The sequence below is a fragment of the Tyto alba genome, unplaced genomic scaffold, assembly GCF_018691265.1.
Source record: "Tyto alba isolate M040663 unplaced genomic scaffold, T.alba_DEE_v4.0 Super-Scaffold_12, whole genome shotgun sequence".
Lineage (NCBI taxonomy): Eukaryota > Metazoa > Chordata > Aves > Strigiformes > Tytonidae > Tyto > Tyto alba.
Window position 1 is genome coordinate 697,864 of NW_024881274.1, and position 115,612 is coordinate 813,475.

Sequence of the window (115,612 nt, forward strand, 5' to 3'; positions counted from 1 at the left end):
TCTCTCAAGAACAGACTGAATTTCCAAAAAAGACCATGCAGCTTGGCCCCGGCACACCTTCTCACTCTCCTGTCATCAGAACACAAACCGTTGAACTACTTCTGTCCAAGCCACAAAGGCCCGAAAGCCCTCTGCTGCCGTCCAGTCTAACAGGGATGGCCGGCGCCTCATTTCCCTTCTCAGCACCGGGCTGCCAAGGGCTTGCCTGAAGCTGTCGGGGGCACCGAGGCAGAGAGCTGGCTGCTGGAGTCCTGGTTCTCAGAGCACGGGGAGAGGCTCTGCTTCCTCCTGTGCATCTGCTCTGTCTGCGCCCGTGGGAGGATTTGTTTCCCGGGTGTTTGCATTTGTGTGTGCTTTTGCAAATGCACTTGTGAGCGTCAGTGTCTGCTGGTGTGTGTGTGAGCAAGTACATTTCTGTGTGTCCCACAGAACTTCAGAACCTGCCTCAAACATCCCAAATCCTCCTCTCACACTTGTCATATCTTTTCCTTTCTAAAACTCAGGCTGACCCGCTTCAAAGCTTCACCTGCAGTTCCCTGATGGCCCATCGAGCAGAGGCTGAAGAGCTCTGCCCTCCCTCCTCCTCTCCCTCATCACTTACGCAGAGACTGGGCTCACCGGGTGCCTCCTTTATCACTTTCCCTTTTGCCCGTCCTCCCCTGTGCAAGCAGAGGGCACTTGGTCAGACAGCCTCAGTGAACCATCCGCTCTGACCTTCCACCCGCCCTGACAGTGACCTCTGGTGAAGTTCCTCAGGTGAGCCAGTTCCTCACCATGCTGAAAGGCTCCTGTCCCCAGAGAACACTGGGTCCCTCGAGTCCAGGCTCTGGGGGGAAACCCCATGGTGAGCTCAGTCTTTGAAGTGTCTCCCTGCGACACCTGCAGCAACACTAAGCCATGGCTTTCACTTTCCAGGACGCCTGAGAAGTTACAAAATGAAGGAAACGGGAAAGACAGGTTGAATGCGTGCTCAGTTTCCGATGGAAGGTGAGTGTAAAAATACACTCAGGTCACTTGAAATGTCATTCTGGAAGGAGCTCGTCCACGCTCCCTATTCCAACATATTTATTCTTTGCTCTCCCTGATGTCCTGCATTTCCTACCAGGTCCTGCATACACCCTCACAGGCCTTTGTGTACAGCTGAGCATGAGGACAGACCTGAAGGCCACCTCCAGGTGGGATCCAAATCTTATCATTCTTTCCCCATCCAGCACGAAATGGACTTCTCATCCACCTTTCAGTACCTCGCAGAGGTATTTTTCCCCAGGGCCAGAGGCTGAGCTTTCTTTCTCACCTCAGAAGACCTCACTGCCAACAGCCACTGTCACGGCTTACTGAGCTGACACCACTCCAGGAATTGGAACATGTTGGCCTGCCACCATGGCTGCTCTTGTCAGCCTCCCCCACAGCTTCCCCACTCCAGGGACAGCTCTTTGCTTTCCAAGACAGACCGAGCATAGCAAGAGACGTGTGCACAGAGGGACAAACTAGATCCCAGAAATGCCCAGCCCAGAACTGCAGCCACTAGCAGGTTTCTGTTGGGCACAGAACCCCCAGGGACTCAGGGACACAGGGGCACCCCCACGGCCAAGCACTGGTGAGTGCCCAGAGCTGGAGGAGAGACCTGAGAAGCAGAGGGACAGCTCGAGAGATTCAACAGGGAATCTGGTCCGGGGTCTGGTTGATGGGTCCCGCTCACAAGTTGAGGCTGTCACTGATCCCCAGAGGCAGGGCTAGGAGGACATTTGCCTCCCTTGGGTGTCTCTTGGCCAGCAGGGAAAGCCACGGGAACAGCCATGTCTCCTGCCAAGAGCCCCCTCCTCCAACAGGGATTGTTGGTGGCCACCGAGGGAAGAGGAAGAGCACGACAAGCACCTGGGATCCTTCTCCTGAACACTCCCGGCTGGGTCCCGCTCAGTTGCAGCAGCTCAGGATTGTTCCCGAGTCGGCTGTGGCAATGAAGCCTCGTGGCAAGGAAGGCCAACAGCATCCTGGGCCGCAGCAGGAGGAACATCACCGGCACGACAAGGGACCTGACTCTTCCTCTCTACTCAGCGCTGCTGAGGCCACCTCTGGAGTGCTGGCTCCAGTTCTGGGCTCCTCAGTCCAAGAAAGAGATCTGAATGAGCCCAGCAAAATGCTGCAGGGACCGCAGCATCGTTCCTATGAGGACAGGCTGAGAGGGCTGGCAGTGGTCAGCCTGGGGAAGAGAAGGCTCGAGGGGGAACTTGCCAGCGTGTGTAAATACCTGACAGTACGGAATGAAGAAGAGACTCTGCTCAGTCAGGCACCCTTGGGACTGCACCCCTCTGCCATGAGGAGGCTCTGGAGGAAGAGAAGTTGAGGTTGTTGAAATGCCCAGCCCAAGGAAAGACCTAAAATTCTGACACGTACTGTGTTCCAGACTTGCGAGTGCCACAGGAAGGTTTTTTAGAATTGGGATTTTCATCTTGGGTGGCCAGGCCACAGTTGGGTTTCTGACAGCCCTCCAAGTCAGAAGGTGCTGGAGCACCCCCTCAGACACACATATCCTGGTATAGAAGTGCTGCCTCTCAGCTCCAGGTCTCATTGCCAAAGGGGCCATGGGGAACCTGAAAGTTCAGGCAGGAGCCTGAAGGAGGAGATCAAAGGGACTTTGGTCAGGGAATAGGAGGCTGCAGGCTGTTTTCCTGATTTTTCTTCCTCCTGGGGATCACAACCAGCCCAAGAAGAAAGGCAGGAGTGTCCATGGTGAACTTCTGCCATCCAGTGCCCAGCCAGAGACAGGGACCTGCACCCGCCTCTCTCGGGGTTGGAGACAGACCCTCTGCAGCCCCCAATGTACTCCTTGTTCCCTGGTAGAGTCTGAAGGGATGCAGAACCAGGAACATGCAAAGGCACCAGGAAGCAGGAGTCTGACTCCCTATCCCCAGAGGCATTTCTCTCTCCCTTCTCTGGGGCCATGGCTGATGCTCTTCAAGGGAACCAGCAGTGGGAAGAGCTCCTGCAGTGAACATCCACCCAGAGTCACCCCTGTTGGGCACGAAGACATCCAGCACAACCCTCTGCTTCACAGACATCTCCTCCCCATCCCTTCAGGCATCACAGTCATCCTCTTTGTGTAGCAATGACTGAACCCTGTAGGGTGAGAGCAGAATATCACATTATGAACTTGTTTCTGAGTGCATGAGGTTTAGACTTCTTACATGCTCCACTGGAAAAGTATCTGGGGGTTGTGCGAGACATGGGATGCTGAGGGGAAGGAGCACAGACAAGCAGAGGGAAGGATCAAGGCAGCTTGTTTGGGAGCGAGTATGGGAAGACAGATGGAGGCAGGGATGAGAGCAGCTGATTGCGTGTGAACACGTGTCTGATCCGTGTGCTGGCCTGGCCACGCCTGTGGCTCTGCCTTGTTTGTGCACCTGCCAGCAGTTCCCTGCAAACCCAGTGATGAAGTCCAGCTGGGGCAGGGAGCGCGGCTGAGCCTTCCCTCTGTGCCTCGGAAGCCCCTGACCATGGGCTTGGAACTGCTCTGGCAGCTCCTCGAGCCACACAGGGCTCCATGGGGAGCGGCCGGAGCCCACAGTCCCTTCCCAGAGGCCTCCTTCCAGCTCCTTGGGCAACGCAGCAAATCTGTTGCCGACTCACTAATGAGGGAGGAACCTGGCATCCCTTGAGGCTGTGGTCAGGGTGCTCTATCGGGCTTATAGGGAAAGGTTTTGGTAGAAGAGGGGCTGCAGGTGTGGCTGCTGTGAGAAAATGCCAGAAGCTGTGCCAATGTCGGGTAGAGGTGGGACCTGCCGGCTCCCAAATGTTCCACGAGGACTGTCTCCCATGGGAGGGACCCCAGGGCGCAGCAGGGGAAGGGCGTGAGGAGGAAGGAGCCGCAGAGACAACGGGGGAGGAACGGGAGCCAACCCCGCTTTGCCATCCCCCTGGGCCACTCGTTGGGAGGAGGCAGAGAATTGGGGAGCGGAGCTGGGCCTGAGAAGAAGGGCAGGGCGGGGGGAAGGGCTCGCAAGGTTTGGGGTTCAGCTCCCCTTCTCCCGCTCGGATTTGATGGGCCCGAAATTGCCGGGGCCCGGGGCCGGGCGGGGCCGGGCGGGGCCGGGCGGGGCCGGGCGGGGCGAGGCGGCCCCGGCGGGTGGAGCGGCAGCGCCCCCTGGCGGCCCCGCCCGGGGCTGTCCCCGCCCCCGGCCCCGCCCCCGCCCCCCCCGCCCGGCCCCGCCCGCGGCGGTTCGTGCCCGGCCGCAGCCCCGGCTCCTCTCCCCGTGTCTCCTCGGGCGCAGTAATACACCGCCGCGTCCCTGCGCCGGGGCCGGGCGAGCCACAGGGCGCTGGACCGGCGGTCTGCCGCCACCGACAGCCGCCCCGGCGGCTCCCGCACATCCTTGCTGCCTTTAAGTGCCAACACGAGGAGTGCTGGGCCCCGGCCCGGGAGCTGACGGTACCAGTAGAATTCTGTGAGCTGCATGTTGGGGTGCGAGCAGTTGATGCTGATGCCGGTGCCCTCGGTGGTCTCTGCCGACGGCTCCTGCTGCACCTGGGCTCTGCCCACAGCCACTGCCGAGAAAACAGAAGGAAAGTGTAAAGGTCTCCAAAGATCACCCAGCTCTGATGGCTCCTTCACCCTCTCCTTAGAGGGAGAACTCGTTGGTAAGAGTGGCAGTGAGACAGAGCTGGACCAGAACATACGGGGACAATGTGCTCATCGGCAGGGATGGAGGGCAACCCCGGTATGGGCGTGTGGAGGGTGGGCAGGGAAACTGAGGCAGATGCATGGAGAGATGGAATGAAGGCAAGGTGCATGGATGGATGGATGGTGAGAGGCAGAGGAGACAAGAAAGTTCAGTGTGTTACAGTGAAAGGTGAAGGGTTGAATTCAGAAGAATGAATGCTGAAGAGCAGGGTGATGAGCCCATGTATACTCTGATGCAGGAAAGGAAACTTGTGCCTACAGCAATGAAGGAAGCAGAGGGAGAGATGAGAGAGGGAGTCTCGGAGTAGAGGAAGGGGTGAGGGATGCTAGAGGCACGGAGAGATGCGTCAAAAAATGAGTGTGTAGATGGCTGAAGATGACCCAGGGGGAGAGAGAGGCTAATACAGCGAAGGAGAATCGGTTGTATTCAGAAGACGAATGCAGAATGCACGAGAGAAGGAGCGGGTGCCTGGAAAAGCGTGCTTGTAACAGCAGAGATGGGGTAAAAGAGGGAGGCTGAGAAGAGGGGATTGGGGGGGTTGGAGAGGGGGCCGAGGATGGCAGGGGGAAATAGGCGATGAATAAGGAGAGGGAAGAGTTACCGCTGGGCTCTCTGGGAGCAGCCCGGCCCCAGCCCCAGCCCCCCCGGCGCCCCCATCCCCGCGCACCCAGGAGCACCGCGGCCAGCCCCGCCAGCCCTGCGCCCCGGCCCCGCCGCATCCCGCCGCTCCGCCGCCCGCGCCTCGCTGCCCCCCGCCAGCCCCGGCTCTCTGCTCCGCCCGCCGCGCCTCCTCTCCGCCGCCTCCGCTCCTCTCCGCCGCCGCCAGCTCCGCCCCGGGGCTGAGCCCTGCGCCGGCGCCGCTCGGGGGCTCGCCCGGGCTCCGAGTGCTCAGCGGCTCTGCACGGCCACCACTTGGTCTCCTGGCAATGCCACTCTCCCTCCTCCAGCAAGGGCTCCCCAGCAAGAACCAGCTGCACAGCGCCAGCTGCAGCCTGGGCCAGCAGCAGGGCCTGGGCCCAGGAGATGGAGCAGCTTCCCAGAGCTCTCCCGAGCTCAGGGGCTGCAAAGAGCAGCACTGCTTTCCTGCCGCTGGCAGGGAGGAGGCGGAGAGCCTCCCTTCAGCTGCCTCTCTGCACTCCCAGCACAATGCCTACGAGGGCTCTGCAGGCAAAGCGGGCTCCGGACAAGTGTGCCCGTGGGCGTGCGGGGGGCAGGGGCCCAAGAGGAACGGCAGCGTCCCAGTGTCGGCGAGAAGGGACCTCCAGAGCTCCTCGACAGCAGCCCCCGCTCTCAGCAGTTCCCACTCCATCGGGCCGCTCCCGGGGGGCGATTGCCGAAACTCCACGGAAATCCATCCCAGGGTCTGCTGGCTGGGCTTTGCCCCACCCCTCACAACTCCTGGAGCCCGGTAGCCCAGCCCATTTTCCACCCACCTTATCCTCCTCTTTCTGAAGCCCTTCGCCTCCGGTTCGGTCACAAGTTTTGCCAATTGACGGCGTTAACACAATGGACACAGACACCAAGCTAAAGAAATAGGCTTATTTTACTTTAGTTTAAAGCAGCAGAAAGAATAAGCAAGGTAATGCACCTAGTCATTACTACATAAAGCTATCTATAGTGATTAAGAAAGATCCATCACCAATTGCCCTCCTACTTACCATCACCCAGACCCGTGCATCAGCTGGGGAGCCCGTCCCAGCGAAGGGTCGGAGAGCCTTCCCGGCAATTGGGAAGTCCCACGCAGGGCGTCCGCCCGGAGGTGAGGTCTGCGTCTGTGCTGTGAGAGGGTCCAGATTTTATACAGTTTAACAAACAAGTCTATACAAAATGCACAGGAGATCTCTGGTAGATTGATATGCCTCACTCAGGCTTGTCCAGATCTGGCCAGGATCCGAGCAGGTCTGAGGAGTTTCTGTTTTTCCTTCCTTTTGGGATTTATAGTTACTTCTGTTGTTTACTTATATTTTCCAGGGATTGTTCCCAGGGTTGCATTTCACACTAATAAGATGCTGGTTGCTTCGTGTTGTGGTAAGATGCTGGTGCTGGTCGGGGAATTCACTCAGAAGTTAACCTTGGTTTGAGGCCTATTGTTTGCGCCTTTTTTTTTTTTTGACCAACGCAGTAAAAGAGAGGCTGGAAAGATCTGGCTAAACTCCAGCTACGCGCCTGCCCTGCCCTTTCTTTGGCCGCAGTGCCCGCTCCCTCCTGAGAAATCAGCAAGGTTTCCCTCGGAGACACCTCCGAGAGCGTCATCTGAGAAGCAGCTCCACGGAGAGGGGAGTCAGCCCTGGCTGAGCTCTCCCAGCAGAGCTCCCTGGCACTGAGCTCCCCAAACGTCGCTCAAGCGAAGGAGGGAAGCCTTGGCTGCCCTGTGTCCAAGTGGGACCTGAGCCCAGGCGGAGAAGCGGTCAGGAGGGGAGATGGGCTCAGGAGCTTTACACACCCTGGACAGCCCCGGGTGGAGGCAGAGTCTCTTCTGGACACCCCTGTGGGACAGCAGCAGGCTTTGGGGGATGCGGGCTTGAACGCAGCATCCCTTCCCTCCCGGGGCCAGCTGCTGGGCACTCAGACTGACATTCCCGGCTGGGGCATGAAGGGCCTCGTGCGCTGAAGCCCAAGGCAGTCATCAGCTCTTTGGCTTTCCTTGTGAAAGCCCCAGGGTCTGTCATGCTACTCAAAGCAAAGCAGTCTCAAGCTTCACGTTCCTGCCATTCAGTCCCAGCTTAACCCGAGGTCTCAGCCCCTGCCTCACACGGCACCAGGCCAATGATCTGCAGAAATACATCTGGCGTAGGACTGGAGACGAGAGGGGGCTTTGTCCCAGCCCAGACACAACTGACAGAAGAGTGGAAGCAGAACCCCTCAGGGATGGCCAGCACATGCTCAGCAGGATTCCTCAGCCCTTCTCCTTGCCCATAAAGCAATCCCCATCCTTCTGAAATCTCTCAAGCTGGGCAGAGCAGCCGAGTCCTGGCCTGGAGAGGCAGGGAGGGGGCACTGCCAGCCATGCTGAGGCACTCCCAGCATTGTGACACTGACTTAAATACGGTTCCAAATTGGTGTGAATGCATCCTTGTTGTGGCCTGAAGCTGGCAGCAGCAGAGCGTGAGCTTTGGAGGGGCAGGAAAAGGAGGGCTGAGGAGACAGGGGCTGCGTGTCAGTGCCTCTTCCCTGGACACATCTCTAGCAGGCTGGTGCCATCACCGTTGAGCTGCACTCAGGCTCCTTCTGAGCCTGGGAACCTGCTGCTCTGCGGTGCTCGTGGGCAGAGCAGAGGACAGTGGCCCTGCCACGAGCAGCACATTCCCTCGTGATGAAGGACACACAAGCAGGGTCATGCTCACTGGCGTGGAATTATTCACAAGCTTGTAGTCCCACAAGCATCCGCAGAAACAAAACTGCTCAAAAGTACCCAGAAGAAAAGAACACACATAGGAACACAACGGACCATGGACTCTGCTGAGGACCCCTGGGGACTGGGCAGCGTTAGGCAGGCTGGGGCCAAAACCCTGCAGCAACACACAGACACCTGTGAGGCAACAACAAGTGACCGTTGGGGTGAGCTGAGGAAGGACTCTGGGACAGACCAGGACGTGGCACGACCTCATGCACGGGAGCCCACGGCATCCAGCCGAGGGTGGCTGGGCCTTCTTCCGAAGAGCAGCACTTCAAACAGACCCGCTGGAGTCATCGCGACTGACATCACCTGCCTGCTCTGGAAATAGCCAGCACTTGAGCTGAGTGTTCACCCGCACTGCTGCATTCCTACCCAGGAAATCCTGGGGCCTTTCATCCCAGTGCTCAGAACAAGCCTTCGCTGGGAAATGGGCTTGGCACAAACCTGGAAATGAAAAGGCAGCAGTGCAGGAAATGAAAGCACAGCCCATATTATTAGCTGTGATGGTTTGCGTTCAAGACGAGCTTGTCAGAAAATTGTTCCCTCTGCAAAGGGTGCCTCTGGGCCTGCGGCAAGGAAGGGCAGGTATAAAAGGCAGCCCCAGTCCCTGCTCTCTCATCCACTTCTCTTGCCTCCTTCTCCTTTGCAACCAGGTGAGTTCCTTCTCCTCCTCTTCCAAAGCAAGACCTCCGCTTGATAGTCACCCCAGCTGATATTGCTCTGTGCTTTCGTGGGGTTTGGATCTTCTTGTTGTGACAGAGGCAAGTGGGGAGACAGTGTGCTTAGAGAGTGGGCTGAGGGGTCTCTTGGTTTACGAGTGAGGAGAGAACGTCCCTGTGCCAGGCTGCTCTTCATAGAGCGATAAAGACGCCCTGTGCTTCCCTCCTGCTTCTCCCCCAGGTGCACCTCCACCCTCGAGACATGTCCTGCTCCGACCAGTGCCTGCCATGCCGGCCCTGCGGCCCGACCCCGCTGGCCAACAGCTGCAATGAGCCCTGTGTCAGGCAGTGCCAGAGCTCCACCGTCGCCATCCAGCCCTCCCCCGTGGTGGTGACCCTGCCCGGCCCCATCCTCAGCTCCTTCCCACAGAACACCGTTGTGGGCTCCTCCACCTCCGCCGCCGTTGGCAGCATCCTCAGCTGTGACGGAGTCCCCATCAACTCGGGGGGCTTTGACCTCTCCTGCATCACCAGCCGCTACTGCGGCAGAAGGTGCCCCCCCTGCTAAAGCTGCTGGCAGTGACCCACGGAGACACCTCGTGGAACTGAGAACATGCTGCTGGGCACAGGATCACGAATTTGGATGTTGTTTTCAGGATAGCTGAATGGCTTTGCCTTTCTTTCCATTTCTCTTTTTGCTGCCTGTCCCCTTGCCTACAGAGTGTCCCCAGTGCCAGCCTGGTGGGGACCATCTGTCTCCTCTCCGGCCTCTGTGGCGCAGGCAGACAGACAGACATCAGGCAGGAACTTCTCTGTGGGCAAGCACTGAAGACCCTCAGCTGCCCCCACGGCTCCCTGCACTGCTGTGCTCCACTTGGAGTGACTTTGTTTCCCTCTTTTGACTCATTAAAGTTCTGCTGCATCCAAGCCTGGCCTCCATGTGGTCCTTCCCTCCGTGGACACTGCCCCGGCTGCCAGAGGGGAAGGCTGTTGCTCTGGGGTGGAAGGGGGAGAGGACCCTGGGAGCCCTTGCCTTGTTGTGCCATTGTTCACAAATGCCCAGGAAGGCCGGAGGCCCTGAGGGGTCAGCAGCCCCATGAGCTCCTGAGGAAGGGCGTTCCTCTTGCGGTGGTTGGAGGTGCACTGGCTTGGCAGGGGTTGGACTTTGGCTCCAAAAATTCTGTGGTTTGCACAATAGCAAGGATGGTAAAGAAGGGAACAGCCCTTGGGATGGCCCATAGCTGATTCTCCACCTTCCTCTCCCCTCCACCAGCCAATGTAGGGGCTGTGGCCTGTGTGCATGGACGGGGCTGTCAGGGACAAGTCACCCATGCTGCTGAATGCATAGGGACTGGAAATTGGAGCTACGCCTGTGGGAGCTGAGGGCAGTCAGCACAGGAATGGGAGGAAAGGCCTGCATCCCGGGGAAGGGACTGTAGTTACAGAAAGTTGGAGTCCCATGCTGGAGCATCTAAGGAAACACTCTGGCCTCTGTGAGGGACTGTACATCGAAGAAAGTTTGTGGAGGACTGTCTCCTGTGAGGGGCAGCCACGCTGGAGCAGGGGGAAGAAATTGCAGAAGTTCCCTCCACTTCAGATGGAAGAAGCAGGATCACTAACTGTAACCCCATTCCCTGTCCCTGTGCCACTGGGGCAGGAGGTAGAGATATCAGGAGCTGATCTAAGCCCGTGAAGAAGAGAGCGGTGGGAAGGTGTTTTGAAAATGTGGTAATGCTTCTCACTGTCCTACTCTGTCTTTTAATTGCTTTGTTTTTTTTGTAGCTGTGAAAAAATTATGTTCTTTTTTTCTTCCCCTAAAGAGTCTGTCTTGACTGTGACCGTAATGGGTGATTTGTCCCTCCCTGTCCTATCTCAAATCCCAATCCGTAGCTTATTTTCTCCTTCTCAATTCTTGGGGGAAGGGAGGGAGTTCACTTTCCCTCTGAGCTCAAACCACGACACGTGCTTTGCCTACCCAATTAAAGAGGTCTTGGAAAAGTTTGAAAAGGGCACAGGATTCATGCAGGACTTATGCTTCAAAGCAGGAGAATTGTTGCCAGAGGTTGATGGGATTTAGTGGTGATTTCAATCATGCTGTGGCTCTGCTGTGCGGAAGGCAGGCACTGAGCTGTCTCAGCCTGTGCTTCTCATTTCCCTGCTGTTGGCTGTTTCTATGGCCCACGTGCCTTCACCTCCACGGGAGCCCCCTCAGAAGGTTCAGTGGCTGTTCTTTCATCGTTCTTTTGCCCCTGCTCAACCCCTTGATTTACACAGTAAGAAAGAAGGAGGCAAAAGCTGCTCTGAGCAGGTTCGGGAGCTGGGATTTGTTCCCATGAAGGAAACAACGGACAGGGTGGCGTGACCCTCACCTAAAGACCACTGTTCACTGGGGAGTTGGGGATCCATGTAAGAGATAAGCTGAGGAGGCCCTGGGCTCTGCCGTGCTGTGCTCCATGCAGAGCTTGGCCTTCAGGCCGGTGTTGTGCTGCACAGCCCCCTTGGCCACAGGACAAGCTCGGGAAGATGAAGAACTCCTGTAACCGAGGAGCCTGTCGGCAGCTCCTGCTCAGTGCCACTGACTCCACTGCCTGTTCCGTCCGTAGCTGCCCGGCTGTTGCAAAAGGTTCATCCTGATCCCGACCAGTGCACCCACCAGCCCCTGCTTGGGGCCAGGTACCTCCTTTTATCCTTCTGCCTCTCTATTGCCTCCCCTTGCAGAGGGGAGCAGAGGCTGTGGCAGGTGCCCCCGCCCGATGACAATGTGGCTCCCTGGCTGTTGAACTTCCCCTGTGCCCTTGTTCTCAGGGCTTTACGGCAGTTGGGCTCCTCGGCCAAGAGGGGCTGGGATTGACCACAGGTCAGATCGGGCTCGGCTAGAAATGGAGTCCCCTGGGGGAGCCTTTTTGAGCTGGTGCGGACCAGAGCAGCGTCCTGCAGGTAAGGCCTCTCGCCTTGGGCTGGGACTGGGCCCAAGGAAACTCCTTGGCATTCCTGTGGGTTGGGACGCTGCCCTAAGGTGTTCCTTGATGTGGAGAGTCCTTTTCTTTTATTAGGTGAGTGACTGAGAGTTTTGGGTTGCCCTTAAACCCTGGGAGATTGTGTGGCGATGGTTTGTTTGACTCTCACGGCCATTTGAACCTGCTGTTTGTATGTTTGGGGAGTGCTGATTAATTGTGCATAAAAACAAACTTTATTTTTTATTCTTTACTTGAGAGTTTCTGCAACAATTGGCATAGTCGGCAGGAGGTCGATAGAGGAGTTATTGTATTGTTGTGTCTTCTGTCTCCCAAATGTATAACAGGGGAAGGAGAAGAGGTTTAGTTTCTGGGTGTTTGTGAGAAAGTGAGAACAGAGCCGTGGTAGTTTTTGAGATGACGGAAGTAAAGGGCATATGTGCGCCACCTTAGGTAACTGTTGGATTCAGGCAGGAGATTATTTTGTAGTGGTGAAGAAAGAGAACTTTGGGAAAGAACTGGCAATTGATTGCTTGAGGGTAGAATTGTTCCAAGAAAGAGAGAGGCGGCGGTACGGAATATCGCTTGCCGCGCCGGTGGACCCCAGCCACCACAGACCTCTTATTAGAGGGTCCCGCATGTTTTAAAGGCACCTGTGCAGTCCCTGAGGGAAAGGGTGCAAAGAGCTGTTGGTCTGACCAGCCAAGCCCTCCGACCCCCGTGTATGTGTACTAATGTGGGCAGAAATGCTCTGTGATGGGGTTTTGGGGTCTGTGAGACGGGATGGACTGAGCCGGGTGCTGGCGTGGTCAGAAATGGGAAGTTTCAGAAATGTAGTGGGAAAGTCCACCCCGAGCAGCCTCCTGGTAGGGGACCTGACCTGCCCGGGATAGGTTCCAGACCATCTTATGATTTGGGAAGGAATGGTCCTTGGCAGGAGGGTTTGGCATTGGGGGCACCCCAGCAATGTTACCTGGGCAATCCAGAGATAACATTCAGAAACTGGTGGAATTGCTGGAGGGGAAATTGGAGGACAAAGGGAAATGGCAGGAATCCTGCTCCCTCCCTGGGGAAGGGAACTGTAACCCTTTTGTGACATGAGGAGGGGAACTGAGAGAGTTAAAAACTAGAAGCTGCTGTTTGGGGTTTGGGCCGCCCAGTCTGCATGGTGAATTTTTATTGATGGTTTGTTGGTAAGGAGCTTTATAGACATATTCTTGTGGGTCCCAGACAGATAAGTTTCTAATTTTGAATTGTTTCAGGGGCCGAAATTAGTGTTTTAAATAGTCAATAAACTACTGAGTTAAGACAGAAATTATCAAGAAAGTTTATAAATATAAAAGGTGCGATGGCGGTTATGGAAAAATATCCCATAGTGCAAGCGTAGGTTTGGTTATCAGGGTGTAAGAAACTATGAACTAAGGGTATTGTTTATTGAAATTTATGTTAAGCTCAATGTAAAGATTAGGCGGCAAAAGACAAAAAAACTGCTTATGCAAATAGCTGCCAGACACCGCTTGTGTGAGACAAGATAACCTGTGAGACAAGATAACCTGTGAGACAAGATGACTGCGTGAGATAAGATAACCGCAATTGCTTACACAAACCAGATACTTGTGCAAGCAGAAGGGGTACTGATCAAAGACAACCACGGATGTAAAAAATGTATAAAAAGGAACTGTTTGAACTGATCAGGACGGCAGTTGGCGGAGCGCAGACTCCCCTGCCGTCCAGCGCTGTCTTTGCTCATATTCTACTTGCTATAATTAATAAAATTATAATTGGATTATGATCCATTGTGGTCTCAATTTATAACAAGGGGAAAAGGAGGATGAGAGCTGTGGAGGTGGCATTAAGACCTTATAAGGGAAATATATTGGGGTTTGTGTTATTAGGTAAACAGCAGTGTTTACTGGATGGCGGTGGGTGGAGATTTGAAGGTGCTGGGACAAGGGTGTCTTATGCAAGTTTTTTTCAGGTTGTTCTTTTATTATTATAATTTTAAGATAAGCCGTGTTTCTCGATATTCATAGCTAACAATTGTTAAATGGGGTATTTAGTGGTAATTAGTGATCTTGAGAAAAGAGATCCTAAATTGCATCTATTACATTTATAATTTTCTAGTTTGGCCGGACCCTAAGATGGATGGTTGGTGGTAGCTAACTGTTGATTACTGGAGATTGAATAGCAATATCCCCCCTTTAACAGCTACTGTCCTGAATAGAGCATCAATAATACCAGCAATACAGGCAGCTGATAAAGTGTGGGTGCCTGCTTTTGAAGTTAAAAATATATGGGGGGGGGGCGGTTTATGATTCCCTTAAAAGATGAGGATGAGCCTCAGTTTGCCTTTACTTGTTAAAGGAAGTAAAATAATCTAACTCAGCCTTGCAGACACATTCCCTCCCTCCCCTGGGTTCTTGCACAGCCAAGGAAGCTCCCTGCACCGGGGTGTCTTGCACAGCACAGAGGTACAAGGCACTGTCAGAGACCTCAACTTCCTCCAGCTTCAGGACACTGGATTTCCCTGCGGTGTTCAGCAACGTGGTGAAACGGCCGCTCTGCTTGGAGCCAGCTGCTGCCTGGTAGGAGACCAGCTGGGGGCCTTGGCCTTTCCTCTGCTGGTACCAGAGCAGGGCATAAAAGTAAGACACCTCGTATGTGCAGGTGGTTTGGAAGGTGTCTCTCTGCTTCAGCGTGACTTGCCCTTCTTGCTGGGTGACGGTGGTCTGCCCCACAGTGCCTGGAAGAAATCAAAGGTCAGTGACTGTGCAGGGAAAGTCTCCCAAATGCAAAACGAGAGGGGATTCAAAGTGTCAGATGAGAAGGCTCCTCGTGGACTTCTCTCCAGCCAGAGCCCCGTGGGTGGGAACAGCAAACTGTTGAGGGTCTTTGGGCAGGAGGTCTGAGACCTCAGCTCAGCGTGGATTCCACAGCACAATAATGCCCATTACTTCCCACAGGGATACCCCCAGAGAGAGCTGTGCTTTCACCCCGGTCTTCCATCCTGACTCTCCTGCTGCCCGCAGTCTCCAGGGAAGAGCCTGTAGTGCCTGGCCCTCCTGTGCTGGGTCCACAACACCCCCAGCAGGGTGAGGCACCAGGGAACTCCTGCAAGATGTTGCATCCTCTTCCCCATTGCCTGTCCTCTCAAAAGGCTCCGTGGTCCAGGAAGGGAAAAGGAAGCCCTGGCAGCGCAGACACGCAGGAGGAATGGATAGCCAGGGCATGCTGCCTGGCATGTGCCAGCCAGGAGAGAGACTGGGACATCCTGAGAACAGGAGTGGGATGAGGGAGCTTTCATGTCCCTGCATCAGCTTTCAAAAGTCCTGCGCCCTTGGGCTGCAAAGGCAGACAATGTGTAGTGCAGAGAGAGGAGAGCTTCTGCAGTGATCCATCTGTGAAACACTGAGCCCAGCCAGGTCAGCAGAGAGAGGCAGAGAGCTGGGCAGCTGGCAAGAGACAAGGAAGGGCAGGGGTCCGAGATGATCGGGAGAGCAGCTGTTTCTTCTCGGTCTCAGCCTGTGCTTGCCAGCAGTAAGAGCACCTTGAGAAAGCCGGTGCAAAGCCACCCTTGTGATCTGATGCTTCCCAACGTTTGCCCAGAGTTGAAGAGCAGCTCCCTGCAGAGAGCTGTGCAGGGGGGGAGGGTGTCCGGGGGAGAAGAGGAGTCCTGGGGACAGTCAAAGCCAATGCTTACCCAGTGGTTTCCCCAGGCATGCAGCCAGGATGAGATACTCGAGGTGCGTGCTGAGACCCATCCTCCTGCAAGTGGGAGAGAAACAAACCCCCTCCACGTCCCCACCAAGAGCCGCGAGAGAGCCGAGCTGCCGGAAATGACTCTGCAAGGGGAACAAAGAATGAACCGGGGAGGAGAAAACGCTTGTTCTTAGCACGCCCGAAATGCCTGTGCTCTGCTCTTCTCTCCTCCAGCAGTGACACGGGTTGCTCCTGCAAAAAACACCTTCTGCCATTCCAGGGTGAGGGCTGTAAGGGGGACAGGCCTGCACTCAAGCAGCTGGAAATCTCCTCCTGATGCCACCTGCTAATTAATATTCGTTGTCTGTTGAAGAGCGGGTGTTGATTTCTTCAGGCAACTTTCTAGGGCCAGCTTCCTCTCCGGTGTCCCAGCCTCAGCATTTGCAGCTGCAGGGCATCTGGCGCAGCCCAGACACACAACCCTTTGCTGCCATGTGAGCGTGGCAGGGCGGCACCTCTCCCTCTGCTGAACTGGAACTGGTCCCAGACCTCCACAACCGCCCTACGCTCATCCCCAGGGACGGGCTGGCTCTTGTCAGACTCACTCGGGGATTATTTTGACTTGAAGGTGGAGAAGCCCTGGGGCGGCAGCGCTAGCGATGGGCTCTAGCTTTGACTTTGTCTCTCAAGAACAGACTGAATTTCCAAAAAAGACCATGCAGCTTGGCCCCGGCACACCTTCTCACTCTCCTGTCATCAGAACACAAACCGTTGAACTACTTCTGTCCAAGCCACAAAGGCCCGAAAGCCCTCTGCTGCCGTCCAGTCTAACAGGGATGGCCGGCGCCTCATTTCCCTTCTCAGCACCGGGCTGCCAAGGGCTTGCCTGAAGCTGTCGGGGGCACCGAGGCAGAGAGCTGGCTGCTGGAGTCCTGGTTCTCAGAGCACGGGGAGAGGCTCTGCTTCCTCCTGTGCATCTGCCTCTGTCTGCGCCCGTGGGAGGATTTGTTTCCCGGGTGTTTGCATTTGTGTGTGCTTTTGTAAATGCACTTGTGAGCCTCAGTGTCTGCCGGTGTGTGTGTGAGCAAGTGTGTTTCTTTGTGTCTCTGGGCATGCATTAGCATACACGTGTGTTTTTGCAGGTGAGCATGTATGTGTGTGTGGTGTCAGTTTGCAAGTGTGGTTATGTATGTGGGCATATATGTATGCAGATATGCCTGAATATATCTGTGTGCTTCTATACAACCCGCATGCATCTATCTATCTAACAATCTATCTATCTATCTATCTATCTATCTATCTATCTATCTATCTATCTATCTATCTATCTATCTATGCAAGTGTGTGTTTGCAAGTACAGATCAGCACGTGTGAAAGTTAATGTGACAATATATGAGGGGTGTGAATGTCTGTGCATTCTCAAGGATTCCTGTGTAACTGTGTGTGCATGTACATGTTTTTCATGTGTGCTCAGATGTGATCAAATATTTGTTTACACAGGCTCTTGTGTGTGCTTCAACTTCCAAGGGTGCTAGTGGCTGCACACACCTGTGTGACCCAAGGGAGGGACACGTGTGCACCCTGTGGGTGGGATGTGAGCATTTTTTCACGTGCATCTGCACGTATGGCGGTGTGCCATTCCTTCCACTCGCCTGTGATGTCAATGGGTGAGAGCAAAATGAGAGGTGGAATCCAGTGGAAACCTCCAGTGAATCTCTGGTGTGACTCAGACATCCTACACGGACAAGTTGCAGTGACTGTCCAGCAAAATGCTGCAGGGACCGCAGCATCGTTCCTATGAGGACAGGCTGAGAGGGCTGGCAGTGGTCAACCTGGGGAAGAGAAGGCTCGAGGGGGAACTTGCCAGCGTGTGTAAATACCTGATGGGACGGAATGAAGAAGAGACTCTGCTCAGTCAGGCACCCTTGGGACTGCACCCCTCTGCCATGAGGAGGCTCTGGAGGAAGAGAAGTTGAGGTTGTTGAAATGCCCAGCCCAAGGAAAGACCTAAAATTCTGACAATACTGTGTTCCAGATTTCCGAGTGCCACAGGAAGGTTTTTTAGAATTGGGATTTTCATCTTGGGGTGGCCAGGCCACAGTTGGGTTTCTGACAGCCCTCCAAGTCAGAAGGTGCTGGAGCACCCCCTCAGACACACATATCCTGGTGTAGAAGTGCTGCCTCTCAGCTCCAGGTCTCATTGCCAAAGGGGCCATGGGGAACCTGAAAGTTCAGGCAGGAGCCTGAAGGAGGAGATCAAAGGGACTTTGGTCAGGAATAGGAGCCTGCAGGCTGTTTTCCTGATTTTTCTTCCTCCTGGGGATCACAACCAGCCCAAGCAGCAAGGCAGGAGTGTCCATGGTGAACTTCTGCCATCCAGTGCCCAGCCAGAGACAGGGACCTGCACCCGCCTCTCTCGGGGTTGGAGACAGACCCTCTGCAGCCCCCAATGTACTCCTTGTTCCCTGGCAGAGTCTGAAGGGATGCAGAACCAGGAACATGCAAAGGCACCAGGAAGCAGGAGTCTGACTCCCTATCCCCAGAGGCATTTTTCTCTCCCTTCTCTGGGGCCATGGATGATGCTCTTCAAGGGAACCAGCAGTGGGAAGAGCTCCTGCAGTGAACATCCACCCAGAGTCACCCCTCTTGGGCAGGAAGACATCCAGCACAACCCTCTGCTTCACAGACATCTCCTCCCCATCCCTTCAGGCATCACAGTCATCCACTTTGTGTAGGAATGACTGTACCCCGTAGGGTGAGAGCAGAATATCACATTATGAACTTGTTTCTGAGTGCATGAGGTTTAGACTTCTTACATGCTCCACTGGAAAAGTGTTTGGGGGTTGTGCAAGACATGGGATGCTGAGGGGAAGGAGCACAGACAAGCAGAGGGAAGGATCAAGGCAGCTTGTTTGGGAGCGAGTATGGGAAGACAGATGGAGGCAGGGATGAGAGCAGCTGATTGCGTGTGAACACGTGTCTGATCCGTGTGCTGGCCTGGCCACGCCTGTTGCTCTGCCTTGTTTGTCCACCTGCCAGCAGTTCCCTGCAAACCCAGTGATGAAGTCCAGCTGGGGCAGGGAGTGCGGCTGAGCCTTCCCTCTGTGCCTCGGAAGCCCCTGACCATGGGCTTGGAACTGCTCTGGCAGCTCCTCGAGCCACACAGGGCTCCCGGGTGATACCCGCAAACTAGGAGTAATAGAAAATATAGATTTGTGGAATACAATTATTAAGATCAATTTAAGATGTTTTAATCATTTATCCATTGCGCTGCAGAGCAAATACTGACCTTTTGAGGAATAGTTGGAATAACTGTAGGATAAGGAACTCGGAAATAATCTTATTGGAGACGGTTTGGCCTTGAGGTTGCAGGTGCAAAGGAACGTGAAGATCAAGAAGCTGCAAATTAGCAACAAACCAGACCAGGCCAGACCTGAAGGACAAGATATACGGGACTCCAGGAGTGAGTTTGCACAGAAATGAGGGTCAGCTGCACAAGAGACATTAGCCTCTGTTAAATGAGTTCCCTGAAAAGTTATGAATATGATAAAAATGCAATGAATATGTATGATTAAGGTAGTATAAATGCTTGTTGATTTCATTCTCACTCACACACATGAGGAGGAGCTGTCCCCTGTGTGTCCAGAGCTGTAATAAAGAATGCCTGCTTTGTAAAACTCCAAAATTGAGTCTCAGAGAGTGTTATAACTTGAGACTACAATGGGTCGTAATCCAATTGAAATTTTATTAATTATAGCAAGTAGAATATGAGCAAAAACAGCGCTGGACGACAGGGGAGTCTGTGCTCCACCAACTGCCGTACTGAGGAGAACAGACTGTCCCTTTTTATCCATCCTGACTCCCGCGTTCATGCAGTGGTGAAGATACTATGTTTCAGCTGTTGCTGGGGTCTAGAGTGGTGGAGATACTCTGCGCATGTGCCAAGTGTTGTCAGGGGGTCGTTTTCTGCCTTCTGGTGGTCGATGATATCCTTATATGGAGTTGTTTTTCTTCTGTTTGTTTTTCTTGGAATATCTTGTGATCTGCAGCGTCGGCCATGTGTGCACAAGCAACACATGATTCCATGAACGATCTCCCCTTCTCTTGTTATCTTTAAGTCTTAATAAACAATATACTTAGCTCATAGTTTCTCACAATCCCCCCTTTTTCTTTTTATCCTACTATTGTTTATTAGACGCTACTTTCATTCTTAGCACTGCAAGCAAGCCTTCTTCCACAATTCCAGCATTTATCACAACATTCACAGGGTAATATCTCACAATTACAATCATAATTCTTACGTGGTATAACGCATTCACAACAATCTTCATCATCTATTTCTTCATTAATAGATACACTTTTATATTTTACCTCAGACCTTAAAATTAGTAATTTAGCTATGTCGAACCGTTCTCTAATAAAGCGTAAAATATAGCGTATTATACAGGGTCCAAATATAAGTCCCAGAATCAATATAATAAGCGGTCCTGCTAAAGCAGATAACAAAGTAGTTAGCCAAGGTGAAACATTAAACCAGTTTTCATACCACGATCTGCCCGTCTCACGATCTTTTTTACGTTGATCTAACCTTTTCCGGAGTTCAGACATGGTGTCCTGGACTATTCCCGTATGGTCAGCAAAAGAACAACATTCTTCATTTAGAGCTACACATAACCCTCCTTCCTTTAAGAACAATAGGTCTAAACCTCTTCTATTTTGCAGCACTACCTCTGATAAAGACTTTACTGAAGTGGCTAAATTTTGGATAGATCGTTCTATTTTTGCTAAATCCTCATCTACAGCCATCTGCAAACTTTGTAATTCCTGACCTTTTACTAGGGAGGCTATGCCTGTACCTGCTCCAACTCCGCCCGCTATCAGCAGAGTAGCTAGGGTTACCACTGTAATTGGCTCTCGTTTTTCTCTATTCAGGTCTCCTTCAAAGTGGCGTAACACCTCCTCAGAGGTGTGATAGATCAGACGAGGAACAATAATCACCTGTATGCAAAACTGAGATTGACTAAACACGTTTAAGGATAGACAAGGCGTTACTCCGATGTCTGAACAAACCCACTTAGCTCCTGGTGTCGGGATAGCCCATTTGTCATTTTTATCCTTGTGTCTTTTTATATTGGTGTTAGTGATTGTTTGGTTGCACAAGGGCTGATACCTTTTGGGAACTGTTCCTTCTTTACTACTACATTCCCCTGTTTCGTTTCGGCAGATCTGTGTTCATTTGTCCGCCCTTTACGATCTTCTCTGACCGCTGCTACCATCATTTTTATTTGTCGCTTGCTGCTCTCTTCTTCTCTCCTTACATATACTTTCTGAGCTTCCCTCAGTGATTCATCTAACCCTCTATTCTGCCAGTCTTCTAACTTTTCAATCTTCTTTCTGATATCCTCCCACGATTTTGCCACAAACTGAGTTTTGAGGAGCGCTTGCCCTAAAGGGTCGTCTGGATTTACCCCGGAGTACAGCTGAAGGGCTTTCCTCAGTCGTTCCAGCCACTCAGTAGGGCTTTCATCTTTCTTTTGCATTTCATTAAATGCTTTATTGATATTCTGGCCACGGGGTCCTGCTTCTCTAATCCCTTGAATTACTATAGTTCTTAGGTCCTGCATATGAGTTCTATGCACCGGATCCTGATTATCCCAATTAGGTCTTTGGAGTGGCCATTTAATATCTGCTTGAGGTCCCTGAGCATGTTGAGCATCCCACAATCTCATTCCTGCTCGTCTAATCATGTCTCTTTCCTCGGTAGTAAATAATTGACCAAGGATAGATTGCATTTCATCCCAAGTATAAAGGTTTGGTCCCAAAAATTGATCTAATCTTTCCGCCACTCCGAGTGGGTCCTCAATTAGGTTTCCCATCTCGGTTCTTTTAAAATCTCGTAGGTCTACCGAGCTTAGGGGTACAGAAATATATCCAATCACAGGTTGAGGTCCCCCCATGGGCATTTCTCTTAAAGGATACATCTGAGCTGCCCCTTTTTGACTTCTGGTCACGCGTCTAGGAGGAGGGGGAGACCCTTGTTCTGATTCTGGTGGGGGAGTGGGAGCTCTGGGGACCTCTGGAGGGGCTGCAGGAGCAGGCGGGGGAGCGTAAGGAGGGGGAATTAGAAGAGTTTCATCTAACTCTTCCTTCTTTTTCTTTTGATTAGTTTTTATTTCATTCAGCGGGTAAAGTCTAGCTCTCGGTTTCTCGAGCCACACTTCCGCATATTGACTCTCTTCCGGGTTAAGGGATTTCTTACTATTAACCCAGAGGTTTAACTGCTGTCTTACCCAATCTTCTTCTGACCCACAGACTGGCCAAAAAACATGTTTAGAAATCTTCTTCCCTCCCCATATCTTAGTACAATATTCTATCATCTTCTGCTTATCTTTCCCTAGGGTTCCAGGGAAGTATTCCCAATTGTCTAAGATGTAGGCCAGAGGGGTATTCTTAGGTACAGTGGGTACCCTTCCCATGGGAGTCGAACGCTTGCTGCCCTTCGCCCACATCTTCTGAATTATCTCCAAACAGACACTCACTCACTCCCCTTGTTCCTGGCCCAGTCCCTCGCGGGAAATGGGAAACGCAGTACTTAAGGGTCCGCACTCGCTTGGTTCAGTATATCGAACCTCTCATTCGTTATAATTCAGGAAACCCAATCCCGCCCGAACGGTAAACCCGCGAATAAATCCACAATATACTTACGCGTCCTGTGTCTTCGTCCGGACTCCTGTGCACAGAATTTTTATGGGATTTTACCGGTTTTTCCTTTGCTCATTATTCTAGAATTTAGGTTCATCGGTAAGGATGGGGTGGGCTATCAGTCGCGGGGCCGCGGATTGCCGCGGGGCGCCTCCCCGGAGGACAGATATCCACCGTTCCTTATCCGAGTCACGGCACCAAAATTGTTATAAATTGAGACTACAATGGGTCGTAATCCAATTGAAATTTTATTAATTATAGCAAGTAGAATATGAGCAAAAACAGCGCTGGACGACAGGGGAGTCTGTGCTCCACCAACTGCCCTACTGAGGAGAACAGACTGTCCCTTTTTATGCATTTTGTCTCCCGCGTTCATGCAGTGGTGGAGATACTATGTTTCAGCTGTTGCTGGGGTCTAGAGTGGTGGAGATACTCTGCGCATGTGCCAAGTGTTGTCAGGGGGTCGTTTTCTGCCTTCTGGTGGTCGATGATATCCTTATATGGAGTTGTTTTTCTTCTGTTTGTTTTTCTTGGAATATCTTGTGATCTGCAGCGTCGGCCATGTGTGCACAAGCAACACATGATTCCATGAACGATCTCCCCTTCTCTTGTTATCTTTAAGTCTTAATAAACAATATACTTAGCTCATAGTTTCTCACAGAGAGTGAATGAGATACAACTTACTGGTAAGACGGGGACCGGTCCGAGCCCACAGTCCCTTCCCAGAGGCCTCCTTCCAGCTCCTTGGGCAACTCAGCAAATCTGTTGCCGACTCACTAATGAGGGAGGAACCTGGCATCCCTTGAGGCTGTGGTCAGGGTGCTCTATCGGGCTTATAGGGAAAGGTTTTGGTAGAAGAGGGGCTGCAGGTGTGGCTGCTGTGAGAAAATGCCAGAAGCTGTGCCAATGTCGGGTAGAGGTGGGACCTGCCGGCTCCCAAATGTTCCACGAGGACTGTCTCCCATGGGAGGGACCCCAGGGCGCAGCAGGGTAGGGCGTGAGGAGGAAGGAGCCGCAGAGACAACGGGGGAGGAACGGGAGCCAACCCCGCTTTGCCATCCCCCTGGGCCACTCGTTGGGAGGAGGCAGAGAATTGGGGAGCGGAGCTGGGCCTGAGAAGAAGGGCAGGGCGGGGGGAAGGGCTCGCAAGGTTTGGGGTTCAGCTCCCCTTCTCCCGCTCGGATTTGATGGGCCCGAAATTGCCGGGGCCCGGGGCCGGGCGGGGCCGGGCGGGGCCGGGCGGGGCCGGGCGGGGCCGGGCGGGGCCGGGCGGGGCGAGGCGGCCCCGGCGGGTGGAGCGGCAGCGCCCCCTGGCGGCCCCGCCCGGGGCTGTCCCCGCCCCCGGCCCCGCCCCCGCCCCCCCCGCCCGGCCCCGCCCGCGGCGGTTCGTGCCCGGCCGCAGCCCCGGCTCCTCTCCCCGTGTCTCCTCGGGCGCAGTAATACACCGCCGCGTCCCTGCGCCGGGGCCGGGCGAGCCACAGGGCGCTGGACCGGCGGTCTGCCGCCACCGACAGCCGCCCCGGCGGCTCCCGCACATCCTTGCTGCCTTTATTGCCGATCACGAGGAGTGCTGGGCCCCGGCCCGGGAGCTGACGGTACCAGTAAATGAATTCTGTGAGCTGCATGTTGGGGTGCGAGCAGTTGATGCTGATGCCGGTGCCCTCGGTGGTCTCTGCCGACGGCTCCTGCTGCACCTGGGCTCTGCCCACAGCCACTGCCAAGGAGAGAGAGAAGATTCACTTTGCTTCGGCACAACCTTTCATACAGCAGGAGAGGGGAGAAGAAAGTTCACAGATGATGAGCGTTTGTTCTGAGAACAAAGCGTGGAGAGACCATATTTCTGAGAGTGGTTGCTCGGGAATAAGAATATGTGTAGGCATGTTTGGAAGGAGAGTCAGAGTGAAGAAGAAAAGGGAATGAGGAAGAAACGTCTGGGAGTTATGGCTGGCTGGCTGGGTGATGGATAAAGAGCATGGAGTAAACGGAGCAGACAGGCGAGCCGGGAAGGAATGACCTCCTGGAGAGCAGAAGGGGTGATGGCAGAAGCGAGCAGACATCGGGAAGAAGGTGCAAGAAGGAGCAGGAGGGACAGGGGCGAGCCCTGTCACAACTCCGGTTACCGACACCCCAATGCCAGCCCTCCACCGCCACCCCCCATCCCCGCGCACCCAGGAGCACCGCGGCCAGCCCCGCCAGCCCTGCGCCCCGGCCCCGCCGCATCCCGCCGCTCCGCCGCCCGCGCCTCGCTGCCCCCCGCCAGCCCCGGCTCTCTGCTCCGCCCGCCGCGCCTCCTCTCCGCCGCCTCCGCTCCTCTCCGCCGCCGCCAGCTCCGCCCCGGGGCTGAGCCCTGCGCCGGCGCCGCTCGGGGGCTCGCCCGGGCTCCGAGTGCTCAGCGGCTCTGCACGGCCACCACTTGGTCTCCTGGCAATGCCACTCTCTCCCTCCTCCAGCAAGGGCTCCCCAGCAAGAACCAGCCTGCACAGCGCCAGCTGCAGCCTGGGCCAGCAGCAGGGCCTGGGCCCAGGAGATGGAGCAGCTTCCCAGAGCTCTCCCCGAGCTCAGGGGCTGCAAAGAGCAGCCACTGCTTTCCTGCCGCTGGCAGGGAGGAGGCGGAGAGCCTCCCTTCAGCTGCCTCTCTGCACTCCCAGCACAATGCCTACGAGGGCTCTGCAGGCAAAGCGGGGCTCCGGACAAGTGTGCCCGTGGGCGTGCGCGGGGGGCAGGGGCCCAAGAGGAACGGCAGCGTCCCAGTGTCGGCGAGAAGGGACCTCCAGAGCTCCTCGACAGCAGCCCCCGCTCTCAGCAGTTCCCACTCCATCGGGCCGCTCCCGGGGGGCGATTGCCGAAACTCCCACGGAAATCCATCCCAGGGTCTGCTGGCTGGGCTTTGCCCCACCCCTCACAACTCCTGGAGCCCGGTAGCCCAGCCCCTTTTCCACCCACCTTATCCTCCTCTTTCTGAAGCCCTTCGCCTCCAGTTCGGTCACCAAGGCAGTACAAGAGAGGCTGGAAAGATCTGGCTAAACTCCAGCTACGCGCCTGCCCTGCCCTTTCTTTGGCCGCAGTGCCCGCTCCCTCCTGAGAAATCAGCAAGGTTTCCCTCGGAGACACCTCCGAGAGCGTCATCTGAGAAGCAGCTCCACGGAGAGGGGAGTCAGCCCTGGCTGAGCTCTCCCAGCAGAGCTCCCTGGCACTGAGCTCCCCAAAGGTCGCTCAAGCGAAGGAGGGAAGCCTTGGCTGCCCTGTGTCCAAGTGGGACCTGAGCCCAGGCGGAGAAGCGGTCAGGAGGGGAGATGGGCTCAGGAGCTTTACACACCCTGGACAGCCCCGGGTGGAGGCAGAGTCTCTTCTGGACACCCCTGTGGGACAGCAGCAGGCTTTGGGGGATGCGGGCTTGAACGCAGCATCCCTTCCCTCCCGGGGCCAGCTGCTGGGCACTCAGACTGACATTCCCGGCTGGGGCATGAAGGGCCTCGTGCGCTGAAGCCCAAGGCAGTCATCAGCTCTTTGGCTTTCCTTGTGAAAGCCCCAGGGTCTGTCATGCTACTCAAAGCAAAGCAGTCTCAAGCTTCACGTTCCTGCCATTCAGTCCCAGCTTAACCCGAGGTCTCAGCCCCTGCCTCACACGGCACCAGGCCAATGATCTGCAGAAATACATCTGGCGTAGGACTGGAGACGAGAGGGGGCTTTGTCCCAGCCCAGACACAACTGACAGAAGAGTGGAAGCAGAACCCCTCAGGGATGGCCAGCACATGCTCAGCAGGATTCCTCAGCCCTTCTCCTTGCCCATAAAGCAATCCCCATCCTTCTGAAATCTCTCGAGCTGGGCAGAGCAGCCGAGTCCTGGCCTGGAGAGGCAGGGAGGGGGCACTGCCAGCCATGCTGAGGCACTCCCAGCATTGTGACACTGACTTAAATACGGTTCCAAATTGGTGTGAATGCATCCTTGTTGTGGCCTGAAGCTGGCAGCAGCAGAGCGTGAGCTTTGGAGGGGCAGGAAAACGAGGGCTGAGGAGACAGGGGCTGCGTGTCAGTGCCTCTTCCCTGGACACATCTCTAGCAGGCTGGTGCCATCACCGTTGAGCTGCACTCAGGCTCCTTCTGAGCCTGGGAACCTGCTGCTCTGCAATGCTCGTGGGCAGAGCAGAGGAGAGTGGCCCTGCCACGAGCAGCACATTCCCTCATGATGAAGGACACACAGGGAAACATAGACAGTTCCATTCACACTGGCATTGAACCATGTACACATTTGTGCTCCCCTGTGCAACCACACACACCCAGCTGCTCACCAAAGCACACACGACCAACCCTGGTCTCTGCTGAGGACCCCTGGAGATAAAGGTAGCAGGGCTCGAGCACTCCGGGGAAGGAGAAGGCCCCAGGCACGCCCATGCCATTGTTTGTGTGCTCAGATGCTGCACAGAGAGGGGACAAATCAAAACAGGGCAGAATTCTTATCTAGGAACAGTGTTAGGCAGGCTGGGGCCAAAACCCTGCAGCACCACACAGACACCTGTGAGGCACCAACAAGTGACCATTGGGGTGAGCTGAGGAAGGACTCTGGGACAGACCAGGACGTGGCACGACCTCATGCACGGGAGCCCACGGCATCCAGCCGAGGGTGGCTGGGCCTTCTTCCGAAGAGCAGCACTTCAAACAGACCCGCTGGAGTCATCGCGACTGACATCTCCTGCCTGCTCTGGAAATAGCCAGCACTTGAGCTGAGTGTTCACCCGCACTGCTGCATTCCTACCCAGGAAATCCTGGGGCCTTTCATCCCAGTGCTCAGAACAAGCCTTCGCTGGGAAATGGGCTTGGCACAAACCTGGAAATGAAAAGGCAGCAGTGCAGGAAATGAAAGCACAGCCCATATTATTAGCTGTGATGGTTTGCATTCAAGACGAGCTTGTCAGAAAATTGTTCCCTCTGCAAAGGGTGCCTCTGGGCCTGCGGCAAGGAAGGGCAGGTATAAAAGGCAGCCCCAGTCCCTGCTCTCTCATCCACTTCTCTTGCCTCCTCCTCCTTGGCAACCAGGTGAGTTCCTTCTCCTCCTCTTCCAAAGCAAGACCTCCACTTGATAGTCACCCCAGCTGATATTGCTCTGTGCTTTCCTGGGGTTTGGATCTTCTTGTTGTGACAGAGGCAAGTGGGGAGACATTGTGCTTAGAGAGTGGGCTGAGGGGTCTCTTGGTTTACGAGTGAGGAGAGAGCGTCCCTGTGCCAGGCTGCTCTTCATAGAGCGATAAAGACGCCCTGTGCTTCCTTCCTGCTTCTCCCCCAGGTGCACCTCCACCCTCGAGACATGTCCTGCTCCGACCAGTGCCTGCCATGCCGGCCCTGCGGCCCGACCCCGCTGGCCAACAGCTGCAATGAGCCCTGTGTCAGGCAGTGCCAGAGCTCCACCGTCGCCATCCAGCCCTCCCCCGTGGTGGTGACCCTGCCCGGCCCCATCCTCAGCTCCTTCCCACAGAACACCGTTGTGGGCTCCTCCACCTCTGCCGCCGTTGGCAGCATCCTCAGCTGTGACGGAGTCCCCATCAACTCGGGGGGCTTTGACCTCTCCTGCATCACCAGCCGCTACTGCGGCAGAAGGTGCCCCCCCTGCTAAAGCTGCTGGCAGTGACCCACGGAGACACCTCGTGGAACTGAGAACATTTGCTGGGCACAGGATCAAGAATTTGGATGTTGTTTTCAGGATAGCTGAATGGCTTTGCCTTTCTTTCCATTTCTCTTTTTGCTGCCTGTCCCCTTGCCTACAGAGTGTCCCCAGTGCCAGCCTGGTGGGGACCATCTGTCTCCTCTCCGGCCTCTGTGGCGCAGGCAGACAGACAGACATCAGGCAGGAACTTCTCTGTGGGCAAGCACTGAAGACCCTCAGCTGCCCCCACGGCTCCCTGCACTGCTGTGCTCCACTTGGAGTGACTTTGTTTCCCTCTTTTGACTCATTAAAGTTCTGCTGCATCCAAGCCTGGCCTCCATGTGGTCCTTCCCTCCGTGGACACTGCCCCGGCTGCCAGAGGGGAAGGCTGTTGCTCTGGGGTGGAAGGGGGAGAGGACCCTGGGAGCCCTTGCCTTGTTGTGCCATTGTTCACAAATGCCCAGGAAGGCCGGAGGCCCTGAGGGGTCAGCAGCCCCATGAGCTCCTGAGGAAGGGCGTTCCTCTTGCGGTGGTTGGAGGTGCACCGGCTTGGCAGGGGTTGGACTTTGGCTCCAAAAATTCTGTGGTTTGCAGAACGGCAAGGATGATAAAGAAGGGAACAGCCCTTGGGATGGCCCATAGCTGATTCTCCACCTTCCTCTCCCCTCCGCCAGCCAATGTAGGGGCTGTGGCCTGTGTGCATGGACGGGGCTGTCAGGGACAAGTCACCCATGCTGCTGAATGCATAGGGACTGGAAATTGGAGCTACGCCTGTGGGAGCTGAGGGCAGTCAGCACAGGAATGGGTGGAAAAGCCTGCATCCCGGGGAAGGGACTGCATGTGGAGAAAGTTGATGTCCTATGCCAGAGCAGCTAGGGAAACACTCTGGCCTATAGGAGGGACTCAGGTACCGAGGAAACCTATGGACGACTGTCCGCTGTGGGAGGGTGATCACGCTGGAACAGAGGAAAGAAGTTCTAGAAGTTCTCCTCACTTCTATAAGTTGGAAGATGTAGCAGTGCTGACTGCACCCCCCATTCCCTGCCCTGCTTGGGGGAGGAGGTAGGGATATTGTGAGCCAAACTGAGCCCAGGAAGAAGGGACGGACAGAGAGAAGGTGTTTTCAAGATGTGACAATGCTTCTCACTGTCCTACTCTGTCTGTTATGTGTTGCTGTTGTAACTGTCTGTAAAAAATCTTTGTTTCTTTTTTCTTCCCTGACGGAGTCTGTCTTTTGCCCGTGACTGTAATGGGTGATTGGCCCCTCCCTGTGTTATCTCAGATCCCCAATGAGGCTTATTTTCTCCTTCTCAGCGCTGAGGGAAAGGGGGAAGTTAGCTGCTGCATGGTGCTCACTTGCCCTTTGAGCTCCAAGCACGACAGTCCCTTGGCAGCCACTACAGTCTCAGATACTTTTTCCTATACAGAAATCCAAATGTCTTGACGAAAGTGTATAGGTGGAGGAACGGAAATCCCCACACCCATGTCCTTCATCAAGAGGGAATTATGGCTCATGAAACATATCGCAAAAGAACTGAACACCAATATTTTTGTAAGTGAGTTCCATTTGCATGTCTGAAATCTTTTTTCCCTAGTCATGCTGCTGATGACCAGCATCATCATCATCATCCCATGTAGAATTCCTGTGCTTCCAAAGTAAACCTTGTAAGAAGCAGAAGGTACCTCGGGTCCTTCCCAATGATGATACCATCTGCAAATGTCCTTGTAGAAGAAGAAGGGATGGCATTTTTTCTGAAGGATGAGTAAGTCCTTTGACCAAAGTACTGCCAAAATTGCTGCTACTGACTCTGGGCATGACCCCTCGTTGGCCTGCCTAAATAAAGAGCTCTAGGAAGAGTTTGAAAAGGGCACAGCATCCACACAGGTCTTATGCTTCAAAGCAGGGGAATTGTTGCCAGAGGTTGATGGGATTTAGTGGTGATTTCAATCATGCTGTGGCTCTGCTGTGCGGAAGGCAGGCACTGAGCTGCCTCAGCCTGTGCTTCTCATTTCCCTGCTGTTGGCTGTTTCTATGGCCCACGTGCCTTCACCTCCACGGGAGCCCCCTCAGAAGGCTCAGTGGCTGTTCTTTCATCGTTCTTTTGCCCCTGCTCAACCCCTTGATTTACACCGTAAGAAAGAAGGAGGCAAAAGCTGCTCTGAGCAGGTTCGGGAGCTGGGATTTGTTCCCATGAAGGAAACAACGGACAGGGTGCCGTGACCCTCACCTAAAGACCACTGTTCACTGGGGAGTTGGGGATCCATGTAAGAGATAAGCTGAGGAGGCCCTGGGCTCTGCCGTGCTGTGCTCCATGCAGAGCTTGGCCTTCAGGCCGGTGTTGTGCTGCACAGCCCCCTTGGCCACAGGACAAGCTCGGGAAGATGAAGAACTCCTGTAACCGAGGAGCCTGTCGGCAGCTCCTGCTCAGTGCCACTGACTCCACTGCCTGTTCCGTCCGTAGCTGCCCGGCTGTTGCAAAAGGTTCATCCTGCTTCCCCATCCCTGTCAGCTCTGAGCGCTCCTTGCTCCCTGAGTACATGCAGCGCTGAGCTTGGAATGAGGAGCCCTGGCTGTGTTGCCAACCAGGAGAAAGCTGGAGGCCGTGGCAGGTATGTGCCAGTGGGGAGATAGAATGGGACACCCTCTTAATGTCAGTGGGATGAGAGCTCTAGAGGCCCAGGGGCAGCTGAGAGAAAATCTGCCACTTTGCATTGGAATGGGAGGAATGTGGGATTGCAGAGCCAGCTGAGAGCTCCTGTGGTGCCAGCAGGTGGCTCAGGAGAGGCAGGGAGAGATGGACTAAAGGGGAGAGAAAAGCAGGAGAAAGGCTCTGAGGTATCTCTCCTCTCTCCTTTCCAAGGGTAAGAACGTCTTGAGAGCTGTGTTGTCCCCTTTTTCCTTCCCCTGTTAACTCCAATTAATGGTACTTCAATCAACACCTTATGGAGCTGGAATGCCATTATTACTGGGATCCATCTACATCCATGCAACACTTTCCTCAGTAAAGAAAAGAATTCCAGTATTCAAGTAGGAATTTCCCTTGATCCAATCTATGTTCATTACTCATTGTGTTATCACTGTGGTCAAGAAGAGTTTGGCTCCATCTGGCCCTTCAACCGCCAGTCAAGTGTTAGAAGCATCAGAAAGGAGTCTCAGACTTCTCTTTTGAAGGATGGAGAAGGCCAGTTCTCTTAGCAGCCTGTCATGTCTTCTCTTACCGAAAGACAGAACTGTTGAATTTGGAAGGCACCAGTGGAAGTCAGCGCGTCCAAAACCTGCCTCTGGAAGAGTGAGCCTGACCTGGTTGCAAAAGGGCCACATCCAGGTCGATTTTGAGCACCTCCGGGGATGGAGACTCCACAAGCTCACCGGGCATCCCGTGCTGTGGTAGGATTTGGGGGGGATTAGGGTCATGCACTGATCCTACAGGGTTTGGACAATCCAGACTGGGTCTCTGAGCAGAAAACTGCCCCGTGGTAATCCTACCCTTGAGGTCACCTGGAAGGGCAAGAATGAGGAAGTCAAACTAGTGCTTCCTTCCTGTTTGAATGCCTGGATACACTAACCGCAAAGTAGATTTAGTTTATACCCCTGTACTAACGATGCAGACCTATCACAACACTTCCTGGGGCGTGATAAGGGCCTTTAGCCAATAGATTGTAAAGCATAGAGCTGTGACCATCTGGCTCTGTATATCTTGGGGCTATGCGGGTAAATAAATTGAGTACATCTTTCGTCCCATTGGTGTGAGGTCTAACTCTGGTCTCGCCCTCTGGACGAGGTCCCTCCTACAAATGCCAGTGCTCCCTCACCCGCACAGTGAAAAAGGTTTCACTGGTGTTCAGAGGGACCCTCCTGTGTTTCACTTTGTGCCCATTGCCTCTTGTCCTGTCCTAGAACACCACAGGGAAGAGCCTGGCTCCACCTTCTTCACATCCTCCCTTCGGATGTTTGTGGGCGGTGATGAGAGCTCCCCTGAGACTTCTCTGTGCTGAACAGTCCCAGCTCTCTCAGCTGGGATCAGCACCCGAGAGTCACTGCAGCCTCTTCATCATGCAGAGTGGCCCCTTGCCTGGCTGTCTCCAGTCCGCCTGTGCCACAGAGTTCCCAGGGAAAACACACCCCCCCTTACACCCTCTGGAGTCACAAGCACACCGCTCAGCCATCAGTCCCTCCAGCTGCTGGCCCAAAGAGACAAAGGCCCTGTGACCCGTCTCCAGTGGGCGGCAGCCAGGTCTGAAATCCCAGTAAGCACTGGTTGGTCCCCCAGTTCCTGGCACCCAGCTCACTCTGTCACCCCGCTCCCTCCAGTTCCTGGCACTCAGACCTTGCAGCACCCACACACGGGAGAGGGAGGGAAGCTGCACAGCAGGACGGTTAGGAAAGGATTTGCTAAGAAGGCAGGGGGGCTGTGGGCCCAGGCACAGGGCTGATCCCGACCAGTGCACCCACCAGCCCCGGCTTGGGGCCAGGTACCTCCTTTTATCCTTCTGCCTCTCTATTGCCTCCCCTTGCAGAGGGGAGCAGAGGCTGTGGCAGGTGCCCCCGCCCGATGACAATGTGGCTCCCTGGCTGTTGAACTTCCCCTGTGCCCTTGTTCTCAGGGCTTTACGGCAGTTGGGCTCCTCGGCCAAGAGGGGCTGGGATTGACCACAGGTCAGATCGGGCTCGGCTAGAAATGGAGTCCCCTGGGGGAGCCTTTTTGAGCTGGTGCGGACCAGAGCAGCGTCCTGCAGGTAAGGCCTCTCGCCTTGGGCTGGGACTGGGCCCAAGGAAACTCCTTGGCATTCCTGTGGGTTGGGACGCTGCCCTAAGGTTCCTTGATGTGGAGAGTCCTTTTCTTTTATTAGGTGAGTGACTGAGCGTTTTGGGTTGCCCTTAAACCCTGGGAGATTGTGTGGCGGTAGTTTGTTTGACTCTCACGGCCATTTGAACCTGCTGTTTGTATGTTTGGGGAGTGCTGATTAATTGTGCATAAAAACAAACTTTATTTTTTATTCTTTACTTGAGAGTTTCTGCAACAATTGGCATAGTCGGCAGGAGGTCGATAGAGGAGTTATTGTATTGTTGTGTCTTCTGTCTCCCAAATGTATAACAGGGGAAGGAGAAGAGGTTTAGTTACTGGGTGTTTGTGAGAAAGTGAGAACAGAGCCGTGGTAGTTTTTGGGATGGTGGAAGTAAAGGGCATATGTGCGCCACCTTAGGTAACTGTTGGATTCAGGCAGGAGATTATTTTGTAGTGGTGAAGAAAGAGAACTTTGGGAAAGAACTGGCAATTGATTGCTTGAGGGTAGAATTGTTTCAAGAAAGAGAGAGGCGGCGGTACGGAATATCGCTTGCCGCGCCGGTGGACCCCAGCCACCACAGACCTCTTATTAGAGGGTCCCGCATGTTTTAAAGGCACCTGTGCAGTCCCTGAGGGAAAGGGTGCAAAGAGCTGTTGGTCTGACCAGCCAAGCCCTCCGACCCCCGTGTATGTGTACTAATGTGGGCAGAAATGCTCTGTGATGGGGTTTTGGGGTCTGTGAGACGGGATGGACTGAGCCGGGTGCTGGCGTGGTCAGAAATGGGAAGTTTCAGAAATGTAGTGGGAAAGTCCACCCCGAGCAACCTCCTGGTAGGGGGCCTGACCTGCCCGGGATAGGTTCCAGCTGATTTTATGATTTGGGAAGGAATGGTCCTTGGCAGGAGGGGTTGGCATTGGGGGCACCCCGAGCAATGCAGGAATCCTGCTCCCTCCCTGGGGAAGGGAACTGTAACCCTTTTGTGACATCAGGAGGGGAACTGAGAGAGTTAAAAACTAGAAGCTGCTGTTTGGGGTTTGGGCCGCCCAGTCTGCATGGTGAATTTTTATTGATGGATTGTTGGTAAGGAGCTTTATAGACATATTCTTGTGGGTCCCAGACAGATAAGTTCCTAAGTATTACAGGGGCCCAAATTAATGTTTTATATAGTCAATAAACTACTGAGTTGAGATTTAGATTACCAAGGAAGTTTATAAATATACTAGGTGCGATGGGGGTTATGGAAAAATGTACCATAGTGCAAGCGTAGGTTTGGTTATCAGGGGAAAAGGAGGATGAGAGCTGTGGAGGTGGCATTAAGACCTTATAAGGGAAATATATTGGGGTTTGTGTTATTAGGTAAACAGCGGTGTTTACTGGATGGCGGTGGGTGGAGTTTTGAAGGTGCTGGGACAAGGGTGTCTTATGCAAGTTTTTTTCAGGCTGTTCTTTTATTATTATAATTTTAAGATAAGCCGTGTTTCTCAATATTCATAGCTAACAATTGTTAAATGGGGTATTTAGTGGTAATTAGTGATCTTGAGAAAAGAGATCCTAAATTGCATCTATTACATTTATAATTTTCTAGTTTGGCCGGACCGTAAGATGGATGGTTGGTGGTAGCTAACTGTTGATTACTGGAGATTGAATAGCAATATCCCCCCTTTAACAGCTACTGTCCTGAATAGAGCATCAATAATAAAAGCAATACAGGCAGCTGCTAATGTGTGGGTGCCTGCTTTTGAAGTCAAAAATATATGGGGGGGGGGGGTTTATGATTCCCTTAAAAGATGAGGATGAGCCTCAGTTTGCCTTCACTTGTTAAAGGACGTAAAGTAATCTAACTCAGCCTTGCAGACACATCCCCTCCCTCCCCTGGGTTCTTGCACAGCCAAGGAAGCTCCCTGCACCGGAGTGTCTTGCACAGCACAGAGGTACAAGGCACTGTCAGAGACCTCAACTTCCTCCAGCTTCAGGACACTGGATTTCCCTGCGGTGTTCAGCAACGTGGTGAAACGGCCGCTCCGCTTGGAGCCAGCTGCTGCGTGGTAGGAGACCAGCTGGGGGCCTTGGCCTTTCCTCTGCTGGTACCAGAACAAGCCTCTAAAGCCAGAGATCTGGTATGTGCAGGTGGTTTGGAAGGTGTCTCTCTGCTTCAGCGTGACTTGCCCTTCTTGCTGGGTGACGGTGGTCTGCCCCACGGTGCCTGGAAGAAATCAAAGGTCAGTGACTGTGCAGGGAAAGTCTCCCAAATGCAAAACGAGAGGGGATGCAAAGTGTCAGATGAGAAGGCTCCTCGTGGCCTTCTCTACAGCCAGAGCCCCGTGGGTGGGAACAGCAAACTGTTGAGGGTCTTTGGGCAGGAGGTCTGAGACCTCAGCTCAGCGTGGATTCCACAGCACAATAATGCCCATTACTTCCCACAGGGATACCCCCAGAGAGAGCTGTGCTTTCACCCCGGTCTTCCATCCTGACTCTCCTGCTGCCCGCAGTCTCCAGGGAAGAGCCTGTAGTGCCTGGCCCTCCTGTGCTGGGTCCACAACACCCCCAGCAGGGTGAGGCACCAGGGAACTCCTGCAAGATGTTGCAACCTCTTCCCCATTGCCTGTCCTCTCAAAAGGCTCCGTGGTCCAGGAAGGGAAAAGGAAGCCCTGGCAGCGCAGACACGCAGGAGGAATGGATAGCCAGGGCATGCTGCCTGGCATGTGCCAGCCAGGAGAGAGACTGGGACATCCTGAGAACAGGAGTGGGATGAGGGAGCTTTCATGTCCCTGCATCAGCTTTCAAAAGTCCTGCGCCCTTGGGCTGCAAAGGCAGACAATGTGTAGTGCAGAGAGAGGAGAGCTTCTGCAGTGATCCATCTGTGAAACACTGAGCCCAGCCAGGTCAGCAGAGAGAGGCAGAGAGCTGGGCAGCTGGCAAGAGAAAAGGAAGGGCAGGGGTCCGAGATGATCGGGAGAGCAGCTGTTTCTTCTCGGTCTCAGCCTGTGCTTGCCAGCAGTAAGAGCACCTTGAGAAAGCCGGTGCAAAGCCACCCTTGTGATCTGATGCTTCCCAACGTTTGCCCAGAGTTGAAGAGCAGCTCCCTGCAGAGAGCTGTGCAGGGGGGGAGGGTGTCCGGGGGAGAAGAGGAGGCCTGGGGACAGTCAAAGCCAATGCTTACCCAGTGGTTTCCCCAGGCATGCAGCCAGGATGAGATACTCGAGGTGCGTGCTGAGACCCATCCTCCTGCAAGTGGGAGAGAAACAAACCCCCTCCACGTCCCCACCAAGAGCCGCGAGAGAGCCGAGCTGCCGGAAATGACTCTGCAAGGGGAACAAAGAATGAACCGGGGAGGAGAAAACGCTTGTTCTTAGCACGCCCGAAATGCCTGTGCTCTGCTCTTCTCTCCTCCAGCAGTGACACGGGTTGCTCCTGCAAAAAACACCTTCTGCCATTCCAGGGTGAGGGCTGTAAGGGGGATAGGCCTGCACCTGGTCACCAACCTCTCTGACACATCCTCCTGTGCAACATGTTGGCAGTCTCTCCTTCCCTGATCCCCGTGTCTTCTCTCCTTCCATCCTCAAGCCCTTGCCTGGGTTGCCCTCTCCTGGCTCCTGCACACGGTCTAGCCCCAACCTCCTCTCAGCACACCCCAAGGCTGCAGCTCTCACGAACATAACAGTCAGCAAGCCCAGACCCTGCAGACACCAACTGTCCCTCTAATTCCACCCCTCCCGCTCCTGGCACGGTGGACTTTCTCTTTCATTTAAAAAAAGCTACCTCCAGAACCAATAAATGAAATTTCTTGCCATACTGTTAATCCCAGCTCATAAACCAGCTTCTGAAAAGCTCACCCTAAAGCAACCAACCAGCCTTTCCAGTTGACCATAACCCTTCCATTCTCCGTTTCCTCAAAACCAGTAGAATCTCCACGTGTCCTCTCCTCACTTTTAGAAGAAGATATTTAGATTTAAAAAACAAATCAGCCAGACAGTTTTTTCTCTTTCCGTGGCAGAATTTAGTCTTGACAGGAGCTCTGCAGCTCATCCGTTCCAAGTTCCTATTCAGAACGGGTCTCCTTAGATCAAGCTGGTGAGGGCTGTGACCAGTCAAGTCTTGAAAGCTGCCAAAGCCAGAACGCGCCCAACATCTGTGGACAGTACGTTCCAGTACCTGTGGATTTTCAAGGTCAAGAGAAAGTTTCAAATAAAATGTTTCCAATGTCTAACGAGAATGTTGCGGGTTCCAAACTGTGTTACCTCTTGTCCTGCCGCTGCGCACTTCTGAGAAGAGCCTGGCTCCATGTTTTCCACATCCCCAGAGCGCGTAGTTGCAGATACCCATAAGGCCTCCCTTGAGCCTTCTTTGCCTACGGCTCCATTCCCTCGGGGTCTCTCAGTGCATCTGAGAGCATTGGGGGATTCCCCTGGACCCACTGCCACATGGCCATACCTTTCCTACATAGCCAGGAGACCCACACTGAGCACAGCACCCCAGGCATGGTCTCACCAGTGCCAACTGGAGGAGAAGGAGCCCTTCTCTGGGTGTGCTGCCTACCCTTTTGCCAAGAGATGTGAGAGAGCAGTTGGCCTGCCTTGCCACGAGCGCCCACTGCTGACTCACCTTCAGCCAAAGGCCACCAGCCATCCCCTGCCTTCCCAGCTCTCTGACCTAGAACTTCTGTCTACAGCACGGTCCAAGCTACAGCAAGAAGCTGAAAGGTGCCTCTCCCCAGGGGGACTGTTTGCTCTTGACACAGGCCTTTGGAGGAAAATTCCTGGGTGTTTTTGTGCCCTACCTCGATGGTCGTTTCTGGTGACAACTGCACCACAAACGCCCCCTGCACGTGATCCGTAAAGCCAGAAAGGTATTTCAGCTTTGCCTGAGTCCATGTCCATCTGCCTCACTTCATCAGCTCTCTCCCTGGGCTCATTCTCCACCTCACTCTCTGTAAGCTACCAGATGCTGCTTCATGTGTCTGAAGAGTCTGACATTGCAGGCTCAAGTTTCAGCCAATTCCTAGATGCAAAGACAACAGGGATTTTCCCTCCTTGGTCTACTTGGACCAGAAAAGAAATGTCAGAAATGTCAGGAGGAATCCTATTGCTTGTCGAGAGCTGTTCTCTCTAACAGCACCCATTGGTGGGTGCCCGGGGAAGCCTCGGTGCAAGAGAAGCAGGTAGGCTACTTCTGCCGAGCAGCCACTCCTGTGTCCCAAGCCGTGTTACTTGGCTACATCAGGCTGTGGGGGAAGGGAATTGAGCATCAAGTGTAGAACAGATTCGAGAGGTGGCTGGAGGCCATGTGCGTATCCGTGGGGAGACTTTGGGCATCATTGGACTAGGCCGAGTTGGACAGGCAGTGGCTGTGCGAGCCAAGTCCTTTGGCTTCAACGTGATTTTCTATGATCCCTATCTGCCGGATGGAGTGGAGCGATCCTTGGGTTTACAACGAGTAGGAACCCTGCAGGATCTACTAATGCACAGCGATTGCATCACATTGCACCGCAGCCTGAACGAACATAACCATCACCTCATCAATGACTTCACTATTAAACAGATGCGCCAGGGCTGCTTCTTAGTGAACACAGCCCGCGGAGGGCTGGTAGATGAGAAAGCCTCAGCACAAGCCTTGAAAGAGGGGAGAATCAGAGGAACAGCATTGGCCGTACATGAGTCTGAGCCTTTCAGCTTTGCTCAGGGACCCTTAAAAGATGCACCCAATGGGATCTGTACCCCTCACACCGCCTGCTACAGTGAGCAGGCTTCCATTGAATCCAGAGCAGGTGCAGCTAAAGAGATCCGCAGAGCTATTACAGGTCACATACCTGATGCTTTGAGGAACTGTGTTAATAAGGAGTACCTGCTGTTAGCAGCTCAGTGGTCCAGTATTGATCCTGCAACTGTCCACCCAGAACTCAGTGGAGCTGCAGCTTACAGGTTTCCTCCAGGAGTAGTGGGAGTAGCCACGCCTGGGCTACCAGAACCGCCAGTAGTGGAAGGGATCGTAGCTCATGGGATCCCTCCTGTTTCTCACCATGCACCGCGTACCCCTTCCCCAGGAGACACGAGCAAACTGGATGCAGACAGAGAGATTCCTGCTGACCAATAGCAGCATCTTTCTCTCCTCTGGCAGCAGAAAAAAGCAACGGGGTATCTCCTCCTAGGACCTTCTTTAACACCCGACAGAGACTGTTTCCTGTTCATACAGGACGGGAGAATGCATTTCATTACCGGCAAACTTCAGCTCTTGCCTTTATTTTGTAACCCTTTTGTTTTAATCTCTCAGTGAATCTTTCTCCTTCTCTGAGGCAGGGCAGCAGTGACCTTGCCTCCCCTCAGAAATACTTGGTTTAACAAATGACTTTTTCAGTATATCTGCCTCGGTTGTCTGTGAAAGGGAACTGTCCTTGTGCACTTGAGAATAGAAGTGGAGCTGCCTGATCAGGGATGGCCCTCAGTGTTCCTAACACTGGCCTTCAGTGCACACTTTTCAGTTGTGACTTGCAGCTTAAGTTTCATTTGTCTGAATGTCTCTAAGTAGCCATGGGGAATATTAGAAAAGCATTAGTGAATTGGAGAAGTTGTGACTAATGTCTTTATTATGCCCTTGGTGGAATGCAGCCTAGGCTGAGCTCTGTATATTACTTCGCTTGTTTTAATTCAGGTTTCCTGTGAGAACAGACGCAGCACAGGCATTGCTAGTTCTTGACCCTACAGAGTTTTGTCTGTGCGATACTAGACCGGGACTAGACCTGAAGTTGAAAGTAAGTCTCAAAGCCAGCCGTGTAAATAATTTGGAAGGGATTAAAATGTTGTCAAATGTGTTCTGGTGGCCACCATGTTTGTGAGGCTTCAGAATAGTTCACCCTGGAGTCCCTTCGTAACTCGGAGAAGGCAAGAGAATGCAGAAATAGGAAAAACTTGCACTGGGAGACAGCAGGTAGCAATAACTTGCAGCTGCAGTTGCTGGTTCCTCACACACTTGTACCTCACAGTCTAGTGGTGGTGTTTATCCACAAGGATATGTTAGAATTCTAAGGTTTGTGCTACCTTATTTTGGGGGGTTTTTTGCATAACTGCATCAACTAGAAGTAACGTATCACTTGTCTCTGTGCTGATGGAGAAGGCAGCTTTTAACTGTTGACCAAATTTCTCTACTTTTGCTCTGTTAGCATACTGTATCGCCAGTAGTGGGCAGGGCAAGACAGTGGTTTTTTACATGAGTAAGTTTTGTAATACTAGAGGAGAAAGAACACTCTTAGCTTGTCACCTGAAGCCAAGGATGGATTGTTGCTCATGTCTATCCCCATTTCCCAAGTGGTTTATTATGAATCACTTCTTTGAGGGGTATGGAGTCTTCAGGAAAACAGGTTGCACAGGAGATGTTTCCTTAATTCAAAATCTTCCTTTAGTTTCATCTTGTTGCACTTTAGTTATCGCCTCTCCATGTACAAGATGTAACAATTCCTGATTGATTTGTTCATGCTGTGTGAGTATACTGCAGTAGGAGCTATATGAGAAGCCTACCCTATGTGTGGGTTTGCCTGCTTCCCATGATCCTTCCCTCTGTTGTGTGTCTGTGACTAGAAGCTGAACAGCTGGGAACAGACTGGAAATACACCTTGAGGTGTGGACAAATGTCGCTGTTTAGGCGTTTTACAGTTTGGGAAGCTGAGGAAAGCTTTCAGAATCACTTAAGTTTTCAGATTTTTTTCCTGGTTTTAAATTTTTCTCCAATACTGCCTTCATATAATGGCTTACTACTGAAAGAGTGAAGTGATTAATTCCGTTCTCTGCTGCGTGTCCCTCACCCCACTCCCCCCAGCACTTCAAGATAGGAAAAAAGGCAAGAAGTAAACTTCAGGTGTTTTCTTACAGATTTTACACTTTAACTGTTTAGCATTAGTGAGAAGATACTAGTCCTCTAGTGCTGAGTGTCTTTTTTGATAAGGTATTTGTCTCGGTGAAGGTTCTTGGCTTCTGTGTTTTCATGGATGATGCTGATTCTACTTAAAGTTCATATACCTCCTTTGCTGCTCAGGTTTAGCAGATCAGACTGGGACTGGTCGTAGGCACAAGTTATAGGAGAACTTTTTCTGAACAAGAGCCTAGAGCTCAGAAACACGTTGATTGCAGCTGTACCTAAAATAACCAGCAGCACTTTTCTAAATTCTCTAATCTCTAGGAAATAGGAATTTTACAAGATACTAGCTCAGAAAGCTGTTCTTCTGACAGGAAGATGGGGGAAAAGATTTTTTTCCAGCAACTGAGAGCTCATCTTCTGTCTATTGCCACATTAGGGAAGCAGTCTGTCAATAACTACTCTTTCCTTATTTGCTGCTGAGAATTCCTGCCCTGCTTAGAGGTTCGGGTCTGAGATTATTCTGTGGTAAGGGGCTCCTAGTTATGAGTCCTGTGAATACAGAGGATCAGAGTACATTGACCTTGTCTCTTCTAGAGCACAATGCCGATAGATTTATTTTTTAAGAGGCAGCAATTTTTTTTTCTTCTTACCTGTAAGCATCTCTATAGACCAGTCAAATAACTGAGCAGAGGAGGAGTGGAAAGCTCTCATCTGGGGGACACTTTGCTTGCATCAAGCTGCGTCCCGTCTCTCAATCGCGGCATGGTAGTTTTGGGATGGTGGAAGTAAAGGGCATACGTGCGCCACCTTAGGTAACTGTTGGATTCAGGCAGGAGATTATTTTGTAGTGGTGAAGAAAGAGAACTTTGGGAAAGAACTGGCAATTGATTGCTTGAGGGTAGAATTGTTCCAAGAAAGAGAGAGGCGGCGGTACGGAATATCGCTTGCCGCGCCGGTGGACCCCAGCCACCACAGACCTCTTATTAGAGGGTCCCGCATGTTTTAAAGGCACCTGTGCAGTCCCTGAGGGAAAGGGTGCAAAGAGCTGTTGGTCTGACCAGCCAAGCCCTCCGACCCCCGTGTATGTGTACTAATGTGGGCAGAAATGCTCTGTGATGGGGTTTTGGGGTCTGTGAGACGGGATGGACTGAGCCGGGTGCTGGCGTGGTCAGAAATGGGAAGTTTCAGAAATGTAGTGGGAAAGCCCACCCCGAGCAGCCTCCTGGTAGGGGGCCTGACCTGCCCGGGATAGGTTCCAGCCCAGCTTTTGATTTGGGAAGGAATGGTCCTTGGCAGGAGGGGTTGGCATTGGGGGCACCCCAACAATGTTACCTGGGCAATCCAGAGATAACATTCAGAAACTGGTGGAATTGCTGGAGGGGAAATTGGAGGACAAAGGGAAATGGCAGGAATCCTGCTCCCTCCCTGGGGAAGGGAACTGTAACCCTTTTGTGACATGAGGAGGGGAACTGAGAGAGTTAAAAACTAGAAGCTGCTGTTTGGGGTTTGGGCCGCCCAGTCTGCATGGTGAATTTTTATTGATGGATTGTTGGTAAGGAGCTTTATAGACATATTCTTGTGGGTCCCAGACAGATAAGTTTCTAATTTTGAATTGTTGCAGGGGCCCAAATTAGTGTTTTAATTAGTCAATAAACTACTGAGTTAAGATAGAGATTATCAAGGAAGTTTATAAATATACTAGGTGCGATGGGGGTTATGGAAAAATATCCCATAGTGCAAGCGTAGGTTTGGTTATCAGGGGAAAAGGAGGATGAGAGCTGTGGAGGTGGCATTAAGACCTTATAAGGGAAATATATTGGGGGTTGTTTTGTTAGGGAAACAGCGGTGTTTACCGGATGGCGGTGGGTGGAGTTTTGAAGGTGCTGGGACAAGGGTGTCTTATGCAAGTTTTTTTCAGGTTGTTCTTTTATTATTAAAATTTTAAGATAAGCTGTGTTTCTCTATATTCATAGCTAACAATTGTTCAATGGGATATTTAGTGGTAATCAGTGATCTTGAGAAAAGAGATCCTAAATTGCATCTATTACATTTATAATTTTCTAGTTTGGCCGGACCGTAAGATGGATGGTTGGTGGTAGCTAACTGTTGATTACTGGAGATTGAATAGCAATATCCCCCCTTTAACAGCTACTGTCCTGAATAGAGCATCAATAATAACAGCAATACAGGCACCTGCTAAAGTGTGGGTGCCTGCTTTTGAAGTTAAAAATATATGGGGGGGGGGGTTTATGATTCCCTTAAAAGATGAGGATGAGCCTCAGTTTGCCTTTACTTGTTGAAGGACGTAAAGTAATCTAACTCAGCCTTGCAGACACATCCCCTCCCTCCCCTGGGTTCTTGCACAGCCAAGGAAGCTCCCTGTAACGGGGTGTCTCGCACAGCACAGAGGTACAAGGCACTGTCAGAGACCTCAACTTCCTCCAGCTTCAGGACACTGGATTTCCCTGCGGTGTTCAGCAACGTGGTGAAACGGCCGCTCTGCTTGGAGCCAGCAGCTACCTGGTAGGAGACCAGCTGGGGGCCTTGGCCTTTCCTCTGCTGGTACCAGAACAAGCCTCTAAAGCCAGAGATCTGGTATGTGCAGGTGGTTTGGAAGGTGTCTCTCTGCTTCAGCGTGACTTGCCCTTCTTGCTGGGTGACGGTGGTCTGCCCCACGGTGCCTGGAAGAAATCAAAGGTCAGTGACTGTGCAGGGAAAGTCTCCCAAATGCAAAACGAGAGGGGATGCAAAGTGTCAGATGAGAAGGCTCCTCGTGGCCTTCTCTACAGCCAGAGCCCCGTGGGTGGGAACAGCAAACTGTTGAGGGTCTTTGGGCAGGAGGTCTGAGACCTCAGCTCAGCGTGGATTCCACAGCACAATAATGCCCATTACTTCCCACAGGGATACCCCCAGAGAGAGCTGTGCTTTCACCCCGGTCTTCCATCCTGACTCTCCTGCTGTCCGGAGTGTCCAGGGAAGAGCCTGTAGTGCCTGGCCCTCCTGTGCTGGGTCCAAAACACCCCCAGCAGGGTGAGGCACCAGGGAACTCCTGCAAGATCTTGCATCCTCTTCCCCATTGCCTGTCCTCTCAAAAGGCTCCGTGGTCCAGGAAGGGAAAAGGAAGCCCTGGCAGCGCAGACACGCAGGAGGAATGGATAGCCAGGGCATGCTGCCTGGCATGTGCCAGCCAGGAGAGAGACTGGGACATCCTGAGAACAGGAGTGGGATGAGGGAGCTTTCATGTCCCTGCATCAGCTTTCAAAAGTCCTGCGCCCTTGGGCTGCAAAGGCAGACAATGTGTAGTGCAGAGAGAGGAGAGCTTCTGCAGTGATCTGTCTGTGAAACACTGAGCCCAGCCAGGTCAGCAGAGAGAGGCAGAGAGCTGGGCAGCTGGCAAGAGAAAAGGAAGGGCAGGGGTCCGAGATGATCGGGAGAGCAGCTGTTTCTTCTCGGTCTCAGCCTGTGCTTGCCAGCAGTAAGAGCACCTTGAGAAAGCCGGTGCAAAGCCACCCTTGTGATCTGATGCTTCCCAACGTTTGCCCAGAGTTGAAGAGCAGCTCCCTGCAGAGAGCTGTGCAGGGGGGGAGGGTGTCCGGGGGAGAAGAGGAGGCCTGGGGACAGTCAAAGCCAATGCTTACCCAGTGGTTTCCCCAGGCATGCAGCCAGGATGAGATACTCGAGGTGCGTGCTGAGACCCATCCTCCTGCAAGTGGGAGAGAAACAAACCCCCTCCACGTCCCCACCAAGAGCCACGAGAGAGCCGAGCTGCCGGAAATGACTCTGCAAGGGGAACAAAGAATGAACCGGGGAGGAGAAAACGCTTGTTCTTAGCACGCCCGAAATGCCTGTGCTCTGCTCTTCTCTCCTCCAGCAGTGACACGGGTTGCTCCTGCAAAAAACACCTTCTGCCATTCCAGGGTGAGGGCTGTAAGGGGGATAGGCCTGCACCTGGTCACCAACCTCTCTGACACATCCTCCTGTGCAACATGTTGGCAGTCTCTCCTTCCCTGATCCCCGTGTCTTCTCTCCTTCCATCCTCAAGCCCTTGCCTGGGTTGCCCTCTCCTGGCTCCTGCACAGGGTCTAGCCCCAACCTCCTCTCAGCACACCCCAAGGCTGCAGCTCTCACGAACATAACAGTCAGCAAGCCCAGACCCTGCAGACACTAACTGTCCCACTAATTCCACCCCCCCTGGCACGGTGGAATTTCTCTTTCATCTCAAAAAGCTATGTCCGCAACCAACAAATGAAGTTTCTTGCCATACTGTTAATCACAGCTCATAAACCAGCTTCTGAAAAGCTCACCCTAAAGCAACCAACCAGCCTTTCCAGTTGACCATAACCCTTCCATTCTCCGTTTCCTCAAAACCAGTAGAATCTCCACGTGTCCTCTCCTTACTTAAAGAAGATATTTAGATTTAAAAAACAAATCAGCCAGACAGTTTTTTCTCTTTCCGTGGCAGAATTTAGTCTTGACAGGAGCTCTGCAGCTCATCCGTTCCAAGTTCCTATTCAGAACGGGTCTCCTTAGATCAAGCTGGTGAGGGCTGTGACCAGTCAAGTCTTGAAAGCTGCCAAAGCCAGAACGCGCCCAACATCTGTGGACAGTACGTTCCAGTACCTGTGGATTTTCAAGGTCAAGAGAAAGTTTCAAATAAAATGTTTCCAATGTCTAACGAGAATGTTGCGGGTTCCAAACTGTGTTACCTCTTGTCCTGCCGCTGCGCACTTCTGAGAAGAGCCTGGCTCCATGTTTTCCACATCCCCAGAGCGCGTAGTTGCAGATACCCATAAGGCCTCCCTTGAGCCTTCTTTGCCTACGGCTCCATTCCCTCGGGGTCTCTTAGTGCATCTGAGAGCATTGGGGGATTCTCCTGACCCACTCCCACATGGCAATACCTTTCCTACATAGCCAGGAGACCCACACTGAGCACAGCACCCCAGGCATGGTCTCACCAGTGCCAACTGGAGGAGAAGGAGCCCTTCTCTGGGTGTGCTGCCTACCCTTTTGCCAGCAGATATGAGAGAGCAGTTGGCCTGCCTTGCCACGAGCGCCCACTGCTGACTCACCTTCAGCCAAAGGCCACCAGCCATCCCCTGCCTTCCCAGCTCTCTGACCTAGAACTTCTGTCTACAGCACGGTCCAAGCTACAGCAAGAAGCTGAAAGGTGCCTCTCCCCAGGGGGACTCTGCACGTGATCTGTAAAGCCAGAAAGGTATTTCAGCTTTGCCTGAGTCCATGTCCATCTGCCTCACTTCATCAGCTCTCTCCCTGGGCTCATTCTCCACCTCACTCTCTGTAAGCTACCAGATGCTGCTCCATGTGTCTGAGCAAGAGAAGCAGGTAGGCTACTTCTGCCGAGTAGCCCCTCCTGTGTCCCAAGGCCCTGGGCACTGAAGAAGTCACAGCCACACATGTTGCGGCAGCTTTCCTCACTGGCAGACAGGCTGGGGAGCCACAGGCCCAGCCTAACCCCGACCTGCAGCATGATGTTGCCTCTGCTTTACAGACAGGCTCCATCCAGCCTTTCAGGTACCACCTGGGGAACCCCTGGCTGTTTGCGCTGCCCTGGGCTCCAAGACACCGCCACTGAGGCCAGCCTGCATTCTGGCCAGTTGGAAGCCCACCCAAGGAACGCCTGGAGAAGGGAGCCTTTGCCACTTGAAAGACAGGAGCCTCTGCCCTGGCAGAAACCAGCTTCCCTCTCTGCTTCAAAGCCCGAGAAGACGGACTTGGAAGAGGCGAGTGAGGTACTAGAGCCATACAGGCTTCCCTGGGGACCAGCTAGACAGAGGACTCTCCCCATAGGGGCTGTCTCTCAGCTGCAGCAAACTTCAGACCTTCAACCCCTTGAGGCAACCCAGCAATTCTCTCTTCGACTGCCTTCTTTGCGTGATCTTGGCACACGTCTCTTTACGAGGTGTGGCCAAGCTTTCATCCTGCCTCCAGGACTCTCCTACACACCAACAGGCACTGCATTTGGTGTGGAGAGAAACCCTCTCTAACAGCTTCCTAGGTCTTACACGGGTCCCTGAAGGTTTCAGTCAGATCTACACTGTTTTCTCACACCTGAGTTGAACTCCAGCAGCCCCCGGCCACGGGCTGGGACAGCTCTCACTCGAACAGGGTGCTCAAAGCCCCGTCCAGCCTGGCCTGAAGTGGACACACGCCCGAGCTGTGCCCTGGCTGCCCAGAAAGCCTGAGCTACCTCCATCCTGGAAAGCAGCGTGGCCCGCAGGTTAAGGGAGGCGATTCTCCCTCTCTGCTCTGCTCTCGTGAGACCTGCCTCGTGTCCTCCATCGAGCTCCAGAGTTCCCCAGCAGGACAGACACAGAGCAGTTCAAGTGGGCCCTCCAGGGGATGGCCGTGACAATGTTCCAAGGGCTGGAACACGACTCCTGTAAGAAAAGGCTGAGACCCTTGGGGTTGTTCAGACAGCGGGAGGGAAAGCTCTGGGGACACCTCACTGCAGACTTTCTTTCGGTACATAGAGGGAGACTCCAGGAAAGGTGGGGAAAGACTTTTTACCAGGAGCTGTAGTGACAGGACAAGGAGTGATGCTCCATCAGAGCAGCACCTGCCAAGCTCAGCAGCCCATGATGGAACACCCTGACCCAGGTGCGCTTGTTACACACACGGTGCACATCTATTATGGCTGCCCAGTGGCTAACAGTGGCAGCAGCTGCTTTGACCTTAGCAATGCTGCAGCTGCTCTCTGAGCAGATTTCGAACAAAAGCGTCTGGCGGGCGCCTTGCTTCCTGATGGTGCACTTGCGGAGCACAGCTAGGAGCTGGCCTCCTTCCAAGGGAGGCCTGCCACAGTTGGGGGGAGATCTGAATCAGAGCCTCTCAGGCCAGCTGAGGACCCCTGGAAAATGCCAGCCCTGCTGGGAGGCTCTCGGGCCACAGGGCTTGTCCCCCTGGTGCGGGTGCAGTGCTGGGCACACCTCCTGCCACCAAGCCTGTTCCTCTGGAGACTGCCCCAGTGCTGAAGGCAGATGTGCAGGCAGACGTCTGCGCAGTGCAGCTCCAGGGGCTCCAAGGAGCCAGGAGAAGTGACAGACATCAGCCCTTGGCTCAGGCAGCTGGAAACCTCCTCCTGATGCCACCTGCTAATTAATATTCGTTGTCTGTTGAAGAGCGGGTGTTGATTTCTTCAGGCAACTTTCTAGGGCCAGCTTCCTCTCCGGTGTCCCAGCCTCAGCATTTGCAGCTGCAGGGCATCTGGCGCAGCCCAGACACACAACCCTTTGCTGCCATGTGAGCGTGGCAGGGCGGCACCTCTCCCTCTGCTGAACTGGAACTGGTCCCAGACCTCCACAACCGCCCTACGCTCATCCCCAGGGACGGGCTGGCTCTTGTCAGACTCACTCGGGGATTATTTTGACATGAAGGTGGAGAAGCCCTGGAGCAGCAGCGCTAGGGATGGGCTCTAGCTTTGACTTTGTCTCTCAAGAACAGACTGAATTTCCAAAAAAGACCATGCAGCTTGGCCCCGGCACACCTTCTCACTCTCCTGTCATCAGAACACAAACCGTTGAACTACTTCTGCCCAAGCCACAAAGGCCCGAAAGCCCTCTGCTGCCGTCCAGTCTAACAGGGATGGCCGGCGCCTCATTTCCCTTCTCAGCACCGGGCTGCCAAGGGCTTGCCTGAAGCTGTCGGGGGCACCGAGGCAGAGAGCTGGCTGCTGGAGTCCTGGTTCTCAGAGCGTGGGGAGAGGCTCTGCTTCCTCCTGTGCATCTGCCTCTGTCTGCGCCCGTGGGAGGATTTGTTTCCAGGGAGTTTGCATTTGTGTGTGCTTTTGCAAACGCACTTGTGAGCGTCAGTGTCTGCTGGTGTGTGTGTGAGCAAGTACATTTCTGTGTGTCCCACAGAACTTCAGAACCTGCCTCAAACATCCCAAATCCTCCTCTCACACTTGTCATATCTTTTCCTTTCTAAAACTCCGGCTGACCCGCTTCAAAGCTTCACCTGCAGTTCCCTGATGGCCCATCGAGCAGAGGCTGAAGAGCTCTGCCCTCCCTCCTCCTCTCCCTCATCACTTACGCAGAGACTGGGCTCACCGGGTGCCTCCTTTATCACTTTCCCTTTTGCCCGTCCTCCCCTGTGCAAGCAGAGGGCACTTGGTCAGACAGCCTCAGTGAACCATCCGCTCTGACCTTCCACCCGCCCTGACAGTGACCTCTGGTGAAGTTCCTCAGGTGAGCCAGTTCCTCACCATGCTGAAAGGCTCCTGTCCCCAGAGAACACTGGGTCCCTGGAGTCCAGGCTCTGGGGGGAAACCCCATGGTGAGCTCAGTCTTTGAAGTGTCTCCCTGCGACACCTGCAGCAACACTAAGCCATGGCTTTCACTTTCCAGGACGCCTGAGAAGTTACAAAATGAAGGAAACGGGAAAGACAGGTTGAATGCGTGCTCAGTTTCCGATGGAAGGTGAGTGTAAAAATACACTCAGGTCACTTGAAATGTCATTCTGGAAGGAGCTCGTCCACGCTCCCTATTCCAACATATTTATTCTTTGCTCTCCCTGATGTCCTGCATTTCCTACCAGGTCCTGCATACACCCTCACAGGCCTTTGTGTACAGCTGAGAATGAGGACACACCTGAAGGCCACCTCCAGGTGGGATCCAAATCTTATCATTCTTTCCCCATCCAGCACGAAATGGAATTCTCATCCACCTTTCAGTACCTCGCAGAGGTATTTTTCCCCAGGGCCAGAGGCTGAGCTTTCTTTCTCACCTCAGAAGACCTCACTGCCAACAGCCACTGTCACGGCTTACTGAGCTGACACCACTCCAGGAATTGGAACATGTTGGCCTGCCACCATGGCTGCTCTTGTCAGCCTCCCCCACAGCTTCCCCACTCCAGGGACAGCTCTTTGCTTTCCAAGACAGACCGAGCATAGCAAGAGACGTGTGCACAGAGGGACAAACTAGATCCCAGAAATGCCCAGCCCAGAACTGCAGCCACTAGCAGGTTTCTGTTGGGCACAGAACCCCCAGGGACTCAGGGACACAGGGGCACCCCCACGGCCAAGCACTGGTGAGTGCCCAGAGCTGGAGGAGAGACCTGAGAAGCAGAGGGACAGCTCGAGAGATTCAACAGGGAATCTGGTCCGGGGTCTGGTTGATGGGTCCCGCTCACAAGTTGAGGCTGTCACTGATCCCCAGAGGCAGGGCTAGGAGGACATTTGCCCCCCTTGGGTGTCTCTTGGCCAGCAGGGAAAGCCACGGGAACAGCCATGTCTCCTGCCAAGAGCCCCCTCCTCCAACAGGGATTGTTGGTGGCCACCGAGGGAAGAGGAAGAGCACGACAAGCACCTGGGATCCTTCTCCTGAACACTCCTGGCTGGGTCCCGCTCAGTTGCAGCAGCTCAGGATTGTTCCCGAGTCGGCTGTGGCAATGAAGCCTCGTGGCAAGGAAGGCCAACAGCATCCTGGGCCGCAGCAGGAGGAACATCACCGGCACGACAAGGGACCTGACTCTTCCTCTCTACTCAGCGCTGCTGAGGCCACCTCTGGAGTGCTGGCTCCAGTTCTGGGCTCCTCAGTCCAAGAAAGAGATCTGAATGAGCCCAGCAAAATGCTGCAGGGACCGCAGCATCGTTCCTATGAGGACAGGCTGAGAGGGCTGGCAGTGGTCAGCCTGGGGAAGAGAAGGCTCGAGGGGGAACTTGCCAGCGTGTGTAAATACCTGACAGTACGGAATGAAGAAGAGACTCTGCTCAGTCAGGCACCCTTGGGACTGCACCCCTCTGCCATGAGGAGGCTCTGGAGGAAGAGAAGTTGAGGTTGTTGAAATGCCCAGCCCAAGGAAAGACCTAAAATTCTGACACGTACTGTGTTCCAGACTTCCAAGTACCACAGGAAGGTTTTTTAGAATTGGGATTTTCATCTTTGGGTGGCCAGGCCACAGCTGGGTTTCTGACAGCCCTCCAAGTCAGAAGGTGCTGGAGCACCCCCTCAGACACACATATCCTGGTGTAGAAGTGCTGCCCCTCAGCTCCAGGTCTGATTGCCAAAGGGGCCATGGGGAACCTGAAAGTTCAGGCAGGAGCCTGAAGGAGGAGATCAAAGGGACTCTGGTCAGGGAATAGGAGGCTGCAGGCTGTTTTCCTGATTTTTCTTCCTCCTGGGGATCACAACCAGCCCAAGCAGCAAGGCAGGAGTGTCCATGGTGAACTTCTGCCATCCAGTGCCCAGCCAGAGACAGGGACCTGCACCCACCTCTCTCAGGTTTGGAGACAGACCCTCTGCAGCCCCCAATGTACTCCTTGTTCCCTGGTAGAGTCTGAAGGGATGCAGAACCAGGAACATGCAAAGGCACCAGGAAGCAGGAGTCTGACTCCCTATCCCCAGAGGCATTTCTCTCTCCCTTCTCTGGGGCCATGGCTGATGCTCTTCAAGGGAACCAGCAGTGGGAAGAGCTCCTGCAGTGAACATCCACCCAGAGTCACCCCTCTTGGGCAGGAAGACATCCAGCACAACCCTCTGCTTCACAGACATCTCCTCCCCATCCCTTCAGGCATCACAGTCATCCTCTTTGTGTAGCAATGACTGAACCCTGTAGGGTGAGAGCAGAATATCACATTATGAACTTGTTTCTGCCTGCATGAGGTTTAGACTTCTTACATGCTCCACTGGAAAAGTATCTGGGGGTTGTGCAAGACATGGGATGCTGAGGGGAAGGAGCACAGACAAGCAGAGGGAAGGATCAAGGCAGCTTGTTTGGGAGCGAGTATGGGAAGACAGATGGAGGCAGGGATGAGAGCAGCTGATTGCGTGTGAACACGTGTCTGATCCGTGTGCTGGCCTGGCCACGCCTGTGGCTCTGCCTTGTTTGTCCACCTGCCAGCAGTTCCCTGCAAACCCAGTGATGAAGTCCAGCTGGGGCAGGGAGTGCGGCTGAGCCTTCCCTCTGTGCCTCGGAAGCCCCTGACCATGGGCTTGGAACTGCTCTGGCAGCTCCTCGAGCCACACAGGGCTCCATGGGGAGCGGCCGGAGCCCACAGACCCTTCCCAGAGGCCTCCTTCCAGCTCCTTGGGCAACGCAGCAAATCTGTTGCCGACTCACTAATGAGGGAGGAACCTGGCATCCCTTGAGGCTGTGGTCAGGGTGCTCTATCGGGCTTATAGGGAAAGGTTTTGGTAGAAGAGGGGCTGCAGGTGTGGCTGCTGTGAGAAAATGCCAGAAGCTGTGCCAATGTCGGGTAGAGGTGGGACCTGCCGGCTCCCAAATGTTCCACGAGGACTGTCTCCCATGGGAGGGACACCAGGGCGCAGCAGGGGAAGGGCGTGAGGAGGAAGGAGCCGCAGAGACAACGGGGGAGGAACGGGAGCCAACCCCGCTTTGCCATCCCCCTGGGCCACTCGTTGGGAGGAGGCAGAGAATTGGGGAGCGGAGCTGGGCCTGAGAAGAAGGGCAGGGCGGGGGGAAGGGCTCGCAAGGTTTGGGGTTCAGCTCCCCTTCTCCCGCTCGGATTTGATGGGCCCGAAATTGCCGGGGCCCGGGGCCGGGCGGGGCCGGGCGGGGCCGGGCGGGGCCGGGCGGGGCGAGGCGGCCCCGGCGGGTGGAGCGGCAGCGCCCCCTGGCGGCCCCGCCCGGGGCTGTCCCCGCCCCCGGCCCCGCCCCCGCCCCCCCCCGCCCGGCCCCGCCCGCGGCGGTTCGTGCCCGGCCGCAGCCCCGGCTCCTCTCCCCGTGTCTCCTCGGGCGCAGTAATACACCGCCGCGTCCCTGCGCCGGGGCCGGGCGAGCCACAGGGCGCTGGACCGGCGGTCTGCCGCCACCGACAGCCGCCCCGGCGGCTCCCGCACATCCTTGCTGCCTGTAATGCCGAACACGAGGAGTGCTGGGCCCCGGCCCGGGAGCTGACGGTACCAGTAAATCCACTCGGCAGTCTGCATGTTGGGGTGCGAGCAGTTGATGCTGATGCCGGTGCCCTCGGTGGTCTCTGCCGACGGCTCCTGCTGCACCTGGGCTCTGCCCACAGCCACTGCCGAGAAAACAGAAGGAAAGTGTAAAGGTCTCCAAAGATCACCCAGCTCTGATGGCTCCTTCACCCTCTCCTTAGAGGGAGAACTCGTTGGTAAGAGTGTCTGTGAGACAGAGCTGGACCAGAACATACGGGGACAATGTGCTCATCGGCAGGGATGGAGGGCAACCCCGGTATGGGCGTGTGGAGGGTGGGCAGGGAAACTGAGGCAGATGCATGGAGAGATGGAATGAAGGCAAGGTGCATGGATGGATGGATGGTGAGAGGCAGAGGAGACAAGAAAGTTCAGTGTGTTACAGTGAAAGGTGAAGGGTTGAATTCAGAAGAATGAATGCTGAAGAGCAGGGTGATGAGCCCATGTATACTCTGATGCAGGAAAGGAAACTTGTGCCTACAGCAATGAAGGAAGCAGAGGGAGAGATGAGAGAGGGAGTCTTGGAGTAGAGGAAGGGGTGAGGGATGCTAGAGGCACGGAGAGATGCGTCCAAAAACGAGTGTGTAGATGGCTGAAGATGACCCAGGGGGAGAGAGAGGCTAATACAGCGAAGGAGAATCGGTTGTATTCAGGAGACGAATGCAGAATGCACGAGAGAAGGAGCGGGTGCAAGGAAAAGCGTGCTTGTAACAGCAGAGATGGTGGTAAAAGAGGGAGGCTGAGAAGAGGGGATTGGGGGGGTTGGAGAGGGGGCCGAGGGATGGCGGAGGGGGAAATAGGCGATGAATAAGGAGAGGGAAGAGTTACCGCTGGGCTCTCTGGGAGCAGCCCGGCCCCAGCCCCAGCCCCCCCGGCGCCCCCCATCCCCGCGCACCCAGGAGCACCGCGGCCAGCCCCGCCAGCCCTGCGCCCCGGCCCCGCCGCATCCCGCCGCTCCGCCGCCCGCGCCTCGCTGCCCCCCGCCAGCCCCGGCTCTCTGCTCCGCCCGCCGCGCCTCCTCTCCGCCGCCTCCGCTCCTCTCCGCCGCCGCCAGCTCCGCCCCGGGGCTGAGCCCTGCGCCGGCGCCGCTCGGGGGCTCGCCCGGGCTCCGAGTGCTCAGCGGCTCTGCACGGCCACCACTTGGTCTCCTGGCAATGCCACTCTCTCCCTCCTCCAGCAAGGGCTCCCCAGCAAGAACCAGCCTGCACAGCGCCAGCTGCAGCCTGGGCCAGCAGCAGGGCCTGGGCCCAGGAGATGGAGCAGCTTCCCAGAGCTCTCCCCGAGCTCAGGGGCTGCAAAGAGCAGCCACTGCTTTCCTGCCGCTGGCAGGGAGGAGGCGGAGAGCCTCCCTTCAGCTGCCTCTCTGCACTCCCAGCACAATGCCTACGAGGGCTCTGCAGGCAAAGCGGGGCTCCGGACAAGTGTGCCCGTGGGCGTGCGCGGGGGGCAGGGGCCCAAGAGGAACGGCAGCGTCCCAGTGTCGGCGAGAAGGGACCTCCAGAGCTCCTCGACAGCAGCCCCCGCTCTCAGCAGTTCCCACTCCATCGGGCCGCTCCCGGGGGGCGATTGCCGAAACTCCCACGGAAATCCATCCCAGGGTCTGCTGGCTGGGCTTTGCCCCACCCCTCACAACTCCTGGAGCCCGGTAGCCCAGCCCCTTTTCCACCCACCTTATCCTCCTCTTTCTGAAGCCCTTCGCCTCCAGTTCGGTCACCAAGGCAGTACAAGAGAGGCTGGAAAGATCTGGCTAAACTCCAGCTACGCGCCTGCCCTGCCCTTTCTTTGGCCGCTGTGCCCGCTCCCTCCTGAGAAATCAGCAAGGTTTCCCTCGGAGACACCTCCGAGAGCGTCATCTGAGAAGCAGCTCCACGGAGAGGGGAGTCAGCCCTGGCTGAGCTCTCCCAGCAGAGCTCCCTGGCACTGAGCTCCCCAAAGGTCGCTCAAGCGAAGGAGGGAAGCCTTGGCTGCCCTGTGTCCAAGTGGGACCTGAGCCCAGGCGGAGAAGCGGTCAGGAGGGGAGATGGGCTCAGGAGCTTTACACACCCTGGACAGCCCCGGGTGGAGGCAGAGTCTCTTCTGGACACCCCTGTGGGACAGCAGCAGGCTTTGGGGGATGCGGGCTTGAACGCAGCATCCCTTCCCTCCCGGGGCCAGCTGCTGGGCACTCAGACTGACATTCCCGGCTGGGGCATGAAGGGCCTCGTGCGCTGAAGCCCAAGGCAGTCATCAGCTCTTTGGCTTTCCTTGTGAAAGCCCCAGGGTCTGTCATGCTACTCAAAGCAAAGCAGTCTCAAGCTTCACGTTCCTGCCATTCAGTCCCAGCTTAACCCGAGGTCTCAGCCCCTGCCTCACACGGCACCAGGCCAATGATCTGCAGAAATACATCTGGCGTAGGACTGGAGACGAGAGGGGGCTTTGTCCCAGCCCAGACACAACTGACAGAAGAGTGGAAGCAGAACCCCTCAGGGATGGCCAGCACATGCTCAGCAGGATTCCTCAGCCCTTCTCCTTGCCCATAAAGCAATCCCCATCCTTCTGAAATCTCTCGAGCTGGGCAGAGCAGCCGAGTCCTGGCCTGGAGAGGCAGGGAGGGGGCACTGCCAGCCATGCTGAGGCACTCCCAGCATTGTGACACTGACTTAAATACGGTTCCAAATTGGTGTGAATGCATCCTTGTTGTGGCCTGAAGCTGGCAGCAGCAGAGCGTGAGCTTTGGAGGGGCAGGAAAACGAGGGCTGAGGAGACAGGGGCTGCGTGTCAGTGCCTCTTCCCTGGACACATCTCTAGCAGGCTGGTGCCATCACCGTTGAGCTGCACTCAGGCTCCTTCTGAGCCTGGGAACCTGCTGCTCTGCAATGCTCGTGGGCAGAGCAGAGGAGAGTGGCCCTGCCACGAGCAGCACATTCCCTCATGATGAAGGACACACAGGGAAACATAGACAGTTCCATTCACACTGGCATTGAACCATGTACACATTTGTGCTCCCCTGTGCAACCACACACACCCAGCTGCTCACCAAAGCACACACGACCAACCCTGGTCTCTGCTGAGGACCCCTGGAGATAAAGGTAGCAGGGCTCGAGCACTCCGGGGAAGGAGAAGGCCCCAGGCACGCCCATGCCATTGTTTGTGTGCTCAGATGCTGCACAGAGAGGGGACAAATCAAAACAGGGCAGAATTCTTATCTAGGAACAGTGTTAGGCAGGCTGGGGCCAAAACCCTGCAGCACCACACAGACACCTGTGAGGCAACAACAAGTGACCGTTGGGGTGAGCTGAGGAAGGACTCTGGGACAGACCAGGACGTGGCACGACCTCATGCACGGGAGCCCACGGCATCCAGCCGAGGGTGGCTGGGCCTTCTTCCGAAGAGCAGCACTTCAAACAGACCCGCTGGAGTCATCGCGACTGACATCTCCTGCCTGCTCTGGAAATAGCCAGCACTTGAGCTGAGTGTTCACCCGCACTGCTGCATTCCTACCCAGGAAATCCTGGGGCCTTTCATCCCAGTGCTCAGAACAAGCCTTCGCTGGGAAATGGGCTTGGCACAAACCTGGAAATGAAAAGGCAGCAGTGCAGGAAATGAAAGCACAGCCCATATTATTAGCTGTGATGGTTTGCATTCAAGACGAGCTTGTCAGAAAATTGTTCCCTCTGCAAAGGGTGCCTCTGGGCCTGCGGCAAGGAAGGGCAGGTATAAAAGGCAGCCCCAGTCCCTGCTCTCTCATCCACTTCTCTTGCCTCCTTCTCCTTTGCAACCAGGTGAGTTCCTTCTCCTCCTCTTCCAAAGCAAGACCTCCGCTTGATAGTCACCCCAGCTGATATTGCTCTGTGCTTTCGTGGGGTTTGGATCTTCTTGTTGTGACAGAGGCAAGTGGGGAGACAGTGTGCTTAGAGAGTGGGCTGAGGGGTCTCTTGGTTTACGAGTGAGGAGAGAGCGTCCCTGTGCCAGGCTGCTCTTCATAGAGCGATAAAGACGCCCTGTGCTTCCTTCCTGCTTCTCCCCCAGGTGCACCTCCACCCTCGAGACATGTCCTGCTCCGACCAGTGCCTGCCATGCCGGCCCTGCGGCCCGACCCCGCTGGCCAACAGCTGCAATGAGCCCTGTGTCAGGCAGTGCCAGAGCTCCACCGTCGCCATCCAGCCCTCCCCCGTGGTGGTGACCCTGCCCGGCCCCATCCTCAGCTCCTTCCCACAGAACACCGTTGTGGGCTCCTCCACCTCCGCCGCCGTTGGCAGCATCCTCAGCTGTGACGGAGTCCCCATCAACTCGGGGGGCTTTGACCTCTCCTGCATCACCAGCCGCTACTGCAGCAGAAGGTGCCCCCCCTGCTAAAGCTGCTGGCAGTGACCCACGGAGACACCTCGTGGAACTGAGAACATGCTGCTGGGCACAGGATCACGAATTTGGATGTTGTTTTCAGGATAGCTGAATGGCTTTGCCTTTCTTTCCATTTCTCTTTTTGCTGCCTGTCCCCTTGCCTACAGAGTGTCCCCAGTGCCAGCCTGGTGGGGACCATCTGTCTCCTCTCCGGCCTCTGTGGCGCAGGCAGACAGACAGACATCAGGCAGGAACTTCTCTGTGGGCAAGCACTGAAGACCCTCAGCTGCCCCCACGGCTCCCTGCACTGCTGTGCTCCACTTGGAGTGACTTTGTTTCCCTCTTTTGACTCATTAAAGTTCTGCTGCATCCAAGCCTGGCCTCCATGTGGTCCTTCCCTCCGTGGACACTGCCCCGGCTGCCAGAGGGGAAGGCTGTTGCTCTGGGGTGGAAGGGGGAGAGGACACTGGGAGCCCTTGCCTTGTTGTGCCATTGTTCACAAATGCCCAGGAAGGCCGGAGGCCCTGAGGGGTCAGCAGCCCCATGAGCTCCTGAGGAAGGGCGTTCCTCTTGCGGTGGTTGGAGGTGCACTGGCTTGGCAGGGGTTGGACTTTGGCTCCAAAAATTCTGTGGTTTGCAGAACGGCAAGGATGGTAAAGAAGGGAACAGCCCTTGGGATGGCCCATAGCTGATTCTCCACCTTCCTCTCCCCTCCACCAGCCAATGTAGGGGCTGTGGCCTGTGTGCATGGACGGGGCTGTCAGGGACAAGTCACCCATGCTGCTGAATGCATAGGGACTGGAAATTGGAGCTACGCCTGTGGGAGCTGAGGGCAGTCAGCACAGGAATGGGAGGAAAGGCCTGCATCCCGGGGAAGGGACTGCATGTGGAAAAAGTTGATGTCCTATGCCGGAGCAGCTAGGGAAACACTCTGGCGTATAGGAGGGACTCAGGTACCGAGGAAACCTATGGACGACTGTCCGCTGTGAGAGGGTGATCACACTGGAACAGAGGAAAGAAGTTCTAGAAGTTCTCCTCACTTCTATAAGTTTGAAGATGTAACAGCGCTGACTGCACCCCCCATTCCCTGCCCTGCTTGGGGGAGGAGGTAGGGATACTGTGAGCCAAACTGAGCCCGGGAAGAAGGGACGGACAGAGAGAAGGTGTTTTCAAGATGTGACAATGCTTCTCACTGTCCTACTCTGTCTGTTATGTGTTGCTGTTGTAAGTGTCTGTAAAAAATATTTGTTCTTTTTTTCTTCCCTGACGGAGTGTGTCTTTTGGCCGTGACTGTAATGGGTGATTTGCCCCTCCCTGTCCTATCTCAGATCCCCAATGAGGCTTATTTTCTCCTTCTCAGCGCTGAGGGGAAAGGGGGAAGTTAGCTGCTGCATGGTGCTCACTTGCCCTTTGAGCTCCAAGCACGACAGTCCCTTGGCAGCCACTACAGTCTCAGATACTTTTTCCTATACGGAAATCCAAATGTCTTGACGAAAGTGTACAGGTGGAGGAACGGAAATCCCCACACCCATGTCCTTCATCAAGATGGAATTATGGCTCATGAAACATATCGCAAAAGAACTGAACACCAATATTTTTGTAAGTGAGTTCCATTTGCATGTCTGAAATCTTTTTTCCCTAGTCATGCTGCTGATGACCAGCATCATCATCATCATCCCATGTAGAATTCCTCTGCTTCCAAAGTAAACCTTGTAAGAAGCAGAAGGTACCAATGATGATACCATCTGCAACTGTCCTTGTAGAAGAAGAAGGGATAGCATTTTTTCTGAAGGATGAGTAAGTCCTTTGACCAAAGTACTGCCAAAATTGCTGCTACTGACTCTGGGCATGACCCCTCGTTGGCCTGCCCAAGTAAAGAGCTCTAGGAAGAGTTTGAAAAGGGCACAGCATCCATGCAGGTCTTATGCTTCAAAGCAGGGGAATTGTTGCCAGAGGTTGATGGGTTTTAGTGGTGATTTCAATCATGCTGTGGCTCTGCTGTGCGGAAGGCAGGCACTGAGCTGTCTCAGCCTGTGCTTCTCCTTTCCCTGCTGTTGGCTGTTTCTATGGCCCACGTGCCTTCACCTCCACAGGAGCCCCCTCAGAAGGGTCAGTGGCTGTTCTTTCATCGTTCTTTTGCCCCTGCTCAACCCCTTGATTTACACTGTAAGAAACAAGGAGGCAAAAGCTGCTCTGAGCAGGTTCGGGAGCTGGGATTTGTTCCCATGAAGGAAACAACGGACAGGGTGCCGTGACCCTCACCTAAAGACCACTGTTCACTGGGGAGTTGGGGATCCATGTAAGAGATAAGCTGAGGAGGCCCTGGGCTCTGCCGTGCTGTGCTCCATGCAGAGCTTGGCCTTCAGGCCGGTGTTGTGCTGCACAGCCCCCTTGGCCACAGGACAAGCTCGGGAAGATGAAGAACTCCTGTAACCGAGGAGCCTGTCGGCAGCTCCTGCTCAGTGCCACTGACTCCACTGCCTGTTCCGTCCGTAGCTGCCCGGCTGTTGCAAAAGGTTCATCCTGCTTCCCCATCCCTGTCAGCTCTGAGCGCTCCTTGCTCCCTGAGTACATGCAGCGCTGAGCTTGGAATGAGGAGCCCTGGCTGTGTTGCCAACCAGGAGAAAGCTGGAGGCCGTGGCAGGTATGTGCCAGTGGGGAGATAGAATGGGACACCCTCTTAATGTCAGTGGGATGAGAGCTCTAGAGGCCCAGGGGCAGCTGAGAGAAAATCTGCCACTTTGCATTGGAATGGGAGGAATGTGGGATTGCAGAGCCAGCTGAGAGCTCCTGTGGTGCCAGCAGGTGGCTCAGGAGAGGCAGGGAGAGATGGAGTAAAGGGGAGAGAAAATCAGGAGAAGGGCTCTGAGGTATCTCTCCTCTCTCCTTTCCAAGGGTAAGATCATCTTGAGAGGACAGGTGGAAAACCACAAACATGAGCTGACATTTCCCAATGTCTTCCTGTTAATCAAGAGGAGTTCTCTGAATGATCCTGATGAGCCTGGCAAGTGTTGCCTTCTCAGAAAAATAACTATGCGCTTATAGATAGCCAGTACTTACCCAGCAGGATGTCACAGAGGACAGGGCTGAAGTGGAATTGGAAGGGATGGCGAAAAGGGCCAGTTCCTAGATAGAGATGAATGTGCTATTTGAAAGGAATGAGGACACTGGAAATGGGAATGCTCCAGAAGGGAAAGAGCTGGTGGGACTAGCCCTGAATATGCCATGAGGGATGAGGCATGAAGAGGACCGGGGGACTCATCCCCAGCTGAACCCCTTGTTACACTGGCTCTGCGGAATGAGCATGTGGATTTTCTGGTAGACACTGGAGCTGAATATTCTCTCTTAAATACTTGCAAAGGAGCCTTTGGCCAAGACACTGTAAATGCAGTTGGTGCCACAGGAAAAGGGGAAAATAGACCATTCTTTCAACCTGTGCAATTTAAGATAGGTAAACCTGGTTGACACATCAATTTCTGTTTGTGCCAGAATGTCCGATGTCTTTGCTAGGCAGGGACATATTAAGTAAATCGAATGCTCAAATAACTTTTGATAACGGTCAAATATAGGTACATATTGCAGCACGTAAAGACCTGGAAGCCCAAATTGTTACGATATGGCTGCCTAAAGTGGAGGAAGAAATTCCAGAGGAGGGGAAAAATGCTGTCACGCTGTTAGTCTGGCCTTCTGATATTCCAGGGAGATCAAGAGCAGCAGAACCAGCAAGAATACATGTGAGACCTAACACTGGACTGGTAAGGCAGAAGCAATATCCTTTAAAATTAGAAGTAAGGAGGGGATTAGAAAAATTGATTAACAATCTGTGCAGTATAAATTGCCAGTAGAATGTCAACCAGTTTCAACAGTCCCATTTTGCCAGGAGAGAAACCCCATTTGGAGGAGTACAGATTAGTACAGGATCTTAGAGCTATTAATCAAATAGTGCAGGACATACCCTCAGGAGTAGCGAACACCCTATTCACCACGATTAAAGACAGTGGTAAATGGTTTACAGTATTGGACTTAAAGGATGCTTTCATCTGCCTACCTCTGGAGCTGGGCAGTCAGGCACTTTTTGCCTTTGAATGGGAAAGTCTGAGTACAGGAGGAAAGAAACAACTCACTTGGACTGTGTTGCCACAGGGGTTCAAAAATTGTCCCACCTTATTCGGAAGCCAACTGGCAAAGAAACTGGAACTCTGGAAAAGGGACAATGAGAATATAACTCTCCTTCAATATGTGGATGACATTCTCGTAGATGCTGCCTCCCAGAATGAGTGTATTCAGATAACTCTTAGCCTATTAAATTTTCTAGGAAAAGCCAGCTACAGAGTATCCAAGAAAAGGGCAGAGATAGAAAAGACCCGGGTCCTATATTTGGGGTTCACCATTTCCCAGGGAGAGCAGGGCCTGGCAACAGAGTGGAAGGAGGCGATTTGCCAAACACCAGAGCCGCGATCGGTGCGGGAGCTACCTGCCTTTTGGGGAATGTCCGGGTGGTGCCGACTGTGAATTCCTAATTATGAACTAATTGTGAAACCATTGACCTGCTTTCAGTTTAAAGCCATTGCCCGTTTGTCACTGCAGGCCCTGGTAAAGCATCTCTCTCCCTTTCTCCTAAGCCCCCTTTAGGTATTGAAAGGCTGCAAGAAGGTGTCCCCACGGCCTTCTCCTCTCCAGGCTGAACACCCCCACCTCTCTCAGCCATTCCTCATCCGAGAGCTGTCTTTTCTCTGCTCATTTTTGTGGCATCCTCTGGACCCGCTCCAACAGACTCTGCAGTCTCTTCCCACGGTCAGTGAAGAGACATCAGCTCACCCACGGGACTTATCCCATCCCAAAGCAGACGTGCACGGCAGGTGGAACGAATCCTCTTTCTGGAGCCACTGATCTTGCTGATGAGCCATGGTGGCCTCTGACCTCCCCGGCCAGCATAAGCTCCCAGCAGGGCCTGCCTGTGCGTGGCTTGCTTCATCAGGTCATCAGGAGTGAACCCACAGGCTGTCCTACCAGCACCTCCAAGCACCGCCGTCCCATTCCTGAGGCCCGTATCCATGTCCACAGTACCTAGGGACATGGAGAGAACGGGGAAAGGGCTTTTGTGGGGGTGAATGGCTCAAGCGGCATCTCCCGCTCTCGCTAAGCACAGATGAGTCTCCCTTCAGCCATACTGCACCCTTAGAAACAGGGCTTGCAAAGATGACTCTGTCAATCCAACACGTGTGCGGTGGCCCTGGACAGTACAGACAGCCTCTCTTTGGGTTTCTCAAGTCTTCGCAATTAACTCGAGATACCTAGAGGTCTGGATTTGTGTCTCTGTGTGTGTCTGTGTTTGTGTGCCTGTGTGTGTTGCCTAAGCCAGCTGTCTAGTCAATCTGGAATGACGCTTACGGGATTCTTCCAGCACGTGAGACGAGTCCTCTGTCCACACGGATGTGTTTTGATCTGGAAGATTTTAAACCTGTCACGGAAATGATGTCTTCCCTGGTGAAAGTGTGTGGCATGAAGCAGGAAATTAAAAGGCTGCGATTCAGGAAGCCAGAAGGTGAGGAAGACATCCCTAGTTACTCCACAGCCAGTGCCCATCAGTCCTTGCCTTGCTGCATCTCTGCTGAGAAACACCCCCTTGGCCCTGGAGCACATCATGTGAACAGGGACCCCGACAAGTGCTGTCCTCACCAGAGGAACTGTGGGCATGTGGGAGGCCCCGAGGAGGACCTCAGTCCCACAGTCCCTTGGGGAAGAGTGCTCCTCTTGCTCTGGCTGGGGCTGTGCTGGGCAAGGAGGCTGAGAAGAAAATGCTGCCAAGGGATGGCAGGAAATGGGAACGGCTAAAAAGCCTTGGGAATGGCCCCCAGTCCCCACTCCAGCCGCCCCTGCCCTCCCCCACCTGATCGAGGGACCATGGCCAGCACGCCTGGGCAAGGGCATGAGGGGCAGCTTCCCCATGCAGGCCTCTCACCCCCCAGCACAGCTTCTGGCACGGCCACCCATTGCCAACACACGTAGGGCTGAGGTGTTCACCAGCTGGCACTGGTATCAGCTACAGCAGCCCACGCACCGGAGTGCCCTGGCGCTGGGAACCCAACAGCCCCTTGGGTGAAGGCAGCCCCAGGACTCTGCCTGGTGCCCGACCGCGACACACTGCTCTGGGCTGCCTTGTCTTCCTTGAGCAAGGAGCAGCTTTCCCGAGGCCCAGGAACTCTACAGCCTCCCAAGTGCCACAACCCAGATCTGGTCTGGAAGGGCGCTGTGTGAGAGGAGATACTCCCAGCTCCGCAGAGACGTGGCAGTGACGGTGGGACCTGCTTCTGCCCCCAGCAGGATCCGCCAGCTGTCCCTGAATGGCACAGGGCACGCACCAGCCCACCCGCAGGGCACACATTGGGCTGCCTTCCCTCAGGCACCAAGCTCCTCCAGCATTCCCAGAGCCCTGGGGCTGAAACGGCCCTCGTGCTCCGCTGCTCCCCACACTCAGGCCAGGGCCTTCCCACAGCTGCAGAGCCAGGGAGCCGGTGGTGTGGGGCTTTGCCCTCGCACAGACCCCCCCCAGCACCAGCACCACAGGACCAGGGCGCGGGCTGGGGCCATCCCTCTGGGCTGGGTAAGGATGAGGGGCACCTCTCCCCGGCCCAGGCTCCATGGGAGACTCAGCGGGGTCAGGCGTTAACGCAGGGGCGACGAGCATCAGGATCAAGCCCCCCTAGACACAGTGCGACCGTGGGTACAGCTCTGGCTCGGCCCCTGGCCCAGGGTCTCTGTTTAGGAAGGCTCAGGTTTCCACAGAGCTATCGGAGCCAGGGTGGTGGAGGTGAACCCTTGGGACCCCACAAGGGACTGGAAAAAGAAGTATAGGGGTGTGTTCAGAGTGAAAGAATCTGCGCCTCTGCTCAGAAGGGGAGATAACATCAGGGTGTTTACAACAAATGAGAGAACTGAGAAAGATTAGGAAAGATGTTCTCTGAGGAAATTGTCACAGTGGCTGAAATGGTGACAGTGTGACAGCCATCTCTGTCCCGCTGAATAGACCGCGATCATCAAGTACTTGAGGTGAGTCGGAGACCTGTGGTGCCCCTACGATGGGGCAGGGAAGGGGCCTGGGATGCGGGCAGGCGTGCCGGGTGGGCAGAGCAGCAGTGCCAGCGCTGGGTGGATGTGCAGAAGTGTTGTGCTTGTGAATCCAGAGAGTGGTGTGCGTGTGCCTTCACTAGTAAGCTCCTGTCTCTGCCAGCCCCAGAGGAGGAGGGGACGTGGCTGGCTGTGCTTGTGTTTTATGTGGCCCTGAACGGGGGTGCTGCTGACAGCAGTGCCTTGCTGTGGCAGTCTGGGTGACCGTCTCTTTCAGTGTGTGTGCCCCTGTGTGTGTGGGGGGGGCTCTGGGGTGGGTGCTCCGTTTCGTTACAGGTTGAACCCGCAGACGTGGAAAGTGGCGGCTGTGCCCCTCAGCCTGGGCAGAGACCCCGGGTCCCCAGGACACCGCGTTGGGCTCCAGCAGCCACGCAGGAGGATCCTGGGCCAGAGCAGCTGGAGGAGGTGACCGCGTTCCCTGCGTCACTTTGCAAATGCCAGCAAGGGCAGGCTCTGCCCACAAAACACAGGCTGAGCCTCTCCTTGCACTTTCCTACACTGGAGTTAGGGCAATCCCCAACATCAGGATAGCCCGGGGGATGAATGGACTGAGAGCAGCCCTGCGGAGGTGGATGTGGGGATACTGCCGGATGAAAAATTGGACGCGAGCCCACAACGTGTGTTTACAACCTAGAAAGTGAAACTTATCCTGAGTTGCATACAAAGAACCGTGGCCAGTAGGTTGAGGGAGGTGATTCTGTACCTCCACTCCACTCCTGTGGGACCCCACCTGGAGTACTGCATCCAGCCCTGAGTCCTCAGCACAAGAAAGACATGGACCTCTTAGAGTGGGCCCTCCGGGGCAGGAGCAGTCAAATGACTGCGGGGCCGGAGCACCTCTCCTATGAGGAAAGCCTGAGAGAGTTGGGGTTGTTCAACCTGGAGAACAGAAGGCTCCAGGGAACCCTTACAGCAGCCTTTCAATACTTAAAGGGTGCTTATAAGAAAGGTGGAAGGAGACGGTTACCAGGGCCTGTAGTGGCAGGACAAGGGGCAACAGTTTTAAGCAGAAAAAGGGTACATTTCTATTGGATTTACAGAAGAAATATTTTACAATGAACCTGGTTAGACATTGGAACAGGCTATCCAGAAAAGTTGAGGAAGCCCCATTTTTGCAAGTGTTCAAGATCAGGTTGGATGGGGCTTTGAGCCACCTGATGTAGTGAGATATATCCCTGCCCATAGCAGGGGAGTTTGGACTGGGTGATCTTTCAAGGTCCCTCTAAGTCAAACCATTCCATCATTCTATGATTCCATAATTTCTGCACACCTGGTGGGGACCCTGGAATGGCTTCCACAAAGACACCAGCTTTGAAATTGCACTGCAGGGGAAGTCATGGCAGTAGGCCTTGCAGAAAGGCTATTATCCGTGTTGATGGAACCTATGAACCATCTTATTAACCCTCACAATAAAGCTTCAGCTGTGGACTCTTCAGCAGTGGGCCTGGTCTATGTCCCTGTCTGAAGGAAAACGAAGCTAAAAATGAGTGAAAAGCCTTGCCCTTCTGTGCAACTGGAAATCTGATACATATTTTGGGGGCTTCTCAAGGTGTTGCTGCAAAGAAATTTCCCTTTGTGGCAGACATCACCAGGCTTGCCTCACTCTCCCTCTATGCCGCCATTGTAGAGCACCAGATGTCAGGGACTTTGTGGTTCCTTTATTTCAGTGTGTCCTGACTGGCCGCAATAACAAGATCGTGCCAGGGACATCTGATAAACCGCACTAGGTGCTGGTAAACCACCAGCACATCAACAAAATAAGCAGCGATAAAGACTGATCAGAACAAGCCCGTCTCACTTTGGTTTTGGAAGGATATAGCGAAGCTGCATTTTTGGCGCCAGAAGTATCTGGTATTTGAAGAAACCACAATAGAAAGGAAAAGGTAAAAAATTCCGGGGACCTGTCCTTGTACATGAATTAGTTGCTGGGGCCTTGACTGACACTCTTAATATAATCCTATCTAGTGCATCTGACAACATGATAGCAATTGGTGTGACCCATGCGCTTCGACTACAAGTGAGGATGTACAACAAACAGTTCCCTTGCTTCTTTCCCGTGGAGTCCTATGCCAGGGAAACATTTCTCAGCATTTACTTGAGAGACTGGCTCCCAGGGGCCCTGATTCGCCAAGACCAGTGAGCATGGTGATGAACATGCATCCCCATAACCTGCCTGGACAGCACTGGCTAACAATTTTCTAGGCAGAAAGAACCACGCAGGTTTTTGGCTCATGTGCTTACCTTCCAAACAGGGCTCTCTTTCCTGATAGCATCATGGCCTGTTTAAAACACAATGCTATGGACACTGCTTTCCAGAGGAAGCAACGGCAGCATCCCCCCTCCATGAACTGCACATACCACTGTGGGTTTTTCCTACATCACCGTAACAAGGGGCTACCTTTTAAACAGATATTTAAACTGTATCCTAACAACCTAGTACAAAATGATCAGGTGCTGATGCATTTTGTAAAAGACGAAGAAGATGGCGCTTTCCCCATGGCCACAGCTGCTCCAGATATCTTTCCAAAGACTCAGACCAGCATCTCCTGCAGCAATTTTCATAAATGTATTCTGTAAATAAAGCTTATTACTGAACCAGAAGGGTGAGTGTGTGCTCTTTAAGCTCAGCCCACCCCACCCCAACACGTTTCTTCCCAGAGAACCTCGTTATTGGATGACCCATGACAGAAGGCAGGATGTTCATCACGGCCGTGGATTTTGCAAAAACATTCCAGACTCTAGGTCTTCTCAGGTGGGCCACAGGTCTGAAGGGCATATTGGAGTAAGTTGAGCAAGCTGGATCTCTTAATGGCATCCCCTTTGTATACAAAGCTTCCCTGCTTTTCCCAAGAAGAAACGTGCTTGTTCTGCCCTAGTTTACCCAGGAGCACTCGTGCATTCTCCCAACACCGTGGACACAGATGATCAGGCACTTCCTGAATAACAGTGCTGGAGTTCTCAGGAGTGTCCAGCAGCTCTCTCATCTCTGTCTTGTTGGCAAGTGTCATTTTCCCCCATTCCTGATTGCTCTGCTCCTTGTGGGACAAGTACTTCTGAAGAGCAGCTGTATATACCTTAGCTTTCTCATAGGCCATAAAAACCTGGTTTCTGCAGAATGTCCTGCATTTCAGCATCCAAAGAGTGGACTGTATCATCCCTCGTGTCTTCCCTGGGTAATGGCAGCACCCACAGCTGCTCCACCTGAAATACAGGCACCAGATACATTTTTTCCTGCATAGTCCATCACTGCTTCACCAGAACCCCCATGATTAGTAGAGGAGCAAAATTTAAGTCCTCCACAAACTTGATAGAAGGATGTTTCCAGAGCCTGTCCTGATACAGCAGTTGCCAGCAAGTGTAACACCACAGCATATTCGCCGGCATAACAGACAGCAAGCGGTCAGCACTGGTCAGTTGGCAAGCAGTGGCAAGTGAGCCGGCTGTGCAGCAGCAGAGAAGGTCAAAGGGAGAGAGACAGGATTTTCCCTGAGGCGCAGCAGCTTGCAGAGCCCCAGACCCCACGTGTGGTGCAGGAGCAGGCAGCACCTCCCCCTAGGATTGAGGTCAGTGCAAGCTCTGGAGAAATTGAAGGGTGGGAGCTGGTGACTTCTGGCACCAAGCGAAGGATCCTGTGCCATCCAAGGGCTTACGACCACAAAATATGTTCACGGCCCTCGAAGGTAAGGATGAGCCAGATGTGTCTGGAAACAAAGGATCGGCTCCACTGGGCCCTAAGCCATGCAAGACCACCAGCAAGAAGTGGTGAGTGACAGTTATGGGTGACTCCGTGCTGGGGGGGACAGAGGCACCAACCTTCCAACCTGGCCTGTCACCTAGAGAGGTTAACTACCTGCCAGGAGTGCAGATCTGGGATGTTGGGGAGGGACAGCCAAAGCTCGCTCAGCTCAGTGACTACTACCCCCTGCTGTTATTCCTTGTGGGCACCAATGATACTGCTAGGGGACACCTGGACGATATCAGAAGTGATTACAGAGCTCCACAGGATGTAGTCAAGGGCATGAGGGCCCAGGTGGTGATGTCCTCAATCCTGCTGGTTGGGGCAAGGATGTGAGGAAGAGGGCACTGATAAAACAGGTGAATAATTGGCTGTGGAATAGGAGATGGTGACTGTTTTGGGTCCTGCAACTATGGGACCCTGTTTGCTGAGCAACATCTGCTCAGGAGAGGTGGGATCCACCTCACCAAGCGGGGCAAAGTTACCTCTGCCATTAGGATGGCTGAGCTGGTAAGCAGGGCTTGAAAGTAGGAATGATGGGGGAGGGAGAGAGTAACCAACAGCCCTGTGAGGGAGTGATGGACACAGTCAATCAGCAAAGGGCCTGGGGTGATGTGCCAGGAAGGGATCACAAGATTGAGAAAACAGGGCTTAAGCGGGTTCACCTCTAGCATCTGCATGTAAGCAAGGAAGTGCCTACAAGGCATCGTGGTGGAGAAATGCCCAAAACGCTTTCTAGAAAGTCAACGTGCTGAGCTGCCTGTGTCGGGTGCCCGTACACTAATGCATGCAGTGTGGGGAGTAAACACGAGGAGTTGGAGACCTGTATGCAGTGGCAGGGCTATGATCTTCTCGGGATTACGGAGACAGAGTGGGAGGGCTCCTACAGCTGGCATGTTGCAATGGAGGGAGAGAGGCCCTTTCAGAAGGACAGGCTGGGAGGATGACGAGTGGGAGTTGCCCTTTCTGTGACAGAGCATTTGGATTGCATGGAGCTCTGCCTAGGGATGGATGAAGAGCCAGGTGAGATCTTATGCGCGAGGGTTAAAGAGAACAAAGGAAAGGGTGACATTGGAGTGGGTGTCTGCTAAAGGCCTCCTGACCTCGAAGAACCAGCATATGAGGCCATCTACAGATAGATAGGAGCAGCCACACATCCACAGACCCTGGTCCTCATGGGGAAATTCAACCACTGCAATATCTGCTGGAGGGACAACAGAGCAGGACATAAGGAGGCCAGGAGTTTTCTAGAGTGCATGGATGACAACTTCATCACCCAAGTCATAGAGGATCCAAGGGGGAGAGGTACTCTGCTGGACCTCATACGCATCAAGAAAAAAGGGCTTGTTGGAGATGTGAAGATCAAGGGCAGCCTGGACTGAGATGACAGTGAGATGGTGGAGTTCAGGATCCTGAGGGGAGGGAGGAGAGTTAAAAGCCAACTCTCAACCCAGGCCTTCAGGAGAGCAAACTTTGGTTTCTTTAAAGAGCTGCTCGGACAGGTCCCCTAATATAAGGCCCTGGAGGCCCGAGGCACCCAAGAAAGCTGGCTAACAGTCAAGGATCACCTCCTCCAAGCTCAAGAGCAGGTCACCCCAATGAGCAGAAAGTCAGGAAGCATGCCAGGATGTCAGCATGGATGAACAAGAAGCTCCTGGCAAAGCAGAAATACAAGAAGGAAGCATAGAGGGGGCAGAAGCAAGGGCAGGGAGCCTGGGAGGAATTAAGGGACACTGCCTAAGTATGCAAGGATGAGGTTAGGAAAGTCAAAGCCCAGTTGGAACTGAATCTGATGAGGGATGTCAATGGCAACTAAGCTTCTGTAAGGACACAGGTGACCTGGAAAAAGCTGAGGTGCTGAATGCCTTCTTGGCCTCAGTCTTTACTAGCAAGATGAGCCTTCAGAATCATGGGTCTCTGAGACCAGGGGGAGAGTGTGGAATGAGAAAAAGATGTAGCCTCGGTGGAAGAGCATCAACAAACTGCACATATCTAAGTCCATGTGGTGCTAACTCCACAGGAAAAATGGAGTTCTGGTGATGTGTCCTGGTTTCCTGCATACTCTCCCTGTCTTAGATAATACAGTCCTGCCCTCCTCCTGGTTTTTTGTTCACAGGTGTGAAACACCGGTGCTGGTTTACAATGCAGAGCTGGTTATAGCACTTCCCGCAATTCCAGCTTTACATTCGTGCTGTTCTTCTGCCCAGGCCTTATACTTCTCACAGAAAAACATAGCCAAACAATCAGGTTCTTTTTTACCATCTGTGGCCTTGTGCCTCTGTAAGCATTATCCACACCTGCAGAGTGGCCAGCAACTGAGGCACCTTTTCCTTGTCCCCATGTTAAATGCACAGTCAGAAGGCAAGCAGAGCCGTCAACAGAATTTACAGCTATGGCCATGCTTATACAATGTGTGACAAAGCCCGCAAGAGTTTCTTACTCCAACCACCTTCCTGACATCCTTAACACCATAATACCGATGTAAAAGGAGGCAACGGGTCTTGAGATATCTGAGGTTGTCGCTCAGCTTAAAACTCCCCCAATCCTTTTTCCCCTCAGGCAGGAGGATGATGCATATACGAATGTGTCCTCAGACAAGGGGCTGTTACTCAGCATGACCTTCCTGCGCACAGGGCACCCCAGTTTGTCCTGTAGCTCTTTTGTTCTGCCTAACAGTTCTGGATCCATCAGATCCCTTGCAGCTGTAAGGGCCATGTTACTCCCAGCAAAACAGAGATCATTGTCACTGCTATTTAGGTGGATGAAACAGCACTACATTTTGTCTCGACCTTTGTAATGGGGGATAGACTGCAGCATTTGTGTAGCCCACACCCAGAGGCTTTCACAATAATGACAGCCAGGTGGGAAGTCTGATGAAGTCTGATGAAAACACAGCTCCCTCATACTTTATTGGGGACTACTGACCCAGACTAAAAATGAATAAATTTGCAGACCTTTTAAAATTAATAGCAGGATTATATGGAGTCTCAGTTTCAAGATGGAGATAGGAGGCTGTGGTAAATGGGAAGTCCCTTTCAGAGGCCATCTTCTGCCCCTGTGAAAGCTGTGCTCGCTGGCCCACCATGCTCAGGAAAACAGATGGCATGAAGGGCCCTTGTGATCCCCGTAATACCCTGCCAAGAAGAGACCAAAAGAGGTCAACACATTTGTCCAGAGGGCAAGTTTAAGAGGAAGAGAATTGAAGCCCAGCAGTGCAGCCCACCTGCCTGGGAAGCTGAGCACAGGTGAACACTGGAGAGAGTCGGGACGGAGGGAGGGAGAGAGGGAAAGAGAAAGACATGTCCTGTCCTCATGCAGGGAAAGCCTTTGGGTGAGCAGGCAAAGCTTGCAGGGCTGGGAGCAGCTGGGCCCCATCCTGCCAGTGCAGCCACAGGCAACCCCACCAGCGTGCCCCAGGCCAACATCCCTTGCCTGCACGGCACCCATCCGGCACTCGAGCTGAGGCTTCTGCAGGCACTGTCACGTTCCTGTCCCAGAAATCCCCGGGCCTCTCAGTCCCAGCACTCAGAAGAAGCTTCTCTGAGGGGATGAGTATGGCTCATGCCAGGAAATGAACAGGGAGCGCTGGGGAAAACACCCACCCAGCCCGTGTCATTAGCTGGGATGTTTTCCACCCACCATGAGCACTTCGGGGAATTGTCACTTCCGTAGAAGCTACCTCTGAGCCCGGGGCAGTCAGGGCCACCATAAAAGCCAGCCCAACTCCTTGCTGTCTCATCCATTTCTCTCATCTTCTTCTTTCTGGGAACCAGGTGAGTCTGAAGCCCTTTTTCTGTTCATGCGGGTGTGTACTTCTTCACCTGTGCACTGGGTCACGGTGCTGCTTCTCATGGGAGGGGGAATAAGGATGAAGGTCTGACTCAGAGCGTGTCTGGAATTTGGATGAGGGAGCTCTTCTTTTCCGAGAGAGAGAGAGACACCTCTTTGGGCCTGGTAACACATGGCAGTAGCATATCAGGACATGAGCAGTTTCCATCTCCTGGCTCAGCAGGTGTTTTTGAAATGCTCATGGCTGGGTGACAGACTCATGGTGGAGTATTCCTCAGATGCAGCTATGGTCTGCTACCTCCGTGTCCTTTCCCCAGGTGCACCTCCACCCTCGAGACATGTCCTGCTCCGACCAGTGCCTGCCATGCCGGCCCTGCGGCCCGACCCCGCTGGCCAACAGCTGCAATGAGCCCTGTGTCAGGCAGTGCCAGAGCTCCACCGTCGCCATCCAGCCCTCCCGGTGACCCTGCCCGGCCCCATCCTCAGCTCCTTCCCACAGAACACCGTTGTGGGCTCCTCCACCTCCGCCGCCGTTGGCAGCATCCTCAGCTGTGACGGAGTCCCCATCAACTCGGGGGGCTTTGACCTCTCCTGCATCACCAGCCGCTACTGCGGCAGAAGGTGCCCCCCCTGCTAAAGCTGATGATAAAACCCCACAGAGACACTTTGAGGGACTGAGAACATTTGCTGGGCACAGGATCAAGAATTTGGATGTTGTTTTCAGGATAGCTGAATGGCTTTGCCTTTCTTTCCATTCCTCTTTTTGCTGCCTGTCCTCTTGCCTACAGAGTGTCCCCAGTGCCAGCCTGGTGGGGACCATCTGTCTCCTCTCCGGCCTCTGTGGCGCAGGCAGACAGACAGACATCAGGCAGGAACTTCTCTGTGGGCAAGCACTGAAGACCCTCAGCTGCCCCCACGGCTCTCTGCACTGCTGTGCTCCACTTGGAGTGACTTTGTTTCCCTCTTTTGACTCATTAAAGTTCTGCTGCATCCAAGCCTGGCCTCCATGTGGTCCTTCCCTCCGTGGACACTGCCCCGGCTGCCAGAGGGGAAGGCTGTTGCTCTGGGGTGGAAGGGGGAGAGGACACTGGGAGCCCTTGCCTTGTTGTGCCATTGTTCACAAATGCCCAGGAAGGCCGGAGGCCCTGAGGGGTCAGCAGCCCCATGAGCTCCTGAGGAAGGGCGTTCCTCTTGCGGTGGTTGGAGGTGCACTGGCTTGGCAGGGGTTGGACTTTGGCTCCAAAAATTCTGTGGTTTGCAGAACGGCAAGCATGGTAAAGAAGGGAACAGCCCTTGGGATGGCCCAGAGCTGCTCCTCCACCTTCCTCTCCCCTCCACCAGCCAATGTAGGGGCTGTGGCCTGTGTGCATGGACGGGGCTGTCAGGGACAAGTCACCCATGCTGCTGAATGCATAGGGACTGGAAATTGGAGCTACGCCTGTGGGAGCTGAGGGCAGTCAGCACAGGAATGGGAGGAAAGGCCTGCATCCCGGGGAAGGGACTGCATGTGGAGAAAGTTGATGTCCTATTCCGGAGCAGCTAGGGAAACACTCTGGCCTATACGAGGGACTCAGGTACTGAGGAAACCTATGGACGACTGTCCTCTGTGAGAGGGTGATCACGCTGGAACAGAGGAAAGAAGTTCTAGAAGTTCTCCTCACTTCTATAAGTTTGAAGATGTAACAGCGCTGACTGCACCCCCCATTCCCTGCCCTGCTTGGGGGAGGAGGTAGTGATATCGTGAGCCAAACTGAGCCCGGGAAGAAGGGACGGACAGAGAGAAGGTGTTTTCAAGATGTGACAGTGCTTCTCACTGTCCTACTGTCTGTTATGTGTTGCTGTTGTAAGTGTCTGTAAAAAATATTTGTTCTTTTTTTCTTCCCTGACGGAGTCTGTCTTTTGCTCGTGACTGTAATGGGTGATTTGCCCCTCCCTGTCCTATCTCAGATCCCCAATGAGGCTTATTTTCTCCTTCTCAGCGCTGAGGGGAAAGGGGGAAGTTAGCTGCTGCATGGTGCTCACTTGCCCTTTGAGCTCCAAGCACGACAGTCCCTTGGCAGCCACTACAGTCTCAGATACTTTTTCCTATACAGAAATCCAAATGTCTTGACGAAAGTGTACAGGTGGAGGAACGGAAATCCCCACACCCATGTCCTTCATCAAGAGGGAATTATGGCTCATGAAACATATCGCAAAAGAACTGAACACCAATATTTTTGTAAGTGAGTTCCATTTGCATGTCTGAAATCTTTTTTCCCTAGTCATGCTGCTAATGACCAGCATCATCATCATCATCCCATGTAGAATTCCTGTGCTTCCAAAGTAAACCTTGTAAGAAGCAGAAGGTACCTCGCTCCTTCACAATGATGATACCATCTGCAACTGTCCTTGTAGAAGAAGAAGGGATAGCAGTTTTTCTGAAGGATGAGTAAGTCCTTTGACCAAAGTACTGCCAAAATTGCTGCTACTGACTCTGGGCATGACCCCTCGTTGGCCTGCCCAAGTAAAGAGCTCTAGGAAGAGTTTGAAAAGGGCACAGCATCCACGCAGGTCTTATGCTTCAAAGCAGGGGAATTGTTGCCAGAGGTTGATGGGTTTTAGTGGTGATTTCAATCATGCTGTGGCTGTGCTGTGCGGAAGGCAGGCACTGAGCTGTCTCAGCCTGTGCTTCTCATTTCCCTGCTGTTGGCTGTTTCTATGGCCCACGTGCCTTCACCTCCACGGGAGCCCCCTCAGAAGGCTCAGTGGCTGTTCTTTCATCGTTCTTTTGCCCCTGCTCAACCCCTTGATTTACACTGTAAGAAACAAGGAGGCAAAAGCTGCTCTGAGCAGGTTCGGGAGCTGGGATTTGTTCCCATGAAGGAAACAACGGACAGGGTGCCGTGACCCTCACCTAAAGACCGCTGTTCACTGGGGAGTTGGGGATCCATGTAAGAGATAAGCTGAGGAGGCCCTGGGCTCTGCCGTGCTGTGCTCCATGCAGAGCTTGGCCTTCAGGCCGGTGTTGTGCTGCACAGCCCCCTTGGCCACAGGACAAGCTCGGGAAGATGAAGAACTCCTGTAACCGAGGAGCCTGTCGGCAGCTCCTGCTCAGTGCCACTGACTCCACTGCCTGTTCCGTCCGTAGCTGCCCGGCTGTTGCAAAAGGTTCATCCTGCTTCCCCATCCCTGTCAGCTCTGAGCGCTCCTTGCTCCCTGAGTACATGCAGCGCTGAGCTTGGAATGAGGAGCCCTGGCTGTGTTGCCAACCAGGAGAAAGCTGGAGGCCGTGGCAGGTATGTGCCAGTGGGGAGATAGAATGGGACACCCTCTTAATGTCAGTGGGATGAGAGCTCTAGAGGCCCAGGGGCAGCTGAGAGAAAATCTGCCACTTTGCATTGGAATGGGAGAACTGTGGGATTGCAGAGCCAGCTGAGAGCTCCTGTGGTGCCAGCAGGTGGCTCAGGAGAGGCAGGGAGAGATGGACTAAAGGGGAGAGAAAAGCAGGAGAAGGGCTCTGAGGTATCTCTCCTCTCTCCTTTCCAAGGGTAAGATCATCTGAAGAGAACTAGTGCAAAACCATAGGTATGTGTACCAACATTTCTCAGCCTTTTCCTGTTATTCAAGAGTACTTCCCCATATGGACCTGATAAGGTTGCTGAGGGTTTCCTGAGGAGAAGAAGTCTGCCTTCAGGAGTAGGACTTACACAGCAGTTTCCCCAGGAAGGTGATGAGGGTGAGATATCCGAGGGGGAAGTCGAGACCAAGCTGCCCGTTTGCTGAGTGAGCGAGAGTTAGAAAAGCACCTGCCAGCCCCGAGATAACAGAGCTGCCGGCAGCGACTCCGTTGGGGGAGCAAAGGAAGAAGCAGGGAAGAGAAATAATCTGTTCTTCCTGGGCCTGAAATGCTCCTGGTGGGTTTCTCCCCGCTCCAGCAGCAACCCCTGTGGCTCCCTCAGCCAAGGGCATTCTCAGCGTCTCCACAGTGAGGGGCCCTGGGGGCTGTGGGGTCCCCCCCCAGTCGTGGGAAGGGGCTGTTCCCAGTCAGCTCGCAGTGGAGTCCCCTCCTTCCCAGCCAGAATCCCCTGCTCTTCTGCACCCCCACTGCTGGGCCATCTGGGAGGTCAGGGCTTTCACATCTTCCCCTGGGGTTGCAGCTCTCTGGGGATGTTGCTGTGTCTTCTGGCAACAGGAGCCTCCTCCATGTCTGTCACTTCTCCCTCGTCCTTCCTCAGCTTCCAAAACCTGCCTCTGGAAGAGTGAGCCTGAACTGGTTGCAAAAGGGCCACGTCCAGGTGGATTTGGAGCACCTCCAGGGATGGAGACTCCACAAGCTCACTGGGCATCCTGTGCCAGTGCTCCCTCACAGTGAAAAAGGTTTCGCTGGTGTTCAGACGGACCCTCCTGCGTTTCACTTTGTGCCCATTCTCTCTTGTCCTGCCCTAGAACACCACAGGGAAGAGCCTGGCTCCACCTTCTTCACATCCTCCCTTCGGATGTTTGTGGGCGGGTGATGAGAGCTCCCCTGAGACTTCTCTGTGCTGAACAGTCCCAGCTCTCTCAGCTGGGATCAGCACCCGAGAGTCACTGCAGCCTCTTCATCATGCAGAGTGGCCCCTTGCCTGGCTGTCTGCAGTCCGCCTGTGCCACAGAGTTCCCAGGGAAAACACACCCCCCCTTACACCCTCTGGAGTCACAAGCACACCGCTCAGCCATCAGTCCCTCCAGCTGCTGGCCCAAAGAGAGAAAGGCCCTGTGACCCGTCTCCAGTGGGCGGCAGCCAGGTCTGAAATCCCAGTAAGCACTGGTTGGTCCCCCAGTTCCTGGCACCCAGCTCACTCTGTCACCCCGCTCCCTCCAGTTCCTGGCACTCAGACCTTGCAGCACCCACACACGGGAGAGGGAGGGAAGCTGCACAGCAGGACGGTTAGGAAAGGATTTGCTAAGAAGGCAGGGGGGCTGTGGGCCCAGGCACAGGGCTGATCCCGACCAGTGCACCCACCAGCCCCTGCTTGGGGCCAGGTACCTCCTTTTATCCTTCTGCCTCTCTATTGCCTCCCCTTGCAGAGGGGAGCAGAGGCTGTGGCAGGTGCCCCCGCCCGATGACAATGTGGCTCCCTGGCTGTTGAACTTCCCCTGTGCCCTTGTTCTCAGGGCTTTACGGCAGTTGGGCTCCTCGGCCAAGAGGGGCTGGGATTGACCACAGGTCAGATCGGGCTCGGCTAGAAATGGAGTCCCCTGGGGGAGCCTTTTTGAGCTGGTGCGGACCAGAGCAGCGTCCTGCAGGTAAGGCCTCTCGCCTTGGGCTGGGACTGGGCCCAAGGAAACTCCTTGGCATTCCTGTGGGTTGGGACGCTGCCCTAAGGTGTTCCTTGATGTGGAGAGTCCTTTTCTTTTATTAGGTGAGTGACTCTCCTGGGCATTTGAACCTGCTGTTTCTATGTTTGGGGAGTGCTGATTAATTGTGCACAAAAAAACCCTTTATTTTTCATTCTTTACTTGAGAGTTTCTGCAACAATTGGCATAGTCGGCAGGAGGTCGATAGAGGAGTTATTGTATTGTTGTGTCTTCTGTCTCCCAAATGTATAACAGGGGAAGGAGAAGAGGTTTAGTTTCTGGGTGTTTGTGAGAATGTGAGAACAGAGCTGTGGTAGTTTTTGGGATGGGGGAAGTAAAGGGCATATGTGCGCCACCTTAGGTAACTGTTGGATGCAGGCACAAGAATATTTTGTAGTGGTGAAGAAAGAGAACTTTGGGAAAGAACTGGCAATTGATTGCTTGAGGGTAGAATTGTTCCCAGAAAGAGAGAGGCGGCGGTACGGAATATCGCTTGCCGCGCCGGTGGACCCCAGCCACCACAGACCTCTTATTAGAGGGTCCCGCATGTTTTAAAGGCACCTGTGCAGTCCCTGAGGGAAAGGGTGCAAAGAGCTGTTGGTCTGACCAGCCAAGCCCTCTGACCCCTGTGTATGTGTACTAATGTGGGCAGAAATGCTCTGTGATGGGGTTTTGGGGTCTGTGAGAGGGGATGGACTGAGCCGGGTGCTGGCGTGGTCAGAAATGGGAAGTTTCAGAAATGTAGTGAGAAAGTCCACCCCGAGCAGCCTCCTGGTAGGGGACCTGACCTGCCCGGGATAGGTTCCAGACCATCTTATGATTTGGGAAGGAATGGTCCTTGGCAGGAGGGGTTGGCATTGGGGGCACCCCAGCAATGTTACCTGGGCAATCCAGAGATAACATTCAGAAACTGGTGGAATTGCTGGAGGGGAAATTGGAGGACAAAGGGAAATGGCAGGAATCCTGCTCCCTCCCTGGGGAAGGGAACTGTAACCCTTTTGTGACATGAGGAGGGGAACTGAGAGAGTTAAAAACTAGAAGCTGCTGTTTGGGGTTTGGGCCGCCCAGTCTGCATGGTGAATTTTTATTGATGGTTTGTTGGTAAGGAGCTTTATAGACATATTCTTGTGGGTCCCAGACAGATAAGTTTCTAATTTTGAATTGTTTTCAGGGGCCGAAATTAGTGTTTTAAATAGTCAATAAACTACTGAGTTAAGACAGAAATTATCAAGAAAGTTTATAAATATAAAAGGTGCGATGGCGGTTATGGAAAAATATCCCATAGTGCAAGCGTAGGTTTGGTTATCAGGGTGTAAGAAACTATGAACTAAGGGTATTGTTTATTGAAATTTATGTTAAGCTCAATGTAAAGGTTAGGCGGCAAAAAGACAAAAAAACTGCTTATGCAAATAGCTGCCAGACACTGCTTGTGTGAGACAAGATAACCTGTGAGACAAGATAACCTGTGAGATAAGATGACTGCGTGAGATAAGATAACCGCAATTTGCTTACACTAAAAGATACTTGTGCAAGCAGAAGGGGTACTGATCAAAGACAACCACGGATGTACAAAATGTATAAAAAGGAACTGTTTGAACTGATCAGTACGGCAGTTGGCGGAGCGCAGACTCCCCTGCCGTCCAGCGCTGTCTTTGCTCATATTCTACTTGCTATAATTAATAAAATTATAATTGGATTATGATCCATTGTGGTCTCAATTTATAACAAGGGGAAAAGGAGGATGAGAGCCGTGGAGGTGGCATTAAGACCTTATAAGGAAAATATATTGGGGTTTGTGTTATTAGGTAAACAGCAGTGTTTACTGGATGGCGGTGGGTGGAGATTTGAAGGTGCTGGGACAAGGGTGTCTTATGCAAGTTTTTTTCAGGTTGTTCTTTTATTATTATAATTTTAAGATAAGCCGTGTTTCTCGATATTCATAGCTAACAATTGTTAAATGGGGTATTTAGTGGTAATTAGTGATCTTGAGAAAAGAGATCCTAAATTGCATCTATTACATTTATAATTTTCTAGTTTGGCCGGACCGTAAGATGGATGGTTGGTGGTAGCTAACTGTTGATTACTGGAGATTGAATAGCAATATCCCCCCTTTAACAGCTACTGTCCTGAATAGAGCATCAATAATACCAGCAATACAGGCAGCTGCTAAAGTGTGGGTGCCTGCATTCAAAGTTAAAAATATATGGGGGGGGGGGGGGGTTATTATTCCCTTAAAGAAGAGGATGAGCCTCAGTTTGCCTTTACTTGTTAAAGGACGTAAAATAATCTAACTCAGCCTTGCAGACACATCCCCTCCCTCCCCTGGGTTCTTGCACAGCCAAGGAAGCTCCCTGCACCGGGGTGTCTTGCACAGCACAGAGGTACAAGGCACTGTCAGAGACCTCAACTTCCTCCAGCTTCAGGACACTGGATTTCCCTGCGGTGTTCAGCAATGTGGTGAAACGGCCGCTCTGCTTGGAGCCAGCAGCTACCTGGTAGGAGACCAGCTGGGGGCCTTGGCCTTTCCTCTGCTGGTACCAGAGCAGGGCATAAAAGTAAGACACCTCGTATGTGCAGGTGGTTTGGAAGGTGTCTCTCTGCTTCAGCGTGACTTGCCCTTCTTGCTGGGTGACGGTGGTCTGCCCCACGGTGCCTGGAAGAAATCAAAGGTCAGTGACTGTGCAGGGAAAGTCTCCCAAATGCAAAACGAGAGGGGATGCAAAGTGTCAGATGAGAAGGCTCCTCGTGGCCTTCTCTACAGGCAGAGCCCCGTGGGTGGGAACAGCAAACTGTTGAGGGTCTTTGGGCAGGAGGTCTGAGACCTCAGCTCAGCGTGGATTCCACAGCACAATAATGCCCATTACTTCCCACAGGGATACCCCCAGAGAGAGCTGTGCTTTCACCCCGGTCTTCCATCCTGACTCTCCTGCTGTCCGGAGTCTCCAGGGAAGAGCCTGTAGTGCCTGGCCCTCCTGTGCTGGGTCCACAACACCCCCAGCAGGGTGAGGCACCAGGGAACTCCTGCAAGATGTTGCATCCTCTTCCCCATTGCCTGTCCTCTCAAAAGGCTCCGTGGTCCAGGAAGGGAAAAGGAAGCCCTGGCAGCGCAGACACGCAGGAGGAATGGATAGCCAGGGCATGCTGCCTGGCATGTGCCAGCCAGGAGAGAGACTGGGACATCCTGAGAACAGGAGTGGGATGAGGGAGCTTTCATGTCCCTGCATCAGCTTTCAAAGTCCTGCGCCCTTGGGCTGCAAAGGCAGACAATGTGTAGTGCAGAGAGAGGGGAGCTTCTGCAGTGATCCGTCTGTGAAACACTGAGCCCAGCCAGGTCAGCAGAGAGAGGCAGAGAGCTGGGCATCTGGCAAGAGAAAAGGAAGGGCAGGGGTCCGAGATGATCGGGAGAGCAGCTGTTTCTTCTCGGTCTCAGCCTGTGCTTGCCAGCAGTAAGAGCACCTTGAGAAAGCCGGTGCAAAGCCACCCTTGTGATCTGATGCTTCCCAACGTTTGCCCAGAGTTGAAGAGCAGCTCCCTGCAGAGAGCTGTGCAGGGGGGGAGGGTGTCCGGGGGAGAAGAGGAGGCCTGGGGACAGTCAAAGCCAATGCTTACCCAGTGGTTTCCCCAGGCATGCAGCCAGGATGAGATACTCGAGGTGCGTGCTGAGACCCATCCTCCTGCAAGTGGGAGAGAAACAAACCCCCTCCACGTCCCCACCAAGAGCCGCGAGAGAGCCGAGCTGCCGGAAATGACTCTGCAAGGGGAACAAAGAATGAACCGGGGAGGAGAAAACGCTTGTTCTTAGCACGCCCGAAATGCCTGTGCTCTGCTCTTCTCTCCTCCAGCAGTGACACGGGTTGCTCCTGCAAAAAACACCTTCTGCCATTCCAGGGTGAGGGCTGTAAGGGGGATAGGCCTGCACCTGGTCACCAACCTCTCTGACACATCCTCCTGTGCAACATGTTGGCAGTCTCTCCTTCCCTGATTCCCGTGTCTTCTCTCCTTCCATCCTCAAGCCCTTGCCTGGGTTGCCCTCTCCTGGCTCCTGCACACGGTCTAGCCCCAACCTCCTCTCAGCACACCCCAAGGCTGCAGCTCTCACGAACATAACAGTCAGCAAGCCCAGACCCTGCAGACACCAACTGTCCCTCTAATTCCACCCCTCCCGCTCCTGGCACGGTGGACTTTCTCTTTCATTTAAAAAAGCTACCTCCAGAACCAATAAATGAAATTTCTTGCCATACTGTTAATCCCAGCTCATAAACCAGCTTCTGAAAAGCTCACCCTAAAGCAACCAACCAGCCTTTCCAGTTGACCATAACCCTTCCATTCTCCGTTTCCTCAAAACCAGTAGAATCTCCACGTGTCCTCTCCTCACTTTTAGAAGAAGATATTTAGATTTAAAAAACAAATCAGCCAGACAGTTTTTTCTCTTTCCGTGGCAGAATTTAGTCTTGACAGGAGCTCTGCAGCTCATCCGTTCCAAGTTCCTATTCAGAACGGGTCTCCTTAGATCAAGCTGGGGAGGGCTGTGACCAGTCAAGTCTTGAAAGCTGCCAAAGCCAGAACGCGCCCAACATCTGTGGACAGTACGTTCCAGTACCTGTGGATTTTCAAGGTCAAGAGAAAGTTTCAAATAAAATGTTTCCAATGTCTAACGAGAATGTTGCAGGTTCCCAACTGTGTCTGTTACCTCTTGTCCTGCCCGCTGCGCACTTCTGAGAAGAGCCTGGCTCCATGTTTTCCACATCCCCAGAGCGCGTAGTTGCAGATACCCATAAGGCCTCCCTTGAGCCTTCTTTGCCTACGGCTCCATTCCCTCGGGGTCTCTCAGTGCATCTGAGAGCATTGGGGGATTCCCCTGGACCCACTGCCACATGGCAATACCTTTCCTACATAGCCAGGAGACCCACACTGAGCACAGCACCCCAGGCATGGTCTCACCAGTGCCAACTGGAGGAGAAGGAGCCCTTCTCTGGGTGTGCTGCCTAGCCTTTTGCCAGAGATGTGAGAGAGCAGTTGGCCTGCCTTGCCACGAGCGCCCACTGCTGACTCACCTTCAGCCAAAGGCCACCAGCCATCCCCTGCCTTCCCAGCTCTCTGACCTAGAACTTCTGTCTACAGCACGGTCCAAGCTACAGCAAGAAGCTGAAAGGTGCCTCTCCCCAGGGGGACTGTTTGCTCTTGACACAGGCCTTTGGAGGAAAATTCCTGGGTGTTTTTGTGCCCTACCTCGATGGTCGTTTCTGGTGGCAACTGCACCACAAGCGCCCCCTGCACGTGATCTGTAAAGCCAGAAAGGTATTTCAGCTTTGCCTGAGTCCATGTCCATCTGCCTCACTTCATCAGCTCTCTCCCTGGGCTCATTCTCCACCTCACTCTCTGTAAGCTACCAGATGCTGCTCCATGTGTCTGAGCAAGAGAAGCAGGTAGGCTACTTCTGCCGAGTAGCCACTCGTGTCCCAAGGCCCTGGGCACTGAAGAAGTCACAGCCACACATGTTGCGGCCGCTTTCCTCACTGGCAGACAGGCTGGGGAGCCACAGGCCCAGCCTAACCCCGACCTGCAGCATGATGTTGCCTCTGCTTTACAGACAGGCTCCATCCAGCCTTTCAGGTACCACCTGGGGAACCCCTGGCTGTTTGCGCTGCCCTGGGCTCCAAGACACCGCCACTGAGGCCAGCCTGCATTCTGGCCAGTTGGAAGCCCACCCAAGGAACGCCTGGAGAAGGGAGCCTTTGCCACTTGAAAGACAGGAGCCTCTGCCCTGGCAGAAACCAGCTTCCCTCTCTGCTTCAAAGCCCGAGAAGACGGACTTGGAAGAGGCGAGTGAGGTACTAGAGCCATACAGGCTTCCCTGGGGACCAGCTAGACAGAGGACTCTCCCCATAGGGGCTGTCTCTCAGCTGCAGCAAACTTCAGACCTTCAACCCCTTGAGGCAACCCAGCAATTCTCTCTTCGACTGCCTTCTTTGCGTGATCTTGGCACACGTCTCTTTACGAGGTGTGGCCAAGCTTTCATCCTGCCTCCAGGACTCTCCTACACACCAACAGGCACTGCATTTGGTGTGGAGAGAAACCCTCTCTAACAGCTTCCTAGGTCTTACACGGGTCCCTGAAGGTTTCAGTCATCTACACTGTTTTCTCACACCTGAGTTGAACTCCAGCAGCCCCCGGCCACGGGCTGGGACAGCTCTCACTCGAACAGGGTGCTCAAAGCCCCGTCCAGCCTGGCCTGAAGTGGACACACGCCCGAGCTGTGCCCTGGCTGCCCAGAAAGCCTGAGCTACCTCCATCCTGGAAAGCAGCGTGGCCCGCAGGTCAAGGGAGGCGATTCTCCCTCTCTGCTCTGCTCTCGTGAGACCTGCCTCGTGTCCTCCATCGAGCTCCAGAGTTCCCCAGCAGGACAGACACAGAGCAGTTCAAGTGGGCCCTCCAGGGGATGGCCGTGACAATGTTCCAAGGGCTGGAACACGACTCCTGTAAGAAAAGGCTGAGACCCTTGGGGTTGTTCAGACAGCGGGAGGGAAAGCTCTGGGGACACCTCACTGCAGACTTTCTTTCGGTACATAGAGGGAGACTCCAGGAAAGGTGGGGAAAGACTTTTTACCAGGAGCTGTAGTGACAGGACAAGGAGTGATGCTCCATCAGAGCAGCACCTGCCAAGCTCAGCAGCCCATGATGGAACACCCTGACCCAGGTGTGCTTGTTACACACACGGTGCACATCTATTATGGCTGCCCAGTGGCTAACAGTGGCAGCAGCTGCTTTGACCTTAGCAATGCTGCAGCTGCTCTCTGAGCAGATTTCGAACAAAGCGTCTGGCGGGCGCCTTGCTTCCTGATGGTGCACTTGCGGAGCACAGCTAGGAGCTGGCCTCCTTCCAAGGGAGGCCTGCCACAGTTGGGGGGAGATCTGAATCAGAGCCTCTCAGGCCAGCTGAGGACCCCTGGAAAATGCCAGCCCTGCTGGGAGGCTCTCGGGCCACAGGGCTTGTCCCCCTGGTGCGGGTGCAGTGCTGGGCACACCTCCTGCCACCAAGCCTGTTCCTCTGGAGACTGCCCAGTGCTGAAGGCAGATGTGCAGGCAGACGTCTGCGCAGTGCAGCTCCAGGGGCTCCAAGGAGCCAGGAGAAGTGACAGACATCAGCCCTTGGCTCAGGCAGCTGGAAACCTCCTCCTGATGCCACCTGCTAATTAATATTCGTTGTCTGTTGAAGAGCGGGTGTTGATTTCTTCAGGCAACTTTCTAGGGCCAGCTTCCTCTCCGGTGTCCCAGCCTCAGCATTTGCAGCTGCAGGGCATCTGGCGCAGCCCAGACACACAACCCTTTGCTGCCATGTGAGCGTGGCAGGGCGGCACCTCTCCCTCTGCTGAACTGGAACTGGTCCCAGACCTCCACAACCGCCCTACGCTCATCCCCAGGGACGGGCTGGCTCTTGTCAGACTCACTCGGGGATTATTTTGATTGAAGGTGGAGAAGCCCTGGAGCAGCAGCGCTAGGGATGGGCTCTAGCTTTGACTTTGTCTCTCAAGAACAGACTGAATTTCCAAAAAAGACCATGCAGCTTGGCCCCGGCACACCTTCTCACTCTCCTGTCATCAGAACACAAACCGTTGAACTACTTCTGTCCAAGCCACAAAGGCCCGAAAGCCCTCTGCTGCCGTCCAGTCTAACAGGGATGGCCGGCGCCTCATTTCCCTTCTCAGCACCGGGCTGCCAAGGGCTTGCCTGAAGCTGTCGGGGGCACCGAGGCAGAGAGCTGGCTGCTGGAGTCCTGGTTCTCAGAGCACGGGGAGAGGCTCTGCTTCCTCCTGTGCATCTGCTCTGTCTGCGCCCGTGGGAGGATTTGTTTCCCGGGTGTTTGCATTTGTGTGCTTTTGCAAATGCACTTGTGAGCGCCAGTGCCTGCTGTGTGTGTGAGCAAGTACATTTCTGTGTCTCCCAGACTTCAGAACCTGCCTCAAACATCCCAAATCCTCTCCCTCTTATAATCTTTTCCTTTCTAAAACTCAGCTGACCCGCTTCAAAGCTTCACCTGCAGTTCCCTGATGGCCCATCGAGCAGAGGCTGAAGAGCTCTGCCCTCCCTCCTCCTCTCCCTCATCACTTACGCAGAGACTGGGCTCACCGGGTGCCTCCTTTATCACTTTCCCTTTTGCCCGTCCTCCCCTGTGCAAGCAGAGGGCACTTGGTCAGACAGCCTCAGTGAACCATCCGCTCTGACCTTCCACCCGCCCTGACAGTGACCTCTGGTGAAGTTCCTCAGGTGAGCCAGTTCCTCACCATGCTGAAAGGCTCCTGTCCCCAGAGAACACTGGGTCCCTGGAGTCCAGGCTCTGGGGGGAAACCCCATGGTGAGCTCAGTCTTTGAAGTGTCTCCCTGCGACACCTGCAGCAACACTAAGCCATGGCTTTCACTTTCCAGGACGCCTGAGAAGTTACAAAATGAAGGAAACGGGAAAGACAGGTTGAATGCGTGCTCAGTTTCCGAGGAAGGTGAGTGTAAAAATACACTCAGGTCACTTGAAATGTCATTCTGGAAGGAGCTCGTCCACGCTCCCTATTCCAACATATTTATTCTTTGCTCTCCCTGATGTCCTGCATTTCCTACCAGGTCTGCATACACCCTCACAGGCCTTTGTGTACAGCTGAGCATGAGGACAGACCTGAAGGCCACCTCCAGGTGGGATCCAAATCTTATCATTCTTTCCCCATCCAGCACGAAATGGACTTCTCATCCACCTTTCAGTACCTCGCAGAGGTATTTTTCCCCAGGGCCAGAGGCTGAGCTTTCTTTCTCACCTCAGAAGACCTCACTGCCAACAGCCACTGTCACGGCTTACTGAGCTGACACCACTCCAGGAATTGGAACATGTTGGCCTGCCACCATGGCTGCTCTTGTCAGCCTCCCCCACAGCTTCCCCACTCCAGGGACAGCTCTTTGCTTTCCAAGACAGACCGAGCATAGCAAGAGACGTGTGCACAGAGGGACAAACTAGATCCCAGAAATGCCCAGCCCAGAACTGCAGCCACTAGCAGGTTTCTGTGGGCACAGAACCCCCAGGGACTCAGGGACACCACCCCACGGCCAAGCACTGGTGAGTGCCCAGAGCTGGAGGAGAGACCTGAGAAGCAGAGGGACAGCTCGAGAGATTCAACAGGGAATCTGGTCCGGGGTCTGGTTGATGGGTCCCGCTCACAAGTTGAGGCTGTCACTGATCCCCAGAGGCAGGGCTAGGAGGACATTTGCCTCCCTTGGGTGTCTCTTGGCCAGCAGGGAAAGCCACGGGAACAGCCATGTCTCCTGCCAAGAGCCCCCTCCTCCAACAGGGATTGTTGGTGGCCACCGAGGGAAGAGGAAGAGCACGACAAGCACCTGGGATCCTTCTCCTGAACACTCCCGGCTGGGTCCCGCTCAGTTGCAGCAGCTCAGGATTGTTCCCGAGTCGGCTGTGGCAATGAAGCCTCGTGGCAAGGAAGGCCAACAGCATCCTGGGCCGCAGCAGGAGGAACATCACCGGCACGACAAGGGACCTGACTCTTCCTCTCTACTCAGCGCTGCTGAGGCCACCTCTGGAGTGCTGGCTCCAGTTCTGGGCTCCTCAGTCCAAGAAAGAGATCTGAATGAGCCCAGCAAAATGCTGCAGGGACCGCAGCATCGTTCCTATGAGGACAGGCTGAGAGGGCTGGCAGTGGTCAGCCTGGGGAAGAGAAGGCTCGAGGGGGAACTTGCCAGCGTGTGTAAATACCTGACAGTACGGAATGAAGAAGAGACTCTGCTCAGTCAGGCACCCTTGGGACTGCACCCCTCTGCCATGAGGAGGCTCTGGAGGAAGAGAAGTTGAGGTTGTTGAAATGCCCAGCCCAAGGAAAGACCTAAAATTCTGACACGTACTGTGTTCCAGACTTGCGAGTGCCACAGGAAGGTTTTTTAGAATTGGGATTTTCATCTTGGGTGGCCAGGCCACAGTTGGGTTTCTGACAGCCCTCCAAGTCAGAAGGTGCTGGAGCACCCCCTCAGACACACATATCCTGGTGTAGAAGTGCTGCCTCTCAGCTCCAGGTCTCATTGCCAAAGGGGCCATGGGGAACCTGAAAGTTCAGGCAGGAGCCTGAAGGAGGAGATCAAAGGGACTTTGGTCAGGGAATAGGAGCCTGCAGGCTGTTTTCCTGATTTTTCTTCCTCCTGGGGATCACAACCAGCCCAAGAAGAAAGGCAGGAGTGTCCATGGTGAACTTCTGCCATCCAGTGCCCAGCCAGAGACAGGGACCTGCACCCGCCTCTCTCGGGGTTGGAGACAGACCCTCTGCAGCCCCCAATGTACTCCTTGTTCCCTGGTAGAGTCTGAAGGGATGCAGAACCAGGAACATGCAAAGGCACCAGGAAGCAGGAGTCTGACTCCCTATCCCCAGAGGCATTTCTCTCTCCCTTCTCTGGGGCCATGGCTGATGCTCTTCAAGGGAACCAGCAGTGGGAAGAGCTCCTGCAGTGAACATCCACCCAGAGTCACCCCTGTTGGGCAGGAAGACATCCAGCACAACCCTCTGCTTCACAGACATCTCCTCCCCATCCCTTCAGGCATCACAGTCATCCTCTTTGTGTAGGAATGACTGAACCCTGTAGGGTGAGAGCAGAATATCACATTATGAACTTGTTTCTGAGTGCATGAGGTTTGACTTCTTACATGCTCCACTGGAAAAGTATCTGGGGGTTGTGCAAGACATGGGATGCTGAGGGGAAGGAGCACAGACAAGCAGAGGGAAGGATCAAGGCAGCTTGTTTGGGAGCGAGTATGGGAAGACAGATGGAGGCAGGGATGAGAGCAGCTGATTGCGTGTGAACACGTGTCTGATCCGTGTGCTGGCCTGGCCACGCCTGTGGCTCTGCCTTGTTTGTGCACCTGCCAGCAGTTCCCTGCAAACCCAGTGATGAAGTCCAGCTGGGGCAGGGAGCGCGGCTGAGCCTTCCCTCTGTGCCTCGGAAGCCCCTGACCATGGGCTTGGAACTGCTCTGGCAGCTCCTCGAGCCACACAGGGCTCCATGGGGAGCGGCCGGAGCCCACAGTCCCTTCCCAGAGGCCTCCTTCCAGCTCCTTGGGCAACGCAGCAAATCTGTTGCCGACTCACTAATGAGGGAGGAACCTGGCATCCCTTGAGGCTGTGGTCAGGGTGCTCTATCGGGCTTATAGGGAAAGGTTTTGGTAGAAGAGGGGCTGCAGGTGTGGCTGCTGTGAGAAAATGCCAGAAGCTGTGCCAATGTCGGGTAGAGGTGGGACCTGCCGGCTCCCAAATGTTCCACGAGGACTGTCTCCCATGGGAGGGACCCCAGGGCGCAGCAGGGGAAGGGCGTGAGGAGGAAGGAGCCGCAGAGACAACGGGGGAGGAACGGGAGCCAACCCCGCTTTGCCATCCCCCTGGGCCACTCGTTGGGAGGAGGCAGAGAATTGGGGAGCGGAGCTGGGCCTGAGAAGAAGGGCAGGGCGGGGGGAAGGGCTCGCAAGGTTTGGGGTTCAGCTCCCCTTCTCCCGCTCGGATTTGATGGGCCCGAAATTGCCGGGGCCCGGGGCCGGGCGGGGCCGGGCGGGGCCGGGCGGGGCCGGGCGGGGCGAGGCGGCCCCGGCGGGTGGAGCGGCAGCGCCCCCTGGCGGCCCCGCCCGGGGCTGTCCCCGCCCCCGGCCCCGCCCCCGCCCCCCCCGCCCGGCCCCGCCCGCGGCGGTTCGTGCCCGGCCGCAGCCCCGGCTCCTCTCCCCGTGTCTCCTCGGGCGCAGTAATACACCGCCGCGTCCCTGCGCCGGGGCCGGGCGAGCCACAGGGCGCTGGACCGGCGGTCTGCCGCCACCGACAGCCGCCCCGGCGGCTCCCGCACATCCTTGCTGCCTTTAAGCCGAACACGAGGAGTGCTGGGCCCCGGCCCGGGAGCTGACGGTACCAGTAATGAACTCGGCAGTCTGCATGTTGGGGTGCGAGCAGTTGATGCTGATGCCGGTGCCCTCGGTGGTCTCTGCCGACGGCTCCTGCTGCACCTGGGCTCTGCCCACAGCCACTGCCGAGAAAACAGAAGGAAAGTGTAAAGGTCTCCAAAGATCACCCAGCTCTGATGGCTCCTTCACCCTCTCCTTAGAGGGAGAACTCGTTGGTAAGAGTGGCAGTGAGACAGAGCTGGACCAGAACATACGGGGACAATGTGCTCATCGGCAGGGATGGAGGGCAACCCCGGTATGGGCGTGTGGAGGGTGGGCAGGGAAACTGAGGCAGATGCATGGAGAGATGGAATGAAGGCAAGGTGCATGGATGGATGGATGGTGAGAGGCAGAGGAGACAAGAAAGTTCAGTGTGTTACAGTGAAAGGTGAAGGGTTGAATTCAGAAGAATGAATGCTGAAGAGCAGGGTGATGAGCCCATGTATACTCTGATGCAGGAAAGGAAACTTGTGCCTACAGCAATGAAGGAAGCAGAGGGAGAGATGAGAGGGAGTCTCGGAGTAGAGGAAGGGGTGAGGGATGCTAGAGGCACGGAGAGATGCGTCAAAAAATGAGTGTGTAGATGGCTGAAGATGACCCAGGGGGAGAGAGAGGCTAATACAGCGAAGGAGAATCGGTTGTATTCAGAAGACGAATGCAGAATGCACGAGAGAAGGAGCGGGTGCCTGGAAAAGCGTGCTTGTAACAGCAGAGATGGTGGTAAAAGAGGGAGGCTGAGAAGAGGGGATTGGGGGGGTTGGAGAGGGGGCCGAGGGATGGCAGAGGGGGAAATAGGCGATGAATAAGGAGAGGGAAGAGTTACCGCTGGGCTCTCTGGGAGCAGCCCGGCCCCAGCCCCAGCCCCCCCGGCGCCCCCCATCCCCGCGCACCCAGGAGCACCGCGGCCAGCCCCGCCAGCCCTGCGCCCCGGCCCCGCCGCATCCCGCCGCTCCGCCGCCCGCGCCTCGCTGCCCCCCGCCAGCCCCGGCTCTCTGCTCCGCCCGCCGCGCTCCTCTCCGCCGCCTCCGCCTCCTCTCCGCCGCCGCAGCTCCGCCCCGGGGCTGAGCCCTGCGCCGGCGCCGCTCGGGGGCTCGCCCGGGCTCCGAGTGCTCAGCGGCTCTGCACGGCCACCACTTGGTCTCCTGGCAATGCCACTCTCTCCCTCCTCCAGCAAGGGCTCCCCAGCAAGAACCAGCCTGCACAGCGCCAGCTGCAGCCTGGGCCAGCAGCAGGCCTGGGCCCAGGAGATGGAGCAGCTTCCCAGAGCTCCCCGAGCTCAGGGGCTGCAAAGAGCAGCCACTGCTTTCCTGCCGCTGGCAGGGAGGAGGCGGAGAGCCTCCCTTCAGCTGCCTCTCTGCACTCCCAGCACAATGCCTACGAGGGCTCTGCAGGCAAAGCGGGGCTCCGGACAAGTGTGCCCGTGGGCGTGCGGGGGGCAGGGGCCCAAGAGGAACGGCAGCGTCCCAGTGTCGGCGCGAGAAGGGACCTCCAGAGCTCCTCGACAGCAGCCCCCGCTCTCAGCAGTTCCCACTCCATCGGGCCGCTCCCGGGGGGCGATTGCCGAAACTCCCACGGAAATCCATCCCAGGGTCTGCTGGCTGGGCTTTGCCCCACCCCTCACAACTCCTGGAGCCGGTAGCCCAGCCCTTTTCCACCCACCTTATCCTCCTCTTTCTGAAGCCCTTCGCCTCCAGTTCGGTCACCAAGGCAGTACAAGAGAGGCTGGAAAGATCTGGCTAAAACTCCAGCTACGCGCCTGCCCTGCCCTTTCTTTGGCCGCAGTGCCCGCTCCCTCCTGAGAAATCAGCAAGGTTTCCCTCGGAGACACCTCCGAGAGCGTCATCTGAGAAGCAGCTCCACGGAGAGGGGAGTCAGCCCTGGCTGAGCTCTCCCAGCAGAGCTCCCTGGCACTGAGCTCCCCAAAGGTCGCTCAAGCGAAGGAGGGAAGCCTTGGCTGCCCTGTGTCCAAGTGGGACCTGAGCCCAGGCGGAGAAGCGGTCAGGAGGGGAGATGGGCTCAGGAGCTTTACACACCCTGGACAGCCCCGGGTGGAGGCAGAGTCTCTTCTGGACACCCCTGGGACAGCAGCAGGCTTTGGGGAATGCGGGCTTGAACGCAGCATCCCTTCCCTCCTGGGGCCAGCTGCTGGGCACTCAGACTGACATTCCCGGCTGGGGCATGAAGGGCCTCGTGCGCTGAAGCCCAAGGCAGTCATCAGCTCTTTGGCTTTCCTTGTGAAAGCCCCAGGGTCTGTCATGCTACTCAAAGCAAAGCAGTCTCAAGCTTCACGTTCTGCCATTCAGTCCCAGCTTAACCCGAGGTCTCAGCCCCTGCCTCACACGGCACCAGGCCAATGATCTGCAGAAATACATCTGGCGTAGGACTGGAGACGAGAGGGGGCTTTGTCCCAGCCCAGACACCACTGACAGAAGAGTGGAAGCAGAGCCCCTCAGGGATGGCCAGCACATGCTCAGCAGGATTCCTCAGCCCTTCTCCTTGCCCATAAAGCAATCCCCATCCTTCAGAAATCTCTCGAGCTGGGCAGAGCAGCCGAGTCCTGGCCTGGAGAGGCAGGGAGGGGGCACTGCCAGCCATGCTGAGGCACTCCCAGCATTGTGACACTGACTTAAATACGGTTCCAAATTGGTGTGAATGCATCCTTGTTGTGGCCTGAAGCTGGCAGCAGCAGAGCGTGAGCTTTGGAGGGGCAGGAAAAGGAGGGCTGAGGAGACAGGGGCTGCGTGTCAGTGCCTCTTCCCTGGACACATCTCTAGCAGGCTGGTGCCATCACCGTACAGCTGCACTCAGGCTCCTTCTGAGCCTGGGAACCTGCTGCTCTGCAGTGCTCGTGGGCAGAGCAGAGGAGAGTGGCCCTGCCACGAGCAGCACATTCCCTCGTGATGAAGGACACACAAGCAGGGTCATGCTCACTGGCGTGGAATTATTCACAAGCTTGTAGTCCCACAAGCATCCGCAGAAACAAAACTGCTCAAAAGTACCCAGAAGAAAAGAAACACACATAGGAACACAACGGACCATGGACTCTGCTGAGGACCCCTGGGGACTGGGCAGCGTTAGGCAGGCTGGGGCCAAAACCCTGCAGCACCACACAGACACCTGTGAGGCAACAACAAGTGACCATTGGGGTGAGCTGAGGAAGGACTCTGGGACAGACCAGGACGTGGCACGACCTCATGCACGGGAGCCCACGGCATCCAGCCGAGGGTGGCTGGGCCTTCTTCCGAAGAGCAGCACTTCAAACAGACCCGCTGGAGTCATCCCGACTGACATCACCTGCCTGCTCTGGAAATAGCCAGCACTTGAGCTGAGTGTTCACCCGCACTGCTGCATTCCTACCCAGGAAATCCTGGGGCCTTTCATCCCAGTGCTCAGAACAAGCCTTCGCTGGGAAATGGGCTTGGCACAAACCTGGAAATGAAAAGGCAGCAGTGCAGGAAATGAAAGCACAGCCCATATTATTAGCTGTGATGGTTTGCGTTCAAGACGAGCTTGTCAGAAAATTGTTCCCTCTGCAAAGGGTGCCTCTGGGCCTGCGGCAAGGAAGGGCAGGTATAAAAGGCAGCCCCAGTTCCTGCTCTCTCATCCACTTCTCTTGCCTCCTGCTCCTTGGCAGCCAGGTGAGTTCCTTCTTCTCCTCTTCCAAAGCAAGACCTCCACTTGATAGTCACCCCAGCTGATATTGCTCTGTGCTTTCGTGGGGTTTGGATCTTCTTGTTGTGACAGAGGCAAGTGGGGAGACATTGTGCTTAGAGAGTGGGCTGAGGGGTCTTTTGCTTGACGAAAGAGGAGAGAGCATCCCTGTGCCAGGCTGCTCTTCATAGAGTGATAAAGACGCCCTGCTTCCTTCCTGCTTCTCCCCCAGGTGCACCTCCACCCTCGAGACATGTCCTGCTCCGACCAGTGCCTGCCATGCCGGCCCTGCGGCCCGACCCCGCTGGCCAACAGCTGCAATGAGCCCTGTGTCAGGCAGTGCCAGAGCTCCACCGTCGCCATCCAGCCCTCCCCCGTGGTGGTGACCCTGCCCGGCCCCATCCTCAGCTCCTTCCCACAGAACACCGTTGTGGGCTCCTCCACCTCCGCCGCCGTTGGCAGCATCCTCAGCTGTGACGGAGTCCCCATCAACTCGGGGGGCTTTGACCTCTCCTGCATCACCAGCCGCTACTGCGGCAGAAGGTGCCCCCCCTGCTAAAGCTGCTGGCAGTGACCCACGGAGACACCTCGTGGAACTGAGAACATGCTGCTGGGCACAGGATCACGAATTTGGATGTTGTTTTCAGGATAGCTGAATGGCTTTGCCTTTCTTTCCATTTCTCTTTTTGCTGCCTGTCCCCTTGCCTACAGAGTGTCCCCAGTGCCAGCCTGGTGGGGACCATCTGCCTCCTCTCTGGCCTCTGTGGGGCAGGCAGACAGACAGACATCAGGCAGGAACTTCTCTGTGGGCAAGCACTGAAGACCCTCAGCTGCCCCCACGGCTCCCTGCACTGCTGTGCTCCACCTGGAGTGACTTTGTTTCCCTCTTTTGACTCATTAAAGTTCTGCTGCATCCAAGCCTGGCCTCCATGTGGTCCTTCCCTCCGTGGACACTGCCCGGCTGCCAGAGGGGAAGGCTGTTGCTCTGGGGTGGAAGGGGGAGAGGACACTGGGAGCCCTTGCCTTGTTGTGCCATTGTTCACAAATGGCCAGGAAGGCCGGAGGCCCTGAGGGTCAGCAGCCCCATGAGCTCCTGAGGAAGGGCGTTCCTCTTGCGGTGGTTGGAGTTGCACTGGCTTGGCAGGGGTTGGACTTTGGCTTCAAAAATTCTGTGGTTTGCAGAACGGCAAGGATGGTAAAGAAGGGAACAGCCCTTGGGATGGCCCATAGCTGATTCTCCACCTTCCTCTCCCCTCCACCAGCCAATGTAGGGGCTGTGGCCTGTGTGCATGGACGGGGCTGTCAGGGACAAGTCACCCATGCTGCTGAATGCATAGGGACTGGAAATTGGAGCTATGCCTGTGGTAGCTGAGGTCAGTCAGCACAGGAATGGGAGGAAAGGCCTGCATCCCGGGGAAGGGACTGCATGTGGAAAAAGTTGATGTCTTATGCCGTAGCAGCTAGGGAAACACTCTGGCGTATAGGAGGGACTCAGGTACCGAGGAAACCTATGGACGACTGTCCTCTGTGAGAGGGTGATCACGCTGGAACAGAGGAAAGAAGTTCGAGAAGTTCTCCTCACTTCTGTAAGTTGGAAGATGTAGCAGTGCTGACTGCACCCCCCATTCCCTGCCCTGCTTGGGGAGGAGGTAGGGATATCGTGAACCAAACTGAGCCCGGGAAGAAGGGACAGACAGAGAGAAGGTGTTTTCAAGATGTGACAATGCTTCTCACTGTCCTACTCTGTCTGTTATGTGTTGCTGTTGTAAGTGTCTGTAAAAAATCTTTGTTCTTTTTTTCTTCCCTGATGGAGTCTGTCTTTTGCCCGTGACTATAATGGGTGATTTGCCCCTCCCTGTCCTATGTCAAATCCCCAGCATGGCTTATTTTCTCCTTCTCAGCGCTGAAGGGGAAGGGGGAAGTTAGCTGCTTGTCGTGGTTTAGGCCTGATTGGTAGCCAACCACAATGCAGCAGCTCTCTCTCCCTTCTCTTCCAGCAATTAGAAGGGACAGAGAGCCAGGCTTGGGGTTCAAGATAGGACTGGGATGGGGGACAATCCCCCTTTTATGATCACGAGCAAAAGGCAGACTCGTTAGGGGAAGAAAAAAAGAACATACATTTATTACAGACACTAATAACACATAACAGAATAAGACAGTGAGAAGCATTGCCACATCTTGAGAACACCTTCCCCCCACCCCTCCCTTCTTCCCGGGCTCAGTTCTGCTCCCGATATCTCTACCTCCTCCCCCAGTGGCGCAGGGGCAGGGAATGGGGGCTGCAGTCACTTCCTTTATCTTCGGTGAGGGCAGTGTCCACAACTTGTTACCCCTGATCCATCGTGGTCCCCCTCTCACAGGAGACAGTCCTCCACAAACTTTCTCTGACTTGAATTCCTCCCATGGGCCGCAGCGTTCCCCACACTGCTCTGTCGTGGGTCACCAGCTTCCTCCGACTGGATTCCCTCCCACGGCTGCAGCCCTTCCCGAGCTGCTCCGGTGTGGGACACCCCCGCATGCTGCAATCCTCCCAGCACTGAATTACAGCAGCGGGGCTACCTTTTCCCATGAGACCCCGGCCTTCTTCAGGCACAGCACCTTGATCAGCTGAGCAGGAACAACAGGCTGTAAATCAATGTCTGCTCCACCGTAGATCTTCATGGGTAGCAGGGGGGGGCCGCCCTGCCATCTCACCACAGGATACAGGGGGGTCTCTGCTCCAGCACACCTCCCCCCCTCCTTTCTTCCTCCGTTCCTCCACTGACCTTGGTGTTCATGCAGCTGCAGCAACTCCTCCTCACAAGTCCCACTGCCCGTCACCACGTCCCTTCTTAAATATGTTATCGCAGAGGCGCAGCCGATTGGCTCAATTTCCCAAACAGAAGTGGAGCTGACGTGGAGCTGGGGGAGCTTCGAGAAGCTTCTCACAGGGGGCCGCCCCGATAGCCCCCTCCCCTGCCACCAAAAAACTCCACCACTCACTCAACCCAGGACACTGCTGCATGGTGCTCACTTGCCCTTTGAGCTCCAAGCACGACAGTCCCTTGGCAGCCACTACAGTCTCAGATACTTTTTCCTATACGGAAATCCAAATGTCTTGACGAAAGTGTACAGGTGGAGGAACGGAAATCCCCACACCCATGTCCTTCATCAAGATGGAATTATGGCTCATGAAACATATCGCAAAAGAACTGAACACCAATATTTTTGTGAGTTCCATTTGCATGTCTGAAATCTTTTTTCCCTAGTCATGCTGCTAATGACCAGCATCATCATCATCATCCCATGTAGAATTCCTCTGCTTCCAAAGTAAACCTTGTAAGAAGCAGAAGGTACCTCGGGTCCTTCCCAATGATGATACCATCTGCAACTGTCCTTGTAGAAGAAGAAGGGATAGCATTTTTTCTGAAGGATGAGTAAGTCCTTTGACCAAAGTACTGCCAAAATTGCTGCTACTGACTCTGGGCATGACCCCTCGCCTGCCCAAGTAAAGAGCTCTAGGAAGAGTTTGAAAAGGGCACAGATCATGCAGGTCTTATGCTTCAAAGCAGGGGAATTGTTGCCAGAGGTTGATGGGTTTTAGTGGTGATTTCAATCATGCTGTGGCTCTGCTGTGCGGAAGGCAGGCACTGAGCTGTCTCAGCCTGTGCTTCTCATTTCCCTGCTGTTGGCTGTTTCTATGGCCCACGTGCCTTCACCTCCACGGGAGCCCCCTCAGAAGGTCAGTGGCTGTTCTTTCATCGTTCTTTTGCCCCTGCTCAACCCCTTGATTTACACCGTAAGAAACAAGGAGGCAAAAGCTGCTCTGAGCAGGTTCGGGAGCTGGGATTTGTTCCCATGAAGGAAACAACGGACAGGGTGCCGTGACCCTCACCTAAAGACCACTGTTCACTGGGGAGTTGGGGATCCATGTAAGAGATAACTGAGGAGGCCCTGGGCTCTGCCGTGCTGTGCTCCATGCAGAGCTTGGCCTTCAGGCCGGTGTTGTGCTGCACAGCCCCCTTGGCCACAGGACAAGCTCGGGAAGATGAAGAACTCCTGTAACCGAGGAGCCTGTCGGCAGCTCCTGCTCAGTGCCACTGACTCCACTGCCTGTTCCGTCCGTAGCTGCCCGGCTGTTGCAAAAGGTTCATCCTGCTTCCCCATCCCTGTCAGCTCTGAGCGCTCCTTGCTCCCTGAGTACATGCAGCGCTGAGCTTGGAATGAGGAGCCCTGGCTGTGTTGCCAACCAGGAGAAAGCTGGAGGCCGTGGCAGGTATGTGCCAGTGGGGAGATAGAATGGGACACCCTCTTAATGTCAGTGGGATGAGAGCTCTAGAGGCCCAGGGGCAGCTGAGAGAAAATCTGCCACTTTGCATTGGAATGGGAGGAATGTGGGATTGCAGAGCCAGCTGAGAGCTCCTGTGGTGCCAGCAGGTGGCTCAGGAGAGGCAGGGAGAGATGGAGTAAAGGGGAGAGAAAAGCAGGAGAAGGGCTCTGAGGTATCTCTCCTCTCTCCTTTCCAAGGGTAAGATCATCTTGAGAGGACTGGTGCAAAACCACAAACATGAGCTGACATTTCCCAATGTCTTCCTGTTAATCAAGAGGAGTTCTCTGAATGATCCTGATGAGCCTGGCAAGTGTTGCCTTCTCAGAAAAATAACTATGCGCTTATAGATAGCCAGTACTTACCCAGCAGGATGTCACAGAGGACAGGGCTGAAGTGGAATTGGAAGGGATGGCGAAAAGGGCCAGTTCCTAGATAGAGATGAATGTGCTATTTGAAAGGAATGAGGACACTGGAAATGGGAATGCTCCAGAAGGGAAAGAGCTGGTGGGACTAGCCCTGAATATGCCATGAGGGATGAGGCATGAAGAGGACCGGGGGAGTCATCCCCAGCTGAACCCCTTGTTACACTGGCTCTGCGGAATGAGCATGTGGATTTTCTGGTAGACACTGGAGCTGAATATTCTCTCTTAAATACTTGCAAAGGAGCCTTTGGCCAAGACACTGTAAATGCAGTTGGTGCCACAGGAAAAGGGGAAAATAGACCATTCTTTCAACCTATGCAATTTAAGATAGGTAAACCTGGTTGACACATCAATTTCTGTTTGTGCCAGAATGTCCGATGTCTTTGCTAGGCAGGGACATATTAAGTAAATCGAATGCTCAAATAACTTTTGATAACGGTCAAATATAGGTACATATTGCAGCACGTAAAGACCTGGAAGCCCAAATTGTTACGATATGGCTGCCTAAAGTGGAGGAAGAAATTCCAGAGGAGGGGAAAAATGCTGTCACGCTGTTAGTCTGGCCTTCTGATATTCCAGGGAGATCAAGAGCAGCAGAACCAGCAAGAATACATGTGAGACCTAACACTGGACTGGTAAGGCAGAAGCAATATCCTTTAAAATTAGAAGTAAGGAGGGGATTAGAAAAATTGATTAACAATCTGTGCAGTATAAATTGCCAGTAGAATGTCAACCAGTTTCAACAGTCCCATTTTGCCAGGAGAGAAACCCCATTTGGAGGAGTACAGATTAGTACAGGATCTTACAGCTATTAATCAAATAGTGCAGGACATACCCTCAGGAGTAGCGAACACCCTATTCACCACGATTAAAGACAGTGGTAAATGGTTTACAGTATTGGACTTAAAGGATGCTTTCATCTGCCTACCTCTGGAGCTGGGCGGTCAGGCACTTTTTGCCTTTGAATGGGAAAGTCTGAGTACAGGAGGAAAGAAACAACTCACTTGGACTGTGTTGCCACAGGGGTTCAAAAATTGTCCCACCTTATTCGGAAGCCAACTGGCAAAGAAACTGGAACTCTGGAAAAGGGACAATGAGAATATAACTCTCCTTCAATATGTGGATGACATTCTCGTAGATGCTGCCTCCCAGAATGAGTGTATTCAGATAACTCTTAGCCTATTAAATTTTCTAGGAAAAGCCAGCTACAGAGTATCCAAGAAAAGGGCAGAGATAGAAAAGACCCGGGTCCTATATTTGGGGTTCACCATTTCCCAGGGAGAGCAGGGCCTGGCAACAGAGTGGAAGGAGGCGATTTGCCAAACACCAGAGCCGCGATCGGTGCGGGAGCTACCTGCCTTTTGGGAATGTCCGGGTGGTGCCGACTGTGAATTCCTAATTATGAACTAATTGTGAAACCATTGACCTGCTTTCAGTTTAAAGCCATTGCCCGTTTGTCACTGCAGGCCCTGGTAAAGCATCTCTCTCCCTTTCTCCTAAGCCCCCTTTAGGTATTGAAAGGCTGCAAGAAGGTGTCCCCACGGCCTTCTCCTCTCCAGGCTGAACACCCCCACCTCTCTCAGCCATTCCTCATCCGAGAGCTGTCTTTTCTCTGCTCATTTTTGTGGCATCCTCTGGACCCGCTCCAACAGACTCTGCAGTCTCTTCCCACGGTCAGTGAAGAGACATCAGCTCACCCACGGGACTTATCCCATCCCAAAGCAGACGTGCACGGCAGGTGGAACGAATCCTCTTTCTGGAGCCACTGATCTTGCTGATGAGCCATGGTGGCCTCTGACCTCCCCGGCCAGCATAAGCTCCCAGCAGGGCCTGCCTGTGCGTGGCTTGCTTCATCAGGTCATCAGGAGTGAACCCACAGGCTGTCCTCCAGCACCTCCAAGCACCGCCGTCCCATTCCTGAGGCCCGTATCCATGTCCACAGTACCTAGGGACATGGAGAGAACGGGGAAAGGGCTTTTGTGGGGGTGAATGGCTCAAGCGGCATCTCCCGCTCTCGCTAAGCACAGATGAGTCTCCCTTCAGCCATACTGCACCCTTAGAAACAGGGCTTGCAAAGATGACTCTGTCAATCCAACACGTGTGCGGTGGCCCTGGACAGTACAGACAGCCTCTCTTTGGGTTTCTCAAGTCTTCGCAATTAACTCGAGATACCTAGAGGTCTGGATTTGTGTCTCTGTGTGTGTCTGTGTTTGTGTGCCTGTGTGTGTTGCCTAAGCCAGCTGTCTAGTCAATCTGGAATGACGCTTACGGGATTCTTCCAGCACGTGAGACGAGTCCTCTGTCCACACGGATGTGTTTTGATCTGGAAGATTTTAAACCTGTCACGGAAATGATGTCTTCCCTGGTGAAAGTGTGTGGCATGAAGCAGGAAATTAAAAGGCTGCGATTCAGGAAGCCAGAAGGTGAGGAAGACATCCCTAGTTACTCCACAGCCAGTGCCCATCAGTCCTTGCCTTGCTGCATCTCTGCTGAGAAACACCCCCTTGGCCCTGGAGCACATCATGTGAACAGGGACCCTGACAAGTGCTGTCCTCACCAGAGGAACTGTGGGCATGTGGGAGGCCCCGAGGAGGACCTCAGTCCCACAGTCCCTTGGGGAAGAGTGCTCCTCTTGCTCTGGCTGGGGCTGTGCTGGGCAAGGAGGCTGAGAAGAAAATGCTGCCAAGGGATGGCAGGAAATGGGAACGGCTAAAAAGCCTTGGGAATGGCCCCCAGTCCCCACTCCAGCCGCCCCTGCCCTCCCCCACCTGATCGAGGGACCATGGCCAGCACGCCTGGGCAAGGGCATGAGGGGCAGCTTCCCCATGCAGGCCTCTCACCCCCCAGCACAGCTTCTGGCACGGCCACCCATTGCCAACACACGTAGGGCTGAGGTGTTCACCAGCTGGCACTGGTATCAGCTACAGCAGCCCACGCACCGGAGTGCCCTGGCGCTGGGAACCCAACAGCCCCTTGGGTGAAGGCAGCCCCAGGACTCTGCCTGGTGCCCGACCGCGACACACTGCTCTGGGCTGCCTTGTCTTCCTTGAGCAAGGAGCAGCTTTCCCGAGGCCCAGGAACTCTACAGCCTCCCAAGTGCCACAACCCAGATCTGGTCTGGAAGGGCGCTGTGTGAGAGGAGATACTCCCAGCTCCGCAGAGACGTGGCAGTGACGGTGGGACCTGCTTCTGCCCCCAGCAGGATCCGCCAGCTGTCCCTGAATGGCACAGGGCACGCACCAGCCCACCCGCAGGGCACACATTGGGCTGCCTTCCCCCGGGCACCAAGCTCCTCCAGCATTCCCAGAGCCCTGGGGCTGAAACGGCCCTCGTGCTCCGCTGCTCCCCACACTCAGGCCAGGGCCTTCCCACAGCTGCAGAGCCGGGGAGCCGGTGGTGTGGGGCTTTGCCCTCGCACAGACCCCCCCCAGCACCAGCACCACAGGACCAGGGCGCGGGCTGGGGCCATCCCTCTGGGCTGGGTAAGGATGAGGGGCACCTCTCCCCGGCCCAGGCTCTGTGGGAGACTCAGCGGGGTCAGGCGTTAACAGGGGCGACGAGCATCAGGATCAAGCCCCCCTAGACACAGTGCGACCGTGGGTACAGCTCTGGCTCGGCCCCTGGCCCAGGGTCTCTGTTTAGGAAGGCTCAGGTTTCCACAGAGCTATCGGAGCCAGGGTGGTGGAGGTGAACCCTTGGGACCCCACAAGGGACTGGAAAAAGAAGTATAGGGGTGTGTTCAGAGTGAAAGAATCTGCGCCTCTGCTCAGAAGGGGAGATAACATCAGGGTGTTTACAACAAATGAGAGAACTGAGAAAGATTAGGAAAGATGTTCTCTGAGGAAATTGTCACAGTGGCTGAAATGGTGACAGTGTGACAGCCATCTCTGTCCCGCTGAATAGACCGCGATCATCAAGTACTTGAGGTGAGTCGGAGACCTGTGGTGCCCCTACGATGGGGCAGGGAAGGGGCCTGGGATGCGGGCAGGCGTGCCGGGTGGGCAGAGCAGCAGTGCCAGCGCTGGGTGGATGTGCAGAAGTGTTGTGCTTGTGAATCCAGAGAGTGGTGTGCGTGTGCCTTCACTAGTAAGCTCCTGTCTCTGCCAGCCCCAGAGGAGGAGGGGACGTGGCTGGCTGTGCTTGTGTTTTATGTGGCCCTGAACGGGGGTGCTGCTGACAGCAGTGCCTTGCTGTGGCAGTCTGGGTGACCGTCTCTTTCAGTGTGTGTGCCCCTGTGTGTGGGGGGGGGCTCTGGGGTGGGTGCTCCGTTTCGTTACAGGTTGAACCCGCAGACGTGGAAAGTGGCGGCTGTGCCCCTCAGCCTGGGCAGAGACCCCGGGTCCCCAGGACACCGCGTTGGGCTCCAGCAGCCACGCAGGAGGATCCTGGGCCAGAGCAGCTGGAGGAGGTGACCGCGTTCCCTGCGTCACTTTGCAAATGCCAGCAAGGGCAGGCTCTGCCCACAAAACACAGGCTGAGCCTCTCCTTGCACTTTCCTACACTGGAGTTAGGGCAATCCCCAACATCAGGATAGCCCGGGGGATGAATGGACTGAGAGCAGCCCTGCGGAGGTGGATGTGGGGATACTGCGGATGAAAAATTGGACGCGAGCCCACAACGTGTGTTTACAACCTAGAAAGTGAAACTTATCCTGAGTTGCATACAAAGAACTGGCCAGTAGGTTGAGGGAGGTGATTCTGTACCTCCACTCCACTCCTGTGGGACCCCACCTGGAGTACTGCATCCAGCCCTGAGTCCTCAGCACAAGAAAGACATGGACCTCTTAGAGTGGGCCCTCCGGGGCAGGAGCAGTCAAATGACTGCGGGGCCGGAGCACCTCTCCTATGAGGAAAGCCTGAGAGAGTTGGGGTTGTTCAACCTGGAGAACAGAAGGCTCCAGGGAACCCTTACAGCAGCCTTTCAATACTTAAAGGGTGCTTATAAGAAAGGTGGAAGGAGACGGTTACCAGGGCCTGTAGTGGCAGGACAAGGGGCAACAGTTTTAAGCAGAAAAAGGGTACATTTCTATTGGATTTACAGAAGAAATATTTTACAATGAACCTGGTTAGACATTGGAACAGGCTATCCAGAAAAGTTGAGGAAGCCCCATTTTTGCAAGTGTTCAAGATCAGGTTGGATGGGGCTTTGAGCCACCTGATGTAGTGAGATATATCCCTGCCCATAGCAGGGGAGTTTGGACTGGGTGATCTTTCAAGGTCCCTCTAAGTCAAACCATTCCATCATTCTATGATTCCATAATTTCTGCACACCTGGTGGGGACCCTGGAATGGCTTCCACAAAGACACCAGCTTTGAAATTGCACTGCAGGGGAAGTCATGGCAGTAGGCCTTGCAGAAAGGCTATTATCCGTGTTGATGGAACCTATGAACCATCTTATTAACCCTCACAATAAAGCTTCAGCTGTGGACTCTTCAGCAGTGGGCCTGGTCTATGTCCCTGTCTGAAGGAAAACGAAGCTAAAAATGAGTGAAAAGCCTTGCCCTTCTGTGCAACTGGAAATCTGATACATATTTTGGGGGCTTCTCAAGGTGTTGCTGCAAAGAAATTTCCCTTTGTGGCAGACGTCACCAGGCTTGCCTCACTCTCCCTCTATGCCGCCATTGTAGAGCACCAGATGTCAGGGACTTTGTGGTTCCTTTATTTCAGTGTGTCCTGACTGGCCGCAATAACAAGATCGTGCCAGGGACATCTGATAAACCGCACTAGGTGCTGGTAAACCACCAGCACATCAACAAAATAAGCAGCGATAAAGACTGATCAGAACAAGCCCGTCTCACTTTGGTTTTGGAAGGATATAGCGAAGCTGCATTTTTGGCGCCAGAAGTATCTGGTATTTGAAGAAACCACAATAGAAAGGAAAAGGTAAAAAATTCCGGGGACCTGTCCTTGTACATGAATTAGTTGCTGGGGCCTTGACTGACACTCTTAATATAATCCTATCTAGTGCATCTGACAACATGATAGCAATTGGTGTGACCCATGCGCTTCGACTACAAGTGAGGATGTACAACAAACAGTTCCCTTGCTTCTTTCCCGTGGAGTCCTATGCCAGGGAAACATTTCTCAGCATTTACTTGAGAGACTGGCTCCCAGGGGCCCTGATTCGCCAAGACCAGTGAGCATGGTGAACATGCATCCCCATAACCTGCCTGGACAGCACTGGCTAACAATTTTCTAGGCAGAAAGAACCACGCAGGTTTTTGGCTCATGTGCTTACCTTCCAAACAGGGCTCTCTTTCCTGATAGCATCATGGCCTGTTTAAAACACAATGCTATGGACACTGCTTTCCAGAGGAAGCAACGGCAGCATCCCCCCTCCATGAACTGCACATACCACTGTGGGTTTTTCCTACATCACCGTAACAAGGGGCTACCTTTTAAACAGATATTTAAACTGTATCCTAACAACCTAGTACAAAATGATCAGGTGCTGATGCATTTTGTAAAAGACGAAGAAGATGGCGCTTTCCCCATGGCCACAGCTGCTCCAGATATCTTTCCAAAGACTCAGACCAGCATCTCCTGCAGCAATTTTCATAAATGTATTCTGTAAATAAAGCTTATTACTGAACCAGAAGGGTGAGTGTGTGCTCTTTAAGCTCAGCCCACCCCACCCCAACACGTTTCTTCCCAGAGAACCTCGTTATTGGATGACCCATGACAGAAGGCAGGATGTTCATCACGGCCGTGGATTTTGCAAAAACATTCCAGACTCTAGGTCTTCTCAGGTGGGCCACAGGTCTGAAGGGCATATTGGAGTAAGTTGAGCAAGCTGGATCTCTTAATGGCATCCCCTTTGTATACAAAGCTTCCCTGCTTTTCCCAAGAAGAAACGTGCTTGTTCTGCCCTAGTTTACCCAGGAGCACTCGTGCATTCTCCCAACACCGTGGACACAGATGATCAGGCACTTCCTGAATAACAGTGCTGGAGTTCTCAGGAGTGTCCAGCAGCTCTCTCATCTCTGTCTTGTTGGCAAGTGTCATTTTCCCCCATTCCTGATTGCTCTGCTCCTTGTGGGACAAGTACTTCTGAAGAGCAGCTGTATATACCTTAGCTTTCTCATAGGCCATAAAAACCTGGTTTCTGCAGAATGTCCTGCATTTCAGCATCCAAAGAGTGGACTGTATCATCCCTCGTGTCTTCCCTGGGTAATGGCAGCACCACAGCTGCTCCACCTGAAATACAGGCACCAGATACATTTTTTCCTGCATAGTCCATCACTGCTTCACCAGAACCCCCATGATTAGTAGAGGAGCAAAATTTAAGTCCTCCACAAACTTGATAGAAGGATGTTTCCAGAGCCTGTCCTGATACAGCAGTTGCCAGCAAGTGTAACACCACAGCATATTCGCCGGCATAACAGACAGCAAGCGGTCAGCACTGGTCAGTTGGCAAGCAGTGGCAAGTGAGCCGGCTGTGCAGCAGCAGAGAAGGTCAAAGGGAGAGAGACAGGATTTTCCCTGAGGCGCAGCAGCTTGCAGAGCCCCAGACCCCACGTGTGGTGCAGGAGCAGGCAGCGCCTCCCCCTAGGATTGAGTCAGTGCAAGCTCTGGAGAAATTGAAGGGTGGAGCTGGTGACTTCTGGCACCAAGCGAAGGATCCTGTGCCATCAAGGGCTTACGACCACAAAATATGTTCACGGCCCTCGAAGGTAAGGATGAGCCAGATGTGTCTGGAAACAAAGGATCGGCTCCACTGGGCCCTAAGCCATGCAAGACCACCAGCAAGAAGTGGTGAGTGACAGTTATGGGTGACTCCGTGCTGGGGGGGACAGAGGCACCAACCTTCCAACCTGGCCTGTCACCTAGAGAGGTTAACTACCTGCCAGGAGTGCAGATCTGGGATGTTGGGGAGGGACAGCCAAAGCTCGCTCAGCTCAGTGACTACTACCCCCTGCTGTTATTCCTTGTGGGCACCAATGATACTGCTAGGGGACACCTGGACGATATCAGAAGTGATTACAGAGCTCCACAGGATGTAGTCAAGGGCATGAGGGCCCAGGTGGTGATGTCCTCAATCCTGCTGGTTGGGGCAAGGATGTGAGGAAGAGGGCACTGATAAAACAGGTGAATAATTGGCTGTGGAATAGGAGATGGTGACTGTTTTGGGTCCTGCAACTATGGGACCCTGTTTGCTGAGCAACATCTGCTCAGGAGAGGTGGGATCCACCTCACCAAGCGGGGCAAAGTTACCTCTGCCATTAGGATGGCTGAGCTGGTAAGCAGGGCTTGAAAGTAGGAATGATGGGGGAGGGAGAGAGTAACCAACAGCCCTGTGAGGGAGTGATGGACACAGTCAATCAGCAAAGGGCCTGGGGTGATGTGCCAGGAAGGGATCACAAGATTGAGAAAACAGGGCTTAAGCGGGTTCACCTCTAGCATCTGCATGTAAGCAAGGAAGTGCCTACAAGGCATCGTGGTGGAGAAATGCCCAAAACGCTTTCTAGAAAGTCAACGTGCTGAGCTGCCTGTGTCGGGTGCCCGTACACTAATGCATGCAGTGTGGGGAGTAAACACGAGGAGTTGGAGACCTGTATGCAGTGGCAGGGCTATGATCTTCTCGGGATTACGGAGACAGAGTGGGAGGGCTCCTACAGCTGGCATGTTGCAATGGAGGGAGAGAGGCCCTTTCAGAAGGACAGGCTGGGAGGATGACGAGTGGGAGTTGCCCTTTCTGTGACAGAGCATTTGGATTGCATGGAGCTCTGCCTAGGGATGGATGAAGAGCCAGGTGAGATCTTATGCGCGAGGGTTAAAGAGAACAAAGGAAAGGGTGACATTGGAGTGGGTGTCTGCTAAAGGCCTCCTGACCTCGAAGAACCAGCATATGAGGCCATCTACAGATAGATAGGAGCAGCCACACATCCACAGACCCTGGTCCTCATGGGGAAATTCAACCACTGCAATATCTGCTGGAGGGACAACAGAGCAGGACATAAGGAGGCCAGGAGTTTTCTAGAGTGCATGGATGACAACTTCATCACCCAAGTCGTAGAGGATCCGAGGGGGAGAGGTACTCTGCTGGACCTCATACGCATCAAGAAAAAAGGGCTTGTTGGAGATGTGAAGATCAAGGGCAGCCTGGACTGAGATGACAGTGAGATGGTGGAGTTCAGGATCCTGAGGGGAGGGAGGAGAGTTAAAAGCCAACTCTCAACCCAGGCCTTCAGGAGAGCAAACTTTGGTTTCTTTAAAGAGCTGCTCGGACAGGTCCCCTAATATAAGGCCCTGGAGGCCCGAGGCACCCAAGAAAGCTGGCTAATAGTCAAGGATCACCTCCTCCAAGCTCAAGAGCAGGCCACCCCAATGAGCAGAAAGTCAGGAAGCATGCCAGGATGTCAGCATGGATGAACAAGAAGCTCCTGGCAAAGCAGAAATACAAGAAGGAAGCATAGAGGGGGCAGAAGCAAGGGCAGGGAGCCTGGGAGGAATTAAGGGACACTGTCTAAGTATGCAAGGATGAGGTTAGGAAAGTCAAAGCCCAGTTGGAACTGAATCTGATGAGGGATGTCAATGGCAACTAAGCTTCTGTAAGGACACAGGTGACCTGGAAAAAGCTGAGGTGCTGAATGCCTTCTTGGCCTCAGTCTTTACTAGCAAGATGAGCCTTCAGAATCACGGGTCCTGAGACCAGGGGGAGAGTGTGGAACGAGAAAAAGATGTAGCCTCGGTGGAAGAGTATCAACAAACTGCACATATCTAAGTCCACGTGGTGCTAACTCCACAGGAAAAATGGAGTTCTGGTGATGTGTCCTGGTTTCCTGCATACTCTCCCTGTCTTAGATAATACAGTCCTGCCCTCCTCCTGGTTTTTTGTTCACAGGTGTGAAACACCGGTGCTGGTTTACAATGCAGAGCTGGTTATAGCACATCCCGCAATTCCAGCTTTACATTCGTGCTGTTCTTCTGCCCAGGCCTTATACTTCTCACAGAAAAACATAGCCAAACAATCAGGTTCTTTTTTACCATCTGTGGCCTTGTGCCTCTGTAAGCATTATCCACACCTGCAGAGTGGCCAGCAACTGAGGCACCTTTTCCTTGTCCCCATGTTAAATGCACAGTCAGAAGGCAAGCAGAGCCGTCAACAGAATTTACAGCTATGGCCATGCTTATACAATGTGTGACAAAGCCCGCAAGAGTTTCTTACTCCAACCACCTTCCTGACATCCTTAACACCATAATACCGATGTAAAAGGAGGCAACGGGTCTTGAGATATCTGAGGTTGTCGCTCAGCTTAAAACTCCCCCAATCCTTTTTCCCCTCAGGCAGGAGGATGATGCATATACGAATGTGTCCTCAGACAAGGGGCTGTTACTCAGCATGACCTTCCTGCGCACAGGGCACCCCAGTTTGTCCTGTAGCTCTTTTGTTCTGCCTAACAGTTCTGGATCCATCAGATCCCTTGCAGCTGTAAGGGCCATGTTACTCCCAGCAAAACAGAGATCATTGTCACTGCTATTTAGGTGGATGAAACAGCACTACATTTTGTCTCGACCTTTGTAATGGGGGATAGACTGCAGATTTGTGTAGCCCACACCCAGAGGCTTTCACAATAATGACAGCCAGGTGGGAAGTCTGATGAAGTCTGATGAAAACACAGCTCCCTCATACTTTATTGGGGACTACTGACCCAGACTCAAAATGAATAAATTTGCAGACCTTTTAAAATTAATAGCAGGATTATATGGAGTCTCAGTTTCAAGATGGAGATAGGAGGCTGTGGTAAATGGGAAGTCCCTTTCAGAGGCCATCTTCTGCCCCTGTGAAAGCTGTGCTCGCTGGCCCACCATGCTCAGGAAAACAGATGGCATGAAGGGCCCTTGTGATCCCCGTAATACCCTGCCAAGAAGAGACCAAAAGAGGTCAACACATTTGTCCAGAGGGCAAGTTTAAGAGGAAGAGAATTGAAGCCCAGCAGTGCAGCCCACCTGCCTGGGAAGCTGAGCACAGGTGAACACTGGAGAGAGTCGGGACGGAGGGAGGGAGAGAGGGAAAGAGAAAGACATGTCCTGTCCTCATGCAGGGAAAGCCTTTGGGTGAGCAGGCAAAGCTTGCAGGGCTGGGAGCAGCTGGGCCCCATCCTGCCAGTGCAGCCACAGGCAACCCCACCAGCGTGCCCCAGGCCAACATCCCTTGCCTGCACGGCACCCATCCGGCACTCGAGCTGAGGCTTCTGCAGGCACTGTCACGTTCCTGTCCCAGAAATCCCCGGGCCTCTCAGTCCCAGCACTCAGAAGAAGCTTCTCTGAGGGGATGAGTATGGCTCATGCCAGGAAATGAACAGGGAGCACTGGGGAAAACACCCACCCAGCCCGTGTCATTAGCTGGGATGTTTTCCACCCACCATGAGCACTTCGGGGAATTGTCACTTCCGTAGAAGCTACCTCTGAGCCCGGGGCAGTCAGGGCCACCGTAAAAGCCAGCCCAACTCCTTGCTGTCTCATCCATTTCTCTCATCTTCTTCTTTCTGGGAACCAGGTGAGTCTGAAGCCCTTTTTCTGTTCATGTGGGTGTGTACTTCTTCACCTGTGCACTGGGTCACGGTGCTGCTTCTCATGGGAGGGGGAATAAGGATGAAGGTCTGACTCAGAGCGTGTCTGGAATTTGGATGAGGGAGCTCTTCTTTTCAGAGAGAGACAGACACCTCTTTGGGCCTGGTAACACATGGCAGTAGCATATCAGGACATGAGCAGTTTCCATCTCCTGGCTCAGCAGGTGTTTATGAAATGCTCATGGCTGGGTGACAGACTCATGGTGGAGTATTCCTCAGATGCAGCTATGGTCTGCTACCTCCGTGTCCTTTCCCCAGGTGCACCTCCACCCTCGAGACATGTCCTGCTCCGACCAGTGCCTGCCATGCCGGCCCTGCGGCCCGACCCCGCTGGCCAACAGCTGCAATGAGCCCTGTGTCAGGCAGTGCCAGAGCTCCACCGTCGCCATCCAGCCCTCCCCGTGGTGGTGACCCTGCCCGGCCCCATCCTCAGCTCCTTCCCACAGAACACCGTTGTGGGCTCCTCCACCTCCGCCGCCGTTGGCAGCATCCTCAGCTGTGACGGAGTCCCCATCAACTCGGGGGGCTTTGACCTCTCCTGCATCACCAGCCGCTACTGCGGCAGAAGGTGCCCCCCCTGCTAAAGCTGCTGGCAGTGACCCACGGAGACACCTCGGGAACTGAGAACATTTGCTGGGCACAGGATCAAGAATTTGGATGTTGTTTTCAGGATAGCTGAATGGCTTTGCCTTTCTTTCCATTTCTCTTTTTGCTGCCTGTCCCCTTGCCTACAGAGTGTCCCCAGTGCCAGCCTGGTGGGGACCATCTGTCTCCTCTCCGGCCTCTGTGGCGCAGGCAGACAGACAGACATCAGGCAGGAACTTCTCTGTGGGCAAGCACTGAAGACCCTCAGCTGCCCCCACGGCTCCCTGCACTGCTGTGCTCCACTTGGAGTGACTTTGTTTCCCTCTTTTGACTCATTAAAGTTCTGCTGCATCCAAGCCTGGCCTCCATGTGGTCCTTCCCTCCGTGGACACTGCCCCGGCTGCCAGAGGGGAAGGCTGTTGCTCTGGGGTGGAAGGGGGAGAGGACACTGGGAGCCCTTGCCTTGTTGTGCCATTGTTCACAAATGCCCAGGAAGGCCGGAGGCCCTGAGGGGTCAGCAGCCCCATGAGCTCCTGAGGAAGGGCGTTCCTCTTGCGGTGGTTGGAGGTGCACTGGCTTGGCAGGGGTTGGACTTTGGCTCCAAAAATTCTGTGGTTTGCAGAACGGCAAGGATGGTAAAGAAGGGAACACCCTTGGGATGGCCCAGAGCTACTCCACCTTCCTCTCCCCTCCACCAGCCAATGTAGGGGCTGTGGCCTGTGTGCATGGACGGGGCTGTCAGGGACAAGTCACCCATGCTGCTGAATGCATAGGGACTGGAAATTGGAGCTACGCCTGTGGGAGCTGAGGGCAGTCAGCACAGGAATGGGAGGAAAGGCCTGCATCCCGGGGAAGGGACTGCATGTGGAGAAAGTTGATGTCCTATGCCAGAGCAGCTAGGGAAACACTCTGGCCTATACGAGGGACTCAGGTACCGAGGAAACCTATGGACGACTGTCCTCTGTGAGAGGGTGATCACGCTGGAACAGAGGAAAGAAGTTCTAGAAGTTCTCCTCACTTCTATAAGTTTGAAGATGTAACAGCGCTGACTGCACCCCCCATTCCCTGCCCTGCTTGGGGGAGGAGGTAGTGATATCGTGAGCCAAACTGAGCCCGGGAAGAAGGGACGGACAGAGAGAAGGTGTTTTCAAGATGTGACAGTGCTTCTCACTGTCCTACTCTGTCTGTTATGTGTTGCTGTTGTAAGTGTCTGTAAAAAATCTTTGTTCTTTTTTCTTCCCTGACGGAGTCTGTCTTTTGCCGTGACTGTAATGGGTGATTTGCCCCTCCCTGTCCTATCTCAGATCCCCATGAGGCTTATTTTCTCCTTCTCAGCGCTGAGGGGAAAGGGGGAAGTTAGCTGCTGCATGGTGCTCACTTGCCCTTTGAGCTCCAAGCACGACAGTCCCTTGGCAGCCACTACAGTCTCAGATACTTTTTCCTATACAGAAATCCAAATGTCTTGACGAAAGTGTACAGGTGGAGGAACGGAAATCCCCACACCCATGTCCTTCATCAAGAGGGAATTATGGCTCATGAAACATATCGCAAAAGAACTGAACACCAATATTTTTGTAAGTGAGTTCCATTTGCATGTCTGAAATCTTTTTTCCCTAGTCATGCTGCTAATGACCAGCATCATCATCATCATCCCATGTAGAATTCCTGTGCTTCCAAAGTAAACCTTGTAAGAAGCAGAAGGTACCTCGCTCCTTCACAATGATGATACCATCTGCAACTGTCCTTGTAGAAGAAGAAGGGATAGCATTTTTTCTGAAGGATGAGTAAGTCCTTTGACCAAAGTACTGCCAAAATTGCTGCTACTGACTCTGGGCATGACCCCTCGTTGGCCTGCCCAAGTAAAGAGCTCTAGGAAGAGTTTGAAAAGGGCACAGCATCCATGCAGGTCTTATGCTTCAAAGCAGGGGAATTGTTGCCAGAGGTTGATGGGTTTTAGTGGTGATTTCAATCATGCTGTGGCTCTGCTGTGCGGAAGGCAGGCACTGAGCTGTCTCAGCCTGTGCTTCTCATTTCCCTGCTGTTGGCTGTTTCTATGGCCCACGTGCCTTCACCTCCACGGGAGCCCCCTCAGAAGGCTCAGTGGCTGTTCTTTCATCGTTCTTTTGCCCCTGCTCAACCCCTTGATTTACACCGTAAGAAACAAGGAGGCAAAAGCTGCTCTGAGCAGGTTCGGGAGCTGGGATTTGTTCCCATGAAGGAAACAACGGACAGGGTGCCGTGACCCTCACCTAAAGACCACTGTTCACTGGGGAGTTGGGGATCCATGTAAGAGATAAGCTGAGGAGGCCCTGGGCTCTGCCGTGCTGTGCTCCATGCAGAGCTTGGCCTTCAGGCCGGTGTTGTGCTGCACAGCCCCCTTGGCCACAGGACAAGCTCGGGAAGATGAAGAACTCCTGTAACCGAGGAGCCTGTCGGCAGCTCCTGCTCAGTGCCACTGACTCCACTGCCTGTTCTGTCCGTAGCTGCCCGGCTGTTGCAAAAGGTTCATCCTGCTTCCCCATCCCTGTCAGCTCTGAGCGCTCCTTGCTCCCTGAGTACATGCAGCGCTGAGCTTGGAATGAGGAGCCCTGGCTGTGTTGCCAACCAGGAGAAAGCTGGAGGCCGTGGCAGGTATGTGCCAGTGGGGAGATAGAATGGGACACCCTCTTAATGTCAGTGGGATGAGAGCTCTAGAGGCCCAGGGGCAGCTGAGAGAAAATCTGCCACTTTGCATTGGAATGGGAGAACTGTGGGATTGCAGAGCCAGCTGAGAGCTCCTGTGGTGCCAGCAGGTGGCTCAGGAGAGGCAGGGAGAGATGGAGTAAAGGGGAGAGAAAAGCAGGAGAAGGGCTCTGAGGTATCTCTCCTCTCTCCTTTCCAAGGGTAAGATCATCTGAAGAGAACTAGTGCAAAACCACAGGTATGTGTACCAACATTTCTCAGTCGTTTCCTGTTATTCAAGAGTACTTCCCCATATGGACCTGATAAGGTTGCTGAGGGTTTCCTGAGGAGAAGAAGTCTGCCTTCAGGAGTAGGACTTACCCAGCAGTTTCCCCAGGAAGGTGATGAGGGCGAGATATCCGAGGGGGAAGTCGAGACCAAGCTGCCCGTTTGCTGAGTGAGCGAGAGTCAGAAAAGCACCTGCCAGCCCCGAGATAACAGAGCTGCCGGCAGCGACTCCGTTGGGGGAGCAAAGGAAGAAGCAGGGAAGAGAAATAATCTGTTCTTCCTGGGCCTGAAATGCTCCTGGTGGGTTTCTCCCCGCTCCAGCAGCAACCCCTGTGGCTCCCTCAGCCAAGGGCATTCTCAGCGTCTCCACAGTGAGGGGCCCTGGGGGCTGGGGGCCCCCCCAGTCGTGGGAAGGGGCTGTTCCCAGTCAGCTCGCAGTGGAGTCCCCTCCTCCCCAGCCAGAATCCCCTGCTCTTCTGCACCCCCACTGCTGGGCCATCTGGGAGGTCAGGGCTTTCACATCTTCCCCTGGGGTTGCAGCTCTCTGGGGATGTTGCTGTGTCTTCTGGCAACAGGAGCCTCCTCCATGTCTGTCACTTCTCCCTCGTCCTTCCTCAGCTTCCAAAACCTGCCTCTGGAAGAGTGAGCCTGAACTGGTTGCAAAAGGGCCACGTCCAGGTGGATTTGGAGCACCTCCAGGGATGGAGACTCCACAAGCTCACTGGGCATCCTGTGCCAGTGCTCCCTCACAGTGAAAAAGGTTTCGCTGGTGTTCAGACGGACCCTCCTGCGTTTCACTTTGTGCCCATTCTCTCTTGTCCTGCCCTAGAACACCACAGGGAAGAGCCTGGCTCCACCTTCTTCACATCCTCCCTTCGGATGTTTGTGGGCGGTGATGAGAGCTCCCCTGAGACTTCTCTGTGCTGAACAGTCCCAGCTCTCTCAGCTGGGATCAGCACCCGAGAGTCACTGCAGCCTCTTCATCATGCAGAGTGGCCCCTTGCCTGGCTGTCTCCAGTCCGCCTGTGCCACAGAGTTCCCAGGGAAAACACACCCCCCTTACACCCTCTGGAGTCACAAGCACACCGCTCAGCCATCAGTCCCTCCAGCTGCTGGCCCAAAGAGAGAAAGGCCCTGTGACCCGTCTCCAGTGGGCGGCAGCCAGGTCTGAAATCCCAGTAAGCACTGGTTGGTCCCCCAGTTCCTGGCACCCAGCTCACTCTGTCACCCCGCTCCCTCCAGTTCCTGGCACTCAGACCTTGCAGCACCCACACACGGGAGAGGGAGGGAAGCTGCACAGCAGGACGGTTAGGAAAGGATTTGCTAAGAAGGCAGGGGGGCTGTGGGCCCAGGCACAGGGCTGATCCCGACCAGTGCACCCACCAGCCCCTGCTTGGGGCCAGGTACCTCCTTTTATCCTTCTGCCTCTCTATTGCCTCCCCTTGCAGAGGGGAGCAGAGGCTGTGGCAGGTGCCCCCGCCCGATGACAATGTGGCTCCCTGGCTGTTGAACTTCCCCTGTGCCCTTGTTCTCAGGGCTTTACGGCAGTTGGGCTCCTCGGCCAAGAGGGGCTGGGATTGACCACAGGTCAGATCGGGCTCGGCTAGAAATGGAGTCCCCTGGGGGAGCCTTTTTGAGCTGGTGCGGACCAGAGCAGCGTCCTGCAGGTAAGGCCTCTCGCCTTGGGCTGGGACTGGGCCCAAGGAAACTCCTTGGCATTCCTGTGGGTTGGGACGCTGCCCTAAGGTGTTCCTTGATGTGGAGAGTCCTTTTCTTTTATTAGGTGAGTGACTGAGAGTTTTGGGTTACCCTTAAACCCTGGGAGATTGTGTGGCGATAGTTTGTTTGACTCTCCTGGGCATTTGAACCTGCTGTTTGTATATTTGGGGAGTGCTGATTAATTGTGCACAAAAAAAACCTTTGTTTTTTATTCTTTACTTGAGAGTTTCTGCAACAATTGGCATAGTCGGCAGGAGGTCGATAGAGGAGTTATTGTATTGTTGTGTCTTCTGTCTCCCAAATGTATAACAGGGGAAGGAGAAGAGGTTTAGTTTCTGGGTGTTTGTGAGAAAGTGAGAACAGAGCCGTGGTAGTTTTTGAGATGACGGAAGTAAAGGGCATATGTGCGCCACCTTAGGTAACTGTTGGATTCAGGCAGGAGATTATTTTGTAGTGGTGAAGAAAGAGAACTTTGGGAAAGAACTGGCAATTGATTGCTTGAGGGTAGAATTGTTCCCAGAAAGAGAGAGGCGGCGGTACGGAATATCGCTTGCCGCGCCGGTGGACCCCAGCCACCACAGACCTCTTATTAGAGGGTCCCGCATGTTTTAAAGGCACCTGTGCAGTCCCTGAGGGAAAGGGTGCAAAGAGCTGTTGGTCTGACCAGCCAAGCCCTCCGACCCCTTGTATGTGTACTAATGTGGGCAGAAATGCTCTGTGATGGGGTTTTGGGGTCTGTGAGAGGGGATGGACTGAGCCGGGTGCTGGCGTGGTCAGAAATGGGAAGTTTCAGAAATGTAGTGAGAAAGTCCACCCCGAGCAGCCTCTTGGTAGGGGACCTGACCTGCCCGGGATAGGTTCCAGATCATCTCATGATTTGGGAAGGAATGGTCCTTGGCAGGAGGGTTGGCATTGGGGGCACCCCAGCAATGTTACCTGGGCAATCCAGAGATAACATTCAGAAACTGGTGGAATTGCTGGAGGGGAAATTGGAGGACAAAGGGAAATGGCAGGAATCCTGCTCCCTCCCTGGGGAAGGGAACTGTAACCCTTTTGTGACATGAGGAGGGGAACTAAGAGAGTTAAAAACTAGAAGCTGCTGTTTGGGGTTTGGACCGCCCAGTCTGCATGGTGATTTTTATTGATGGTTTGTTGGTAAGGAGCTTTATAGACATATTCTTGTGGGTCCCAGACAGATAAGTTTCTAATTTTGAATTGTTTCAGGGGCCGAAATTAGTGTTTTAAATAGTCAATAAACTACTGAGTTAAGACAGAAATTATCAAGAAAGTTTATAAATATAATAGGTGCGATGGCGGTTATGGAAAAATGTCCCATAGTGCAAGCGTAGGTTTGGTTATCAGGGTGTAAGAAACTATGAACTAAGGGTATTGTTTATTGAAATTTATGTTAAGCTCAATGTAAAGGTTAGTCGGCAAAAGACAAAAAAACTGCTTATGCAAATAGCTGCCAGACACCGCTTGTGTGAGACAAGATAACCTGTGAGACAAGATAATCTGTGAGACAAGATGACTGCGTGAGATAAGATAACCGCAATTGCTTACACAAACCAGATACTTGTGCAAGCAGAAGGGGTACTGATCAAAGACAACCACGGATGTAAAAATGTATAAAAAGGAACTGTTTGAACTGATCAGACGGCAGTTGGCGGAGCGCAGACTCCCCTGCCGTCCAGCGCTGTCTTTGCTCATATTCTACTTGCTATAATTAATAAAATTATAATTGGATTATGATCCATTGTGGTCTCAATTTATAACAAGGGGAAAAGGAGGATGAGAGCTGTGGAGGTGGCATTAAGACCTTATAAGGGAAATATATTGGGGTTTGTGTTATTAGGAAACAGCGGTGTTTACAGGATGGTGGTGGG

At 54.1% G+C, this 115,612-nt stretch overlaps 7 protein-coding genes, 2 pseudogenes and 6 gene segments (V, D, J or C); 7 read left to right on the top strand and 8 right to left on the bottom strand.

Moving 5' to 3' along the window:
• Positions 1 to 3,074: 3,074 nt before the first annotated feature.
• On the bottom strand, positions 3,075 to 5,398 carry LOC122152784. The segment is given in 3 exon segments: positions 3,075 to 3,117; positions 4,215 to 4,542; positions 5,347 to 5,398. Coding segments are annotated over 3 exon segments (423 nt in total).
• Positions 5,399 to 8,564: 3,166 nt separating this feature from the next.
• LOC122152850 (feather keratin Cos1-2-like) lies at positions 8,565 to 9,330 on the top strand. Its single transcript, XM_042787403.1, has 2 exons — positions 8,565 to 8,729; positions 8,977 to 9,330. Exons 1-2 carry the CDS (start codon positions 8,580 to 8,582, stop codon positions 9,301 to 9,303), a joined length of 477 nt encoding a protein of 158 aa, XP_042643337.1. The 5' UTR covers positions 8,565 to 8,579; the 3' UTR covers positions 9,304 to 9,330.
• Positions 9,331 to 14,034: 4,704 nt separating this feature from the next.
• On the bottom strand, positions 14,035 to 15,638 carry LOC122152851. The segment is given in 2 exon segments: positions 14,035 to 14,432; positions 15,390 to 15,638. Coding segments are annotated over 2 exon segments (453 nt in total).
• A 4,147-nt stretch (positions 15,639 to 19,785) lies between these two features.
• LOC122152785 lies at positions 19,786 to 24,310 on the bottom strand. The segment is given in 4 exon segments: positions 19,786 to 19,802; positions 20,245 to 20,386; positions 23,467 to 23,804; positions 24,259 to 24,310. Coding segments are annotated over 4 exon segments (549 nt in total).
• Positions 24,311 to 26,959: 2,649 nt separating this feature from the next.
• Positions 26,960 to 27,725, top strand: LOC122152860 (feather keratin Cos1-2-like). The gene is made up of 2 exons (XM_042787494.1): positions 26,960 to 27,124; positions 27,372 to 27,725. The coding sequence occupies exons 1-2, from the start codon at positions 26,975 to 26,977 to the stop codon at positions 27,696 to 27,698; spliced, it is 477 nt and encodes a 158-aa protein (XP_042643428.1). The 5' UTR covers positions 26,960 to 26,974; the 3' UTR covers positions 27,699 to 27,725.
• A 6,602-nt stretch (positions 27,726 to 34,327) lies between these two features.
• On the bottom strand, positions 34,328 to 35,966 carry LOC122152786. The gene is made up of 2 exons (XM_042787091.1): positions 35,677 to 35,966; positions 34,328 to 34,719 (listed from the first exon to the last, which is right to left on the bottom strand). The coding sequence occupies exons 1-2, from the start codon at positions 35,948 to 35,950 to the stop codon at positions 34,328 to 34,330; spliced, it is 666 nt and encodes a 221-aa protein (XP_042643025.1). The 5' UTR covers positions 35,951 to 35,966.
• A 1,331-nt stretch (positions 35,967 to 37,297) lies between these two features.
• LOC116964739 (C-terminal-binding protein 2-like) lies at positions 37,298 to 38,634 on the top strand. The gene is given in 2 exon segments (XM_042787092.1): positions 37,298 to 37,341; positions 37,715 to 38,634. Coding segments are annotated over 2 exon segments (936 nt in total). The 3' UTR covers positions 38,607 to 38,634.
• Positions 38,635 to 42,650: 4,016 nt separating this feature from the next.
• On the bottom strand, positions 42,651 to 44,097 carry LOC122152787. The segment is given in 2 exon segments: positions 42,651 to 43,042; positions 44,000 to 44,097. Coding segments are annotated over 2 exon segments (453 nt in total).
• A 6,787-nt stretch (positions 44,098 to 50,884) lies between these two features.
• Positions 50,885 to 53,217, bottom strand: LOC122152788. The segment is given in 3 exon segments: positions 50,885 to 50,927; positions 52,026 to 52,356; positions 53,166 to 53,217. Coding segments are annotated over 3 exon segments (426 nt in total).
• A 2,649-nt stretch (positions 53,218 to 55,866) lies between these two features.
• Positions 55,867 to 56,694, top strand: LOC122152846 (feather keratin Cos1-2-like). The gene is made up of 2 exons (XM_042787356.1): positions 55,867 to 56,031; positions 56,279 to 56,694. The coding sequence occupies exons 1-2, from the start codon at positions 55,882 to 55,884 to the stop codon at positions 56,603 to 56,605; spliced, it is 477 nt and encodes a 158-aa protein (XP_042643290.1). The 5' UTR covers positions 55,867 to 55,881; the 3' UTR covers positions 56,606 to 56,694.
• A 14,855-nt stretch (positions 56,695 to 71,549) lies between these two features.
• On the top strand, positions 71,550 to 72,238 carry LOC122152859 (annotated as a pseudogene).
• A 6,204-nt stretch (positions 72,239 to 78,442) lies between these two features.
• Positions 78,443 to 80,466, bottom strand: LOC122152857. The gene is made up of 2 exons (XM_042787490.1): positions 80,169 to 80,466; positions 78,443 to 79,212 (listed from the first exon to the last, which is right to left on the bottom strand). Exons 1-2 carry the CDS (start codon positions 80,440 to 80,442, stop codon positions 78,821 to 78,823), a joined length of 666 nt encoding a protein of 221 aa, XP_042643424.1. The 5' UTR covers positions 80,443 to 80,466; the 3' UTR covers positions 78,443 to 78,820.
• Positions 80,467 to 87,133: 6,667 nt separating this feature from the next.
• On the bottom strand, positions 87,134 to 89,460 carry LOC122152789. The segment is given in 3 exon segments: positions 87,134 to 87,176; positions 88,273 to 88,601; positions 89,409 to 89,460. Coding segments are annotated over 3 exon segments (424 nt in total).
• A 2,531-nt stretch (positions 89,461 to 91,991) lies between these two features.
• On the top strand, positions 91,992 to 92,755 carry LOC122152858 (feather keratin Cos1-2-like). Its single transcript, XM_042787491.1, has 2 exons — positions 91,992 to 92,156; positions 92,402 to 92,755. The coding sequence occupies exons 1-2, from the start codon at positions 92,007 to 92,009 to the stop codon at positions 92,726 to 92,728; spliced, it is 477 nt and encodes a 158-aa protein (XP_042643425.1). The 5' UTR covers positions 91,992 to 92,006; the 3' UTR covers positions 92,729 to 92,755.
• A 15,965-nt stretch (positions 92,756 to 108,720) lies between these two features.
• On the top strand, positions 108,721 to 109,414 carry LOC116962619 (annotated as a pseudogene).
• Positions 109,415 to 115,612: the final 6,198 nt, after the last annotated feature.

Excerpts from the sequence above, each read along its gene's own strand:
- LOC122152846 (XM_042787356.1), top strand. The coding sequence starts at position 55,882 with ATGGTTTGCATTCAAGACGAGCTTGTCAGAAAATTGTTCCCTCTGCAA. Across the intron at positions 56,032-56,278 it reads TCCTTCTCCTTTGCAACCAG|GTGCACCTCCACCCTCGAGA; the intron begins GTGAGTTCCTTC and ends CTTCTCCCCCAG.
- LOC122152858 (XM_042787491.1), top strand. The coding sequence starts at position 92,007 with ATGGTTTGCGTTCAAGACGAGCTTGTCAGAAAATTGTTCCCTCTGCAA. Across the intron at positions 92,157-92,401 it reads TCCTGCTCCTTGGCAGCCAG|GTGCACCTCCACCCTCGAGA; the intron begins GTGAGTTCCTTC and ends CTTCTCCCCCAG.
- LOC122152860 (XM_042787494.1), top strand. The coding sequence starts at position 26,975 with ATGGTTTGCATTCAAGACGAGCTTGTCAGAAAATTGTTCCCTCTGCAA. Across the intron at positions 27,125-27,371 it reads TCCTCCTCCTTGGCAACCAG|GTGCACCTCCACCCTCGAGA; the intron begins GTGAGTTCCTTC and ends CTTCTCCCCCAG.
- LOC122152786 (XM_042787091.1), bottom strand. The coding sequence starts at position 35,950 with ATGGCAGAAGGTGTTTTTTGCAGGAGCAACCCGTGTCACTGCTGGAGG. Across the intron at positions 34,720-35,676 it reads ATGCCTGGGGAAACCACTGG|GCACCGTGGGGCAGACCACC; the intron begins GTAAGCATTGGC and ends GATTTCTTCCAG.
- LOC122152857 (XM_042787490.1), bottom strand. The coding sequence starts at position 80,442 with ATGGCAGAAGGTGTTTTTTGCAGGAGCAACCCGTGTCACTGCTGGAGG. Across the intron at positions 79,213-80,168 it reads ATGCCTGGGGAAACCACTGG|GCACCGTGGGGCAGACCACC; the intron begins GTAAGCATTGGC and ends GATTTCTTCCAG.
- LOC122152850 (XM_042787403.1), top strand. The coding sequence starts at position 8,580 with ATGGTTTGCGTTCAAGACGAGCTTGTCAGAAAATTGTTCCCTCTGCAA. Across the intron at positions 8,730-8,976 it reads TCCTTCTCCTTTGCAACCAG|GTGCACCTCCACCCTCGAGA; the intron begins GTGAGTTCCTTC and ends CTTCTCCCCCAG.